At 44.3% G+C, this 144,179-nt stretch overlaps 4 protein-coding genes across 4 annotated transcripts; 3 read left to right on the forward strand and 1 right to left on the reverse strand.

Annotated features, from left to right (window-relative positions):
* Positions 1–344: 344 nt before the first annotated feature.
* Positions 345–26,873, forward strand: LOC310798850 (NXPE family member 3-like; the record flags this gene model as incomplete). The annotated part of the gene is made up of 6 exons (XM_083661410.1): positions 345–350; positions 3,795–4,238; positions 18,422–18,747; positions 23,093–23,163; positions 24,113–24,319; positions 26,317–26,873. The coding sequence occupies 6 exons, from the start codon at positions 345–347 to the stop codon at positions 26,871–26,873; spliced, it is 1,611 nt and encodes a 536-aa protein (XP_083517536.1).
* A 3,911-nt stretch (positions 26,874–30,784) lies between these two features.
* On the forward strand, positions 30,785–60,286 carry LOC310798857 (NXPE family member 3-like; the record flags this gene model as incomplete). The annotated part of the gene is made up of 6 exons (XM_083661422.1): positions 30,785–30,907; positions 33,170–33,613; positions 34,947–35,251; positions 44,055–44,125; positions 45,170–45,376; positions 59,730–60,286. 6 exons carry the CDS (start codon positions 30,785–30,787, stop codon positions 60,284–60,286), a joined length of 1,707 nt encoding a protein of 568 aa, XP_083517548.1.
* A 2,855-nt stretch (positions 60,287–63,141) lies between these two features.
* LOC310798869 (NXPE family member 3-like) lies at positions 63,142–94,510 on the forward strand (the record flags this gene model as incomplete). The annotated part of the gene is made up of 6 exons (XM_083661432.1): positions 63,142–63,264; positions 65,659–66,102; positions 67,434–67,738; positions 84,221–84,291; positions 88,414–88,620; positions 93,954–94,510. 6 exons carry the CDS (start codon positions 63,142–63,144, stop codon positions 94,508–94,510), a joined length of 1,707 nt encoding a protein of 568 aa, XP_083517558.1.
* Positions 94,511–101,985: 7,475 nt separating this feature from the next.
* On the reverse strand, positions 101,986–136,148 carry LOC310798880 (NXPE family member 3-like; the record flags this gene model as incomplete). The annotated part of the gene is made up of 6 exons (XM_083661443.1): positions 101,986–102,530; positions 107,613–107,819; positions 123,349–123,419; positions 123,875–124,170; positions 126,036–126,479; positions 136,059–136,148. 6 exons carry the CDS (start codon positions 136,146–136,148, stop codon positions 101,986–101,988), a joined length of 1,653 nt encoding a protein of 550 aa, XP_083517569.1.
* Positions 136,149–144,179: the final 8,031 nt, after the last annotated feature.

Below are 144,179 nucleotides of genomic sequence, written 5' to 3' on the forward strand. Positions count from 1 at the left end.
CAGAGTCACACAGTATATACGATTTGATGCCATACTTTACCGGCTTCTGTGGGTTATACACCTTGAAAGACAGACGGCCCCTCCACAGCATCATACCCTCATCAATACAAATGTTTTGACCTGGTTGGTACAGCTCCTTGAACTTGTTGACTAAATAGTTCAACACAGGACGGACTTTAGTCATTTTGTCCGTCGCATCCTGTGCTGCACTGTCACTGTAGTGAAGGAAGCGCCAGATCAGTTGGAACCGGTTCCTTGCCATTGTCTTGTTGAAATAGGGAGTTGCATCTATTTCGTCAGTACTCCAATACAATGCAATGCTTGGTTTCTTTATGTAACCAGTGATGAACGTGAGTCCAAAAAATGTTTTCAGTTCTAGGACTGACACTGGTTTCCAAGCATTACCCCTGCTATGTGGCAGACTGTCCGGGTGTGCTTGGAAATACTGAGTGGCAAAATTGTTTGTCTGGTCCACAATGTGCTGGAGCAGCTCATCGGTCAGGAACAGCTCCAGGAAGTCAGCTGGCAGGCCGGAATCCAGCTCCGCAGCAGCATTCTGGGGTCCACGGGTTGCACTGAAGGGGATCGGGTTTGGTTCCCAGTCTGCCTGCTGCCAGCCTGCATCTTCCCCACCTCTGCTCGATGCAACTGTAAATGATTGAAATATATATAATTATCAAATACATTTTTTATTGCTTGGTTATGTGTATATATATATATATATATATATATATATATATATATATATATATATATATATGTATATATTTTTTTACCTTTCTTCCTTCTACTGCATGTGGGAGTGGGTGTTCTCCTCGATGTAGGAGCTGTAAATTATTGAAATATATATATAAATTATCATAAATACATTTCATTATTGCTTGGTTTTATGATGTGTAGGATATATATATATATATATTACCTGTCTTCCTTGCACTGCCCGTGGAAGCCGTGGGAGTGTCTCTGCTCGATCCACAGTCTGTAGAAATATATAGGCTACAATTATCAACCACAATTGACCACAGTTTTATTGCTGTAGTTTTACTGACTATAATGCCTGAACCTGCTCAATCCATGATCTGTGGAAATATATCTACCATAAATATACATTGTGTTATTGCAATGTTATGGCTATTTAGAAAAAAAGTTTTACCTGCTCTGCTGCGTGTGTCAGGCGACGAATCTCTGCTACCTCCGTCAGGCGACGAATCTCTGCTACCTGCAGATCCATAATCAGGCAACCACTCGTCGGATGAATCTGGATCCGGCTCACTGAATTCATCCGAAGTATCTGAAGTTTCAGTTGTTTGCTGAGATGAAAATATGTCCGATTCTTGACCAGTATCGTCTTCTTCATCTCTTTCTTCTGCACGCTGAGAGGAAGCGCGCACTCCACCATGCTTCACTGTGGTGGGTGGAGAGCTAACGCTACGCTGAGAGGAAGAGCACCCCGGTCTAACGGCTCTGGTGTCTACATCGATCACTTGTTCTTCTGCACGCTGAGAGGGATAACGCACCCGCCTACTCCTAGCTCTCCCACGCTCTGTGGTGGTGGTAACAGAGGCCGCCGGTCCCATCTGTGAAGAGCGCCCAGATCTAACGTTAGCTCTGGTGGTGGGTGCCGTGGCAGTAAAAGAGGCCGCCGGTCTAACGTTACCTCTGGTGGTGGGTGCCGTGGTAGCAACAGAGGCAGCCAGTCCCATCTGTGCATCGATCACTCTACGGGGTGCCGTGGTAGCACTAGCAACAGAGGCAGCCAGTCCCATCTGTGCATCGATACGCTGAGAGGAAGAGCGTCCAGGTCTAACGTTACCTCTGGTGGTGGGTGCCGTGATAGCAACAGAGGCAGCCAGTCCCATCTGTGCATCGATCACTCTACGGGGTGCCGTGGTAGCACTAGCAACAGAGGCAGCCAGTCCCATCTGTGCATCGATCACTCTACGGGGTGCCGTGGTAGCACTAGCAACAGAGGCAGCCAGTCCCATCTGTGCATCGATACACTGAGAGGAAGAGCGTCCAGGTCTAACGTTACCTCTGGTGGTGGGTGCCGTGATAGCAACAGAGGCAGCCAGTCCCATCTGTGCATCGATCACTCTACGGGGTGCCGTGGTAGCACTAGCAACAGAGGCAGCCAGTCCCATCTGTGCATCGATCACTATACGGGGTGCCGTGGTAGCACTAGCAACAGAGGCAGCCAGTCCCATCTGTGCATCGATCACTATACGCTGAGAGGAAGAGCGCGCTGGGCTACCGTTAGCTCCACCAAGCTGCACCGTGGTTTCTGCAGTGGGAAAAGTTTTTTCCTGGTCGCCACCAGAAGTGGTGCACCGGTATCACCACTAGTGCCTTCTCCAGCGATCGCCACACGTTTAGGCACAGAATACAAGCTCTCTTGCAGAGTAAGCTGCTTGTACTTCTCGGGTTTCCTCTTACGCTTCGCCATGTCTGCCTCATCAAAGGATCGCCGCTCACTACAAAGGACCACCGCGTTTCCGTTTCCCCAAACGACTTCTTCTGTGTTTCTACTCCACTTTATCTCATCGGGAGAGCACTGTCGCCACCTAATGGGTTTGTAAAATAGGTTATAGACCTCCAATACCTACAATAATTGTACAGGAGATGCAGGAGGCTTTGATCGACGCCCCACCGTCAAAAAACGCATTGGACGTCGAAAGACGTCCATGGCACTCTACGTCACTATTTAATTGGACGTCGAAAGACGTCCATGGCACTCAATGAGTTAAAGGAGAATTTCGTTTTTTTTCAACCTGGACCCTATTTTTCTCACTGTATGTGTCTCATCTCATGTGGACTCATCGTGACATATTTTTTTCAAATTGGTGGAGTACTCACCGAGATAGCCTTGTTTACAGCTCGAGCAATGTGCTCAAACAACTGCAGTGTACTACACAGAGCAATCCCGCACCACATCGTCAATACACGTTCGGGAATAAAACTGCTTGGTTTGCCACTGGGAGACTCAAACTGTCATTATAGTGTCTGGCAACATGGAAACGACTCTATACATGAATTCTCCGGACAGAGAAAATGGGCGTGAACAGGCGAAGAGAGAGAGAGAGAGAAGCCAAGCTTTTCAAGCCTTGCTGCCTGAGGAAGAGCGCAAAGCTTGAAACACGTTGCATTTGAGTAGCTGCTAAACCAAGCCGATATTTGTGTTCATTTATTGCTTTTGAGTGCTTGTATTTCTTAGCACTATTTTAGCAAATAGGCTGCTTGTTTTGTGCAGTTAAAATCATCTTACTGGTTGCCCCTTCATTTTTACCACGTGCGCAGCAAGTGCGTGGTCAAGAGAAGGCATTTTGGGGTGAGTCATTCATTCATTCAGTCAGGAACGGATAATGGATAGCACTGATGATGTCATCAGTGACAGTGATGATGTCATCAGTGAGGATGTCATCAATTGATTGAGGGAAAATTGTATCCTTTCTCAGTTTTGCTCTCAATCGGCCTTTGTTACGCTGTTGCTGAAGCAGGTCCTATGGCATGAGATGCAGGGGTACAGAGCTCCTCCCTATGCAATGTTAGCCTTGAAGGCTGAGATGTCTTGAAACAGTGTAAGATTTGTCTTTGCTTCACTTCTCTTGATTACTGTGACAGTTTGATAATGTGTCTTCTTTTTTGATAATCTGTCAGGTCTATTCTGTATATACGCACGTGGTCCTGGGCCGAATTTGCCCTTGTTTAAGAATCCTTTTACCTTGGCCTCAAACCATCAACTAACAGTCTTTTCATCAACATTTCTCACCCCTCCCTAACTTTCAACCCCCTTCCAGCCTCGGAATATAACCAACGGCACCATCACCAGAATTTACCCCGTCCCGCTCCGCCAGCTCGACTACTGCCGTTACCAGCACCGTACTACGCCTGAGGATGTTCTGGAAGAGCGCCTCCTGCTGGAATCCATCGCTTGGCCTGAAACTCCACTCTTGCCAGCCCATTTTTCCATGAAACGGACCAGCAACCCCGCCCACAGCACCTTCACAGTCCTGCCAGCGAGGGGCGGGGGGCGGCGGCGGCGTGTGGGCGATCACCTGGAGGCTCGGATCCTGATGCGGGACATCCAGGGGCGTCCCAAGAGCTTCGGGGGAGACGTCCTAATCGCCCGTCTGCACGACCGGGCGCTCGGTGCGGGCGTGGCCGGGCGAGTGGAGGACCACCTGAACGGCTCCTACACCGCCGTGTTCCCGTTACTGTGGGAGGGACGAGCACAGGTTGAGGTGACAACAAAGACTCTGTTGTGCTCGTAGGAGCTGGGTTGGTTATGAAATATGATTATTAATAATTAATTATTAATATTCATAAATGTATTAGATTTGACAGAAAATATTGTATTCTCTGTAAGATTCGGGGCACCAGTGTGGATAAGGCCACACACCTGTCTAAAAGTCAAGTTATGACTATTTTAGACACCAAACCAAATTATCATATCAGTCTCATAATGATATAATGTACTTTGTACAGTAAATTGAAGGGTTAAAGTCCGTAAGCTTCTGTCACAGATTTCCACAGGTATAAATACATCATGAATAATCACCAAGATTCATAGAATTATGTAATAAAAATATTTAATTAATCACAATGGCTGAGTTTCCCAACAAAGAAGCTTCTTAAGAGTTAAGAAGCTTCTTAAGGAGTTAAGAAGCTTCTTAAGGAGTTAAGAAGGCTCCAAAGAAGTGTTTCCCAAACGCCTTCTTAACAGTCGAGAGAAAAAAATAAATAGAAGGCTCTTAAGAAGCATCTTAACTGGAGCGGCTCACTTGATGGCACTCTGAGCCCAGCAGTGGGCCACGACTCAGTGGTTGAGAAACACTGTTAACACCTAATCATGGTCATGTTAAACTTTATTAAACATTATTTATTTCAGACATGGACTGCAGTTCAAATTGCTTTATATACACAGCATACAACAAAACAGAGAAACACTACAGAATTTAAGCGACCTTGGGTTCTGTGAAAGGTGCTATATAAATCCACAACATTATAAAAGGAATCCATTCTGATTAGAGGAATATAGCCTACGGTAAAACATTTAAAACACAAGTAACCATACATACAGGGAAGATTTTCAAGTGTTCCCTAATTTTAAACACTAAAGGGTACATGAAAGAAAGGAAAAAGGGAAAAACACAAGAGGAACAGTGGACACAAGTATCTCCTTTTGCCTGACGCGGCTGGATCTGCCAGTGTTTTGTCATTAAGAAGGTGTTAAGAAGGCTCCAGACCCTTCTTACAAAACCTTCTTAACGAAAGATCATCTTAGCGCTAAGAAGCTTTTGGGAAACGCAGCCTTCTTAACAGAGGATAATTGGAAGATAATTTTAGGCTAAGAAGCAATCGGGAAACGCGTTGGCTTCGTTGGCTTCTTACGGGAGCCTTAAGAAGGGTCAAAGAAGCTTCTTAGCGCTAAGAAGCTTTTGGGAAACGCATGCCTTCGTAAAGAAGCAATTGGGAAACGCGTTTGCTTCTTAAGGGGGCCTTAAGAAGGGTTGAATTAGCTTCTTAGCGCAAATAAGCTTTTGGAAAACCCAGCCAATATCAATGGACATTAACATAATGATTCAAATGTCAGTTCATCGCATCTAATTCTACAAATTAATCTATCACATCTATAGCTAATATATGAATAAACATTACATCAATTGTGTGTGTGTGTATGAGTGTGTATGTTAGCATTTGTGTGTGTGTGTGTGTGTGTGTGTGGGGTGTAAGGCAAGGAGGACAGAGAGAGAGAGGGAGAGAGATCTTGTAAAGGGTGTCTCCTATGATGTCATCACAGGATTGGCTGAGGGGCGGTCTGATCGTGTGAAAATTTAAGAAAGAGAGAGGGAGAGAATACACTGATGGCCTCAAGTTCTCATAGATCACTACAGTGTACCAAACATTGTACATCAACATACATGAAACTGTAATCAACCCTAACCCTGCCCAGAAGCATGAACTCTCACGTGGATTCCCCGGTTAAGGGAATCGTTCTGTTTGTTGGGAAGGTTGCTCTGCACGGCGTCTCTGGGGTGCAGTAGAGAGGGTGGCGTTGGTTTGTGGGAGCGATGTTCTCCACGCAGCTCACCTTGGCCTGGGGACGCGTGCAGCGGAAGTCTGATGGGGTTGAGTCGATGTCTGGGGCTGATGTGCGTTCTCTCTGTTGGTTGAGTCAGTGGTCGTGCTGCTGTGGCTGGGTGCCACGGTGGCGTCCTTTCTGCAGCAGTTGGTTGGCTCTGCTGCGGTGTGCTCTCGTTTAGATGTCGGTTGTCAGCTGGGCGTCTGGGCTACGAGTTTGGAAGCACAAGGAGGGCTTTTCCTTGCGACTTATAACAACTAAACAGACTTAAACTAAACTGAGATTAAGTAGAGCTATCTCAGTTACGCATGCTATTTCCTATAGACTCACTGCCTTTTTCACTGTAGTCTACCTCTGCCTCTGATGCTGGCTGTGGGGCTCAGTTCCTCCGGGCCTGGTCAGGCCTGGTTGCTAGCAGAGGGTGCAGAGAGGGGGGGGTGGGACGTGCTGACTTCCTGGCACCTCCAACCCCCTCCAGCAGCTCGGTTTGACTGAATGCTACCGCCTAAACTCTTTGTTTTGCAGTAGTTTTAAAGGCACTATGTGTGATTTTGTTGTCCACTAGATGTCGCAAATTCAAACCAAAACAAAGGGGTGTTACCCAAAGAATCTCGATCCCACCCACCAGCGCGGAGCACTTCCTGTTCCCCCCGCCTCCATGTCATCCCGACGTAAGTACATAAAACAAGCACGAATGCATCTCGGCTATGTCTTTGGCTTGAGTAATGACAAATTTCACATGATAGTCATAAAACTTTAGGTTTAGTCACAATAGTCCACTTGGTAAGACTGTTATTTGTATCATCTGCTAACCGATCAAAATCCATGTAACATAACCTTTTGCATAGCCTGCCCTATTGCTAAGTAAGGTTAGCCAAAACGTTGTCTAAAACTTGTTTGACATAGCTAAATTAGGATGATTTCAATTCAATGTTGGGGACATCGCTAGCTAACCACAGCTGTCTGTCAACAGTGAGTAGCTTGTAGCCTATGTGTTTTTGTTAGTCTGCTAATACCAAGACATGGCCAAAATGTATTCATAGTGCAACGCTAGTATTTTCTCATTGTTACAGTTGTTCAAACTAATTTCAAACGCTTGAATCACTGCTGTTTTTAATAGGCAGGCAAACCTAGACCAAGGTATGCCTGAAGCCCAGGCTAGCACCAGTGGGACACGGAGGAGAGGATCGGCAAGGTCGCAGAGAGGAAGGTCGGCTGCAGGACGATAGCAGATCTTGTCGACATCCTGAAGAACCGCATAGCTGATGGAACTGGTCACGTCATTCTTGTGTAGCCCATATTTTAGTTTTGCAAATAAAGTATTTTTTTCTGATAAACGAAGTTGTGGAATGTACTGTGAAACATCACATACACTGTCTATTATATAAAGTAGGCTATATATTAGGGGTGGGGGAAAAAATCGATTCACCTAAGTATCGCGATTTTTAATGTCACGATTTTTTGGATCGATCTTTTATTCCAGAATCGATAATCGCAAATTAAAAAAAAAAAAAAAAAAAAAAAAAATTTGGGTGCTTGCAGTCAGGCCACTCACTGAACAGCAGGCTAGGCGCCGCCTACTGGTTTACTAGTGGTTTTATTACTTTATTAGTTAGTCTGAAGTAATAATTACACTTCAGGGTTAAAGTGGGTGCATCTCATTGTAAAATTGGACTTCAAACGGCCCAAATCTGGCTTCAAACGGCCCAAATTTCACGCGCGTTGGCCCATATCGGCCTGGCCTGCTTGGTATCTAATGCCCGGCCTGAATTATGATCCCAGTCCGCCCCTGTTTTTAACTATATCGCCCAGCCCTACTCATGATATATAATATATGATAGTTAATGACTGTTAACTTAGGTTCAGGAGCTGGGCCACGCCTCAACCACTTCTCTAACCACGCCTCTAACCACACCTCAATTACCTGGCAGGTTACATATACATGTACCTGGTGAACCTGTCCTGCCCTGTTTGTCTCAGATCATCTCAGTTCTCTCAACAGACAGACCATGCAGCATAGCTCAAACGCTTCTACACATCAGTAAACTTCGACAATCGCTGGAATCTCCATGCAAAAACCAGACAAACTCACCGTGGATGCCGAGCGCAGATCAAACCTCTCCGTCTCCGGTAACTTTATCAGATATGCTAACGTTAGCCGCTAACAGTTAGCATCACAGCCTCCACACCAAAGCCAAGAGTACACACGGCCAGCCCGACGGCATCTTCAGTCAATATTCCCGTGTCAAATCGACTCTACAAACGTGGAAGGCGATCATATTCCAGGGAGGCAGTGTATCAACCTACGTTGCCGGTGTAACGACGCATTCTGCATCCCTTCCGCACGGGCGCTCCAGTTCTTCCTTGGGTGAAGAAATTCCACGTTCACAAACGGGAGCCCAACATCAGACGGTACCGTCGCCAGCATCTATTTCCACAGAGGGAAATGCATTCTCTTTCAACACGGCGACGAAAACTACTCTATTCAACCACACAAATATCAACAACCAAACTTCAGCGCTTCCGGTTCCTGATCGGGTACCGTCGGCAGAGCCAACCACAGTCGGTGTCGTCAGGCGTGACATCAGAGCCTCAGCCACGTCACCCCAGCCGCATCTTCAGCTCCCCCTAGCGAGGGACAGGTCGTATGTCTACTACTCATCCATTTGATACAGCTCACTGCTAAATTCAGCTCTCTTTAATCAGATTCAGATTAATTACTTTAGACCACACGTTGTGGTCTAAAGTACAAACCACGGACAACTAGCCTTCATGGCTAATTCTGGCTTATATATCTATAGGTCCTATATACACACACATATATTTTAACATGTTTGTCAATGTTAAATATACAAATAAATAACACAAATACATCAGTTCAATGGTAAACAACCAGCATTGATCTTCAACAACAACAACAACAATAATTCTGGTTTCTGTCTACATAAGTCAACATAGACAGATAGTCACAAGTACTTAAGCAAGTACTTCTCTCTTTCTCAACAATGATCATGTTTTACTTTCAAACTAAACATGATATTCAGCCTGTCTCTCAGGCTTCACAAACTCCCTGTGCACACGTACAGCCTACCATCCATCATCCTTTTCCTCTACCCTCCCTTCAGCCGCTCACAGCAACATGGCTTCTGTTCCTCCTTTTCTTCCAGGGCCATATGGCAGCAGCCTGGCTATTAACCCAAGGAGTCCGGCCACAGACTAAAATTGGGCCACAGACTATTCAGTCTCAGCCTCTTCCTTCTTTTCAAACTTGTCTATCCTCACACCCATCCCCACCCCCTCCCTAACCCATCCCTTCCCCAACACCCAAACATTGTCGTTGTCTTGTTGTCTTGTGCTAATACTTAACACTCCACAGCAGCGTCACCCACCCAGGGAGCTTCATCATTTCATCCCGCCTGCCGTGGTAAAGAACCACTTGCTGCTGCTCAGAGGCAGCTCAACCAGCCCGTCGCTGCAAAGACGCAGTTCACCCGGCTACCAATGCTCAGAGCGATGCTCGCTCCATCACCTCATCCCTTCATCCCCTCATCCATTCATCCCCTCATCCATTCATCCCCTCATCCCTTCATCCCCTCATCCATTCATCCCCTCCTCCCCTCATTCCTCCATCAGAGTGAGGACAGGGGCAAAAGGAAGCCTAGCTCTGCAACCTGTGTTGAATCTTGACTAACACCACAAGCTCCCTCCATCCCTCCACACTCAGTTTCCTCTATCAGCTGCTGCAGTCGCTTCATCAGCCAATGCACAGACCGCAGTTCACTATTTCAGTTGCTACAGACGCAGTTTGCTTTATCAGTCAGTTTACTCTATCAGCTGCTGCAGATGCAGTTAGCTTCATCAGCCACTGCACAAATGCAGTTCACTCTATCAAACGCTGCGGATGCAGTTCACTTTGTCAGCCAATCTATCAGCTGCTGCAGATGCAGTTAGCTTCATCAGCCACGGCACAAATGCAGTTCACTCTATCAACCGCTGCAGACGCAGTTGTTGCTTCATCAGTCACTGTACAGAATGCAGTTCACTCTATCAACCGCTGCAGACGCAGTTCACTTTGTCAGCCAATCTATCAGCTGCTGCAGACGCAGTCAGCTTCATCAGCCACTGCAAAAAATGCAGTTCACTCTATCAACCGCTGCAGACGCAGTTCACTTTGTCAGCCAATCTATCAGCTGCTGCAGATGCAGTCAGCTTCATCTGCCACTGCACAAAATGCAGTTCACTCTATCAACCGCTGCAGACGCAGTTCACTTTGTCAGCCAATCTATCAGCTTTTGCAGATGCAGTCAGCTTCATCAGCCACTGCACAAAATGCAGTTCATTCTATCAACCGCTGCAGACGCAGTTCACTTTGTCAGCCAATCTATCAGCTGCTGAAGATGCAGTCAGCTTCATCAGTCACTGCACAAAATGTAGTTCACTCTATCAACCGCTGCAGATGCAGTTCACTCTGTCAGCCAATCTATCAGCTGCTGCAGACGCAGTCAGCTTCATCAGCCACTGCACAAAATGCAGTTCACTCTATCAACCGCTGCAGACAGTTTGCTTCATCAGCATGTTCAGTCTATCAGCCGCTGCAGACGCAGTTCGCGTCATCAGCATGTTCACTCTATCAGCTGCTGCAGACGCAGTTTTGCTTCATCAGTCACTGTACAGAATGCAGTTCACTCTATCAAATGCTGCAGACGCAGTTCGCCTCATCAATAAGTTCAATCTTATCAGCCGTTGCATACGCAGTTCACTTTATCAGCCACTTCACAGAATGCAGTTCATTTATCCACGGCTGCAGATGCAGTTAACTTCATCAGCCAGCTCACTCACTCTATCACCTGCTGCACACGCAGTTCGCTTATCAGCCATTGCACAAGTTCAAAACTCTTACAGCCGCCACAGACGTAGTTGGTTCATCCCCCATTGCACAGGGGTTCAGTTACAGCTGCTGCATACGCAGTTCGCTTCAATAGCCTCCTTGTGCAGTTTACTCAGTTATCGCAGACAGTTAGCTTCACCTATTGCACAGAGTACGGTTCACTCCATCAGCTACTGCAGACAGGTATTCCCATAAGCCAATGCATGGAATGCAAATCACTCCATCAGCTGCGGTAGAAGCAGTTGGCGTCATCAGCCAGAGTGTAGTTCACTCCATCAGATGCTGCAGACAGATAGCTTCGTCAACCAATGCATAGAGCATAATTCATTCGCATCAGTTTTAGCACACAGTTAGCTTCTCCAGCCACTGTAAGGTTCACTCCATCAGCTGCAACATACACTGTTAAATCCATCCGTCGCTATACAGAGTCCAGTTTATTTCACCAGCTACTGCAGAGTGCTGATCACTCCATCAGCTGACGTAGACAAAGAAGGCTTCATCAGCCATTGCGGAGTGCAATTCACTTCATCAGCTACTGCAGATGGCAGACGCAGTTAGTCTCATCAGCCACCGCACTAGAGTGCAACTTGGTATATCGGCTGCGGCAGAAGCAGTTAGCTCATCAGTCATGGCTAGAGCTAGGCTACAGTTTAATCCATCGGCTACGGTAGACGCATTTAGCTTCTTCAGTAACTGCACTAGAGTGCAACTCATTTTCTATGCAGCTCGCTAGATCAGCCACAGTGCACTCCCGTCAGCTACTACACAGCATGCAGTTTCTTCTTCAGCTGCCGCAGACAGTTCTATCAGCCACAGACAGACGCAGAGGTCAAATCTTTCGACCCAGTCTCGCTTTCCTTCAGCCGCAATTATCATCGCTTATCTGCCATTCTTTGGGGGCATGTTGGGTCTAGGAAGTCCATACTCATCCACTCTCATAACTCAGCAGTCCTAGAAAACTCAGCAGTCCTAGAAATCCTAAACAACGATCGATCTAGTCTTCCAGCCATCATGCATTTCTTGCACAGAATCGCGTTGATCTCGGCTCAACACTAGTTCAACAGATCAGCATGGGATTTCCTTCCCTCTACTTCTGCTTCTACACCTATCTTAGCAACACAAGGCACTGACTAATTATTTCCGCTTCATGTACGCTGCAAGCATCACCTCAAGACCCACTCTTTACCAAAACAGGAGGAGTGGCCACTCAATTCCGGGTCCAGAAGCTACACCAAGTTCTCTGTATATATTCTGAACAACTTCTATATCTTCCTTTCGAGCAATTCCTTCTACAGTCTCAGACTGAATATCTCAGACCAAACCATTCAGGTTCATGGCCGCTGGTCATCTCAAGCATACCATTCCTATATCGCCACAACGTCAATGATCTTGTCAAGCTCACGCTCAACTCAGCTCTTTCTAAATCCAACTCTTTTGGGGGTCTGAAATCAGCTCGGACGTAAACACGCCTGAGAAGCAATCCGCTCGGGCAGCTCATGCTGAGACGGAACCCCCAACGCTGAGTCTCCTCCTGCCTGTCTCCTCCCAGACAGACATCAACGGATGACACCTTCATGCATTCTCACATGCACCTTCATGCACCCCAACGCTGAGTCTCCTTCTGCCTGTCTCCTCCCAGACAGACATCAACGGATGACACCTTCATGCATTCTCACATGCACCTTCATGCACCCTCACGTGCACCTCATCACATACACATCTCAATCTTCATTAAACTTCTAAACGATATATTGTTGTGGTGTGGTCCTTGCTAGTGAAATGATAGTTAATGACTGTTAACTTAGGTTCAGGAGCTGGGCCACGCCTCAACCACTTCTCTAACCACGCCTCTAACCACACCTCAATTACCTGGCAGGTTACATATACATGTACCTGGTGAACCTGTCCTGCCCTGTTTGTCTCAGATCATCTCAGTTCTCTCAACCCACCCTCCCTTCCCTTCATCCCTACCCGCAACCCTCATCCATCCCTCATTCCTACCCTCAACCCTCATCCCAACCCTCACCTCCTAACATCCTCATTCCTTCCCATCAAATTCGGTGCATGTCTCCGTCATGTCTCATTCCCAGGATCTGTCTGGAGGGGTCTGAAATCAGCTCGGACGTAAACACGCCTGAGAAGCAATCCGCTGGGGCAGCTCATGCTGAGACTGAACCCCCAACGCTGAGTCTCCTCCTGCCTGTCTCCTCCCAGACAGACATCAACGGATGACACCTTCATGCATTCTCACATGCACCTTCATGCACCCCAATGCTGAGTCTCCTTCTGCCTGTCTCCTCCCAGACAGACATCAACGGATGACACCTTCATGCATTCTCACATGCACCTTCATGCACCCTCACGTGCACCTCATCACATACACATCTCAATCTTCATTAAACTTCTAAACGATATATTGTTGTGGTGTGGTCCTTGCTAGTGAAACAGTCTCTAGTGTATGATTCAACTTTTCCCATGTTCTAATCTAGTGTAAAAAAGCAAACAAACTGAAAAAAGAAAAGAAAAAAATAAACAAAAATCGCAATAAATCGTAATATCGAATCGCAATAATCGTAGAATCGCAATACTTAAGAATCGCAATATAAATCGAATCGGCACCCAAGAATCGTGATAGTATCGAATCGGGAGATAAGTGAATCGCCACAGCCCTACTATATATACACAGAAACACAAATACTGGTAGGCTACTGTAGCTAGACACACTCAGCTATAAAGTAGGCAAATCTAATGTTACAATGGACAACAGACAGTCACAATGGAGAATAGTGGCCAAGAGACATGGATGAAGTCATATCAACTTTATTGGTGTACAGAAGATTGCACACAGCAAACATCAAAACATCAAAGATGATGGAACATGTATTATACAGGTTTGCTATAAAAGCACCATTTCTTCATCTCAAATATCATAATCGTGGATCCACTTGTTTTCTATCTTGACTATCGTCAGCTCTTCTGGATGACTGGAAATCAGACAAATGGAAATGTGTTTAGTATTCATTTGAATCATCTATTTTGTAGCTGCTAGATATCAAGGCAGGGTTCCTCCACATTGTCATGAATTAGATCATTTTACTAAACCTTGATTTGTTTGGAAGGTGTTACAGCTATTTTCTAATGTAACGTTGCTTAGTGAGACAGAATAGAAAAACAAACTGCTAACATTAGCGAAGCTAGCTTTTCTCCATGGCCTTTCTAAGTGTTTACATTACTATACCGTTCTGCGTCATAGTGACAGCAACTGGATGTAATTATAACAGAAAATGCATGCGAAATTTGTAATGGGAAGTAACGTTATGTCATGCATGTCAACTTGTCAGCAGAATGTCTGTGTATATATACGAACGACAAGCTAATCAAATCCAGCAACAGGCCACACTAGCAGTGTAAAGTCATTTGAATAGCCGTGAAAAGCAACAGTTAGCCAAGTGATTACAACATTCCCAGAACAAATTCACAATATCGATAACAACTTGTACATTTCGCTATCATGCGTAACGTTACTGGGACATGCAAAAGCTAACGTTACTTACACATGAGGAGAACACGCCAGCTCCGAGTCACTTTGGAGGCCAGATATAGCTGCTCGTAGGGCTCTCCATCTAGTGAAAGCCAGACCGGCAAGGTTGACTCTGGTCTGAGATCTTTCTTTTCGGCGGCGATTTGGATTTGGCTAAAGTATGCTGTTTCTAAGGTGGATGAGAGTCCCTGGAATGCCCGCATCAGGGGTCCGCCATCTTGGTCTACAAAATTCTGTTTTGGGCTGTGGGCTGGGAGGGGCTCACTAGCTCGGCCTCTCCAGGGAGGGATTTCTATGTAAACAGATCACGCCCATTCAGACTCCTGGGAGAAAGGATTGCTGGCTATCACAACACAGGGAGGGGGCGTGGCTTAGTTGTAAACACAGAAATGAATCACTAATTCCTCAACATATACAAGGTAATGGTTTGGTGATATTTAATAGTCCTAGTTGTTTATCTTGTGCTGTAGGGGAACAATGTCTTGATTAGATCAAAGATAAACAAACCCCACTCCCTTTGAAGCTCATCCCCCTGCGGAGTCGGGGAGTGACTTGTCGTTGGGAGACAGTCATAAGATAACAATTTGTCCCCTCTCAGCATGTCACAGTTGCAGGGTGGGAGTAGAGTTTGTTAAGTCATATGAGATGTTACTTTCATATTTTCACACTGTTCATACTTCTGTGCAGTCCAGGTATTGTGTCCATATCACAACAACTCTGACATGTCTGTGTAGATTCCTATGAGGCATGTGGGGTTGTAAGAGGTAAAATGTTTTAAACAAATTCCACTGGACTTAAAGTGAAGAGTTTAAGACATTTGACCATTAATCAGTTCTACTTCATGGTGGGAATTTGCATCACTATGCTCGCAACACAGCTGAGGGGGAGAAGGGGGGTTGTCACGGTTTGGTGATATGACACCGCACCCCGCTTGGAGATGGGTCTGCCGCACTTTGGTCCCACTCTGGAGTAGGTCCATCTCGAGCGTGGCTCGGCACGTAAAAAGATGGAAACCGAAATCATGATGATTCACTTCAGGTGGGAGGAGAGGTGACCAAACCTAGACACCTGAATTTCATTTGGACGTAAAAAAGAAAGAAAGAAGAAGCCTAGTTTATGTAGTGCTCATTTTCTTTCACTTTACAGATCTGACCGAAGCCAACTAATACAATGTTGGGTAACACTTTACAATAATGTACACAAATACTATAGTAGTTACTAGTAAACTAACCATTAACTAATAGCCAGTTAATGAGTAGCTAATGAAAAATTTGGCATTAGTCAATCACTAGTTAATCATAGTTAATGAGTAGGTAGTCATTAGTTAATGATTAGTATCTAATTTCCTGAGTAGAGTACTTAATCATTACCTAATGATTACTAAATGTCAGCTCGTGAATAGAGTAGTTAATCATTACTTAATGATTCCAAAATGTCAGTGCGTGAATGTATTAGTTAATCATTAGTTAAGGTCACATTGTGAGTATAGTAGTTAATCATTAGTTCATGATTAGTTGTTAGTTCCTTAGTAGAGTAATTACTCATTAGTTAATGGTTAGTCAATGGTCAGTTTGGGAGTATATAGTTAATTGCTAGTTATTCATTACTTAATTATTACCTGTCCATTAGTTACTCTTTTTGTGTACCCTATTGTAAAGTGGTGCATCATACTCAGTAGTTTATGAATACTGAATCATTACTTAATTATTATCTGTCTATTAGTTAGTCTTTTTGTGTACCCTATTGTAAAGTGGTGCATCATACTCAGTAGTTTATGAATACTGAATCATTACTTAATTATTACCTGTCCATTAGTTACTCTTTTTGTGTACCCTATTGTAAAGTGGTGCATCATACTCTGTAGTTTATGAGTACTGAATCATTACCTGTCCATTTGTTACTCTTTTTGCACCCTAATATAAAGTGAAAGATATCCTTATCAAATAAACATTCGCTCCAGGTGAGATTCGAACCCTGAACGCCAAGATTGTTAAATTGTAAGCCTGGTTCTCTACCATCTGAGCTAACCAGCCTGTTGCTTATTAGAGCCATACTATCGAATGTAGAGCCGGAGACCAAGTATTATAGTTTAAAGGTATATTCCACCCAAATACTACTTTCTGTCCAAGTACTTAGACATAAGTAGTATTTGGCTGAAACATACGTTTTTTTTTTTTAGTTTTTTTTTAACGATTTTCAGACGGCAGCCCGTCTTTATTGTCACACAACACACTACAACACATGCACGGAGGGCCACAACACACACATGCTGACGGTGGCCGGTGAAATTTGTCCTCTGCATTTAACCCATCCTGGCTTTGTCCTTTCCTCCTGGGGCAGGCCAGGAGCAGTGGTCGCTTTCTCGTACAGCGCCCGGGGACCGACTTCGGATGTTGTCGTCACTGGTCGGATGACGATGACGATCTGATCTTCTGCATGTTTTTAGTGGGGGGGGTTATATACGGAGGAACCCCCCTGGGGGAGCACGGGGAGAACATGCAAACTCCACACAGACAGAAAGGCCCTTACGACGAGATACCCCACCTGGGCAGTAGGCACTGAAGATATGGGGGGGAACACAACCACAGCGCCCACAGTGTCCCAGGCGAGAATCGAACTCAGGACCTTCTGACTGCGAGGCGACAGCTCTACCACTGAGCCACCGTGCCCCATACCTAAGTACTTGGACATGAAGTAGTATTTCGATGGAATATACCTTTAAAACTATAAGTATTTGGAGAGAAGGTAGTATTTGGGTGGAATATATCTTAAAAACTATAAGTACTTGGAACAGAAAGTAGTATGTGGATAGGACATAATACTTAGTCTCTGACTCTACAGACCTATAGTATGGCTCTACCAAATAACAGGCTGGTTAGCTCAGATGGTAGAGAACCAGACTTACAATTTAACAATCTTGGGGTTCAGGGTTCGAATCTCACCTGGAGCGAGTGTTTATTTGATAAGGATATCTTTCACTTTATATTAGGGTGCAAAAAGAGTAACGAATGGTACACGAAAAGAGTAACTAATGGACAGGTAATAATTAAGTAATCATTCAGTATTCATAAACTACTGAGTATGATGCACCACTTTACAATAGGGTACACAAAAAGACTAACTAATAGACAGATAATAATTAAGTAATGATTCAGTATTCATAAACTACTGAGTATGATGCACCACTTTACAATAGGGTACACAAAAAGAGTAACTAATGGACAGGTAATAATTAAGTAATGAATAACTAACAATTAACTATATACTCCCAAACTGACCATTGACTAACCATTAACTAATGAGTAATTACTCTACTAAGGAACTAACAACTAATCATGAACTAATGATTAACTACTATACTCACAATGTGACCTTAACTAATGATTAACTAATACATCCACGCACTGACATTTTGGAATCATTAAGTAATGATTAACTACTCTATTCACGAGCTGACATTTAGTAATCATTAGGTAATGATTAACTACTCTACTGAGGAAATTAGATACTAATCATTAACTAATGACTACCTACTCATTAACTATGATTAACTAGTGATTGACTAATGCCAAATTTTTCATTAGCTACTCATTAACTGGCTATTAGTTAATGGTTAGTTTACTAGTAACTACTATAGTATTTGTGTACGTTATTGTAAAGTGTTACCACAATGTTGATACAAGATAAAAAAAGAGGTAGCTGTCCAGTGTGGTTGCAGGAAGTTCCCCAGGTGTTGAAAGCAGCAAAAGAAGATATCCGAGGCACTCTGAATTATATTAAAAATCCTTTATTCTAGCAGGGATACCAACGCGTTTCGACTCAAAAGAGTCTTCTTGACCCAATGCAGCACTCCCATTTGTATCTTTAATACAATGTTGAACTGAGTGAAAGCTCTGGTTCTCCCTCCTGTCAGGTGACGCTGGTTCACCCCAGTGAGGCCGTCACGGTGCTGCGCAGGATGACCAGGGACTATCCTTACCGGCGGGTTTTCTTCCACAGCGTCTTCCGCTCAGGATCCGTCTCTGAAACCACGGTTTGTAACGTCTGCCTGCCTTCGAACCAGGGGGTGCTGTGCAACTACACCGACCTGCACACCGGGGAGCCATGGTTCTGCTACAAGCCCAAGAAACTGAGCTGCGACAACAGGATCAGCCACTCGTTCGGAGGACTCCTCATCCCCAAAGGAAGCATAGACCAGACTAAACTCTTAATGCCCAACGAGGGGAAACTCTTTCAAAGGTGAGGAGACAGGACAGACATTCTGTGTGTCTCTGCAGGCCGGCCCTGGGCAGAAACCCGTTCTCATTCCCAACTCATCAAGTAGGCCTACTGCTCTTTGGTCAGGACCCCTTGGTGTCACTTCTTAATGCATGATATACCCTCTTTGTGGTTTTGGGGCGTACAGGGGGGACAGTGCATGGTCGTCCAACACATCTGAAATCGACACCACTTGAGTGTGACATTTAAATGAGCTTTAGGGTGTAACCTTACCATAAACAAGTTGTCTAAATCCAACAAAGTTGCTTTAGTTGCCTAACCATAACCAACGTGGTGACATTTTGAAATTATGTTCATACAGGGGGAGTCTCACTGAGAGCAATGCGCAGAGCGCCCTGTTCACATTCACACACACATACATACCTGGAAGCTGACCAGTACAACCACAGTCTGCTGGCCACTGATCAGCTCCACTGGAGCAGGTGGGGTTAAGGGCCTTGCTCAAGGGCACCTCAGTGGTGGTAATGACTCGAGGGAGGGGCAAGCGCTGCTTTTTCACTTTCCCCACCCACAATGAATGGCAGAGGAATGTAACCTGTGGCGTTCAAAATGATGAAAAAGGCAGTAGGCTACCCCAGGCGTTAGTGATGCCAAGAGGTCCTGACCAAATGTCTCTATGAATTCAACAAGTTGGGAGTGAGAATGTGCTGCAACAACACTGCAGTTTTTTTAGTGCTAAAACGGCAATCAGTGTGACTTTCTGTGTTGCCCGCTCCTCACACAACTTTATATATTCAATCTCCTTCACTTTCTTCAAATATTCCCTCATATTAAAGCTGTTGTAGAAGTGTCGTCCACGGACAACTTCTTACTCTGCCATAGAGGTTAGATTCTCTGCCCGAACCTGAGACCGGCCCTTGGGCCGTGCCTGGGTCAGACCGGAAATTCCCCTCCATTCCTCAGGCCCATGCTGGGCTGGGCTCCTGGTCAGATATAATACTTTCTTTTTATACAATTGGGGTAATATTTGGTGTGATGATGATGATAATAATAATAATAATAATGGATTTAATTTATATAGCACACTTTAAAATACAATGAAATCTCAAGGTGCTTCACAGAGAGTAAAACAACCATAAAGATATTCTGATTCTGATCTGGTGGTGCAGTTTTGCTGGACCTTAAAAAAAAGTATTTGACACCGTTAATCACGACATCCTTATTTCTAAACTTTCAAAATATAACTTTTCAGATACAACTTTAAAATGGTTTAAATCCTATCTTAATAATCAGGATCAATGTGTCATTAATAATAAACAATCAACTTTAGGGTGCAAAACGGGAATCCCACAGGGGTCCATTTTCGGACCAATTCTTTTCACTTTATATAAAAATGTACTTCCAGAATCATGCCCAGGAGCAGGTCTCCAGATGTATGCAGATGACACTGTCATATGTGTCTGGCCGGACCACTACCTCAGTTCCTACACAATTGACAGAACATCTAGAATCGGAAACAGAATGGCTCAAAAATTATGGTCTAACATTGAACATTAAGAAAACTGTCAATATGCTTCTCGTCCAGGTGACGGTCCTCACCAGATGAAGTGAATTAATTTGAACCCCAGGAAGAGTAGTCTCACCTTGGTGTTAACTAATGGGGATCCACAATAAACAATTAAGTAAATAAGTTAAATCTAAAAATCAATGGTCAATCTATTGACCAGGTTTCTGAGGTTAAATACCTTGGTTTGATGTTAGACACTCCGCTTAAAATTTGAGAAACATATACAAGTGGGGAGCAGAGTAGCAAATGCATTGTTTAGACTGATTACCATTTATCTGTCTACCATAATGTCTACCATTTTACGCTGCAAATATTTACATGCACTCAATGATTTTCTCATACTTGGGTTATTGTGTAACTGCATGGTCTCAAGCTAGTCCGACTGTAATCAGACGATGATATACAATTGTGCAATAAAGATTCTTGACAGCAAGGAAGCCAATTAGGTTTTACCATTGCCGGGTCATCGAGAAATTAAACATTTTAAGTTTTGATAATTTGATTAAATTCGCTAACATAAAACGTATCCATAAATGTATTCATAATCAGGCTCCTTGCGTAGTAGTAGAAAACTTTAATGTCCTCCAAGGAGGCAATTTGTTGTACAGCACAGAACATGAGGACACAGACACATTAAAATAAAAACATACACAACTCATAAAAATCATAAAATCATCTCTAGTGGTCAAAAATACTACAAAGATACGCAATAATACTGTGTATTAAAGTGCACGTGTTAGCAGCCCTGCATTATTTAAAGTGCACGTGTTAGCAGCCCTGCATATTTAAAGTGCATATGATAACGATAAAACGACAAATAAAAACTTCAGATTCCCTGAATCTCACATCTTATTTAGCTGGATGATTGACATGGGGATAAATGAATGTTTCGCTCTGTTGGTTCTGATCTTGGGGTATGTATACCTCCGACCAGAAGGGAGTAGCTGAAACTCTGCTGACAGTGGATGGGTTTTGTCTGAGCAGACCTTGTCTGCCTTCACGGTCAGCCTAGTCAAGTACAGGTGGTACAGGTCGGCCTGCTGTTGCCCCATGATTTTTCCACAGATCTTAAAGCAGCTACGAGCAACTTTTTCGATTGTTATTAAACAGTATAATTACAATATTGATGCATCACATCTTACCTATAATAGTAGCTGAGACCAAAGCCGTGTGAATCGGAGATTGCTCCCTTAGATGATTATTAAGTCTGTGTCTGTCTAAACTCGCGTCAACAGGGGGCTCTCTCTTTCTCTCTCCTTACCGCCGGACCGGATAAACGCGGAAGTGAAACCCGGAAGTGAAACGCAGCTGCCTGCCTATCCCGTTCGCGCTGCCTAGCAACATAGCATAAACAATGTGAACGCCATGCATACTCTCGCGAACATCTCTCGTTATATTCTAACAGGTTTTTTGGAAGTTATTTTGTGGTTATGGCCGAAGTGGCTGCTGCAAACCGTTTCATTTCACTTCCTGATCTTCCCTGGCCACAGACAGACTAACACTGGCCGATTCACTCGGGGTTCAAGCGAGACTACTCTGCGTTGGTCTCGTCTACTATTAGAGGTAAGATGTGATGCATTGATATTAAATTTATACTGTTTAATAACAATCGAAAAAGTTGCTCGTAGCTGCTTTAACAATCTTTCCCAATTTATTTTTGTGAGTAACTTTGAAATGTCCGTACCAGCATACAATACAATAACAAAGAATACTCTCAATAAAAGACTTATAAAAAAGAGTAAGAATTTTGTTATCAATGTTAAAAAAGCTCAATTTCCTAAGGAAATACAAGTGCTGTTGGCCCTTCTTAAAGATAGCATCCACGCATTGGTCCCAAGATAATTTGTGATAATTTGTGGTATTTATATTCTGTCACCACCTCAATCTCCTCTCCTTTGATCATGGATGGGGTGGATAGTGGAGGGTCTCGTCTAAAGTCAAAATGAACCTCTTTAGTCTTGGCTATGTTCAGAGTCAAATGTGAGGCCTCACACCATTTGATAAAGTCATTTAGAACTGGGCCGTGTTCAACTTCATCGTGTCCCAGTAGGCTGACCACGGCAGTATCATCCGCAAATTTAATTATATACTGTCCAGGGTAACTGCTACGACAACAATCTGTGTATAAAATATATAAAAACGTTGACAGCACGCTGCCCTGTGGTTCACTAACATAAAACGTATCCATAAATGTATTCATAATCAGGCTCCTCGCATTTTCAGTGATATGGCTCAACCACTACTGTTGCAGGGAATTGCACAGTGCCTTATCGCAAAACCTCCCTTGGACAAACCGCTTTCTCTTTCCAGAGGATTAAACTATGGAATTCATTACCCACACATCTTAAATTATTATATTATTAACATAATTGGGAACATTTTAAATCCAAACTAAAACAGTTTCTGAAGAGCAATCTGCCATGTACTCATGAGTGACTTTGTTGTGTGTGTGTGTGTGTGTGTGTGTGTGTGTGTGTGTGTGTGTGTGTGTTTGTGTGTGTGTGAACTCGCTGTTCTATGTTATATCAGTTCTCTATCTCTGTTTATTGTATATATTGTATTTTGCTTTTAATATTTGCTTTTAATAACATCTGGGACAAACATTGCAAATTATCTTTGGCTATAAATATATCAGACAATTTCTTGATTCATGTTCTATGAATATGTATCTGCCCACAAACATGACATAAATAAATAAAATGATGATGATGATAATGATGATTATTATTGCATTTGCACATGCATAGGGCATGTTTGTTTGTAGTTTTCAAAGAGGTTTTGTTGTGTCTCTTTCCTCAGTAAAGTCAACATGAATGTCTTCATTCATGCTTCAGGGTCTGCCAGTGTCAGTGTGTTGCCAAAGGAGGAAGGTAAACACACACACACACTGACACACACACACACACACACACACACACACACACACACACACACACACAGCCGTTGTGTGCCATGTCATTAAGTGACTAATCAAGGCCACAGGCCTCGATACAAATTATTGTATGCAACTGTAGAAAATAGGGTTTAAAGCAGCAGTAAACAATTTAGTAGTTCACAGAAAGCGCCCCTCTGGAGAGAATGTTTCTGACAGAATCCCCGGGTTCATGTGGATCCACCCAACCTGCTGTAAGATAAGATGATCTCTCCCATTTCACTGAAGATAACCTGATGAAGGTCTTTGTACTGAAACCGTGTTATAGTCAAATATATTTGCAACTAGTCTGAGTCACAGGAAGCAGGCTGCAGGTATAAGCTCTGCCATTGGCGCCGACCATTTCAGTTGAGAGAAGGGAAATCCATTTCCACTCCCTACGTGTCTGCTCTAAAATGCCTCCGCTGCTGTGAAACAATGCTAGCTAACAAGCTAGTAACCTACATAATGTGGATTGTACAGGCCTGCTTGGTACGTTCGGTGGATGGTTGTAAAGATAACGGAGCATTTTCATCCGTCTACCCGATGATACCCGTGGCCGGAGGCATTATGTTTTTGTCCATAGATTATGTTTATATCCGTACGTACGTCTGATTCTCAACGCAATATCTCAGGAACACGTTGACAGAATTGCTTCAAATTTGGCTCAAATGGAATTGGAATCAACGATGAACTGATTAGATTGTGACGGTCAAAGGTCACTGTGACCTCACGACCGCCATTTTCATGCTCGTCAACATTTTCATGCTGGCCGCATGTCCGTCTGTTCCATCAAAGAAGTTTATTAACTTTGAGAGGTAGATTGTGCAAAAGGAGAGGCTGAGCCTAATATTTCCTCCATTCAATGTGTATCACAGATGTGTCACAGATGTTTGTTTTCCTCTCAGGCCACCTAGAGATGCACAGCAGCGTTTTGAAACCTGAACCTCCCGGATATTATTACCAGGACTTGTGGCGAGCCCTAGGGGGCCCCACAGTTCGCCAGTTCAACAACCCCACTGTCATCAGCAAGTGTCTGAGAGACAAGATGGTCCACATGTATGGAGACTCCACCGTCAGACAATGGTTTGAACACCTCACCTCTGTGCTGCCAGGTAAAGCTCTTGTAGCAGTTTGGATACTCTTGTGTTGCATGCAGATGTTTGCAATGGAATAACGTTACTATGAATAGCTTAATATTATGGTCTAAAATAGGCTAGCCACTATATGATCTTTTGGAAATCTGACTTTGCAAGACTAAAACAAAAGCCCCGTGATAAAAAATTGACGAGGTTTACCTGCATTACCCCCAAGAAGAGTAGGATATCTGGGAGTTTGCACATCAGATGCCAGTGCAAATGCCCATGTCATTTAATTCCACTCATGTTTAATTATAGGGATGTGGTGGGGATCACTGCACAAGTCCGATCAAGGCGTCAGAGAAACAGTTAATATAATTTAGTTATAACTCACGTTAACATTGTAATATGAACTCACAAAGTTTGTTTACATTATTGAACAAAGGAATGGTGGCTTCAGGTGGGCTACAGCCGAGCGATATTGATGCAATGAAGCCACATAGCGTTTGCATGTTACATCGTACGTCACGTGACAGCAATTTCTTTCAATGTCAGCTATCAAGATTCAGTTGGTCAAAGAGGGGTTGTGAACCATAAGTATTTTATATGGCTATAGTGTGAGGATTTATCCATGCAGTTTTCAAGATGAAAGATCTACCGGTACACCAGAATTTGGTATGGAAAACCAATACTTTCCCGCCCAACTCAACGTTGTCATCAATGTCATGCGACCGTTCTTTTAATACATCCATGCATGCGACCATCAAAGTGTACGTTTTTTAAATCTATTGGCCTACGGCCGCCCTGCCAATATTCTGGCCACTGCTGCCACCGCACTGTTGTGTAGGCCTGTTCATATTTGGGAGAAGAGAACGCCATTAATATCACATGTCGCTTTGGTGTGTGTGTGTGTGAGAGAGAGAGAGAGTCAGTCAGTGTTGGGGGTAACTCATTACAAAAGGAACATTATAATAAATGGCCTGCATAAATGGCCTGCATTTATATAGCGCTTTTATCCAAAGCGCTTTACAGTCAGTAGTTACATTCACCCATTCACACACCGATGGCGGCAGGCTACCACGCAGGGTGCTGGCACACCAACGGGAGCAATTTGGGGTTCAGTATCTTGCCCAAGGACACTTCGACACGCAGACTGGAGGAGCCGGGAATCGAACCACCGACCTCTTTTATCCAAAGCGATTAGTGGACGACCCGCTCTACCTCCTGAGCTACAGCCGCCCCATAATACATGTAATATATTACTTTTAGCAATAACTTATATAATATAACTAATATAACTTATTACCAATATAGGATTTCAGTAATATTATATCAGTCAACACAAGTTACATTTTTTTTTTTTTTTTTTTTTTTTTTAATCAAAGCAAATTTAAAGCCCCATTCAGTAAGTTTTCCACTGCGCCCTCTGCGTGCATTAGTATCGATAACGATATCGCCGTTCAAAGTCAACAACAAAACACCTTTTTTAGCCATATTTAGAGGAATATCTCATTTTAAATCAACATTAGTGTTGGAAGATATTTCCTGCTTCTGCCCCCAGACCGTAGTCGAGAAGCACAGGGGAGGTTTCCTCTCCTCCAGGGCCGAAGTATAGTTTAGCTTCGGGAGCAGTTAGGCTAATGGGGGAGCAGTTGCCATAAGCGTCAAAGAGGACTTCCATGGGTTTGCATTGAGTTTAGTCGGAAAGCCCAAGTCATTTCATGGGTCGCTCAAGGGTACCATGTTAGTAACAAGTGACACACAAGGGACGGGGCAAAGCGTCAATATGCTACGTGCTCAGAGTGAGAACGTGTTGCTTGTACAGATAGCTCGTGTTTCAGTCATTCAGTGTTGTTTTGACAGTAGTGTGAGAGTAGTTGCTAACTATACTAGTTGGTAACTATGAATCAAACCAGTCTGCAGCGCTAACAACGAGCCAACCACATATTCCCCTGCATCCACAGTGCATCCAACTACAGCATGGAAGCCACGCCGTTATTAGACTCTGTCTTGTTTCTTTTTTTCTGTGTTAGACCTGAAGGAGTTTGACCTGCATATCAGCTCGAAGCAGTCCGGACCACTCATGGCCATCGACAACGAGCGCAACATCATGGTGAACTGGCGCTTACACAGCGTTCCGATCCGGTCCAAAAACGTCCCTATCTGCGACTTGCGCTACATCGCCAATGAGCTGGACAACCTGGCTGGAGGCAGCCACACCGTCGTGGTCTTCGGCATCTGGGCCCACTTCAGCTCTTTCCCCATCGAGGTGTACCTCTGGCGGCTGCAGGGCATCCGCAGGGCTGTGCGGCGGCTGCTGGACCGGGCTCCCGGAACGCTGGTGGTCATTCGGACCGGAGGCCTGATCAGCTATCCGGGGGACGGGGCACTGATCACCAGCAATTGGTACCTACTGCAGCACGACAAGGTGCTCCGGGCCATGTTCAAAGGCTTGAATGTCCGCCTGGTGGATGCCTGGGACATGACACTCGCCCACCACCTGCCCCACAACATGCACCCTCCACCCCCCATCATCAAGAACATGATCAACGTTATCTTGTCCTACATTTGTCCACATGCAGTAAAATAGCGTGTGTGTGGCGGAATTAAAAATAAAAATAAAGAAAAAAATGGCACTTGTTCTCTCCTGACTAGATCCTTACTTGTGTTGTATTAAACTCTCATGTCATGTGTACCTCGCTTTGTATATAGGCGTCTGCCAAAGCGGTGACGGGGCTCCAACCGGGTTGCTGTAGTCCCGGGAGCATATATCATTAAGCCGTGCGACACCAAAACACTACGACTATTCGACACAGCACAGAAGCTAATTGAAACCGTTGCTGCTCTGAACATTTAGGCTACAATGCAAGAACGTAGCTTTGATTTCAAAGGTGGAGGGGACACATTTTGTACAGGCCCACATTCTCAGGCCCAAGAAGTGCCTGCCGTTCCGTTTTTTTTTAAACATAGCTTTAGTTTTTGGACTTCAAAAAGTGCAGGGGTCCAATACTGCCAAGTGTGGTGAACCTTTTGTGGACCAACAAAGTGACTGCTGGTCGCAGCTAAAAAAGTATGTGATGAGCAGGGGCGGCTCCAGGATTTCAGTTTTGGGTGGGCTCAACAAATGTAGGCTGGGCCCATCTTGGCGGCACCCGAAGGTCTTTTTTTTTACATTTTTAGCGATATTTAGAGGAATATCTCATTTAAATTAATGATTTGAGGGCTTTTTTTGACCTTTTTTAGCTACACTGTACATTACAACAACAACTGAAGCGCCAAATTTAACTCCCGTCAGTACTTGAAGTCTAATATAACAGTTTTATTTTTCTTTTATTGTTAGAAAGAGTCAGGAAACGTTTTTGTGTGTTTATTTTGTATTCAAATGTTCGTTTTAAAAATTAATTAATTAAAAAAACATATATATATATTAACTCATTGAGTGCCATGGACGTCGAAGGACGTCCAATTAAATAGTGACGTAGAGTGCCATGGACGTCGAAAGACGTCCAATGCGTTTTTTGACGGTGGGGCATCGATCAAAGCCCCCTGCATCTCCTGTCCAATTATTGTAGGTATTGAAGGTGTATAACCTATTTTACGGACTCATTAGGTGGCGACAGTGCTTGCTCGGTGCAGTCCAGATTAGAGACAGGTCCGAGAAACAGCCTAAAAGCCGTGGATCAAAGACAAACCGATGCATGCTCCCAGAGCCATTTGCTCTGTCGCGGGAGCTGACATTGGCTCCGAACAGGAGTCAATCCGCGCTCACAACTGAGCCCCTCTGTCCCTGTCTGTCTGTCTGTCTGTCTGTATAGTTTCTCCACCCGATTAGCAGCCAGGAAAGCAGCCCCTGACGCCAAACCATTCAGCAATCCGGGTTGGCTCTTCCCTGCTGTGGCGCTGAGAGCCGACAGCAGCACACAAACGCAGCACTCCGAAAATATAATGGTTGCGTGAGGCTGTGTGCAGTGTGGGGAGGAGTTTACGGGGGGAGGGGGGGAGGGGGGTGGTGCACGCAGGGCATCACACAACAACTACGTCACTACATCAGAAAATATTATCTTCAGACTCAGTGAATGTGCTTGAAATGCTGCATTTCACAAAAGGCGGATTATCTCAGCTAATAATTTGAAAAGCCTGAAAACGCTGAAAACAACCTATCTTCTCCGGCTCATAACTAAAGAACGGAAAATGGTATCAATAAACTTTTTTTTGCTGATGATACAATAGAGCCAGCTCGTTCTTGTGCGTGTTCGGTGTTTACATAGTAATATCACACAATATTCTGTGGGCCTCGAGAAATCACTGAAAACGCTCTGAAAACTCTGGCACTGGGAGCATCCGTTCTCCAAAAGTGGCTGGCACTCAATGAGTTAAAAAAAAAAAAAAAAAAAAAAAAAAAAATCTGATTGGGCCTGGGGAAAAAGTGGGTGGGCCTAGGCCCGCCAGGCCCAATACTGGAGCCGCGCCTGGTGATGAGTCTAATGAATTCAAGCAGTATCAGTACAAAAATGATCACTTTAAGATGGCTGCCTTTGATATCATTTCTTAATCTATACAGATTCTGTGTGGTGTGTGTTTTGATATAATTGGTAGCATACAGTATGTGTGTAATAGTTTGTCAATATTTGCAATAAAAGATCTGGTACTTGTTTGTCATGAAAGTGCATTAATTAACTGGATGAATTGTGTAGATAGGAAGGTCTGCTTTAGACCCAGTTAGAAGAGATATTGTTTTAGCTCAGTATCGGGGGGTGGGGGGGAGTTTGACTAATCTCTAATAGACACAATGTTTTATTATAGAGCTAATACCCAAAATAGTGTCTCTTGTATTGATAAATGGATACAGCCTTGATGCAGTCAGTACCAATAACAAAATAATATGGGGTTTTATAATGTTGCCAATGCATTGTATTCTTTGAAGTTTTCTTAAAAGTAGATAATAAGCATCCGGGTAGTGTAGAGGTAAAAGCACTCTGCTATCAGACGTGGCCCAATTCCAAGGCAAAAAAAAAGGTAGAAAATATCGCTGGCACCAGCTGGGTCCAGTTGTTAAGAAGTCATCTTATCGGATTGGATCAAACATTCTGAAATCAAGTAACACATTTGATAAAGTAGACATAGAATAATCCCCCAAACAGCTGTGTAGTAATATCCCTATTTTCTGTGAATTATTCACTTCCTGTCCTCACCAACCTCACTTCCTTTCCTCTCCTTCGCTCATCACTAATTGGATCTGGTTTTCACCATTTGTCACCCCTCATTTACCTGATTAAGTTCAGCTGATCACTATTGGAAGACTGCATTCACTCAGTTATGGTAAGAGGAGTTTATTTTACTGTAGTTCTTATTCTACATCCATGTTAGTTTAATTGGGAACTTTATTTTCTTAAGATGTGAGACTAATTTGATGTTTTGTGTTAAGTTTTAAACTTGTATTTGTTTTCTTTCAAACTCAAAGTCGATGTGTGCCCCCACCCCCTTATGTGCATGAATGCCTCTTCTTTAAGAAATTAAACCTTTGTTAATGAAGTTTTCTGGCATTATTCCGACGATGCATCATGCATTCTGAGCCCCTTCATTTACAAGCTGTAATATCCAACAAAAACAATACATGTCATTTTAACTGTCACTTATCACAAACAATGACATCATCAGAGATGAACCAGTCAAAAGTAGTTTCTAACAATTGCGTCCATTATTGGGTCTTAAACATACTGATATAACGTCATCACAGAGAGGGACATTGTGCCTGGTGGTGTGTTTTCTGTCCCTTCAAATAAACACATGAAGTGACGTCATGCTGGCTATTCTACCTGTTGTTCTTTACATAGCTATCTTTATCTTTATTGTTTATTTGAGCAGGGACAGTACACAATAAACATATTGCAGCAGAGATAGCTAAGAGCTAATTTGCATCTGTAGTCCCTGGGCGCACAGAGTCCTGTGCGTACATAATACATACAGAAATAAAAGAAAATCCTAGTGTCTAAACAATCAATATACATGGTACAAAAAATGATAGTACTTACTATTAGTAATATATAACAAAGTAAAATATAACACATAGGTAGATAGCAATCCCCTAAGATCACATGGTAAATGAGGAGATGTAGTAGCCAGTAGCCTACATTGTGATATGTAGCCCCATTTCACTGGTAATCCAGATTTCTTAATCTTCAAAAGTTTGTATCTGGATCAGAATGATCCAAATAAATGTTGCTTTTAAAAACTAGCAGAACAAGTGGGCATAGCCTGATCTTGTGGCTTTAGTTGATGTTTGATTAACCCAAGGAATTGGTCAGACTGTATTTAGTTTAGGTGAAAGACAGGTGATGGACATTTCATACAGTTTTACACAAACAAGACTTCCAAGAGATTTCAAGATTTCAGATATAATTGCATTTCTTGAAATTAAAACACCATATCAAAGTTGAACCTTTTCCCTTAATTTTTTTCACCTATACATCAGAGGGACTGAGTGAAGACCAGTCGGCGATCATGAAGACTGAAGCTTGTAAAAAGAGGGACGTCTGCGTGTGCCGTCCCAACTATGCCGCCATCTTCCTCCTCCTGTCGGTGAACGTCCTCTACTTCCTGCTGCGCCACATCCCCCTGCTGGAGGTGAGAACACAGTTTGAGCTTCTCTTGGTTAGAGGATCACTTCAACTGTTAAGAAGGTTCTGGTCAAGGTGCTAAAAGGGGATGTAGCACAGTGGATAAAGCTGTTGCTATTTACAAACTGTCAAATCACCCCTCGGACGTCGCCGGATCAAATCTGGTCTGGGCAGGTGGCACCTCGGCATCTGAACTGACAGATAAACTTGGGAGGTCACGTGCAAGTGACCTCAATACAAAACTGTGTCGTCAGCATAAAAATGGACATTACAGTGCTCAGAAGGAAAGAAAATAGTATTAATATAAAGAGTGAATAATGTGGGACCATAATAAATTGATCCTTGGGGGACCCCCTTACCAACAGACAAAGACCCAGATCGTGTGTCGTCAACAGTAACTGTTTGTCTCCTCCCGGACAGGTAGCTCGAAAACCACCTGACTGAGAGGTTGTCCAGCCTGATGGAGGACAGTTTCTTCAAAATGTTGTGGTCTACTGTATCAAATGCTTTTGAAAGGTCGACAAAAAGAGCCGCACAGTGCTGACGATCATCAAGGCTTTTCAATATATTGTTTACAACAAGGGATGTGGCGGTAACAGTACTGTGTCTCGGTCTGAACCCCTGATTGATGTGACTGAAGGATATTGTATGTGTCTAAAAATAAACGGAGTTGCTCGTTTGCTAAAACTTCAAGGACTTTGGCCAGGCAGCACAGTTAGATTGGGTGACGCTTTACAATAGAGCCCGCAATTTACAGGTTAAGTAGGCTACAGGGGAACAAAATCTGAGTTTATGGAATAAGGGGGTAATAAAGGGGGACTCATAAAGAACTTATACCATACCTATTTCTGCAACTACTGGGTACCTATTCTGTTATCCATATATATTTTTTCTAACTACTGGGTAGGCCTACCTATTCTATTGTTACAGGGTACGTATGACCTATGAGAAATAATAATTTCAATTTTATTTCAATTTAGGAGAGCTTATACTGTAGTTATTCTGTAACTATTGGGTACCTAGTATACAGGGTAACTACAGGGGCACGGGGCTGTATTCTAAAGCGATGTTAATTCCCTCCCACTTTGTAATTACAGGGTAACTACAGGCGCAAGGGCTGTATTCTAAAGCGACCTACCTATCCCTAGCTACGGCCCCTTTTCCCAATGCCCGCCCCTTAACTAAACATATATGGCTGACTGAGTGAGTGTCCTGACTTTGCCATCTTCTGACCCCCGGCCTGACCTGCTGCCAGCGCTGTCGGAAAAAGTGTCTGATTTAAAATGTTCTCAAGAGTAAAGGTTAAAAAATGTCTGTTTTGACAATCCAGTGTTTTCTATCAACAGTCTGTGTCCTTGACAGTTTCCACAGGCCTTGAAAATCCTTGAAAGTTTGAGAAAAATAACGCCTAGAGGTTTTTGAAATAGCCTTGAAGGTTCTTGATTCTTTTTCAATTGAAACCTAGCGTCCAAATGTATCAATATACCCCCGCTCCCTGCATCCAGGGATCAACACTTCACATCCTGGGGAAGAGATTTGTGTCGATAGCCCAGCCAAGCTTTTCAAGCCTTGCTGCCTGAGGAAGAGCGCAAAGCTTGAAACACGTTGCATTTGAATAGCTGCTAAACCAAGCCGATATTTGTGTTCATTTATTGCTTTTGAGTGCTTGTATCTCTTAACATTATTATAGCAAATAGGCTGCTTGTTTTGTGCAGTTAAAATCTTACTTGTTGCCCCTTCATCTTTACCACGTGCGCAGCAAGCGCGTGGTCAAGAGAAGGCATTTTGGGGTGAGTCATTAATTCAGTCAGGAACGGATAATGGATAGCACTGATGATGTCATCAGTGACAGTGATGATGTCATCAGTGATGCCATCAGTGATGATGTCATCAATTGATTGAGGGAAAAAATTATAGCCTTTCTCAGTTTTGCTCTCAATCGGCCTTTGTTACGTCATTGCTGAAGCAGGTCCTATGGCATGAGATGCAGGGGTACAGAGCTCCCTATGCAATGTTAGCCTTGAAGGCTGAGATGTCTTGAAACAGTGTAAGATTTGTCTTTGCTTCACTTCTCTTGATTACTGTGACAGTTTGATAATGTGTCTTCTTTTTTGCTAATCTGTCATGTGGTGTATTCTGTATATATGCACATGGTCCTGGGCCGAATTTGCCCTTGTTTAAGAATCCTTTTACCTCAGCCTCAAACCATCAACTAACAGTCTTTTCATCAACATTTTTCACCCCTCCCTAACTTTCAACCCCCTTCCAGTCTCGGAATAAAACCAACGGCACCATCACCAGAATTTACCCCGTCCCGCTCCGCCAGCTCAACTACTGCCGTTACCAGCACCGTACGCCTGAGGATGTCCTGGAAGAACGCCTCCTGCTGGAATCCATCGCTTGGCCTGAAACTCCACTCTTGCCAGCACATTTTTCCATGAAACGGACCAGCAACCCCGCCCACAGCACCTTCACAGTCCTGCCAGCAAGGGGCGGGGGGCGGCGGCGGCGGCGTGTGGGCGATCACCTGGAGGCTCGGATCCTGATGCGGGACATCCAGGGGCGTCCCAAGAGCTTCGGGGGAGACGTCCTAGTCGCCCGTCTGCACGACCGGGCGCTCGGCGCCGGCGTGGCCGGGCGAGTGGAGGACCACCTGAACGGCTCCTACACCGCCGTGTTCCCGTTACTGTGGGAGGGACGAGCGCGGGTTGAGGTGACAACAAAGACTCTGACATGTCTGTGTAGATTCATGTGAGGCATGTGGGGTTGTAAGATGTAATTTTTTTTTAAACAAATTACACTGGACTTAAAGTGAAGAGTTCGGGGCACTTTACATGAGGTTGGTTTCCTATGGAAACGGGGAATTATTTTATCGTTAGTGCCTCCCGTTAAGACGGCGACGGCGTTTCTGCGCTTTGGAGACGACACATTTTAGAACCACCTTCCAGAGTGAAATTGTTGGTGACGCTTCCCGCTGAGCGCTCCATGTAATCGGTTAGAAACGATAGTCTTCCCAGAAACTCTGACGTGCCTGCACACGCGACACATGCTTGGCAACATTCAGAATTAAACTACACTGCGGCCGACTTCAGTTACATGTTCATAGCGAGCGTTACTGCTGCTGCGAGGAGCCGATGGCTGTACCTGGTCGGCATTTAACGTTAGGCAAGCACATCGACAGTGTTTTCTCACTGCAGCCTACACAGTAGACAGTGTCAGCACAGCCAGCGCTCCCGATCCTCGCTGCTCGTTAAAGATTTCCAAATAGGCTTATTCTGATAAACTGGTCACATCTATGTAACGTTCTCACCCGAAGAATATTACAACTTTAAAACAGTTTGTTGTTTTTTTAGCTTGAAAACAGCTTTTTGGCAAGTCTAAAAATTACTACAGTAGCCGTAATCTACTTCCGTGTCTAAAACCCAGAAAGACGATTACGAAATGACGTCATGCAGAAGCGTCCGTGGAGCGACGAGCATCGCCCCGTTGACCATCACACTGCCACCTAGCGACCTGGCATGTACATTACGGCGTTTTAAAAATTCAACAGAGCTCATGTAAACGGGGAGAAGGTGTGAAGGAAAAGGTGTGAAGGAAACGCTATTGTGTCGTTTCTTCCAGAGACTGTCCTCGTGTAAAGGGCCCCTAGACATTTGACCATTAATCACTTCTACTTCATGGTGGGGAATTTGCATCACTATGCTCGCAACACAGCTGAGGGGGAGAAGGGGGGTTGTCACAGTTTGGTGATATGACACCGCACCCCGCTTGGAGATGGGTCTGCCGCACTTTGGTCCCACTCTGGAGTAGGTCCATCTCGAGCGTGGCTCGGCACGTAAAAAGATGGAAACCGAAATCATGATGATTCACTTCAGGTGGGAGGAGAGGTGACCAAACCTAGACACCTGAATTTCATTTGGACGTAAACAAGAAAGAAAGAAGCCGCCTAGTTTAGGTAGTGCATTTTCTTTCACCTTACAGATCGGACAGAAGCCAACTAATACAATGTTGGACTGAGTGAAAGTTCTGGTTCTCCCTCCTGTCAGGTGACGCTGGTTCACCCCAGTGAGGCCGTCACGGTGCTGCGCAGGATGACCAGGGACTATCCCTACCGGCGGGTTTTCTTCCACAGCGTCTTCCGCTCAGGATCCGTCTCTGAAACCACGGTTTGTAACGTCTGCCTGCCTTCGAACCAGGGGGTGCTGTGCAACTACACCGACCTGCACACCGGGGAGCCATGGTTCTGCTACAAGCCCAAGAAACTGAGCTGCGACAAAAGGATCAGCCACTACAAAGGAAGGATAGACCAGCCTAAACTCTTCATGGCCAACGAGGGGAAACTCTTTCAAAGGTGAGGAGACAGGACAGACATTCTGTGTGTCTCTGTAGGGCCGGCCCTGGGCAGAAACACGTTCTTATTCCCAACTCATCAAGTAGGCCTACTGCTCTTTGGTCAGGACCCCTTGGTGTCACTTCTTAATGCATGATATACCCTCTTTGTGGTTTTTGGGCGTACAGGGGGGACAGTGCATGGTCGTCCAACACATCTGAAATCGCCACCACTTGAGTGTGACATTTAAATGAGCTTTAGGGTGTAACCTTACCTTAACCAAGTTGTCTAAATCCAACAAAGTTGCTTTAGTTGCCTAACCATAACCAACGTGGTGACATTTTGAAATGATATTCATACAGGGGGAGCAATGCTCTTTTTCAGGAGCGCCCTGTTCACATTCACAGACACATTCATACCTGGAAGCTGACCAGTACAATCACAGTCTGCTGGCCACTGATCAGCTCCACTGGAGCAGGTGGGGTTATGGGCCTTGCTCAAGGGCACCTCAGTGGTGGTAATGACTCGAGGGAGGGGCAAGCGCTGCTTTTTCACTTTCCCCACCCACAATGAATGGCAGAGGAATGTAACCTGTGGCGTTCAAAATGATGAAAAAGACAGTAGGCTACCCCAGGCGTTAGTGATGCCAAGAGGTCCTGACCAAATGTCTCTATAGTGCCTCTTAAACATGAAATCTGGATCATGTCAGGCTAGAGAGAGCAGGATATTTTCAGGTTTTGCCTTTCTAAACATGGATAAACAACTGGATATGAGCCGTTTTTTCTGCCAGTGGGCGGGGGGGGCGGCGCGGTAGCATGTATCGAAAACAAGAAATGTGATAGGAAACAGCTTTAGCGAATTTGTAACCAAACTCCATTCAAAAACATGGCATTTTAACAGAGTCCATTGACAACGAGGGGTGGCATTGTGCCAAAAATGAGGCAGTCAAAATAGTGGTCGCACCGTCGTCAATCACTGTGGGTGATTTATTTTACAAGTGGCATTCAAGTCATATCTGACTAGTTTTAAATGTATTTCTCCGCACAAAAGTTTGATAGCCTATCAGTCGGCCAGTCAGCTCCTATCCACTCCGCAGTGTGGGCGCACAGTAGCGTCAGGGACGATGAAAATTAATTTGGGGACGGAGCCGTACCATAGCCTAAACACGCTCTGCTCGTTATGAACAGCGTTAAAAATGACATGCCACACACACACGCACACTAAACAGACATGCGGGCACTGGCAGAGAGACAAACAGGCAGATAGAGCGGCACGCATTGCGCAAAAAGTGTCAGAATCTCTGCTGCTCTTTGTGATAGTTTGAGTTTCATTTGCTTCAGTCATCCTGCTGCCTCGTATTCTCAGGAGAGCGCGTTTCTGCTCCACTTTCACTTTCCTTCCCCCCTGCCCCTCTCTCACTGCTCAACGCTGTGTGTGTGTGTGTGGACGGATCTGCGGATAATGACCTGCCAGAGTTAAACAACAGCTCCTTTTGCGCTAATCCGGATCTTACTCCGGCGAGCGAGGTAAATAAGATACGGACTCGCGGGAGTGTGCGTAGGCCGGCTAATTGTTGTTTAACATGCAGGCCAACCGGCTAGGAGCAGGTTATAATACGGATTCCACCGCATGTTAAGAAGTGGCTTATGAATTGAACAAGTTGGGAGTGAGAATGTGCTGCAACAACACTGCAGTTTTTTTTGTGCTAAAACGGCAATCAGTGTGACTTTCTGTGTTGCTCGCTCCTCACACAACTTTATATATTCAATCTCCTTCACTTTCTTCAAATATTCCCTCATATTAAAGCTGTTGTAGAAGTGTCGTACACGGACAGCTTCTTCCTTTGATATAGAGGTTAGATTCTCTGCCCGAACCTGAGACCGGCCCTTGGGCCGTGCCTGGGTCAGACCGGAAATTCCCCTCCATTCCTCAGGCCCGTGCTGGGCTGGGCTCCTGGTCAGATATAATACTTTCTTTTTATACAATTGGGGTAATATTTGGTGTGATGATGATAATAATAATAGTAGTAATAATAATAATAATAATGGATTTAATTTATATAGCACACTTTAAAATACAATGAAATCTCAAGGTGCTTCACAGAGAGTAAAACAACCATAACGATATTCTGATTCTGATTCTAATCTGGTGGTGCAGTTTTGCTGGACCTTAAAAAAAATATTTGACTGGTGCAGTGGTAAGCACTATCGCCTCACAGCTCGAAGGTCATGGGTTCGATTCCCACCTGGGGACGAGGTGAACGCTGAAGGAATGCGTGCCCGTCCGCATGTCCTCGAGTGCCCACCGCCCGGGTGGGGTCGGCAAAAGGGCCTTTCTGTGTGGAGTTTGCATGTTCTCCCCCTGCCTACCAGGGGGTTTCCTTCATATAGGAACCCCCTTCACAAAAACATGCAATATCCTGGTTGCTAGTGTGGTTCCTCCTCTGGTCGTTAAGGGCGCCTGTTCAGAGGGAGGGGGACTGGTTGGAATAGCGTGAACCTCCCACGTGCTATGTCCTACCGGTGAAGCTTCCTCTGTCAGGTGAAAAGAAGCGGCTGACTGACTGCCCATGTCCCGGAGGAAGCATGGAGCCAGTCTCGGCTCTCGCCAGATTGGCAGAGGATGGAGTAGCAACCAGGATTGAGAAATCAAATGAGCACTAATGGGGGATAAAATGGGATAAAAAATCGAGAAAAAAAAAAAAAAAGAAAAAAGAAAAAAAAAGTATTTGACACCGTTAATCACGACATCCTTATTTCTAAACTTTCAAAATATAACTTTTCAGATACAACTTTAAAATGGTTTAAATCCTATCTTAATAATCAGGATCAATGTGTCATTAAAGGACGGCTTTACCGTGGGGAATATGAATATATATTAAATCTCACGCCCCTAAGGTTTTAGAATCCGTTGAAATTTTTGAAATTGGAGCCTCACTGCCTGACCTATCAGGCATCTCTCACATATTTTAGGGAAGCCGGATGACGCGTTACGCGTCACCCGGCTTCCCTCCCCGCTTGCGGAACTTGAGCGCCTATGAACTACAAGTATAGACCCCTTATACAGCTTGTCAACATTGAGCTGCGCGCGCAACGTGTAGGCAGAAAGCAGTCAGCTTTGCATAGACAGACAGCAAAAACTCTGTCAAAGCCCCGCTGTCAGGACTGCTCTATGCCCATCTGCAACACACAGTTATATTTTAGTTTTAAAATGCAGTTCTCGGCTTACTACCACAGCTTATCGCCTGGTGATAAGCAATGTTATGCATCGAAATTAACGTTGTTTAATGGGACATGTCTTACAGACCCATACGCACTGGCGCTGTCAATTGGCCAAGCCTAGTGGCCGGCAATACATATCGTGCATTCCTTTATAACTGGGGATAGCGTGACATTATGTAACGTTACTTGGTCGTTAACTAACCGAGCGATGTGGCTGAGCAGCCTACAGCTACAGGCAGCTTACCTGATTATGAAGAGCACTACAAAGTCGGGCATTTTTAATGATGTCCTTGTTCCAATCAGTTCAACTTAATAATGACATTATTTAACGTTACTTGGTCGTTAACTAACCTAGCGATGTGGCTGAGCAGCCTAGTTTCAGTTCAGGCAGCTTACCTGATTATGAAGAGCACTGCAAAGTCGGGCATTTTTAACGATTTCCTCTTTCGGCTTGCAACCAAAGACACCTACGGTTAGCCTCGCACACACGCAATAGAACACAACACAACACAGTCTGTTACACTATCAACAAAGCAAGGAGTAAAGTTTTACCGAATCCCGTCAACTCATACTGCTTTTAATGCTAACCGTAGGTGTCTTTGGTTGCAAGCCGAAAGAGGAAATAGTTAAAAATGCCCGACTTTGCAGTGCTCTTCATAATCAGGTAAGCTGCCTGAACTGAAACTGTAGGCTGCTCAGCCACATCGCTAGGTTAGTTAACGACCAAGTAACGTTAAATAATGTCATTATTAAGTTGAACTGATTGGAACGAGGACATCATTAAAAATGCCCGACTTTGTAGTGCTCTTCATAATCAGGTAAGCTGCCTGTAGCTGTAGGCTGCTCAGCCACATCGCTCGGTTAGTTAACGACCAAGTAACGTTACATAATGTCATTTGAGTTGTGTGCATTATCAACATAACAATATATCTTTGCAAGTTACAGAATAATTATCTACGCTATCCCCAGTTATAAAGGAATGCACGATATGTATTGCCGGCCACTAGGCTTGGCCAATTGACAGCGCCAGTGGTATGGGTCTGTAAGACATGTCCCATTAAACAACGTTAATTTCGATGCATAACATTGCTTATCACCAGGCGATAAGCTGTGGTAGTAAGCCGAGAACTGCATTTTAAAACTAAAATATAACTGTGTGTTGCAGATGGGCATAGAGCAGTCCTGACAGCGGGGCTTTGACAGAGTTTTCGCTGTCTGTCTATGCTGGGCTAACGACTTTCTGCCTACACGTTGCGCGCGCAGCTTGCTTTGTTGTCATTGTGACGTAGGCGTATAATTGGTCTATTGTGAGCCATGGTCCCGCCTCTAGAGGTCCTCCACGCCCCTTCAGAGCTCTCGACGAAAAGCAAAAGGCAGCCATCTTGTTCAACCGCATAGCATACTGTAGCTAGGTTAGCTTTCCATAGCTCCTTGCCAAGAGACCATATCTCTGGAACGGAAGCACCAAAAGACACGGGACTGGCGGCATTGGAAAGCTCGTCAAATTTTACATCTAGTAGTAGGTGAGTTGAAGTAAGGAAATCAACGCTGAGCAATGTACCCATTTTTACCCATTTTTACAGAAAATAGTTACAACATCAGATGCGCGTAACTCCTACGAAAATGCCTTAAAATGCATGAATTTTTTTTTATGAAGACATCTCCCGACATATATACATTTTACAGTTTAAATTTGGTGCAATTTGGTGCAATTTTATTTTCGATTTATTTTCGATTTTTTCTTCTTGTCTTGTTTTATTGTCGAAGCCTTCTTCTTCTTCTTTGAGTTTTATGGCGGTTGGCAAACATATATGTGCATTACCGCCACCTACTGGAGTTTGATATCAGCCAAATGCCTGAGGGGTGGGCATGTAAACGAAGGCCACGCGAGCCCAGTGCATTGTGGGAAATGTAGTATTTTGGGTCCCCGCACCCGCCCCCCCCCTCCCCCCCCCCCAAAATGTACTTCCAGAATCATGCCCAGGAGCAGGTCTCCAGATGTATGCAGATGACACATATGTGTCTGGCCGGACCACTACCTCAGTTTCTACACAATTGACAGAACATCTAGAATCGGAAACAGAATGGCTCAAAAATTATGGTCTAACATTGAACATTAAGAAAACTGTCAATATGTTTCTCGTCCAGGTGACAGTCCTCACCAGATGAAGTGAATGAATTTGGACCCCAGGAAGAGTAGTCTCACCTTGGTGTAGACTAATGGGGATCCACAATAAACAATTAAGTAAATAAGTTAGATCTAAAAATCAATGGTCAATCTATTGACCAGGTTTCTGAGGTTAAATACCTTGGTTTGATGTTAGACACTCCTCTTAAAATTTGAGAAACATATACAAGTGGGGAGCAGAGTAGCAAATGCATACTTATATTTGTTTAGAATGATTACCATTTATCTGTCTACCATAATGTCTACCATTTTACGCTGCAAATATCTACATGCACTCAATGATTTTCTCATACTTGGGTTATTGTGTAACTGCATGGTCTCAAGCTAGTCCGACTGTAATCAGACGATGATATACAATTGTGCAATAAAAATTCTTGACAGCAAGGAAGCCAATTAGGTTTTACCATTGCCGTGTCATCGAGAAATTAAACATTTTAAGTTTTGATAATTTGATTAAATTCGCTAACATAAAACGTATCCATAAATGTATTCATAATCAGGCTCCTTGCGTAGTAGTAGTAGTAGAAAACTTTAATGTCCTCCAAGGAGGCAATTTGTTGTACAGCACAGTACATGAGGACACAGACACATTAAAATACAAACATACACAACTCATAAAAATCATAAAATCATCTGTAGTGGTCAAAAATACTACAAAAATATGCAATAATACTGTGTATTAAAGTGCACGTGTTAGCAGCCCTGCATATTTAAAGTGCACGTGTTAGCAGCCCTGCATATTTAAAGTGCATATCTGATAACAATAAAACAACAAATAAAAACTTCAGATTCGCTGAAGCTCACATCTTATTTAGCTGGATGATTGACATGGGGATAAATGAATGTTTCGCTCTGTTGGTTCTGATCTTGGGGTATGTGTACCTCCGACCAGAAGGGAGTAGCTGAAACTCTGCTGACAGTGGATGGGTTTTGTCTGAGCAGACCTTGTCTGCCTTCACGGTCAGCCTAGTCAAGTACAGGTGGTACAGGTCAGCCTGCTGTTGCCCCATGATTTTTCCACAGATCTTAACAATCTTTGCCAATTTATTTTTGTGAGTAACTTTGGAATGTCCGTACCAGCATACAATACAATAACAAAGAATACTCTCAATAAAAGACTTATAAAAAAGTAAGAATTTTGTTATCAACGTTAAAAAAGCTAAATTTCCTAAGGAAATACAAGCGCTGTTGGCCCTTCTTAAAGATAGCATCCACGCATTGGTCCCAAGATAATTTGTGATCTATAATCAGACCAAGGTATTTATATTCTGTCACCATCTCAATCTCCTCTCCTTTGATCATGGATGGGGTGGATAGTGGAGGGTCTCGTCTAAAGTCAAAATGAACCTCTTTAGTCTTGGCTATGTTCAGAGTCAAATGTGAGGCCTCACACCATTTGACAAAGTAATTTAGAACTGGGCCGTATTCAACTTCATCGTGTCCCAGTAGGCTGACCACGGCGGTATCATCCGCAAATTTAATTATATACTGTCCAGGGTAACTGCTATGACAACAATCTGTGTATAAAATATATAAAAAGGTTGACAGCACGCTGCCCTGTGGTGTGCCAATAGAGGTGTAACGCACCTCTGACCTGGTACTTCCCACTCTTACCCTCTGCGATCTGCCTATAAGAAAACTCAGAATCCATGCAATTAATTTTGCGTCCATGTGGAAACGTTCCTTCAATCTGTCAGCCAGTATCAGTGGGTGTCAGCCATGCAGTATCAGCGTTTTCAGTGATATGGTCAAACCTCTTGGGGATTTTGGCTCAACCACTACTGTTGCAGGGAATTGCACAGTGCCTTATCGCAAAACCCCCCTTGGACAAACCGCTTTCTCTTTCCAGAGGATTAAACTATGGAATTCATTACCCACACATCTTAAATTATTATATTATTAACATAATTGGGATAATTTTAAATCCAAACTAAAGCAGTTTCTGAAGAGCAATCAGCCATGTACTCATGAGTGACTTTGTCACTTTTGTGTGTGTGTGCAGGGGCGGACTGGGAAAATAATTCAGGCCGGGCATTAGATACCAAGCAGGCCAGGCCGATACGGGCCGACGCGCGTGCCGGCGTCCGAAGGGCCAGGGAAAAATTTGGGCCGTTTGAAGCCCAATTTGGGCCGTTTGAAGCCAGATTTGGGCCGTTTGAAGCCCAATTTGGGTCATTTGAAGCCAGATTTGGGCCGTTTGAAGCCCAATTTGGGCCGTTTGAAGCCAGATTTGGGCCGTTTGAAGCCCAATTTGGGCCGAGTCCAATTTTACAATGAGATGCACCCACTTTAACCCTGAATGAAGTAATAAAACCACTAGTAAACCAGTAGGCGGCGCCTGGCCTGCTGTTCAGTGAGTGGCCTGACTGCGGGCACCAAAAAAAAATGTGTGTGTGTGTGTGTGTGTGTGTGTGTGTGTGTGTGTGTGTGTGTGTGTGTGTGTGTGTGTGTGCGTGCGTGTGTGTGCGCGCGCGCGTGCGTGAGTGCACGCGAGAACTCGCTGTTCTATGTTATACCTGTTCTCTATCTCTGTTTATTGTATATATTGTATTTTGCTTTAAATATTTGCTTTTAATAACATCTGGGACAAACATTGCAAATTATCTTTGGCTATAAATATGATATCAGTTTCTTGATTAATGTTCTATGAATATGTATCTGCCCACAAACAAACATGACATAAATAAATAAAATGATGATGATAATGATGATTATTATTGCATTTGCACATGCATAAGGCATGTTTGTTTGTAGTTTTCAAAGAGGTTTTGTTGTGTCTCTTTCCTCAGTAAAGTGAAGCCCAATTTGGGTCATTTAGAGCCCGATTTGGGCCGTTTGAAGCCAGATTTGGGCCGTTTGAAGCCCAATTTGGGCCGAGTCCAATTTTACAATGAGATGCACCCACTTTAACCCTGAATGAAGTAATAAAACCACTAGTAAACCAGTAGGCGGCGCCTGGCCTGCTGTTCAGTGAGTGGCCTGACTGCGGGCACCAAAAAAAGTGTGTGTGTGTGTGTGTGTGTGTGTGTGTGTGTGTGTGTGTGTGTGTGTGTGTGTGTGTGTGTCTGTGTGTGTGTGTGTGTGTGTGTGTGTGTGCGCGCACGCGTGCGTGCGTGCGAGAACTCGCTGTTCTATGTTATACCTGTTCTCTATCTCTGTTTATTGTATATATTGTATTTTGCTTTTAATATTTGCTTTTAATAACATCTGGGACAAACATTGCAAATTATCTTTGGCTATAAATATGATATCAGTTTCTTGATTAATGTTCTATGAATATGTATCTGCCCACAAACAAACATGACATAAATAAATAAAATGATGATGATAATGATGATTATTATTGCATTTGCACATGCATAAGGCATGTTTGTTTGTAGTTTTCAAAGAGGTTTTGTTGTGTCTCTTTCCTCAGTAAAGTCAACATGAATGTCTTCATTCATGCTTCAGGGTCTGCCAGTGTCAGTGTGTTGCCAAAGGAGGAAGGTAAACACACACACACACACACACACACACACACACACCCACACCCACCCACACACACACAGCCGTTGTGTGCCATGTCATTAAGTGACTAATCAAGGCCACAGGCCTCGATACAAATGATTGTATGCAACTGTAGAAAATAGGGTTTAAAGCAGCAGTAAACAATTTAGTAGTTCACAGAAAGCGCCCCTCTGTAGAGAATGTTTCTGACAGAATCCCCGGGTTCATGTGGATCCACCCAACCTGCTGTAAGATAAGATGATCTCTCCCATTTCACTGAAGATAACCTGATGAAGGTCTTTGTGCTGAAACCGTGTTCCTAGTCAAATATATTTGCAACTAGTCTGATTCACAGGAAGCAGGCTGCAGGTATAAGCTCTGCCATTGGCGCCGACCATTTCAGTTGAGAGAAGGGAAATCCCCCTATGTGTCTGCTCTAAAACGCCTCCGCTGCTGTGAAACAATGCTAGCTAACAAGCTAGCAACCTACACAATGTGGATTGTACAGGCCTGCTTGGTACGTTCGGTGGATGGTTGTAAAGATAACGAAGCATTTTCATGCATCTGCCCGATGATAGCCGTGGCCGGAGGCATTATGTTTTTGTCCATAGATTATGTTTATATCCGTACGTATGTCCGATTCTCAACGCAATATCTCAGGAACACGTTGACAGAATTGCTTCAAATTTGGCTCAAATGGAATTGGAATCAACGATGAACTGATTAGATTGTGACGGTCAAAGTTCAAGGTCACTGTGACCTCACGACCGCCATTTTCATGCTCGTCAACACGATATCTCAAGAACGGCTTGAGGGAATCTCTTAAAATTTGGCTCAAATGTCCACATGGACTCGAGGATGAACTGGTTAGATTTTGGTGAACAAAGGTAAGTTCAAGGTCACTGTGGCCGCATGTCCGTCTGTTCCATCAAAGAAGTTTATCAACTTTGAGAGGTAGATTGTGCAAAAGGAGAGGCTGAGCCTAATATTTCCTCCATTCAATGTGTATCACAGATGTGTCACAGATGTTTGTTTTCCTCTCAGGCCACCTAGAGATGCACAGCAGCGTTTTGAAACCTGAACCTCCCGGATATTATTACCGGGGCTTGTGGCGAGCCCTAGGGGGCCCCACAGTTCGCCAGTTCAACAACCCCACTGTCATCAGCAAGTGTCTGAGAGACAAGATGGTCCACATGTATGGAGACTCCACCGTCAGACAATGGTTTGAACACCTCACCTCTGTGCTGCCAGGTAAAGCTCTTGTAGCAGTTTGGATACTCTTAATCTTGTGTGTTGCATGCAGATGTTTGCAATGGAATAACGTTACTATGAATAACCTAATATTATGGTCTAAAATAGGCTAGCCACTATATGATCTTTCGGAAATCTGACTTTGCAAGACTAAAACAAAAGCCCCGTGATAAAAAATTGACGAGGTTTACCTGCATTACCCCCAAGAAGAGTAGGATATCTCGGAGTTTGCACATCAGATGCCAGTGCAAATGCCCATGTCATTTAATTCCACTCATGTTTAATTATAGGGGTGTGGTGGGGATCACTGCACAAGTCCGATCAAGGCGTCAGAGAAACAGTTAATATAATTTAGTTATAACTCACGTTAACATTGTAATATGAACTCACAAAGTTTGTTTACATTATTGAACAAAGGAATGGTGGCTTCAGGTGGGCTACAGCCGAGCGATATTGATGCAATGAAGCCACATAGCGTTTGCATGTTACATCGTACGTGACAGCAATTTCTTTCAATGTCAGCTATCAAGATTCAGTTGGTCAAAGAGGGGTTGTGAACCATAAGTATTTTATATGGCTATAGTGTGAGGATTTATCCATGTAGTTTTCAAGATGAAAGATCTACACCAGAATTTGGTATGGAAAACCAATACTTTCCCGCCCAACTCAACGTTGTCATCAATGTCATGCGACCGTTCTTTTAATACATCCATGCATGCGACCATCAAAGGGTACGTTTTTTTTTACGTTTTTTATCTATTGGCCTACGGCCGCCCTGCCAATATTCTGGCCACTGCTGCCACCGCACTGTTGTGTAGGCCTGTTCATATTTGGGAGAAGAGAACGCCATTAATATCACATGTCGCTTTGGGGTGTGTGTGTGTGTGTGTGTGTGTGTGTGTGAGAGAGAGAGAGAGAGAGAGAGTCAGTCAGTGTTGGGGGTAACGCATTACAAAAGGAACATTATAATATATGTAATATATTACTTTTAGCAATAACTTATATAATATAACTAATATAACTTATTACCAATATAGGATTTCAGTAATATTATATCAGTTAAGTCAACACAAGTTACATTTTTTTTTTTTTTTTTTTTTTAATCAAAGCAAATTTAAATAAAGACACAATAATTTCCTAATCAAATTGTGTTTTTAGACAAATAACCACTAGATGAAAATACAAAGGAAAAGGATAACATTTAGAATTTTGGACGGTTTACACCAAGGGCGTCGTTTTGGTCTCAAAGTTGGTACTGTAGGGTCGAGGACGGCATGAGGGGAGGCGGTGGTTTGAGGTTTTTTTTAACCTTTTTTAGCAATATTTAGAGGAATATCTCATTTTAAATGAAAAAAAATAGTTTTTTTAACCTTTTTTAGCCATATTTAGAGGAATATCTCATTTTAATCAACATTAGGATTATACTGTTGTGATGTCATTATTCAGTATCTTCTCCTTTTCTCAATAACTTTCATGTCACCACCTGCTCAGCTCTCTCACAGCATGATTGAGAGAGATTAAAAGCAGCACAGAGTAGGCTATCAGGGCTGAGAAGTGAAACGGCTTTCAGTAAAAATAAGTTTGGTGATTCATTCATGTGCTGATGTACGGTCGTTTGAGAGTGAAAGCGCACTCAGTACTGCACATAATAGCGTTTCATTGCGACTTTTCACGGGCTGTTCTCACTATATATTACCATTGTACAATAACATGCTGATCACTTCTGAGTATAAAAGCATCTGCCCCAGCGCGAGGTGGAGACTCGCGGAGCTCCACCCCACGGAGCTTGCTCGAGTATAATGAGCCCTTTAGCCGTGTTGTACTTATAAATGGCATCACAGTTCTTGCAATGAACAATGTCGTCTTTTAACTGGAAATGGTCCCACACAAAACTTCGCTTCGCTCTTGTCATTTCCTCGTCTGGGCTGGAGTGCTGAGCTGATCTCACCGCAGCCAGCCCAGTGAGACCACGCCCATAGCCCATTGGACTGGCACATTCAGTGGTGAAAAACAGAGGTAAATGTAACTTTGAACATAATGCAAATTAATTTCACTCGATAATGGTCGGGTCAATTCTATCCTTGCAAAATATGGGAAGACAATCTAAATGACCTATATAACTGCACTCCAAAGATAATGCAAATAAGGTTGCTTAAAAGTTGATAGGGACAATTGGACACCCTGAAATGTTGGTTGTGACATGTCACAACCAACCCTGTGCAAATCGATGCGCTTGGTTTACACTGACTTCAAGACGGTTGAAATTATTTTTCGGCATGGCTCCGGGCGATGTCATTCTGCTGCTGTTATTTTGGTGAAAGTAATGCAAAATTAGTGTAATAAGTAACGAGTTACTCTACACAGACAGTAATACTGTAAAGTAACTTTATTACTTTCAAATGAAAAGTAACTAGTAATAGTGAACGTAACTTGCCCAACGTGTGTGTGCGTGCGTGTGTGACTCCCCGACGAGGGAAGTGGGGAAGGCTATTGGGACGCTATTTAACGTTGGAAAAGATCAGCATTTGCTTTTTATTTTCTCCTACCTACTGTTGGTGTGAATATAATAAAATCTATCTATGGCAGACGGAGGGTCATGCACTTTGCTCCAGTCACTAAGGGAGGGTCAGAGATTTTTTTTGTAGCTCCAGGGAGGGTCAAGGAAAAACAAACAGTCACCCCGGTACCATCCCCCCCCCTGATAAATAACGAACAGTCCCTAAGAGCACCGTTAACTCCCACAGGAGTTACTGTAGCAACGCTCACTGTACGTTCATGTGTTTGCAAAAGGATCCGCTCAGCTCACGCTTTTATGAGCCTGTTCAATGAACGGCGCTCTTTTAGCGCGTTCATGCACAACACTGTGCACGGCCCTGCGTAGCATGGATGCATTAATTTCCATTTAAGGACCATTTAAATTAAATAAATCCATTAAGAATTGAAGATTGCAGAGGAGTTTGAAATGGATGTCTGTTCATATTACACACGGTTTTCGCTACTAATTAAAATGTTATGAGACAGTCAGCAATATGTTTATTTTTTGTTTATTTTCAATTAGTTTGTATTCTATTTTATTTTATCTGATATGTTGGCTTAAAGCTAGCCTAGGTAAACCCAGCCCCCATGTGACCTGCTCTCTCAGTTCCCAGTCACTAGCGTCTAGCGAACGGGCTATTCAAATCGATTTCTGGGGCGATTGAAAGACCCACGCAGACCCGCAGTCAATGAGTGACGGCGTGACTGCCAACATCAGTCCTGCCGTGATCGGCCAATCAGAGAGTGCGTCTTTGTCAATGACGTGTAACAGCTGCTGCGGCTTAAGCACTGGTAGCCATTAGCTTTTCGTCTTTTCAAAGCATAGCTCCCGAGCTAGCTACTTGCTATGGCTATGAACAGCAGCTACGTTGATGAAAATCAAGTGAGAACAGCGATCAGTTCAGTTCTAGCAAAAATAGACTCAGTCACTGCAATTAAACCAGAACAAGAGCGTGCACTAGTGGCGTTTCTCGGGGGGAAAGATGTGTTCGCCGTTCTCCCGACTGGGTTTGGGAAAAGTTTGATCTATCAACTGGCTCCGTTGGTGATGAAGACGATTTTTCCCACGAAGAACCCTATATATGCTGGCATCGGCTACACGAAAATTAACGTTATTAAATGCTGTAACGTTAACGGTAATTCTCATGTGTATGGTTTATTTAGCCTACTCAATCTCTCCTGAGATTATAACGTTAACCTGTTAGGACGCTGTGAGCTTGTGTATATAAGTCCAGAGAACTTGATGAAAACAAAGTGACAAAATATCCTGGCATCGGGTACACGAAAATTAACGTTATTAAATGCTGTAACGTTAACTGTAATTCTCATGTGTATTGTTTATTTAGCCTACTCAATCTCTCAGCCCATTTTGATGCTGAACCAAATGACCAGTCCGGCTGCAATGATTGATTTGTGAGGTTAATGGCAGCCAACAGAACTTCATATTGTAGCTAGAGAGAGTAATTTCAGACCACCAGATATCACCATATTTAATTTCAATAAATATAAAGCATTCATTGATTGAAGCAGAGTGCTGGTCGGTTAAGTTTCTCTGTAGTCATGTCCTCTGTTCGGTTTGTAGTTTCTTCTGTCTCGTCCAGCAGCTGCAGATGTCATCATCATTATCCACGTTATTGATGATTATTTATAAAAAAAATCTCATTGTGTAAATATTTTGTGAACGCACCAATAGTTAGAGAAGGAAACCTCTCTTTGCATTTTATTTTGTTTTTTAATAAAAGTACTTGTGATATCTCACGTGGCTTTGATTTATCATTGCAAATTTAGCCCAATTTGTAGAAAATGCAGATGTGAACAGCTAGGTTTAATGACAAATATGGAATATCACCCAAGGAAATACCACGGTTTAATGCCAACAGATAAACCATACAGATGTGTTGTAATTGTGACACAAATAAGGGAGCAGAGACATGGTTTTCAAGTATAACACAATGTACAACTTTTATTCAAAGACAGGATTGAAAAATATAGGTCACTTGTATTCACTTCAGACAAGACAGGACACTACGATAAAGTCTGAAATTTACCTAGATTTGCTATAAGAATTGACATTTCAGCTTGTCACCTGATGTCATTATTAATGGACAGTAGGCCTACAGTAGTAAAGATTTTGAAAATTTTGATTAATCAATCCAAGTCAGAAACAACATGTGCTGTGAGCCTTTTAGAATTCAAAAACCTTACTTTCAACAATTAACTAGCCTGCACTAACTACTGCACAGTAACGTGTACAAATATTGAACGCAACAGTCTCGTTCTAGCGAACCCCTCAGCTGAATTCACGTTGGAATATGATATCAAGGCTTGATACATTTGATTGTACTCATACAGCAGTGTGGAGCTAACATCTAGCTAGGTTGCATCTGGAATATGATCTGGATTATGTATAATACAGTATAACACTACGCTCACTAGGTCATGACATTCACGTTAACGCTATAGCCTCCAAAAATCTACTGTAGCTAGCTAGCGTTAAATAGGTTTATCTGTAACCACGCTGAAAAGTGAGGGCATTAACGTTAATATTTCTAGCTAGGTCAAACACACCTTAACGTTATGAGTGTGGCCGTTTTTGATTAACATTAAGTCCACGATCAAGTCTAGCATTTCGGTATATTCCTACCTCTTAACATCTAGCTAGCTAGGTTGGATCTGGAATATGATATCAAGGCTTGATACATTTGATTGTAGCTACTCATACAGCAGTGTGGAGCTTATCTAGCTAGGTTGCATCTGGAATATGATATCAAGCCAGTAATGTCAGGTCTCAGTCGCATTCACGCTAACCTCTTAACGTCTAGCTATAGCTAGGTTACATCTGGATTATGTATAATATACAGTATAATACTACGCTCACTAGGTCATGACATTCACATTAACGCCTCCAAAAATCTACTGTAGCTAGCTAGCGTTAAATAGGTTTATCTGTAACCACGCTGAAATGTGAGGTCATTAATGTTAATATTTCAATTAGGTCAAACACACCTTACCGTTATGACTGCGGCCGTTTTTGATTAACATTAGCGTTAAGTCCATGATCAAATCTAGCATTTCGGTATATTCAGTGTGTGTGTGTGTGAAAAGGATGTTAGCATGCTAGCATTATTAGCACAGAATGTATACAGTCCATGGTACAACGTTAGTCCTGAGGCGAACAGCGCCGGAGGATGAAGTCTGCAGACTGGCAAAGGCTCTTGCGTTCAGTGTCTGTGGTTTTATTGGCGTTGCTACCAGCGTTGGTTGTTCTGAGCTTGATTCTTCACTCCGTTTCCATTTCTGGAGAGTATTCAATGTTTCCTCTGCTCTTGAAATGAAATTGGAACACGTTTGGCAAATCCGACATGATTTGCTCTCCTGTTGGTGTAGTTTCACACCAACCCTCTCCAGGCGTAGAAATACCCCCTTCTCGAGTGGTTTGCAGCTGCCCAACTTGCCTTTAGAACGAAGGTTCCTCTTACACAACCTGCAAAAATCGTTCACATTGGTGCTAGCCATCGCGCTGCTGTTGTGGTCGTTAGCTAGCAGTAGCCTAGTGAATGAAATTGTAGGTACTGGCGTGCTAACAACAAAGGTCGCAGAGTGATGACGCCATCTGCTGCACTGCGCATGTGCTCTGTGCACTAAGCTGGTTGGATGACGGTTGCGTAATGGAGTGGTCTATCGGGGGGGGGGGGGGGGGGGGCGCAACAACCGCTAGAAATCGATTACCATAGGTGGGATTCCAGACCCTAGTGACTGAGAGCAGGTCTGAGAGCAGGTCACGTGGGGGATGGGTTTACCCAGGCTAGCTTAAAGCTGTAGGAAATTATTTGTGTTTATACAGACGCTCTATGCACGTGTCTACTGTCTACAATTGAGGGGACTTTTTTGGAATTAATATAATGTATGGTAACACTTTACTTGGATAGTCCGTCTACAGATAGTCTACAGAGTATTAGTAACGTTTCAACAGCTTATTAGTTGACATTCAACAATTGGTCAATTCAACTTCATCTGTAGATGTTTAACAGATGATCTATAGAGTATATATGACAATTCATGAACATAGTCTACAGAGTATTAGTAACATTTCAACAGCGTATTAGTTGACATTCAACAATTCATCAATTCAGCTTCATCTGTAGATGTGTAACAGATGATATATAGAGTATTATGTCACACTTCATAGAGTAGGCTATATGTGACAATTCATGAACATAGTCTACAGAGTAGGCCTATTAGTAACGTTTCAACAGCTTATTAGTTGACAGTCAACAATTCATCAATTCAGCTTCATCTGTAGATGTTTAACAGATGATCTATAGAGTATTTTGTGACAATTCATGAACATAGTCTACAGAGTATTAGTAACGTTTCAACAGCTTATTCGTTGAAATTCATCAATTCAGCTTCGTCTGTAGATGTTTAACAGATGATCTATAGAGTATATGTAACAATCCTGTTTCTTCTGTGTTGTAGATTCTTCTCCTCTGGGCATCGCCACCCCTTCCTCACCTGCCTGGACATCTGTCAGCTGTCTGTCAGCCCGTCTGACTGCTCGGCCTGGATCACAAACACCGCATGGCTTCCAGCTCCCATCCATCTTATCATTTACATCCCCTTGACCACCATCGTTTTGCAAATAAACCTTTTACTCTATATTACTATATTACTCTATAGAGTAATAACAGTCCATGAACATATTCTCAGAATACATTAGTTGAACTTGAATCACTCACTGAACAAACCATGAGTGGAGTACGAGTATTGCCTTGTCCATGTAGTGCATTCATAAACCCGTTGCTCTTACCACAGAATTTCAACTACATCATGTAAACGTTACGTTGACCATCACTTGCATAACCACTAAACATCTGTACATTTTCATTTGGACTATCCAAGTAAAGTGAAAACTAGTTGACAGTCTAGAAATTCACCTACATATATATGGAACTTGATTCTTGCATAACCACTAAACATCTGTACATTTTCATTTGGACTATCCAAGTAAAGTGAAAACTAGTTGACAGTCTACAGGCTATTTATACCCATGCTATTTATGAAAACGTTAACTGTACAGATGACGCAGAGTTACAAAGTTGTACAAAAAGTTTATTTCTCCACACACATACTGTAACTTAAAAAAGATGGACTGATGGATGGATTTAATCAAAACAAAATGGTATGAGGCCAGCAATACATGCCTTAGGCTATTACACTTAATTATAACACTTAAGTCTTAATTTCACACACCTGCTTAAACAGTGAGGGGACACATCCTAATGATTAGCCTAGTCCCAGGTCATCACTATACTTTTTTGCTTTGGACAAACCGGGTCGTCCAGCAGAACTCCCACAATGGCTGAAAGCCGCACCACACCACAGCACAGTGCAACATTCAAGTAAGCCAGCAGCACGGTAGGGGGAAGGGGTGGGATTGGTGGACCTGAAGCATTACTGACTTCCAACTTTGTCTTCGTAGAGAGCTGGTTTGAGCCCAGACGTGTCTAGATTTTAACCCCGTTTTAACAGTGTTTAAGCCAAACAACCTGGCTAAGGTTAGGCAAGTAAAACAACTTGGTTGGGTTTAGGCAACCATAACCCTTTAGTTGCCTAACCTTAACCAAGTTGTTTTGCTTGCCTAAACCCAACCAAGTTGTTTTACTTCCCTAACCTTATCCAGGAAATTTGACAGCCTTTTCAACTAGGAAACGATGTCGACCAGCCTCGCATTACCTTGCAGGCCAGCCAGTGGGCAGGGAGAAGGTGGTTACATGCTGCCACTCCGACGTGCTGCCACTCCGAAATATCGGCACTCAGAAAGGGGGTCTATATTCCCCGTTTTTCACTAACCTCTCCCAGACCCAACGCCAAACCTAACCTCCCCCCATGCCTAAACCTAACCTCCCCCAGACCCTAACCCAAAACCTAACCTCTCCCACCCCCACGCCTAAACCTAAGGTCGGCATTGCGGCTTCTAAGGTGAACGACCGCCAGTCCGAATAATGGAAGTTAACGTTCGGAGTGGCAGGGCGTCGGAAAGGCAGAGGAACCCCGGAGAGGGTAGGATCTGCATAGTCACGCCGAGGGAACTAGACAAATCATCAACATAGGGAATAAGAACACGTTGAAACTTGTCACCCTTAACAAAGCACATGAACAATCCAAATCCACATTGAACGACAATCCAAATAATAGCCAACTTAAATAAATAAATAAATAAAATAAAATAAAATAAAAAGCAGACACAAGATTGTGTGTGAAGTGTCACTCTATCGGGTGTAAAACGGCAGCAATTCTTTCTTCTTCTTCATTGCCATGGGAGTTCTGCTGGACGACCCGGTTCGTCCAAAGCAAAAAAGTATAGTGATGACCTGGGACTAGGCTAATCATTAGGATGTGTCCCCTCACTGTTTAAGCAGGTGTGTGAAATTAAGACTTAAGTGTTATAATTAAGTGTAATAGCCTAAGGCATGTATTGCTGGCCTCATACCATTTTGTTTTGACTAAATCCATCCATCAGTCCATCTTTTTTAAGTTACAGTATGTGTGTGGAGAAATAAACTTTTTGTACAACTTTGTAACTCTGCGTCATCTGTACAGTTAACGTTTTCATAAATAGCATGGGTATAAATAGCCTGTAGACTGTCAACTAGTTTTCACTTTACTTGGATAGTCCAAATGAAAATGTACAGATGTTTAGTGGTTATGCAAGAATCAAGTTCCATATATATGTAGGTGAATTTCTAGACTGTCAACTAGTTTTCACTTTACTTGGATAGTCCAAATGAAAATGTACAGATGTTTAGTGGTTATGCAAGTGATGGTCAACGTAACGTTTACATGATGTAGTTGAAATTCTGTGGTAAGAGCAACGGGTTTATGAATGCACTACATGGACAAGGCAATACTCGTACTCCACTCATGGTTTGTTCAGTGAGTGATTCAAGTTCAACTAATGTATTCTGAGAATATGTTCATGGACTGTTATTACTCTATAGAGTAATATAGTAATATAGAGTAAAAGGTTTATTTGCAAAACGATGGTGGTCAAGGGGATGTAAATGATAAGATGGATGGGAGCTGGAAGCCATGCGGTGTTTGTGATCCAGGCCGAGCAGTCAGACGGGCTGACAGACAGCTGACAGATGTCCAGGCAGGTGAGGAAGGGGTGGCGATGCCCAGAGGAGAAGAATCTACAACACAGAAGAAACAGGATTGTTACATATACTCTATAGATCATCTGTTAAACATCTACAGACGAAGCTGAATTGATGAATTTCAACGAATAAGCTGTTGAAACGTTACTAATACTCTGTAGACTATGTTCATGAAGTGTCACAAAATACTCTATAGATCATCTGTTAAACATCTACAGATGAAGCTGAATTGATGAATTGTTGACTGTCAACTAATAAGCTGTTGAAACGTTACTAATAGGCCTACTCTGTAGACTATGTTCATGAATTGTCACATATAGCCTACTCTATGAAGTGTGACATAATACTCTATAGATCATCTGTTACACATCTACAGATGAAGCTGAATTGATGAATTGTTGAATGTCAACTAATACGCTGTTGAAATGTTACTAATACTCTGTAGACTATGTTCATGAATTGTCATATATACTCTATAGATCATCTGTTAAACATCTACAGATGAAGTTGATTTGATGAATTGTTGAATGTCAACTAATAAGCTGTTGAAACGTTACTAATACTCTGTAGACCAGGGGTGTCAGACTCATATTAGGTAGAGGGCCGGATTTGTTCAACTGAGACCTCATGGGGGCCGGATTTTTTTTTTACTCAAATCAATTCGACTCATTTACCCATTTACTTCACAAAATAAATACTGCTCTTTCCATTTCTCTTGAAACTGCCTGCATTCCGTGTCAACCTTTCTCTTTTTCGACAGCATCTTGTTCAGGGGCGGACTGGGATCATAATTCAAGCCGGGCATTAGATACCAAGCAGGCCAGGCCGATACGGGCCGACGTGCGTGCCGGCGTCCGAAAAATTTGGGCCGTTTAAAGCTCAATTTGGGCCGTTTGAAGCCAGATTTGGGCCGTTTGAAGCCCGATTTGGGCCGTTTGAAGCCCAATTTGGGCCAAGTCCAATTTTACAATGAGATGCACCCACTTTAACCCTGAATAAAGTAATAAAACCACTAGTAAACCAGTAGGCGGCGCCTGGCCTGCTGTTCAGTGCAGGGATAGCGGAACGCATCTGAACTTGGGGGGGCCGGGGGGCGTGTCGGGGGGGCGTGTCCCCCCCCCCTCACACACACACGTCTGTGAACCACCATCATTGATTATTATTATTATCATCATATAAAGATTTTGGTCGTTTGAAGCCAGATTCATATAGGAATATCTCATTTTAAATTAACATTAGGATTAGACGGTTGTGATTTCAGTATTCAGTCTTAACAATCATATATTTGCTCCTTTTCTCACTCCTATGTCACCACCTGCTCTCACTGCAGGGTTTGAGATTCAACTTTTTTTTTATCACCAGCCAATATGGCTGCTAGATTTTAAAGTTACGAGCCAATTAATTTCAACTAGCCAAAATGTTTTTCTTGAAATAAACCAGAATATGAGGGCGACTGGGTTTTACAGCAGGGCTATTCAACTAAATTGTTCAGGGGGCCACATTGTCAGAAACCTAAGGGACCGGGGGCCGGACCGTTCCCCGAGCCAGTACACTTGACACAATGCGCCACCATATTTTTGCAGCCGCGCTGGAACTATTATTAAGTAGGGGGTGCTGTAAGGAATGGAATCTCGGCAGCGCCAAAGAAAATGTTATGTTTTTTGGACTTTTATCCATATTTAGAAGAATATTTAATTTTAAATTAACATTAGGATTATACTGTTGTGATGTCATTATTCAGTATCTTCTCCTTTTCTATTATTAGTATTAGTATTAATATTAAATACTGAGTATCTCATGAAAAACTATTAATATTGCATCTTTTGTGTTTAGCTCCGTCTCACAGCAGGCCCGGCTCCAGAACCAAATTACAGAGGGGGCCTGCCCCTAGCTTGGCGGGGCCAAGGGGGGTCCGGGGGGATTCTCCCCCGGAAGAAGATTTTGTACATTTTAAAGTAAAATTCGTCAAACTGGTGCATTTGAGAGCAAAAGGAAGAGGCTAAATCTATGAGGAACTACACACATCTCTAATGTGTTGTGACTTTACAAATAGGCCTACACAATTAATATTAAATGTATTTACACATTGTGCACAAATTGCATTCATTGTGACAAATTTACAATAGTTAATTAATATCCAGCCAGAATCATTGCAAATGGAGGTTCAAAGTAACAGTTAGCAATAGCATTCAGTTAATCAATGCCTAATGACAGCCAGATTCCGTTTTAAACTTTAAAACTTTAAAACGGAAAAACGTTTTTAGCACACACAAAAAAAAAAAAAAAAATTGAATGGGGGGGCCAGTTTAGGGAATGGGGGGGCCCGGCCCGGTCAGGCCCCCCTCCAATGCCGGGCCTGTCTCACAGCATTGTAACATTGTAGTGCAGCAAGAAAGGAAAACTACTGTAAACATTTGAACCACATTTCTTGTTTAGAACCTATAGCTAGCAACATCGCCATCTCCTGAAAAACATTAATATTGCACCTTTCTTGTGGCTACATCACAGCATCTACTGAAAAACATTTATAGTGGATCTGACTTGTTTAGTTCACTTTAGATTCACATCACATCTGAAAAACAACCAGTCGAGTGTAATAAGTAAATGAGGTTTAATTGTAAAAAAAAAATCTAAAAAAAATAAATAAAAAAAAAATAAAAAAAAATTGGGAACTGAAAAGTACCCGGGCCGCGGCCCGGGTGGCCCGGGCGGTCCGCGATCCCTGGTTCAGTGAGTGGCCTGACTGCGGGCACGATTTTTTTTTTTTTTTTTTTTTTTGCAGGCCAGGCCAGGCCAGGCCAGGCCAGGCCACCGGGCATTTGCCCGACGTGCCGGATTATGCAGTCCGCGCCTGATCTTGTTGATTCTTTTGTTTTTTGGTAGGTAGCTGAATGCGCGATTCAATTCCAGCGTGGCATCATGGCGGCTTTGTTTACACCTGATGACCTACTGACATACTTCCTTGTAGTGCAGGTTAATTAACTTATGAATGAACTCTTAGCTTGCTTATTAGCCACACGACACGTAGTTCATGATAATGGGGTGCGAATTTAATAATAATAATAATAAAAAATAAAAAATAAAAAAAAATATTCCAAAACATCTCGCGGGCCGGATGAAACCTGCCCGCGGGCCGTATCCGGCCCGCGGGCCGTATCTCTGACATCCCTGCTGTAGACTATCTGTAGACGGACTATCCAAGTAAAGTGTTACCATGTAGGCTACATGCCATGATTATGTTCTTTATAGGCTATACCCTGCTATCAATTGTTTTTAAGCTAAAAAAACACAGATATAATATTTGACCAGAATTTCCCATTTGCCCGGCACACTGAAATCTGGCAGGACACAGTGACCGGCACCAGTTCTTTCTATTGCAAGGCAGTCACTGTGCAACGCAGGTTAAGTTAGACACTACCCACTAGCTAGCAACACAGGCTATCTCCTGTTTAACTCACATAGCAAGTTTGCTAGATGTAAAACACAATTTTCTCAACAACCAAGCAACAGATTTGAAAACTCATTTTACCATTGGCATTAGCATGACTTGCAACCCGTTCTCACTCCGAGCGCGTAGCATATTGACGCTTTGTCCCGTCCCTTGTGCGTCGCTTGTTACTAACATGGTACCCTTGAGCGACCCATGAAACGACTTGGGCTTTCCGACTAAACTCAATGTAAACCCATGGAAGTCATCTTTGACGCTTATGGCAACTGCTCCCCCATTAGCCTAACTGCTCCCCCATTAGGGTGGTGCCATGGCACGAGTCCGATACCTCACGAGTCCGACACCTCACGAGTCCGAAAAAAGAGGCTAACTTCCGCCAGACCCTAACCCAAAACCTAACCTCTCCCACCCCCACGCCTAAACCTAACCTCCCCCAGACCCTAACCCAAAACCTAACCTCTCCCACCCCCACGCCTAAACCTAACCTCCCCCAGACCCTAACCCAAAACCATGAGGTGTCGGACTCGTGAGGTATCGGACTCGTGAGGTATCGGACTAGGGGGCAGTCCCCATTAGGGTCTGGAGGAGCTAACCTCTCCCAGACCCTAACCCTAAACCTAACCTCTCCCACCCCCCATGCCTAAACCTAACCTCCCCCAGACCCTAACCCTAACCTCTCCCACCCCCCCATGCCTAAACCTAACCTCCCCAAGACCCTAACCCTAAACCTATAACTCTCCCACCCCCCACGCCTAAACCTAACCTCCCCCCAGACCCTAATGGGGGAGCAGTTGACTAATGGGGGAGCAGTTAGGCTAATGGGGGAGCAGTTGCCATAAGCATCAAAGATGACTTCCATGGGTTTGCATTGAGTTTAGTCGGAAAGCCCAAGTCGTTTCATGGGTCGCTCAAGGGTACCATGTTAGTAACAAGTGACACACAAGGGACGGGACAAAGCGTCAATATGCTATGTACTCAGAGTGAGAACGTGTTGCTTGTACAGATAGCTCGTGTTTCAGTCATTCAGTGTTGTTTTGACAGTAGTGTGAGAGTAGTTGCTAACTATACTAGTTGGTAACTATGAATCAAACCGGTCTGCAGCGCTAACAACGAGCCAACCACATATTTCCCTGCATCCACAGTGCATCCAACTACAGCATGGAAGCCACGCCGTTATTAGACTCTGTCTTGTTTCTTTTTTCTGTGTTAGACCTGAAGGAGTTTGACCTGCATGTCAGCTCGAAGAAGTCCGGACCACTCATGGCCATCGACAACAAGCGCAACATCATGGTGAAGTGGCGCTTACACAGCGTTCCGATCCGGTCCAAAAACGTCCCTATCTGCGACTTGCGCTACATCGCCAATGAGCTGGACAACCTGGCTGGAGGCAGCCACACCGTCGTGGTCTTCGGCATCTGGGCCCACTTCAGCTCTTTCCCCATCGAGGTGTACCTCTGGCGGCTGCAGGGCATCCGCAGGGCTGTGCGGCGGCTGCTGGACCGGGCTCCCGGAACGCTGGTGGTCATTCGGACCGGAGGCCTGATGAGCTATACGGGGAACGGGGCACTGATCACCAGCAATTGGTACCTACTGCAGCACGACAAGGTGCTCCGGGCCATGTTCAAAGGCTTGAATGTCCACCTGGTGGATGCCTGGGACATGACACTCGCCCACCACCTGCCCCACAACATCCACCCTCCACCCCCCATCATCAAGAACATGATCAACGTTATCTTGTCCTACATCTGTCCACATGCAGTAAAATAGCTGTGTGGCGGAATTAAAAATAAAAAATAAAGAAAAAAATGGCACTTGTTCTCTCCTGACTAGATCCTTACTTGTGTTGTATTAAACTCTCATGTCATGTGTACCTCGCTTTGTATATAGGCGTCTGCCAAAGTGGCGACGGGGCTCCAACCGGGTTGCTGTAGTCCCGGGAGCATATATCATTAAGCCGTGCGACACCAAAACACAAAACACTACGGCTATTCGACACAGCACAGAAGCTCATTGAAACCGTTGCTGCTCTGAACATTTAGGCTACAATGCAAGAACATAGCTTTGATTTCAAAGGTGGAGGGGACACATTTTGTACAGGCCCACATTCTCAGGCCCAAGAAGTGCCTGCCGTTCCGTTTTTTTTAAAACATAGCTTTAGTTTTTGGACTTCAAAAAGTGCAGGGGTCCAATACTGCCAAGTGTGGTGAACCTTTTTTGGACAAACAAAGTGACTGCTGGTCGCAGCTAAAAAAGTATGTGATGAGTCTAATGAATTCAAGCAGTATCAGTACAAAAATGATCCCTTTAAGATGGCTGCCTTTGATATCATTTCTTAATCTATACAGAATCTGTGTGGTGTGTGTTTTGATATACCGTAATTGGTAGCATACAGTATGTGTGTAATAGTTTGTCAATATTTGCAATAAAAGATCTGGTACTTGTTTGTCATGAAAGTGCATTAATTAACTGGATGAATTGTGTAGATAGGAAGGTCTGCTTTAGACCCATTTAGAAGAGATATTGTTTTAGCTCAGTATCGGGGGGTGGGGGGGAGTTTGACTAATCTCTAATAGACACAATGTTTTATTATAGAGCTAATACCCAAAATAGTGTCTCTTGTATTGATAAATGGATACAGCCTTGATGCAGTCAGTACCAATAACAAAATAATTAAGAAATTTACCACGAGAGGAAGGGGGTTGTGGCCACATTTACCACTGGTACAGGGTTGTGGCACGAGGCGAATTCTTTTCTACAATAGCTACCACATAATATAAAAAATACACAATTGTAACATTCAATTCATTTATTTACAATCATTACTGGTTTCAGAATACATTTATCCTTCCGCCACAGAATATAGTTCCATTGACAGTCCCAGGTTCACTCCGTGACAACTCAAGCTCAGCCAGTTCTCTCTCCCCAATTTCACCATGTCGTTCTTTGTTCACTTCACCTTCATCTTCATCTAACCACTGCTCAAAACTCAATCCACCCAGTAAATCAAACGTTACTACGAAATCGGACATTTCCTTGTTAGAGATTTGTAGACTGACAGGCTAACAGTGGGAGGAGTCAGCACAGGTGTTCTTCATTCATCAGGGAGCGGAGTGATACTGCGGTTGGAGCCGAACTGTAGATTGTTGGCCTATTTACCACTGTTGCTAGCCAATCAGAATCCAGTATTCACTCATGCTGTTGTAGAATATGGGGTTTTATAATGTTGCCAATGCATTGTATTCTTTGAAGTTTTCTTAAAAGTAGATAATAAGCATCCGGGTAGTGTAGAGGTAAAAGCACTCGCCTATCAGACGTGGCCCAATTCCAAGGCAAAAAAAAAGGTAGAAAATATCGCTGGCACCAGCTGGGTCCAGTTGTTCAGAAGTCATCTTATCGGATTGGATCAAACATTCTGAAATCAAGTAACACATTTGATAAAGTAGACATAGAATAATCCCCCAAACAGCTGTGTAGTAATATCCCTATTTTCTGTGAATTATTCACTTCCTGTCCTCACCAACCTCACTTCCTTTCCCCTCCTTCGCTCATCACTAATTGGATCTGGTTTTCACCATTTGTCACCCCTCATTTACCTGATTAAGTTCAGCTGATCACTATTGGAAGACTGCATTCACTCAGTTATGGTAAGAGGAGTTTATTTTACTGTAGTTCTTATTCTACATCCATGTTAGTTTAATTGAGATGTGAGACTAATTTGATGTTTTTGTGTTTCTTTCTAACTCAAAGTCAAACAATGACATCATCAGAGATGAACCAGTCAAAAGTAGTTTCTAACAATTGCGTCCATTATTGGGTCTTAAACATACTGATATAACGTCATCACAGAGAGGGACATTGTGCTTGGTGGTGTGTTGTTTTCTGTCCCTTCAAATAAAAACACATGAAGTGACGTCATGCTGGCTATTCTACCTGTTGTTCTTTACATAGCTATCTTTATCTTTATTGTTTATTTGAGCAGGGACAGTACACAATAAACATATTGCAGCAGAGATAGCTAAGAGCTAATTTGCATCTGTAGTCCCTGGGCGCACAGAGTCCTGTGCGTACATAATACATATCAAATACAGAAATAAAAGAAAATCCTAGTGTCTAAACAATCAATATACATGGTACAAAAAATGATAGTACTTACTATTAGTAATATATAACAAAGTAAAATATAACACATAGGTAGATAGCAATCCCCTAAGATCACATGGTAAATGAGGAGATGTAGTAGCCAGTAGCCTACATTGTGATATGTAGCCCCATTTCACTGGTAATCCAGATTTCTTAATCTTCAAAAGTTTGTATCTGGATCAGAATGATCCAAATAAATGTTGCTTTTAAAAACTAGCAGAACAAGTGGGCATAGCCTGATCTTGTGACTTTAGTTGATGTTTGATTAACCCAAGGAATTGGTCAGACTGTATTTAGTTTAGGTGAAAGACAGGTGATGGACATTTCATACAGTTTTACACAAACAAGACTTCCAAGAGATTTCAAGATTTCAGATATAATTGCATTTCTTGAAATTAAAACACCATATCAAAGTTGAACCTTTTCCCTTAATTTTTTTCACCTATACATCAGAGGGACTGAGTGAAGACCAGTCGGCGATCATGAAGACTGAAGCTTGTAAAAAGAGGGACGTCTGCGTGTGCCGTCCCAACTATGCCGCCATCTTCCTCCTCCTGTCGGTGAACGTCCTCTACTTCCTGCTGCGCCACATCCCCCTGCTGGAGGTGAGAACACAGTTTGAGCTTCTCTTGGTTAGAGGATCACTTCAACTGTTAAGAAGGTTCTGGTCAAGGTGCTAAAAGGGGATGTAGCACAGTGGATAAAGCTGTTGCTATTTACAAACTGTCAAATCACCCCTCGGACGTCGCCGGATCAAATCTGGCCTGGGCAGGTGGCACCTCGGCATCTGAACTGACAGATAAACTTGGGAGGTCACGTGCAAGTGACCTCAATACAAAACTGTGTCGTCAGCATAAAAATGGACATTACAGTGCTCAGAAGGAAAGAAAATAGTATTAATATAAAGAGTGAATAATGTGGGACCATAATAAATTGATCCTTGGGGGATCCCCTTACCAACAGACAAAGACCCAGATCGTGTGTCGTCAAGAGTAACTGTTTGTCTCCTCCCGGACAGGTAGCTCGAAAACCACCTGACTGAGAGGTTGTCCAGCCTGATGGAGGACAGTTTCTTCAAAATGTTGTGGTCTACTGTATCAAATGCTTTTGAAAGGTCGACAAAAAGAGCCGCACAGTGCTGACGATCATCAAGGCTTTTCAATATATTGTTTACAACAAGGGATGTGCCGGTAACAGTACTGTGTCTCGGTCTGAACCCCTGATTGATGTGACTGAAGGATATTGTATGTGTCTAAAAATAAACGGAGTTGCTCGTTTGCTAAAACTTCAAGGACTTTGGCCAGGCAGCACAGTTAGATTGGGTGACGCTTTACAATAGAGCCCGCAATTTACAGGTTAAGTAGGCTACAGGGGAACAAAATCTGAGTTTATGGAATAAGGGGGTAATAAAGGGGGACTCATAAAGAACTTATACCATACCTATTTCTGCAACTACTGGGTACCTATTCTGTTATATACCGTATATTTTTTTTCCAACTACTGGGTAGGCCTACCTATTCTATTGTTACAGGGTACGTATGACCTATGAGAAATAATCATTTCAATTTTATTTCAATTTAGGAGAACTTATACTGTAGTTATTCTGTAACTATTGGGTACCTAGTATACAGGGTAACTACAGGGGTGCGGGGCTGTATTCTAAAGCGATGTTCATTCGCTCCTAGTTACATGTAATTACAGGGTAACTAGAGGTGCGCGGGCTATATTCTAAAGCAGCGTTAATTCCCTCCCACTTTGTAATTACAGGGTAACTACAGGGGCACGGGCTGTATTCTAAAGCGACCTACCTATCCCTAGCTACGGCCCCTTTTCCCAATGCCCGCCCCTTAACTAAACATATATGGCTGACTGAGTGTCCTGACTTTGCCATCTTCTGACCCCCGGCCTGACCTGCTGCCAGCGCTGTCGGAAAAAGTGTCTGATTTAAAATGTTCTCAAGAGTAAAGGTTAAAAAATGTCTGTTTTGACAATCCAGTGTTTTCTATCAACAGTCTGTGTCCTTGACAGTTTCCACAGGCCTTGAAAATCCTTGAAAATTTGAGAAAATTAATGCCTAGAGGTTTTTGAAATAGCCTTGAAGGTTCTTGATTCTTTTTCAATTGAAACCTAGCGTCCAAATGTATCAATATACCCCCGCTCCCTGCATCCAGGGATCAACACTTCACATCCTGGGGAAGAGATTTGTGTCGATAGCCCAGCCAAGCTTTTATAATTTCACTCCAAAAACGATAATTTTGACCCTCTGGTACGATAATTCAACATTTGCCATCTGGCAACACTGTGCCTGAGGAAGAGCGCAAAGCTTGAAACACGTTGCATTTGAATAGCTGCTAAACCAAGCCGATATTTGTGTTCATTTATTGCTTTTGAGTGCTTGTATTTCTTAACATTATTATAGCAAATAGGCTGCTTGTTTTGTGCAGTTAAAATCTTACTTGTTGCCCCTTCATCTTTACCACGTGCGCAGCAAGCGCGTGGTCAAGAGGGCATTTTGGGGTGAGTCATTCATTCAGTCAGGAACGGATAATGGATAGCACTGATGATGTCCTCAGTGACAGTGATGATGTCATCAGTGATGCCATCAGTGATGATGTCATCAATTGATTGAGGGAAAAAATTGTAGCCTTTCTCAGTTTTGCTCTCAATCGGCCTTTGTTACGTCATTGCTGAAGCAGGTCCTATGGCATGAGATGCAGGGGTACAGAGCTCCTCCCTATGCAATGTTAGCCTTGAAGGCTGAGATGTCTTGAAACAGTGCAAGATTTGTCTTTGCTTCACTTCTCTTGATTACTGTGACAGTTTGATAATGTGTCTTCTTTTTTGATAACCTGTCATGTGGTGTATTCTGTATATACGCATGTGGTCCTGGGCCGAATTTGCCCTTGTTTAAGAATCCTTTTACCTCAGCCTCAAACCATCAACTAACAGTCTTTTCATCAACATTTTTCACCCTTCCCTACCTTTCAACCCCCTTCCAGTCTCGGAATAAAACCAACGGCACCATCATCAGAATTTACCCCGTCCCGCTCCGCCAGCTCAACTACTGCCGTTACCAGCACCGTACGCCTGAGGATGTTCTGGAAGAGCGCCTCCTGCTGGAATCCATCGCTTGGCCTGAAACTCCACTCTTGCCAGCCCATTTTTCCATGAAACGGACCAGCAACCCCGCCCACAGCACCTTCACAGTCCTGCCAGCAAGGGGCGGGGGGCGGCGGCGGCGGCGTGTGGGCGATCACCTGGAGGCTCGGATCCTGATGCGGGACATCCAGGGGCGTCCCAAGAGCTTCGGGGGAGACGTCCTAGTCGCCCGTCTGCACGACCGGGCGCTCGGCGCGGGCGTGGCCGGGCGAGTGGAGGACCACCTGAACGGCTCCTACACCGCCGTGTTCCCGTTACTGTGGGAGGGACGAGCGCGGGTTGAGGTGACAACAAAGACTCTGACATGTCTGTGTAGATTCATGTGAGGCATGTGGGGTTGTAAGATGTAATTTTTTTTTAAACAAATTACACTGGACTTAAAGTGAAGAGTTCGGGGCACTTTACACGAGGACGGTTTCCTATGGAAACGGGGAATTATTTTATCGTTAGTGCCTCCCGTTAAGACGGCGATGGCGTTTCTGCGCTTTGGAGACGACACATTTTAGAACCACCTTCCAGAGTGAAATTGTTGGTGACGCTTCCCGCTGAGCGCTCCATGTAATCGGTTAGAAACGATAGTCTTCCCAGAAACTCTGACGTGCCTGCACACGCGACACACGCTTGGCAACATTCAGAATTAAGCTACACTGCGGCCGACTTCAGTTACATGTTCATAGCGAGCGTTACTGCTGCTGCGAGGAGCCGATGGCTGTACCCGGTCGGCATTTAACATTAGGCAAGCACATCGACAGTGTTTTCTCACTGCAGCCACACAGTAGACAGTGTCAGCACAGCCATCGCTCCCGATCCTCGCTGCTCGTTAAAGATTTCCAAATAGGCTTATTCTGATAAACTGGTCACATCTCTGTAACGTTCTCACCCGAAGAATATTACAACTTTAAAACAGTTTGTTGTTTTTTTTAGCTTGAAAACAGCTTTTTGGCAAGTCTAAAATAATTAATTACTACAGTAGCCGTAATCTACTTCCGTGTCTAAAACCCAGAAAGACGATTACAAAATGACGTCATGCAGAAGCGTCCGTGGAGCAACGAGCAACGCCCCGTTGACCATCACACTGCCACCTAGCGACCTGGCATGTACATTACGGCGTTTTAAAAATTCAACAGAGCTCATGTAAACGGGGAGAAGGTGTGAAGGAAAAGGTGTGAAGGAAACGCTATTGTGTCGTTTCTTCCAGAGACTGTCCTCGTGTAAAGGGCCCCTAGACATTTGACCATTAATCAGTTCTACTTCATGGTGGGGAATTTGCATCACTATGCTCGCAACACAGCTGAGGGGGAGAAGGGGGGTTGTCACAGTTTGGTGATATGACACCGCACCCCGCTTGGAGATGGGTCTGCCGCACTTTGGTCCCACTCTGGAGTAGGTCCATCTCGAGCGTGGCTCGGCACGTAAAAAGATGGAAACCGAAATCATGATGATTCACTTCAGGTGGGAGGAGAGGTGACCAAACCTAGACACCTGAATTTCATTTGGACGTAAACAAGAAAGAAAGAAGTTTAGGTAGTGCATTTTCTTTCACCTTACAGATCGGACAGAAGCCAACTAATACAATGTTGGACTGAGTGAAAGCTCTGGTTCTCCCTCCTGTCAGGTGACGCTGGTTCACCCCAGTGAGGCCGTCACGGTGCTGCGCAGGATGACCAGGGACTATCCCTACCGGCGGGTTTTCTTCCACAGCGTCTTCCGCTCAGGATCCGTCTCTGAAACCACGGTTTGTAACGTCTGCCTGCCTTCGAACCAGGGGGTGCTGTGCAACTACACTGACCTGCACACCGGAGAGCCATGGTTCTGCTACAAGCCCAAGAAACTGAGCTGCGACAAAAGGATCAGCCACTGCAAAGGAAGGATAGACCAGACTAAACTCTTCATGGCCAACGAGGGGAAACTCTTTCAAAGGTGAGGAGACAGGACAGACATTCTGTGTGTCTCTGTAGGGCCGGCCCTGGGCAGAAACACGTTCTCATTCCCAACTCATCAAGTAGGCCTACTGCTCTTTGGTCAGGACCCCTTGGTGTCACTTCTTAATGCATGATATACCCTCTTTGTGGTTTTTGGGCGTACAGGGGGGACAGTGCATGGTCGTCCAACACATCTGAAATCGACACCACTTGAGTGTGACATTTAAATGAGCTTTAGGGTGTAACCTTACCTTAACCAAGTTGTCTAAATCCAACAAAGTTGCTTTAGTTGCCTAACCATAACCAACGTGGTGACATTTTGAAATGATATTCATACAGGGGGAGCAATGCTCTTTTTCAGGAGCGCCCTGTTCACATTCACAGACACATTCATACCTGGAAGCTGACCAGTACAACCACAGTCTGCTGGCCACTGATCAGCTCCACTGGAGCAGGTGGGGTTAAGGGCCTTGCTCAAGGGCACCTCAGTGGTGGTAATGACTCGAGGGAGGGGCAAGCGCTGCATTTTCACTTTCCCCACCCAAAATGAATGGCAGAGGAATGTAACCTGTGGCGTTCAAAATGATGAAAAATGTGGTAGGCTACCCCAGGCGTTAGTGATGCCAAGAGGTCCTGACCAAATGTCTCTATAGTGCCTTTTAAACATGAAATCTGGATCATGTCAGGCTAGGGAGAGCAGGATATTTTCAGGTTTTGCCTTTCTAAACATGAGGGGTCTTTGTTAAGAAACAACTGGGTATGAGCCGTTTTTCCTGCCAGCTGGGGGGGGGGGGTGCGGTAGCATGTATCGAAAACAAGAAATGTGATAGGAAACAGCTTTAGCGAATTTTTAACCAAACTCCATTCAAAAACATGCCGTTTTAACAGAGTCCATTGACAACGAGGGGTGGCAATGTACTTCCAGAATCATGCCCAGGAGCAGGTCTCCAGATGTATGCAGATGACACATATGTGTCTGGCCGGACCACTACCTCAGTTCCTACCAGTGGTGGCTGGTGAGCTTGGAAACAGGGGAGGAAGCTAGAGCGGCGACACGTTTTTTTTTTCTCGTGTGCGCGCCATACCTGTATACAGTGTGGCATAATTGTGCTTTAAGTAAAACAGTTGTCTAATGGTAAAGTAAAGGCGAAATGAATTATGCAAAGGACAAATAATATGAAAACGAATAAGCAAGAATATGAAAATGGATTAAAAAATGCACATTTTAAATTGCATTTTGCAAATCAGCATCAGTCTTTCATTTGTCAAATTAATTAATTTAATTTAAATGGCTCATTTATAAGCATTTTTATTAATAAGGTTTATAAATAGTTTTATCAAACAGCTCATTTAAAAGCATTTTTTTCTTCTAGAAGCCGTCTGGAAGGTGATGTAGCCTACAGTAACCTAAGTAAATTACCGTAAATTCCGGACTATAAGCCGCGGCTTTTTTCCCGTTTTTTGGCCCCTGCGGCTTATATAACGGTGCGTCTTATCTATGGATTTTTTCAGAAAAAAAAAAAAAAAAAAAAAAAAAAAACTCTCTTTTTTAGCACTCTTTCTAACTATAAATCCACTTCTGTTTTAATTTCCTCTCTTGCCCTCTTTTCACCACACCGCGGACACTGTGTGCACTGTAAAAATAAACAACGGTGGTGTTGTGTTATGTTGTTTTGTTGAAATGTTACGGTAATACGGTAAATGGGAGCTTCCTCAAACAGCCATCTCTTTCCCGACAATCCCCTCTGTGCGTGACCACTTACATATGGTAATTACGGTAAGCAAACGGCCACAAGCCCATCAACTCCCTCCCCCGACTACCAGGAGAAAATCACAAACTTCGGCGAATTCACACAAAGGAAGATCAAGGAATATTCCATCGAACCGGAGCAGATCATAAATATGGATGAAGTGCCTTTGACGTTCGACCTGCCACTCACTCGGACTGTTAACAAGAAGCGCCCTGGAGGATTCTTTCACCAAAAAAAAGCTTTGCTCGTTCTCGACAGCATGAGAACGAGCAGTAGATGATCATGAGGTGGTTTTTCAGACGTGTCGATATAGCAGTTTATCGCAAAAGTGTAATGGAAACACATTTTTCGCATTTGCACGTCATGTGACCCATATTATCCCTTGGAAAAGGAGCGGAAAATAAGTTTGGTAAGTAAGGTTCGATAGCCGTGTCAAAACCTCCGCAGCAAGTGGAAAACTTTGAAGCAACGCTACCTAGCAGAAAGACGAGTGTTGTGCAAAAGCGTAGCCGGGCAAATTAGATAATGTTTAATGGCAGAAATCGGTCCATGGTGACAGCAGGCTGCCTGTGTGCGCGCATTTGGCACAGCGGCGAGATGAGAGGATGAAAAGCACACACTGGTGCGGTGGTGCTGTCTGAAGTGAATACAGTGACTGTGAGTAGGCTAATACATTGCACACGTTTCAGGTGCAATTATAGAACCAAATCAGCCTTTTCCCCCCTCCATCTCTAAATCGGACCAGTTGTAGGCTATTAGGCTACCTTTTTTCCTCTGCCTGTCGCGCTGAGTGCATTCACGCAGCCAGCAACATTTTGCGACTCATTTTCTTTTGAATTGATAATCAGGCTCGTTTATATGCATTGTAACTTCATGTTGGGATTTCCATTGACCATTGGTTGGATTTGAGCATGCAGGGGACGGGATATGGGGCAGATCCCCGTGCGTAATCACTGTGGCAGCTGCTGCAACGGGGAATCACTCAAACGCAACTTCAATGGAAACGCCTACAAGTCGCAATTGTACATTGTCGAAGTTGTAGAAATATCGCAATTCTTTTGCGAAAAACTGTAATGGAAACACAGCTATAGATGAAGAGGAGTTCGTTGGTTTTGAGTGACAATGAAGGAGAGAGGAGAGTGGTTGACGAAGCCACCCTGAACCTGTTCGTTTCCGACACTGAAGATGAGGACTTTGGTGGTTTCAGTACGCAGGAAGAAGAGGAAGACGAGCATTAGTGACTTGACTTCTCTGGTTACAGGTTTGCTGCACATATAGCCTATTGTTGTGTGATTTTGTCTGGGGATTAGTGACCTGACTTTTGTTTTGTTTTGTTGAAATGTTAATAAATGGGAGCTTCCCCAAACAGCCATCGCTTTCCCGACATTCCTCTCTGTGCACGAACCCTTTCATATGGTAATTAAACATCAAAACACCCGCGGCTTATAGACCGGTGCGGCTTATAGAAGAAAAAAATAGTCAATTTTGGTCCCGCGGCTTATACACCGGTGCGTCTTATAGTCCGGAATTTACGGTACTGAGAATTAGCCTACTGCTTTTCATAATGCAGGAGACAGAGGGAAAAAAGCACATTAGATTGTGCACAAAAGAAATCCATGCAGTCAGCAGAGAAATCCTTATCCAAAGCAAAAGATTCCCACCAGGAATAAAAGAACAGACACCGAATTGGGCACTGGGTGGGCAGACAAGACAATCAAATGCCATCTTGAAAACATTCCTGAATGAACGATGAACCATGCGTAAAATCTCAATCTCAATCTCAATCTCAATCTAAATCTCTCTCTCTCTCTCTCTCTCTCTCTCTCTCTCTCTCTCTCTCTCTCTCTCTCTCATCTTCCCCCTTACATCTAGCTTGACACAACACAGACCGTCCAATGTACCCGTCTGTAAACGGTGCAGCCGAGCTGATAAATGCCGACTTGTTCAACGAGCAACAGGTTAGCGGATGTGATAGATAACATCATTATCAGTACAGGGGGACACACTCTCGACAGTGCTGCTGCATCAACATGTTAGTTACATTCCAATTATTAGGCTACAGACCGCTTTATAGATCCACACTGTTACAGCAGGCAACATCAAACTTAAGTTAGTCTGTCAGTAAAAGGCTTGATGGATGAACAAATCAATCAAAAACACTTCACTACGTCCAACATAGGCTACAAGATTCGTTTCATAAAATTTGCTATGCAAATTGCTGTTTCGTTCCACGCTGGTTCCGCGCTGCCAAATTCAGTTAAAAAATGTGCGAGTTTAAGATCGCCAAATGGCGGGCTATTCAGCATAAAACAATATAATACGAAAAAGTAGCACTGCTTGGTGGACGCCGAATTTAGTAGAAGACCCGGATAACTCGAACTGAATTGACTTACTTGAATATCCATGCAGTCTGTAGCCGGTGCGAGTGCAGTCGATGAGGTTAAATTATCCCAGTGTTTGCTTCTGAGCCTCTGTGTGAACCACGCTGCCCTCTCTAAACTCCGCGTAATACAATGCAACGACTGTCTGGCTTGTGAGCTAACTTACTGCTTGATAATATAAAACATAGGAAAAGAGAAAGGGGAAAATATAGGTGCTACTGTCTGTAAATCTATCTATTAGCCTGTCAGGTCTTCATTTCCTGTATTTCCAATGGAGCGCTGCGGATTCAACAAGATTTTCAGACGTAGGCTATTCAGCATTGGACAATACAGAATGTCAATCACTGTCAGCCATCTATCCAACCAACAACCAATTAGATTTCACCTGGTTTAACCAGGGTAAGGGCGTGCGAACCTCCAGCTCAATGTGATTGGTGGGAAAACACATCACTCTCACGTGTTTCTGTCGGTTTCTGTGAATTGCAAGTGTTTTTCAACCAATCATATTTTTCATTAGATAAATGACCAAATAAATAAACACCCACAGGGCGAAGTTTTTTTATCTGCCTACTAAAGGCTGGGACCAGGGCCAGAGTGACTCTCTGCATGGAGCTCTCCTTTCCATCAGTTCAGGTCACTGTTGTTTAAGCATTTTAAGCATATAAGAATATAATGAATGAAAAAATGAGCGTCTGCACATAAGAAAACACACATTTGATTGATATTTTATTATAAAAAAAATATTGAAAAATGAAAAAAAAAAATATATATATATATAATATTTTTTTTAATATAAAATCCCCAATCTAATAGAGGAGGACCATCCTCCTATGCCTCACTGGAAAAACCTCCTCTGGTTCCTACACTATTGACAGAACATCTAGAATCGGAAACAGAATGGCTCAAAAATTATGGTCTAACATTGAACATTAAGAAAACTGTCAATATGTTTCTCGTCCAGGTGACAGTCCTCACCAGATGAAGTGAATGAATTTGGACCCCAGGAAGAGTAGTCTCACCTTGGTGTAGACTAATGGGGATCCACAATAAACAATTAAGTAAATAAGTTAGATCTAAAAATCAATGGTCAATCTATTGACCAGGTTTCTGAGGTTAAATACCTTGGTTTGATGTTAGACACTCCTCTTAAAATTTGAGAAACATATACAAGTGGGGAGCAGAGTAGCAAATGCATACTTATATTTGTTTAGAATGATTACCATTTATCTGTCTACCATAATGTCTACCATTTTACGCTGCAAATATCTACATGCACTCAATGATTTTCTCATACTTGGGTTATTGTGTAACTGCATGGTCTCAAGCTAGTCCGACTGTAATCAGACGATGATGTGAGGTCTCCAGACCATAGTTCAAGCAGAAGGCCACTCACGCATAATCCGATCATCCCCTGACGACAGTCAAGTTCTAGCATAACGTGGTCAGTCAAAAGTCCTAGCATGACGTCTGCTATGACGTCAAACATGACGTCAGTTAATCCTCATATATATAGCAAGGGTTCTACGTCACCTCTCTCTCTCTGGCCGATCATAGCAGCAGCAGCTCACGGCAGCCCATCTCCCTTGAAGCCGGCCTCCGAAGCGTTGTTTTGCACCAGATCCGCAGACCGAATCAGCACCCACAAGCCTTCTCTACCCGTGGATATTCCCATTCCTGGCATGTCGAGTTCCGAGCCAGAGCAGCCCATGGACCGTGACGGCAGCTTAGACATCGGTCCCCTGTCCCGGACCGGCCACGGAGCGTACTTGCCTTCCGAGGTGTCTGACGAAGACGTTGGCGAAGCGACCGGACCACAGGCTGCCAGCATAGCCCCGACGAGAAGGCCCAGCGCGCGTTCCCGTGGCACGGGGCGCGCCACTGCGACGGCCCGTGGTAGGGGAGCAGAAGACGAAGCGCCGCGCCGTGGACGCCCAAGAACGCGTGCGAGCGTGCCGGAGGGAGAGGGCCGCTCGGCGCGGACGTGCGAGAGGCTGCGGGCGAAGACCAGTAGAGGCAGCTGCCCCGAGAGCCGGGAGCCGCCGGGGAAATGCAGGCCGCGGGGCCGCCGCGAGACGCGTAACGTTACATGCAGTTAAGCAGAAAGTCGCACTCGGCAGTAAAACCCGCATCCATGTAACGTTAATCCATCGGGTGACCTGTTCTCTCTGTCACAAAGACTATAATCCACCAAATCACATGACGTTTTGTCATCAAGTCTTTAATCCACCGTCACACTTCAGGACATCCTCTTAATCCAAAACAGAGTGTGAAAAGTAGTTGCCTCTCTCCTTTGTTGTTGTGTTCGTGAAACGGAGGTTTACCGTAACCAGAGACCTTTTATTGTAAAGATGCGACAGCACACAGCCAATCCGCCATTTTGGAGACTAAGCTTCTGCCCCAGCAAGGAGCCGTATTTCAGGCCAAAATGGCCGCAGCGCTGTTTTCAAAAAGGCACTATATACTCTTGCCTTCTCATTCTCAATTATCTTTGCTGTTACACGCAGCTGAGTTTGTTTATTTTCTACCTCTGGGTCCCCAGTGACCCCATGTGACTGATGTTGACTGATAAATTAAATTAGGAAGCTTCTGTGACGATGACAATGATAATTTCTTAACTTTAGCCAATCTGAGGGGGTTTTATTTGAACAACAATCTTAAAAAAAACAACAACAAAAAAAAACTCCACTATCACCCCCCATATTAAGGCTGGGACCTGGGCCGGTGTAAACTCTACCACGACGGCAAGAACCACGCGGGCAGAACCTACCCCGCCTTCCTGGAGCCCGACGACACCTTCATAATACCAGACTCGCTGTTAGTCGTCTTGGACATGGACGAGGGGACGTTAGGTTTCATAGTGGACGGACATGACCTAGGGGTGGCGTTCGGAGGACTTAAGGGCAGGAAGGTGTACCCCGCAGTGAGCGCCGTGTGGGGACACTGCGAAATACGAATCCGGTACATAAACGGACTCGATCCGGATCCCCTCCCTCTGATGGACCTGTGCAGGCGCTCCGTGCGGGCGGCTCTAGGAAGGGACCGCCTGAGCGGAATCCACGGACTGCCCCTGCCCGCCTCTCTCAAGAGCTACCTGCTCTACCAAGGACGGGGTTGACGACCACAGCACACCGAGCATACCCCGGAGGACCAGTCACCCGTGGACGCGAAAGGACCCATGAGGAAAGTATCAGTACTTCAGCATTTAAACGGGCAATCTACCAGTCCAGTAAAATCAATTCAATTAAAACTTTATTAGTCCCGCAAAGGGCAATTTAAGGCATGAATACTGCAAACAAGCTGTACTCTGTACACATCCAAAAACAATACAAAAAAAAAAAAAAAAAAAAAAAAAGACAATAAATACAATAAATGTCACTGATAAAGCAAGATCCCTGATTACAGTGTATCCAACACCACAAAGGAATATAGGTGTCAGATCAATACAAATTAATTTCAGTCAATACAATCCAAGTGCATATTAGACTTGTTCAAGGGTTCAAATCAAAAGGTCAAGGTACAGACCTAGTCTAGATAAACTGACCACTTCTCGTACTGTGGCTGTTCACCAGTCGAATGGCCTCTGGAACCAAACCAAACTTCCTTCTGTTTGTTTTGCAGGCAGGCTGTCTAAAGCTCTTTCCTGATGGCATTAAGTCAAAACAGACATGAAGGACACGCGTGGAGTCATTGATTACCTCGTGCGCTTTCTTGAGCACTCGTGCACTACTAAACTGTACTAGGGATCTTTGTGTTTTGCCTATAATGCCTATAATCAGACGTATTCTCATCTCTTTAATACTCCGTCTGCCCGCAACGGCCCGCCCCACCAAACAGAAATACTGTCTTACATTGCTCTGAAAACACCACATGTACCGTAGGTGTCCCTCGTGCTTTGACTAAATAAAGCGAAGCTGACTGACAAGTTATTTGGCCTGTGATCTGACCATTCTACCCAGCGGGCATCTCAGCCTGCCTATTTCCGACGCCTAAGCGGAAATCGCTTCTGGCAAATGGCCAGCGGGAGTCACAATAATAATAATAATAATTATAATAATAATAATTACAACAATAATAATAATAACCACGCAAGGGGCCATTCTAACACCCCTGGCCCACGGAGCTTGTCTGAGCATCAGCTAGAATGAGTGTTACTGCATAACTTCGGACCGAAGCCAGACGGCCCAGGGAATGCTGACGTCTTTCCGTGTTAAGCTACCCGGTCTTAATACACCACTTCCTGTTCTTAACGAATTTCAAAGTAAAATGCCTCTGGCATTTCTTCAGAAGCAGAATCAGAATGACTTAATGATCCCCGAGGGGAAATCGGGACAGGTTACAGTAGCTCGCTCACAGTACACACATAGCTTAAAATAAAATAAACAGTAGTAAATGCAACGCAAATGCAATATTAAGCAATAAGCATAAGAAAAAAAAAAGAAAAAAACAACAACAACATAGCATAGAATAACTAGTAAATGCGCTAGAAGCAAAAATAAGTGGAATGTCTAAGTAGCAAAATACAAAATACGTCAGGTAAGTATACATTCCGTGTCAATTATCATTATTGCACCCTGGACTATATTAAGTCGGCTTGCCCTATACTCCACACGTGGCTCAGCCAGGCACAGTTAACCTATCGGCTGGCTCAGTCTCAGGGAGACTGAGCGTCTCCGAGGTGCTCTTTAAGAGAGGCATTAAATAGACTAATGGCCACAGGCAGGAATGATTTCCTGTGCCTCTCCGTACTGCATCTAGGTGGAATCAGTCTCTCACTGAACGTACTCCTGTGTTCGACTAGCACGCCGTGGAGTGGGTGCGAGTCATTGTTCATGATGGAGCGTAGCCTGGACAACGTTCTCTTCTCTGACACCGCAGTCAGAGAGCCCCGCTGCCCCAGCACACAATAGCATACAGGAAGGCACTAGCCCCCTCCTGCCCTTTCTCGTTCATGGCTCACTACGTCAAGCTCAGGCCTCGGACCGGCCCCTCGGCTCCCCTGCTCCTCATCGCACCCTGTCACCACACGACAAGATCCCGGTTCACCCTGCACCTCAAGCAGACGCTCCAGCAATGCAACCTCCCGACGTAGGACTACTCCAGCCACTCCTTCAGGATCGGAGCGGCCACCTCGGCTGCCGAGCAAGGAGTGCCCTCCGCCTCCCTCCAGCAAATGGGCCGCTGGCCCTCATCGGCATTCTCCAGCTACATCCGCCTGGAGCAGGCGGCCATACTGGCGGCCCAAAGAACCCTCCTCCCTTAATCGGTGAGCATGGCAACAAACAGTGTCCCGGACTTTAAAATGTCTCGTTGGTGGCGGCTCCCCGTAAGCATGGCGCCCAGTAAGGCGCAGTAAATTCCCCGGCTCATTTTTGGGGGGATAGAGTCGGAGAAAGTCAGGGTAGTTGCGCCAAGGCAGCCAAGTAGGCCAAGCCGGGAAGCGCCAAGCTAAACTTTAATGTACCAAGATCGAAGGCCCGACCGAGTTGGGAGCGCCAGCCGCAAATAGCTGTAAGTCGCTAAAAAGGTCGAAGGCCGGAAAAGTACAATCGCGAAGCGCCAAGGCGGCCAGGTAGGCCAAGCTGGGAAGCGCTATCGCGAGGTGCCCGACCGAGTTGGGAGCGCCAGCCGCAAATAGCTGTAAGTCGCTAAAAAGGTAGAAGGCAGGAAAAACACGTACCAAGGCCCGACCGAGTTGGGAGCGCCAGCCGCAAATAGCTGTAAGTCGCTAAAAAGGTCGAAGGCCGGAAAAGTACAATCGCGAAGCGCCAAGGCGGCCAGGTAGGCCAAGCTGGGAAGCGCTATCGCGAGGTGCCCGACCGAGTTGGGAGCGCCAGCCGCAAATAGCTGTAAGTCGCTAAAAAGGTCGAAGGCCGGAAAAGTGCAATCAACTACTGGCGCCTGCAGATCTCAATTAACCTCCGGTAATCAGATCTTCCTTTTGGGCGATCTCCTAGCCTATGCAGGTGCCCTCCTCTGCCTCAAGAGCAGCGCCACTGGCCAATGGAGTCAAGCGCCAAAGCATTTGCCATGCATGCCGATTGCTAAATAAAGTTTGTCTAATCCTACCAACTGGCCTCTCCTGATTGAAGTGAGGTCTCCAGACCATAGTTCAAGCAGAAGGCCACTCACGCATAATCCGATCATCCCCTGACGACAGTCAAGTTCTAGCATAACGTGGTCAGTCAAAAGTCCTAGCATGACGTCTGCTATGACGTCAAACATGACGTCAGTTAATCCTCATATATATAGCAAGGGTTCTACGTCACCTCTCTCTCTGGCCGATCATAGCAGCAGCAGCTCACGGCAGCCCATCTCCCTTGAAGCCGGCCTCCGAAGCGTTGTTTTGCCCCACCCACCTCCCCAGTCCGCCACCAACGAGTCTTGACTCCTGATCCCCCACGGGGGGGGGATCTCCTAGCCTATGCAGGTGCCCTCCTCTGCCTCAAGAGCAGCGCCACTGGCCAATGGAGTCAAGCGCCAAAGCATTTGCCATGCATGCCGATTGCTAAATAAAGTTTGTCTAATCCTACCAACTGGACTCTCCTGATTGAAATACAATTGTGCAATAAAAATTCTTGACAGCAAGGAAGCCAATTAGGTTTTACCATTGCCGTGTCATCGAGAAATTAAACATTTTAAGTTTTGATAATTTGATTAAATTCGCTAACATAAAACGTATCCATAAATGTATTCATAATCAGGCTCCTTGCGTAGTAGTAGTAGTAGAAAACTTTAATGTCCTCCAAGGAGGCAATTTGTTGTACAGCACAGTACATGAGGACACAGACACATTAAAATAAAAACATACACAACTCATAAAAATCATAAAATCATCTGTAGTGGTCAAAAATACTACAAAAATACGCAATAATACTGTGTATTAAAGTGCACGTGTTGGCAGCCCTGCATATTGGCTGCATATCTGATAACGATAAAACAACAAATAAAAACTTCAGATTCCCTGAATCTCACATCTTATTTAGCTGGATGATTGAGATGGGGATAAATGAATGTTTCGCTCTGTTGGTTCTGATCTTGGGGTATGTGTACCTCCGACGAGAAGAGAGTAGCTGAAACTCTGCTGACAGACAGTGGATGGGTTTTGTCTGAGCAGACCTTGTCTGCCTTCACGGTCAACCAAAGTACAGGTGGTACAGGTCAGCCTGCTGTTGCCCCATGATTTTTCCACAGATCTTAACAATCTTTCCCAATTTATTTTTGTGAGTAACTTTGGAATGTCCGTACCAGCATACAATACAATAACAAAGAATACTCTCAATAAAATACTTATAAAAAAGAGTAAGAATTTTGTTATCAATGTTAAAAAAGCTCAATTTCCTAAGGAAATACAAGCACTGTTGGCCCTTCTTAAAGATAGCATCCACGCATTGGTCCCAAGATAATTTGTGATCTATAATCAGACCAAGGTATTTATATTCTGTCACCACCTCAATCTCCTCTCCTTTGATCATGGATGGGGTGGATAGTGGAGGGTCTCGTCTAAAGTCAAAATGAACCTCTTTAGTCTTGGCTATGTTCAGAGTCAAATGTGAGGCCTCACACCATTTGACAAAGTCATTTAGAACTGGGCCGTGTTCAACTTCATCGTGTCCCAGTAGGCTGACCACGTCATCCGCAAATTTAATTATATACTGTCCAGGGTAACGCTACGAAAACAATCTGTGTATAAAATATATAAAAAGGTTGACAGCACGCTGCCCTGTGGTTCGCTAACATAAAACGTATCCATAAATGTATTCATAATCAGGCTCCTCGCGTTTTCAGTGATATGGTGAAACCTCTTGGGTATTTTGGCTCAACCACTACTGTTGCAGGGAATTGCACAGTGCCTTATCGCAAAACCTCCCTTGGACAAACCACTTTCTCTTTCCAGAGGATTAAACTATGGAATTCATTACCCACACATCTTAACACATTGACTGCCAGCCGTTTTTTTCTTGCTGTAGGTAGCTTCTGCCAAGCCGTTTTTTGAGGATTGTGGCTCATTTTACAAGAGCCGAGGATTCTTTTCTGCTTGGAGTTTGTGAACATACAATATCTCAAAAGTACTAATAGAATGTGTACTTTCTCTGTCTAAAAGAGTTAGTTTGTAGAGTTAGTAGTTATGTAGATATTAGCCGTTGAGTACAGCATGGTTTCAGGGTCTGAGGCAGAAAGCTGAGATAATCGCAGTTTTGTGAAATTCAATCAAACAGGCAGAAAAGTCACTTTAACCATTTATTTTTGGCATCAGTGAGACATCAGACATCTGAACAATAGTTGTTTTCAATAATGGAGGAATAATACCATAATAAAATAAATAAATGTCAAAATAAATACAAAACAAGAGCAGACCACAGGTCACTCAGCTTTTTTTTTTTTTTTACATGTTTTTTTTTTTTTATAGGTTTTTTCGGTTCGTGATCAAACCGGTTTCAAGTTCAAGTTCAAGTAGTTTATTAATGTCCCAAAGGGCAAATTGGATTACAGCAAGGCGTAGAGGCTTGAAACATAAAAACATAAAGTGCAAACCATACATACAATGTCATAAATAATCAAAATGTAACAACATTTAGACATACGATGGGCCAATATAAAAGAGCATACGTCTGGTGCGGCTGATAAATAAAATAAGACAACACTAATAACTTAAGAGCGAGATGAGCCAGCGGCTGGTACGGCCGATAAAACAGTATAAAACAAATTAAAAACAAATTAAAAACAAATTAAAACCGTACACCGAATCCAGAACTGTTCCAAAATGTAATGGGTACTTCCTTGGCCCATGTTACACCCATCCACAAAGTTACATGAAAATCGGCAGGTGCTTTTTATGTATTCCTGCTAGCTAGCAAACAATCAAACAAAGAGCATCAAAAACAGGCAGTTTTTTTTTTTTTTTTATGACCCATGCCTACTTGTGCCACCGAGCACGGTTCCTCTCTGAGTGGTACACCTCATAGCAGCCAGCCCTGTGTAATGGGACATTACACATGACACAACATCAAAAACAGGCAGTTTTTTTTTTTTTTTATGACCCATGCCTACTTGTGCCACCGAGCACGGTTCCTCTCTGAGTGGTACACCTCATAGCAGCCAGCCCTGTGTAATGGGACATTACACATGACACAACGGTAGCGTGTCTCGCTTCTAACACCTCTCTCTCTACAAACTCTACACCTCCTCGCTGGGAGCTCTTTTTTGCATGTGGCTGGATACTTGGCCATTACATGGCCCGCTAGATCGACATCCAGCCTGCTTGGAGGGTCCAGGTATGGTGCCCGGCCCGGCCTGGTTGCAGGTTGGTCACTGCCCTCCCCCCCAGCCCCCACCCCGCCACCCCCCACCTCCTCCCCCACCTCCTCCTCCTCCTCCACCCCAGCCCCCACCTCCTCCTCCACCCCAGCCCCCACCTCCTCCTCCACCACAGGTCTGGTCCATGCACCGACAACACTCAGGATGAAATCCAGCAATGTTTTACACTTTCTCTGGCGTTTAGCTGGGTGTTTAGCTTTGTACAAAACAAAGGCGTTATAAAAAGACATCTGAAACAAGTACATGACAAACTTGAATGGCCACCTGGATGTCTTCCTGGCAAAGGGATAGTAGGCAATGTTCTGGTCCAATCTGTCTACCCCATTCATGTACTTGTTGTAGTCCACAACGCACTTGGGTTTTGCGTGTGGGACCCTCTCTCTGCTGCCTTTCTGCCTGACCTGCACCGTCTCCATCGTGTCGTCGTGCATAGTGGAAACCATTTTCACGATTCGCTTGTCGCGCCAGGCCAGAACCATGGTGCCACCATTGTGGCGCATGACCGTTTCCCCCATCTTCACTGTGTGGTTGGTAACCTTCGTAGCAGGTGGCTCGCCCCTGTTCTTCCTCAGAGTGCCACAGACATGTGTCTGACACTCCAGCAGCTGTGCACACATTCCAACAGAGTTGTAGTAGTTGTCCATGTATAAATGGTACCCCTGCCCTGCCAAGTCCCCAAGGAGGAACTCCACCGTCTCGCCTAGGGAGGACCGCTCACCACAGTATGGCTTCATGCTGTAGCAGTAACCTGTCTGGGAGTCACAGAGATGTATGATTTTATCCCATACTTTATGGGTTTCTGTGGGTTGTACACCTTGAAGGCCAACCGCCCACGCCACAGGAGCATCCCCTTATCAATACTGATGTCTTGACCTGGTGTGAACATGGCTCTGAACTTTCCTAACAGGTCATTCAATACTGGCCGGACCTTGTACAACCTGTCTGCACCATCAACATCAAAATTGTTAGAGAAATGGAGGAATCTGGTTAGCAGTTGAAAGCGGTTGCGAGACATGGTTTTGTTGAAGTGGGGGGTAGCATACAGTTCATTTGTGGTCCAGTACATGGACAGTTCAGGCTTCTTCACGATCCCAGTGAGGAAGTATAGTCCCAAGAAGCTCTTGATTTCTGCCACATCAGTGTCCTTCCACCTCCCAAGCCTTGAATAAGGCAGAGCCTCGCTCACCTGACTGATGCACTGATGTGCATACAGATTAGTTTGTGCTACAATGGCCTGGAGCAGCTCATCGTCCAGGAAGAGCTGGAAAAAGTCCACTGGTTGAGCAGGAGCACCACCAGTATGAGGACCCGGTTCTGCTGTGAATGGGATGTGGGTTGGCTCCCAGTCAACATCACTCCACTCAGGAGGACCTGCAGGCTGAGGACGTTTCCCACTTCCAGCTCCATCTGCAAATTATAGAAATACATAATTACCATAAACTAGTGTTTTTTATATGTGTGGTACTGAATTCTGGCTGGAACCTGTGATGTGAAAATAAACCTGATTCTGAACTGTGATCTTACCCATTTTCCTGGCACCAGAGGCTGTAGCACCAGATGCTGTAGGCCTACCGCTACAGCCGGCTACGGGCTCCTCTTCAGAGTCTGAAATTCAGTAAAATGAATTGACTGACTGCTGGCTTTTGTACAGTCATAGTAATTACATTTACACAAGTTACACAAGTCATCTCAAACATCGTCTTACCACTGCTCTGTGGAGCTTCGCTCCTGGATGGCTCCCATTCGTCCTCAGAATCCGCGTCTGGAGAAGACGTGAGCTCACTCGACTCAGACTCAGTCAGTCCAGCAGCAGCAGCCGCTACATGCATGGGCTCACCCCGTTCTTCATCCGAGACCTCGGAATCGGTCTCCGGCACAAGCTCGTTTCGGACGGAAAAGAAATCCAGCAGTGATCTCTGATCCGCCGATCGCTTGCGTGCAGCCGCCGAAGACCGCTTGCGTTTGGCCGGCATGGCACAAACACGCCACCCGCTCCCAACTAAACTGAAAACTGAAAATACTAACTAAACTAAACTGAAATAAAACAACTACTGCTACGACTAGATCAAACTGAACTGAAATAAGGCTAATCTACCGGCTACCAACTCGATCAAACTGAACTAGAATAAACGCTAAATACTAAAATGAACTGACGCTAAGGCTAAGCTAACTACAATGAACTGTAACTACGCGCTAACTATCTATCTAAACAAAGTCTACTATAAAGACTATACTAAACACTACTACTGTACTAACAACTAACAAACTAAATCAACTACGCTAACCAACTCGCTCTAAATCTGACTCTAAATTGCTAAATTGCTGAAATTCTCTATCTATAAATCGCTATGTAATGCTATGTCTCGCTCTGTCTCAAACTTACCTACTACCCACGCTGATCAAAGGAGCCCGCCTTCCTTATATAGAAATCTTTGTTAGAGTACTTCCGGGGCAGCGGGAGAGGTCGGATCCACATTCACCTATTGCCCAAGGGCCTCACCTAGTGGAAACCACTGAAAAAACAGTTTGACGTATTAATACGTCCATGGCAGTGAACCGCTGGATTTTTTTTGACGTATATATACGTCAGTGGCAGTCAACGTGTTAAATTATTATATTATTAACATAATTGGGATCATTTTAAATCCAAACTAAAACAGTTTCTGAAGAGCAATCAGCCATGTACTCATGAGTGACTTTGTCACTTTTGTGTGTGTGTGTGTGTGTGTGTGTGTGTGTGTGTGTGTGAACTCGCTGTTCTATGTTATATCTGTTCTCTCTCTCTGTTTATTGTATATATTGTATTTTGCTTTTAATAACATCTGGGACAAACATTGCAAATTATCTTTGGCTATAAATATGATATCAGTTTCTTGATTAATGTTCTATGAATATGTATCTGCCCACAAACAAACATGACATAAATAAATAAAATAATGATGATGATAATGATGATTATTATTGCATTTGCACATGCATAAGGCATGTTTGTTTGTAGTTTTCAAAGAGGTTTTGTTGTGTCTCTTTCCTCAGTAAAGTCAACATGAATGTCTTCATTCATGCTTCAGGGTCTGCCAGTGTCAGTGTGTTGCCAAAGGAGGAAGGTAAACACACACACACACACACACACACACACACACACACACACACACACAGCCGTTGTGTGCCATGTCATTAAGTGACTAATCAAGGCCAAATGATAGTATGGAACTGTAGAAAATAGGGTTTAAAGCAGCAGTAAACAATTTAGTAGTTAACAGAAAGCGCCCTTTTGTAGAGAATGTTCTGACCGAATCCCCATTTCACTGAAGATAACCTGATGAAGGTCTTTGGGTAACGCTTTAGAATACAGCCCGCAAATAAGCATGTAGTTATAGTATAACAACGGGGTGTAGGGCTGTAGTTATAGTCTAACTACGGGGTTTAAGGAGTGAATTAATACTTTAACTAGAGGGTAACAAGATCTGTACTTATAGTCTAACTATGGGGTTTAAGGAGTGTAGTTATAGTATAACAACGGGGTTTAAGGAGTGTAGTTATGGTATAACAACAGGGTTTAAGGAGTGTAGTTATGGTATAACAACGGGGTTTAAGGAGTGTAGTTATAGTCTAACTATACGGGGTTTAAGGAGTGTAGTTATAGTATAACAACGGGGTTTAAGGAGTGTAGTTAGAGTATAACAACAGGGTTTAAGGAGTGTAGTTAGAGTATAACAACGGGGTTTAAGGAGTGTAGTTAGAGTATAACAACGGGGTTTAAGGAGTGTAGTTAGAGTATAACAACGGGGTTTAAGGAGTGTAGTTAGAGTATAACAACGGGGTTTAAGGAGTGTAGTTATAGTATAACAACGGGGTTTAAGGAGTGTAGTTATAGTATAACAACAGGGTTTAAGGAGTGTAGTAGTTAGAGTATAACAACAGGGTTTAAGGAGTGTAGTTATAGTATAACAACGGGGTTTAAGGAGTGTAGTTAGAGTATAACTACAGGGTTTAAGGAGTGTAGTTAGAGTATAACTACACTCCTTAAACCCCGTAGTTAGACTATAAGTACAGATCTTGTTACCCTCTAGTTAAAGTATTAATTCACTCCTTAAACCCCGTAGTTAGACTATAACTACAGCCCTAAACCCCGTTGTTATACTATAACCACTGGTGAAAGTGGACCGGAACCGTCCGGAACTCAGTTCCGTTAAGAAATTCTGTGCCTGAACGGCATTCCTGGAAGACACGCAGCTGTTGTCAATCAAAATCCGATTGCGCTGCTGCTCGGCTGTCTGTCCATACTGCGTTATTTCGAAACCCACATAGGTTAAGCCAAAACCACGCCCTGTGCCCGCCTACGCAGCAGTCAAGCGCCGGGATTGGCCAGGAGCAAGTCTTTTGTGCTCTTTTGACAGCTCGAATCTCCCACACCACAACCACTGCACAGCACGCAGCCCAGCGATTTCATGAACCAACTGAATTGCTCTTGAGAGCGGACATTGAAATGAATGATGGTCACATACCTTCCTTAGTGTATTAACGCTATTGAAAACGTAATACAAGCTTTTAACACATTTCCCACACCACAAACACTGCGCCCAGCCCAGCGATTTTACTAGGCCTAACCAAATTGCTCTTGCGCGGACATTGAAAATAAATTACTGTAATATATTAACGCTAATGAAAACGTAGCACAAGCTTTTAACACACAAATTATTTTTAAACATATTTATTTCAAAACATCATTGTAAAATTCAGGGCTTTAGCCAAAGCTTCAATAACAGAGCTCAGCTGACAGTTGAACTTGCAAATGAAAAATATAAAAAAATATAAAATTAAAAATACAATAGGCTACAGCACATAGGCCTAGCTTCTTCTTTTTTTGGCACAGCTATTCATTCCCCCCAGTCCAGCAGTTTGTTCCAGGCCAGTGAAGTCCCAACAATCTACAAAAACATGCAATAATATAAAATCATAGATACAAAGTTGAATCATACACAATCAATAAAGCCAAAAGTAAATGGTTAGCCTTCCCAATGGCATCTGTTATTCTGGCCTCATAATAAGCACTGAGGCGGTGGTCAGAAAGTCAAATAACCGCAACAACACCAACAACTACAGCAAGGCTGCAATGAGGATATTATTATTGAAAGACAAAATCCTACATCGCACCAAAGCATACAATGTAGCCTACCGCGGTTATTCATAATAGTTCACACAGGAGAGAAACAATTTAATTGTTCAATGTGTGGTAAATGTTTTGGTCAAAAAGGAGAGTTGAAATCACACATGATAGTCCACATAGGATAGTCTGTTGTTGTAATGTTTAAACAGGCCTAAATAATTCACTATAGCCTACATATTGTCAAGTGTTTCTAATTTCTACACCATAGGCTACAGGCATTCAAAAAATGGATGTGTGTGTTCAGGGATTCATGAAGCTGGGGGCGGGAGGAGGACAATATGAAACGATGAAGGTTGGGGTAGTATAGTTCCTGTAAGAAATTCAAACCACTTTCACCCCTGACTATAACTACATGCTTATTTGCGGGCTGTATTCTAAAGCGTTACCGGTCTTTGTACTGAAACCGTGTTATAGTCAAATATATTTGCAACTAGTCTGATTCACAGGAAGCAGGCTGTATAAGCTCTGCCATTGGCGCCGACCATTTCAGTTGAGAGAAGGGAAATCCATTTCCACTCCCTACATGTCTGCTCTAAAATGCCTCCGCTGCTGTGAAACAATGCTAGCTAACAAGCTAGCAACCTACACAATGTGGATTGTACAGGCCTGCTTGGTACGTTCGGTGGATGGTTGTAAAGATAACGGAGCATTTTCATCCGTCTGCCCCAGGGGCGGTTTTAGCATCAGGGCTTTGGGTGGGCTCAGCCCACCCAAAGGTCATGGACCACTGAACCCCTAGGGGGGTCCGGGGACATGCCCGCCCGTTCGAAAATTTTGTACAGTTTCAAGTAAAAATGGATCAAACTGGCGCACTTTGAGATCAAAATGAAGAGACTAGATCTATGAAGAACTACACACATCAATATCTTCTTTACCGTTCTGTGGTTTTACAGCGATGAAAAAATAATTGTTTCCCTATATATACTATATATATTCTGCATACAGGTTACTATATGGTAGAATTATGCTTGCATAAATAATACCAAAATTACTTCAGGGGAGTTTCAAGTAAAGTAACATTTTGCTTTGTAGGCAAAACAAAAGTAAAATTAAATCAAAAGGGAACTTCCTAACTTATTGGCTGGAATAATATTCCGACAACATAATAATATACTGTAAGCACTAAAGCAGGAGTTTGCAGTCAACTAGTTGAAATTAATATGTGGCAGTATTTGTGGGGGTCAAAATCTATGTAGGGTGTACCACCACAAATAGATCAGTGTATGGGAAACACTGACTATTAAATTGTGTGACTAGAAAGACACCAATAAATCGGAGAAAATGTACTTTAATTTTGAACAACAGCACTACAACGGTGGCATTACAAATGGTATTATGAAATTATTGTGGGAAAAAACAAGAATGCAACTTTTTTTCATGAACTTTAAGCAGAAAATTAAAAAATAGTTTTAAAGCAAAAATAAATAATAAATAAAGATCATTTTAACAGAAACTGCTACTAATGGCCACCATGGATTTGGAGAGGGGAGAAAAAAAAGAAAGAAAAAAAAGGGGTGGGCTGAGACTATTTTTGGGTGGGCTAAAGCCCACCCAAAAAAGGCCTAGAACCGCCCCTGGTCTGCCCGATGATAGCCATGGCCGGAGGCATTATGTTTTTGTCCATAGCTTATGTTTATATCCGTACGTACGTCCGATTCTCAACGCAATATCTCAGGAACACGTTGACAGAATTGCTTCAAATTTGGCTCAAATGGAATTGGAATCAACGATGAACTGATTAGATTGTGACGGTCAAAGTTCAAGGTCACTGTGACCTCACAACCGCCATTTTCATGCTCGTCAACATGATATCTCAAGAACGGCTTGAGGGAATCTCTTAAAATTTGGTTCAAATGTCCACATGGACTCGAGGATGAACTGGTTAGATTTTGGTGAACAAAGGTAAGTTCAAGGTCACTGTGGCCGCATGTCCGTCTGTTCCATCAAAGAAGTTTATCAACTTTGAGAGGTAGATTGTGCAAAAGGAGAGGCTGAGCCTAATATTTCCTCCATTCAATGTGTATCACAGATGTGTCACAGATGTTTGTTTTCCTCTCAGGCCACCTAGAGATGCACAGCAGCGTTTTGAAACCTGAACCTCCTGGATATTATTACCAGGACTTGTGGCGAGCCCTAGGGGGCCCCACAGTTCGCCAGTTCAACAACCCCACTGTCATCAGCAAGTGTCTGAGAGACAAGATGGTCCACATGTATGGAGACTCCACCGTCAGACAATGGTTTGAACACCTCACCTCTGTGCTGCCAGGTAAAGCTCTTGTAGCAGTTTGGATACTCTTGTGTTGCATGCAGATGTTTGCAATGGAATAACGTTACTATGAATAGCCTAATATTATGGTCTAAAATAGGCTAGCCACTATATGATCTTTTGGAAATCTGACTTTGCAAGACTAAAACAAAAGCCCTGTGATAAAAAATTGACGAGGTTTACCTGCATTACCCCCAAGAAGAGTAGGATATCTCGGAGTTTGCACATCAGATGCCAGTGCAAATGCCCATGTCATTTAATTCCACTCATGTTTAATTATAGGGGTGTGGTGGGGATCACTGCACAAGTCCGATCAAGGCGTCAGAGAAACAGTTAATATAATTTAGTTATAACTCACGTTAACATTGTAATATGAACTCACAAAGTTTGTTTACATTATTGAACAAAGGAATGGTGGCTTCAGGTGGGCTACAGCCGAGCGATATTGATGCAATGAAGCCACATAGCGTTTGCATGTTACATCGTACGTGACAGCAATTTCTTTCAATGTCAGCTATCAAGATTCAGTTGGTCAAAGAGGGGTTGTGAACCATAAGTATTTTATATGGCTATAGTGTGAGGATTTATCCATGCAGTTTTCAAGATGAAAGATCTACACCAGAATTTGGTATGGAAAACCAATACTTTCCCGCCCAACTCAACGTTGTCATCAATGTCATGCGACCGTTCTTTTAATACATCCATGCATGCGACCATCAAAGGGTACGTTTTTAAAATCTATTGGCCTACGGCCGCCCTGCCAATATTCTGGCCACTGCTGCCACCGCACTGTTGTGTAGGCCTGTTCATATTTGGGAGAAGAGAACGCCATTAATATCACATGTCACTTTGGTGTGTGTGTGTGTGTGTGTGTGTGTGTGTGTGTGTGTGTGTGTGTGTGTGTGTGTGTGTGTGTGTGTGTGTATGTGTGAGAGAGAGAGAGAGTCAGTCAATGTTGGGGGTAACTCATTACAAAAGGAACATTATAATATATGTAATATATTACTTTTATCAATAACTTATAACTAATATAACTTATTACCAATATAGGATTTCAGTAATATTATATCAGTTAAGTCAACACAAGTTACATTTTTTTTTTTTTTTTTAATCAAAGCAAATTTAAATAAAGACACAATAATTTCCTAATCAAATTGTGTTTTTAGACAAATAACCACTAGATGAAAATACAAAGGAAAAGGATAACATTTAGAATTTTGGACGGTTTACACCAAGGGCGTCGTTTTGGTCTCAAAGTTGGTACTGTAGGGTCGAGGACGGCATGAGGGGAGGCGGTGGTTTGAGGGTTTTTTTAACCTTTTTTAGCAATATAGAGGAATATCTCATTTTAAATGAAAAAAAATAGTTTTTTTAACCTTTTTTAGCCATATTTAGAGGAATATCTCATTTTAATCAACATTAGGATTATACTGTTGTGATGTCATTATTCAGTATCTTCTCCTTTTCTCAATAACTTTCATGTCACCACCTGCTCAGCTCTCTCACAGCATGATTGAGAGAGATTAAAAGCAGCACAGAGTAGGCTATCAGGGCTGAGAGGTGAAACGGGTTTCAGTAAAAACAAGTTTGGTGATTCATTCATGTGCTGATGTACGATCGTTTGAGAGTGAAAGCGCACTCAGTACTGCACATAATAGCGTTTCATTGCGACTTTTCACGGGCTGTTCTCACTATATATTACCATTGTACAATAACATGCTGATCACTTCTGAGTATAAAAGCATCTGCCCCAGCGCGAGGTCCGCGCGGAGACTCGCGGAGCTCCACCCCACGGAGCTTGCTCGAGTATAATGAGCCCTTTAGCCGCAATGAACAATGTCGTCTTTTAACTGGAAATGGTCCCACACAAAACTTTGCTTCGCTCTTGTCATTTCCTCGTCTGGGCTGGGGGCTGGAGTGCTGAGCTGATCTCACCGCAGCCAGCCCAGTGAGACCATGCCCATAGCCCATTGGACTGGCACATTCAGTGGTGAAAAACAGAGGTAAATGTAACTTTGAACATAATGCAAATTAATTTTACTCGATAATGGTCAGGTAAATTCTATCCTTGCAAAATATGGGAAGACAATCTAAATAACCTATATAACTCCACTCCAAAGATAATGCAAATAAGGTTGCTTAAAAGTTGATAGGGACAATTGGACACCCTGAAATGTTGGTTGTGACATGTCACAACCAACCCTATGCAAATCGATGCGCTTGGTTTACACTGACTTCAAGACGGTTGAAATTATTTTTCGGCATGGCTCCGGGCGATGTCATTCTGCTGCTGTTATTTTGGTGAAAGTAATGCAAAATTAGTGTAATAAGTAACGAGTTACTCTACACAGACAGTAATATTGTAAAGTAACTTTATTACTTTCAAATGAAAAGTAACTAGTAATAGTGAAAGTAACTTGCCCAACGTGTGTGTGCGTGCGTGTGTGACTCCCCGACAAAGGAAGTGGGGAAGGCTATTGGGACGCTATTTAACGTTGGAAAAGATCAGCATTTGCTTTTTATTTTCTCCTACCTACTGTTGGTGTGAATATAATAAAATCTATCTATGGCAGACGGAGGGTCATGCACTTTGCTCCAGTCACTAAGGGAGGGTCAGAGATTTTTTTTTGTAGCTCCAGGGAGGCTCAAGGAAAAACAAACAGTCACCCCGGTACCATCCCCCCCCTGATAAATAACGAACAGTCCCTAAGAGCACCGTTAACTCCCACAGGAGTTAGCAACGCTCACTGTACGTTCATGTGTTTGCAAAAGGATCCGCTCAGCTCACGCTTTTATGAGCCTGTTCAATGAACGGCGCTCTTTTAGCGCGTTCATGCACAACACTGTGCACGGCCCTGCGTAGCATGGATGCATTAATTTCCATTTAAGGACCATTTAAATTAAATAAATCCATTAAGAATTGAAGATTGCAGAGGAGTTTGAAATGGATGTCTGTTCATATTACACACGGGTTTCGCTACTAATTAAAATGTTATGAGACAGTCAGCAATAAGTGATGTTTATTTTTTGTTTATTTTCAATTAGTTTGTATTCTATTTTATTTTATCTGATATGTTGGCTTAAAGCTGTAGGAAATTATTTGTGTTTATACAGACGCTCTATGCACGTGTCTACTGTTTACAATTGAGGGGACTTTTTTGGAATTAATATAATGTATAAAGTAGTAGCCTACTTTACCTTTCATTAAAACAATCTCTAAATCGTGCAATCCGATGTTTTCTGGGCATACATAAATTTACACCTGTGTTGGCTTTTCAAGGGGATATGGGTTGGGAGCCTTGTTTGATCAAACAAAAAGGTGAAATGTTGAGATTGTGGAACCGTCTATCTAATATGCCAGAGAGTAGAGTTGCAAAACAAGTGTTTAACTGGGATAAAGCACATAACTATCCATGGTGTAATGATATCAATGATGTGTTCAGGGAAGCTGACCAGCAATTTATTTTCAGAAACAGTTTACGTTGTAGTGTTCGCTATATTAAACATAGGCTATTTCTTGATTATAAAGAAAAATGGGCCAATGACATCTGGCTCAAACCAAAACTTAGAACATATGTTCAAATTAAAAATATGTTCACTCCAGAACCCTATGTTACTTTACCCCTGGATAGATCCAGAAGATCTTTATGTGCCCAGTTGAGAACGGGTACCCTCCCTTTGGCTATTGAGGTTGGCAGGTTCAATTCTATTGCTGAGGAGGAGAGACTTTGTACTGTATGTGAATTAGGTGTTGTGGAAGATGAATTTCATTTTGTGTTTCATTGTACGCTATATGAGGAACCAAGATTGTCTCTATTTCAGTTAATGCAAAATAAGAAACCGGAACTATTTTGGTCAGGAGATGATGCGAAGTTGGAATGGTTGTTCAGAGATGAAGTCTTCAGTTTGGCCAGGTTTATTGGGAGGGCTTGGAAACTCAGAATGGAGAAGCTGTTCATCTGAATATATAATTCTGTCTTGTTTATGTTTGAGCGTTTTGTAGCTTGTTTGTTGATTTGTTTGTATTGTTGAACTTGAATGATTTGTGTCTTGTAAGCCCAGACGGGCTGGGCACCTTGAATATGGTGCATGACACAGAAATAAAAATCTATCTATCTATCTATCTATCTATCTATCTATCTATCTATCTATCTATCTATCTATCTATCTATCTGTAGGCTACATGCCATGATTATGTTCTTTGTAGGCTATACCCTGCTATCAATTGTTTTTAAGCTCAATAAACACAGATCTAATATTTCACCAGAATTTCCCATTTGCCCGGCACACTGAAATCTGGCAGGACACAGTGACCGGCACCAGTTCTTTCTATTGCAAGGCAGTCAACGCAGGTTAAGTTAGACACTACCCACTAGCTAGCAACACAGGCTATCTCCTGTTTAACTCACATAGCAAGTTTGCTAGATGTAAAACACAATTTTCTCAACAACCAAGCAACAGATTTGAAAACTCATTTTACCATTGGCATTAGCATGACTTGCAACCCGTTCTCACTCCGAGCGCGTAGCATATTGACGCTTTGTCCCGTCCCTTGTGCGTCGCTTGTTACTAACATGGTACCCTTGAGCGACCCATGAAATGACTTGGGCTTTCTGACTAAACTCAATGTAAACCCATGGAAGTCATCTTTGACGCTTATGGCAACTGCTCCCCCATTAGCCTAACTGCTCCCCCATTAGGGTCTGGAGGAGCTAACCTCTCCCAGACCCTAACCCTAAACCTAACCTCTCCCACCCCCCATGCCTAAACCTAACCTCCCCCAGACCATAACCCTAACCTCTCCCACCCCCCATGCCTAAACCTAACCTCCCCAAGACCCTAACCCTAAACCTAACCTCTCCCACCCCCCACGCCTAAACCTAACCTCCCCCCAGACCCTAATGGGGGAGCAGTTGACTAATGGGGGAGCGGTTAGGCTAATGGGGGAGCAGTTGCCATAAGCGTCAAAGATGACTTCCATGGGTTTGCATTGAGTTTAGTCGGAAAGCCCAAGTCGTTTCATGGGTCGCTCAAGCGTACCATGTTAGTAACAAGTGACACACAAGGGACGGGACAAAGCGTCAATATGCTACGTGCTCGGAGTGAGAACGTGTTGCTTGTACAGATAGCTCGTGTTTCAGTCATTCAGTGTTGTTTTGACAGTAGTGTGAGAGTAGTTGCTAACTATACTAGTTGGTAACTATGAATCAAACCGGTCTGCAGCGCTAACAACGAGCCAACCACATATTCCCCTGCATCCACAGTGCATCCAACTACAGCATGGAAGCCACGCCGTTATTAGACTCTGTCTTGTTTCTTTTTTTCTGTGTTAGACCTGAAGGAGTTTGACCTGCATGTCAGCTCGAAGATGTCCGGACCACGCATGGCCATCGACAGCGAGCGCAACATCATGGTGAAGTGGCGCATACACAGCGTTCCGATCCGGTCCAAAAACATCCCTATCTGCGACTTGCGCTACATCGCCAATGAGCTGGACAACCTGGCTGGAGGCAGCCACACCGTCGTGGTCTTCGGCATCTGGGCCCACTTCAGCTCTTTCCCCATCGAGGTGTACCTCTGGCGGCTGCAGGGCATCCGCAGGGCTGTGCGGCGGCTGCTGGACCGGGCTCCCGGAACGCTGGTGGTCATTCGGACCGGAGGCCTGATGAGCTATACGGGGAACGGGGCACTGATCACCAGCAATTGGCACCTACTGCAGCACGACAAGGTGCTCCGGGCCATGTTCAAAGGCTTGAATGTCCGCCTGGTGGATGCCTGGGACATGACACTCGCGCACCACCTGCCCCACAACATCCACCCTCCACCTCCCATCATCAAGAACATGATCAACGTTATCTTGTCCTACATCTGTCCACATGCAGTAAAATAGCGGTGTGGCGGAATTAAAAATAAAAATAAAGAAAAAAATGGCACTTGTTCTCTCCTGACTAGATCCTTACTTGTGTTGTATTAAACTCTCATGTCATGTGTACCTCGCTTTGTATATAGGCGTCTGCCAAAGCGGCGACGGGGCTCCAACCGGGTTGCTGTAGTCCCGGGAGCATATATCATTAAGCCGTGCGACACCAAAGCACTACGGCTATTCGACACAGCACAGAAGCTCATTGAAACCGTTGCTGCTCTGAACATTTAGGCTACAATGCAAGAACGTAGCTTTGATTTCAAAGGTGGAGGGGACACATTTTGTACAGGCCCACATTCTCAGGCCCAAGAAGTGCCTGCCGTTCCGTTTTTTTTTAAACATAGCTTTAGTTTTTGGACTTCAAAAAGTGCAGGGGTCCAATACTGCCTTCTTAAAAAGTGTGTGTGTGTGTGTGTGTGGGGGGGGGGGGGCATGACCCCAGTGTCCCCCCCCTTCCTACGTCCCTGCTACAATCTCTCTGAAAGTGGCCCGAGACATTTGGTATATGCTTACAATTTAATATCAGACGGGGAGTTTGTGGTGGTGTTGTTGTGAAAACTTGTAATTTACCTGCTAACAGCTCTGCGTACTGTGTGCATTTTTGGGGTCATATAGGTCAAGTAATGATTTTTAGCCATACAAAATACTTAACTTAAACTTGAAGACATTTTTCTCAGTTTCATTGTTAGCGTAGTTACTGCGGTTAGGATTTGTAGGGCAGTACAGTATAATCTAAAAAAATCTTAATATTTTAATCAATCTCAAACGTGCTGCATTATTATTATATTATTAAATATAACTATACTGTATGTGAAGTTCAGGTCACTTATGTGCTTCAACACATTGTAAACTTCCATGAAGAACATTGAGTCATTAAGTACCAAAGTTGGCATCATGTGAATTTATTTTATCAATCATTCTCAATCAAAACATTCCTATTGTTTCCCATGCTTTCAATTAAGCAGCCAAGAAAAAATAGTGATGTATTATTTTCATGTTGAAATGGAGTTTTCCATGATCCTTGCAGGGGCGCCAAACTCATTTTAGTTCACGGGCCACATCTGCGACCCAATTGATCTCAAGTGGCCCAGACGATGAAAATAATTCCATGAATAATAATTAAAAAAAAATCTTCCCCAAAATCATCACTTCTTTTCATTTAGTGTAAAGAAGTACAGCTACATTTTGAACATTCACAGTGAATCGACCATTTACAAAACAGATGATGAACAGCCTGGGATGATATGAGAAAAAAACAAGTACCATGTCAACAATATGTCTGTTTTTCCACATTCCATAAAACAATTGGTGGACACGTTTAGGCTACTGCTAATTAAAACTGATGGCAACTTGGCAAGGATAATCACAATACTGTGCTCAGTATACAAGATTCAAGATTATTTTTTATTTATCCCAAGGGAAATTTGTCTTGGACATAATGTCTGCCACATACTACATACAGTACAACAGTGTCATAACAAAAGAACAACAACAAAAGACCAAGTAGCGCATCGCACACAGGTGCAGACATGTGCGAACATACAGTGCATACACATTTTTTCCACGGTGCCAGCGTAGTTGCAGCGTGGACTACAAACGGCAATGTCAGGTGAGTCAGTCTGGTGGAACGGAAAGGACACTTACATTGGCCTCTAGACTGAGACTCCGTTTGTGGTTGTACCATGGGTGCAACACGCATCATGGGATTGTACAGGATCTGTGCTTGTTTGATGTGGGGTTGGATGAAGTATGGTACTTGCTGACAGCAGATACCTTTAAATATAGGACACCTCAACTTCCTGTATCTGTGCTACATAGGTTTATCCACTGGCATGCCCACTTAGGAGACTGCAGCAGGCCCTGAGTCTATTGGAGTCAATGGGAGGAGTGAACGTGATCTCAGATTATGACTGATAAGTTTTGCCCCATAATCATCAAAGTAAATATCGGACCCATTTTCCGCAAGTCACATAACTTCTGAACTGAGTTCTGACACTAAAATAGCATTTTCAGACCGACAGATCAGGAGAAAACCCTTTGCTCAAGACCTGTCTCTGTGTTAAGGTGACCAGATTTCTCAAATGAAAATCGGGGACATTTTGTGCTCTGCTAGGGGGGCCCAGGGGAGGCTGTGCCCCCCGGCTTTTAGAAAATTGTGTACATTTTACAGTAAAATGCATAAATCTGGTGCACTTTGAGAGCAAAAGTAAGAGGCTAGATCTATGAAGAACTTTGTGATTTTGAAACAATTGAAAAAGAAGCAGTTTACAATGGTTACTAGTTATCTGGCACATTTTACCACAAATTAGACAGCCTAGGTAATTCATGGGAAATAGGCTACTGGTGTATTGTGTAGAGTGGCAGGAAGAGAGGGACAACTTCTCTCTTTGACCTCACCAACTGGTGGATAATTTATTTCCACAAAACAAAAACATTACAGTAGTGATTTATTACCTCAGTAAACACTTTCCTTGAGTTTAGGGTGTCGCTCACCAGTTTCAAGTAGGTATTCAATGGCCACATGACCATATTAACTGCTAATGTAATATTAAATGCTGACAAAATGACCATATTAACTGCTAATTTAATATTAAATGCTGACAAAATAATTTAAAAAATCATGTTAATACTAAAAGGCAATTTTAATGATTAAAATTGTAATCTAGAGATAAATATGACCTATTGTGTTAATTTAAACCAGGGGTTATCAAAGTTTTGATGGCTGAAGGCCAATTTAGGGAACAGTAGGCTATACAATCTATGCTAATAACTAGATAACAATGATCCATCGCCAATCATGTTAAAAATTGACATTTTTTTCAATGGAGTTTGGTGTACATAAAAACGTTACTGACTTCTCTGCAAAAACGTTTTGAGTTAGTTACTGCACTTACTTACCAGATAGTTTTACTGTACTTTTAACTATTCAAAACAACTGGGATGGATAACCCGCTGAATGGGGTCCGGTAAACAAGGACGGTAAAAGCAGCAAGCAGACGCCGCCTCTCGTTCGCCACCTCTGGGGCTTCGGTTGCGGGCGGCTGGGTCCTGGGAAAACCACGGCACGGGCAGAGGGAGACCATCTACTCTGTGATCTACTCTGTCACACACAGGCAGCACTTTGCACAACGTGCACAACGACAGGCTTTTGTGGTGCCGCAAATGCTCTGTTATCGAGGTTCTTGCCAGTATTATTATTTGACTTTGTGGCCAAAATCGGGGACATTTTCGGGGACAGCTCCAGCCGGGGACAGAGCACCGAAATCGGGGACTGTCCCCGAAAATCGGGGACGTCTGGTCACCCTACTCTGTGTCAGCAACACACTCTTGTGAGATTGGGCAACAGGAGCTCACGTTAGCAGGGAGCTAAAGCTACACGTGAAGTTCATTGATGTAGCTAAATCTGTGGTTGGAAAAACCTTAGATACAACCTTAGATCTTAGATACAACTAGATTGAGCTATTAAGGGGCAGCTTTGTGTTTTATATGTGTGTGGAGTTTGGGAACTCATGATCTCTAGCTCAAGTTAGCTTGCTAGGTTAGCACTAACCTCGCATCACCAGGCTCTCTCTCGCTCACAACACTTCAAGGGGAGAGGTGACCACGCCCATTTTGGAGACTGGCAGAGTACCATTCCTTATTAATGGCAGAGCCTGGAGTTGTGTGTCTCTAAATCAGTGGCTCTCAAACTCCTTGATGTTAAGGACCCCTAAACTGACACAAATTAGACCACGAACCCCCATTTGATGAGATTTTGTCCCAGGGTCCCCCATCTGATAAGATTTTTGCTTTTAGATGTTTTATTACAGAACGTGTATGAAACCCATGACCAAAATAGTCATACATTCTGTCAGTGCTACTTATGGATTAGTCTTGCTTACCAGACTTCCCTCCCTTCCATGAGAGAGTCTGGCAGCGTATATCTCCACACTGGACTTGCAGGGGGGAGGAAATGCTCTGTTTGGTTTAACCTATAGACAAGTTTCCTGGGCACTTCCGGTTTGCTTCCGGACTCGGCCGCGATCGTGTCTGTCGCTTCCGGTGTTTGTGAATACGGAGAAGCGTAACGTACTACCGTAGTAGCCATAGCGACCGCCGAAAAAATGCAAACTTGGGATCATTCTGCGAGTCTCCCTATCTAATGAAAGAGTGTCTATCCCACACCCGTTGACAGTGGACACATGGGAAGATAATATGTGTAAATGGCCGAACGTAACTACAGGCAGGATTATAGCGTATTTTGAGGAATCAATGGCGGTGGACGGCAACGCGATGAACTATCTCAAAAGCTCCGAAGCGTCAGCCAGACTAACGTTAGGTTACAGTCCTCTCCTCTGTCACAGTCAGTCAGACTAATGTTAGGTTACAGTGACAGTACTCTCCTCTCTCACAGTCAGACTAATGTTAGGTTACAGTCCTCTCCTCTCTCACAGTCAGTCAGACTAACGTTATGTTACTGTCCTCTCCTCTGTCACAGTCAGTCAGACTAACGTTAGGTTACAGTGACAGTACTCTCCTCTCTCACAGTCAGACTAACGTTAGGTTACAGTCCTCTCCTCTCTCACAGTCAGTCAGACTAACGTTAGGTTACTGTCCTCTCCTCTGTCACAGTCAGCCAGACTAACGTTAGGTGTCTCTCCATTCAAAAACAACCCAGTTTGCCTTGATCACTGCAAAACATGACATGCCGTGTGTAGCCTCCACACAATAGGGCTACACACGGTAAATCATGGTAAATACGCAGCACAATACCCGCCGTGGTAAACAGAAGAAGACTGGGATATTAACTTTGAGGCGACTCACTTCTAGACTTGAATGAAATTGTATTCACCTACTATCTGCTCCGTGGATTACCATTTTACAATTTCGGAGACGAAATTGTAACATAGCAACGTTGGTCCACAAACGTTGCTATTTAAAAAAAAAATTGGGAGATCGGGTTGGGATTATAACGTTAGTTTGCCGAGTCGCACCTGGTAATCCAGAAATGGCCTTATGGTACCTTTGTCTACTTGTAGATCATCAAGAAACTTTAAATTAATAACGTTAGATGTGTTTAACAGAGCTGTATATCGGGTCTAGCAGCTGATCAGCAGCTCAGACAGCCTCAAACACGAGGTGATTGTCAGCTCTATAATTCGCAAAATAGCAGTGGATGGAAACGCGCACTGTGTTTTGTGACAGCCACGCACTGCACAATGTGTTCCAGAATAACCCATTGTTAATAACGTCTGCTAACGTTAGTGTAGCTGATGTTATCGATCGTTGTAAAAAAGTTTGGATATTTCGGCTGCTGCCTTCTGATGTGCTCGCTGCTGTGGACTTAAACGGAAGCCGGGGACACGAAAGGCTGCTATGGCGCCGCCCTAGGAACGGCCCAGGAAACTTGTCTATAGTCTCGCTTGCCAGACTCTCTCCCTACAACGGGGGATCCAATCATTTTCAGCGTGTAGCAACGAGCTAGCATTGTTGATGTTTCACAGCGGCGCAGGCATTTGAGATCAACAGACTCGACACACACCAGAGACATTTGAGATGGACAGATTCACCACGGAGGGAGCGGAAAGGAAATCCATATATGGTGGCAGCCGGTCAGTCAGAGCGGGTCGGAGCCAATGGCAGAGCTTGCAGCTAGGGAGCGGAAAGGGATTTTCTTCCGCTGCTGTCTGAAATGGACGGCACCAATGGCAGAGCTTATACCAGCAGCCTGTTTCCATGCAGCCAGACTTCTCTCCCGGAAGGGAGGGAATTCTGGCAAGCGAGACTACTTATGGATGGTATTAGTGAATATCAATTATCCCCCCTTTTGCTGGGGACCCCCTGGAACCCCCTCAAGGACCCGTGGGGGTCCGCGGACCCCATTTTGAGAATCACTGCTCAAAATGATCAGTCTCTGCTGACAGTCAGTGTACAGTACTAGGCTACATGCAGTAGCAAAGCCCGGCCAGGTTAAGGCGGCCCTGCATGTGAAACTCACCCCAGGATAAAGCAGTGTGTTCAAGAAAATCGGGTAATGTGAGCTCCAGGCCTGGGGGCTGCATTGGGGCTTGGAAGACGCCTTAGATGCTTACAACTCGGATAGAGGCGAGCTCCAGGCCGGGGACTGCCATGGGGTCCTTGGGAGGCCGATGGTAGATGATAAGGTTAATGTTGTCTTCTCTGGCTGCACATCACAGCCTGTTGAAATGAATTCTCCTTTCATCTCTTCTTGCACTTGCAATCAAAGTTTTGTATGTTTCTTTTTCATTGATAGACTGTATCAACTGATCCTGTCAGCATCATCACTCCCCATGCCTAAATCCAACCAATCATAACATTTGATTGATCTCCATTGTGATTGCCATTATAGGGCCTTGCGGCTCTATGAGCCACATGGCCAAAAGCTACTTTTTATTACTAAAAGGTTAATCTTCTCATTTTAGATAATGCTAGTCGCCTAGCCTACTAGCACATAACATAGTGCATGCTAAAGCGTTAGCACAGAGAACTGGACCGAACGATCTACTGGGAACACATGAATGATTTTTAGGGATGGGTATCATGATTCGTTTTGTATTTTTCAGTTACCGGTGCTAAAACGACACTTGTAAAATGGTCCGGTGCTTAAACGGTGTCTGGACCGTGATGTGTGAAGCTGCGTGTGGCACCGGTTTAAGAGCACCGGAGGGCGGATATTCCACTCAGCAGCTCGGGCATGGCACCTAAATGAGGCGCATAAATCTAAGTACCGGTTGTAAAGGTACTGGTACTGGTAACCGTGTGAAATTCTTAGGCTGAGAGGCTCCGCAGGATATAAATATGAGCAAAATAACACGATATGATACATGGCATAAGATCAAAACCACACGAGAGCAATAATATAATTCGAAGGGGGGAAAAAAGAAAGGTGTGAGATGTCATATTATTATGCATCAGGTATTGATATTATTATGCATCAGGTATTGATATTATTATGCATCAGGTATTATGTTTTCATAATTTAACAGGTACCTTGACCAATGGGCAAATATCCCCAAAAACTCAACGTGTATTCCTTGACGAACCACCTTAAGAAGAACTGCTCGAGTAGAGCTGCTCAGCTTCCAGGTTTGAGAATCTGTGCGGAGTCAATTTGATCTGGTTAAAAAAAGAAAGATTTAAACCCCCACCTCCCAAAAGACAGTACATCATGTTGATTTAAGAACCTCTCACTGCAGTCCATCCAAACAGGCGCACTGAGATGAGAAATATATAAACATACTTATTTGCCTTGGCAGTCCATATGAATGCTTACTTGGCCACTTCGGCCTGTTAAAACAGGCAAAGCACAGTAATGTGAGGAAATAAACAGTAGTGTAACAGTTCCTATTCATTCATTCATTCATTCAAGCATTCTCTTTACCCGTTAATTTGTGGGACTGGAACCTATCCCAGCAACCTGGACAGGTCGCCACCCAGCCATTTCACTGTGGACAGATGTAGGACAAGAGAACATCGATCATGTTCTTGATGATGGGGGGCTGGGGGTGGAGCCTGTGGGGCAGGTGGTGTGCGAGCGTCATGTCCAATGCGTCCACCAAGCGGACGTTCAGGCCTTTGAACACGGCCCGGAGCACCTTGTCACGCTGCAGCGAGTACCAGTCACTGTTGGTCAGTGTCTCGTAAAGCGTCAACTCCTTGAGGTTCGCGGTCCGAATGACCACCAGCGTGCCGGGAGCTCGGTCCAGTAGCCGCCGCACTGCCCTGCGGATGCCCTGCAGCCGCCGGAGGTACACCTCGATGGGGAAAGAGCTGAAGTGGGACCAGATGCCGAAGACCACGACGGTGCGGCTGCCTCCGACCAGCCTGTCCAGCTCGTTGGCAATGTAGTGTAGCTCACTGGTATGGACGGTGCCAAATCGGATCGGAGGGCCGTGGCAGCGGTACTTGACCAGGATGTTGTGCGCGTTGTCGATGGCCATGAACGGTCCGACCTGCTTCAAGCTGTGCAGGTCAAACTCCTTCAGGCCTAACAGAGAGAGAGAGGGGGAGAGAGCGATAAGTGTTTCTGAGGGAGAGTGCAAAATCAGTCTCAGTTTTACCTCATAAATCATGGAAATATAATAACAGGTGGGGTTTTTACACAATTTTTCACAATTTAATTGCTTGAGACTTGATACACGAAGAGAATAGTTGACACTTGACCTGGTGACTTGAACTTTACTTTCATGACTTGGCAAGGCTTCTAAAGTCTTGACAAAAGATAATGGGCTCTATCTTCCGACAGGCGCTATGCCCTAATAGCGCTTGCGCACCTGTTTGCGCGTGCCTTAAAGGAGAGCCCGGGGGAGAATAGCAGTCTGGTTCTTTAGGGATCAGATTATGACGATATGGGTCGAAAACGGGAATAAAACTGTCTATTTACATGGATGAAAAGCACGCTGCCACGTGGCCCCCACGGAGCTCCATTCTAGGAGTGGCTTGGACACTATTGATCTCAAAACAACGCCTAAGGGACTGTTCGTTATTTATGAGAGGGGGGGTATGGTGCAGAAAGGGGGAGGGGTATCAAATATTTTTTTGAGTACTGGGGAGGGACTTGTGTTTTTTATTTTGGCTTTAGGAAGGGTTATACAACTTACATTTTTTGTATTTTGTATATATTTTTAAATGCGTTTTTTCGTTCCAAAATTCGTGTTTACTCCCCTATTTATATCTATGGTTTACCTGTATGGTGACTGGACTCCGCTCCAGACCGCTCGCTGCTCGATACAGATTTCACCCGCTTGCACTCACTGCTCCGCTCAAAAGAATAAAAGAGATAAAAAGGCCAGGGTGTTTTAATTTGCTTTTAAACGCCTGGGCAATGGGCATTGCTCACTACAAATAACATGAGCTCAGCAGAGTCGGCTGCATGCTCGTTTCTCTTCCTTCTCGTCTCGCAGCAGCTGGCAAGAAAATAGTGGGCGTGCACATGAAGTAGGCCAAGTCTTATTGGAGACTGGAGCGGACATCACAGTGCATCAGTGTCACTCATCCAAATAACGTTAAATCTGCAAGGGATATATATAGCACCTGGATTACATACATGTTTCACATAGGGTTGTGTTTTGATTTTTATTGTTTTATTTTGTCCAATACTGAAATGTTCTACAATTGCATGTTGTGATAACATAAACATTATTTATATCTACCACTTAGCCTATTTAGGCTGATTTGGTTGCTATTTCTTGTCAATGTATTACCCTCAATGCATGCTGGGAGATCACTCACTGATGCATTCTGTTTCGAACATGTTGTGATTGAAACTGGAGCGGGACTGAGCGGTACTGAGCAGGTGATCGGCTTTATAACTAGGAGATGAGGCCGTTTATGGGCTGGGTAGGCTACTAAACGTTATATGCCCCCCGCCCCCTCTCTCCCCCGATGTCATAGGGCGCTATCAAACATAGCCAAATCATCGGAAAAGGTCATATTTTCTTCAGTATACCTTTGGTGTGAATATGATAAAGTGTGGTTATTTATGGTGGAGGGAGGGTCATGCATTTATCTCCAGTCACTCAGGGAGGGACATGGACAAATATTTATAGATCTGGGGAGGGTGAAGGAAAAAAACGAAAACAAAGTCGCCTCTGCACCATACCCCCCCCTATCATAAATAACGAACAGTCCCTAAGGGCCTGTGTCCACCTAGCGTCTTTTTCCGACGTTAAACGCTGGGAGTGCCCTGGGGAACGCTGATCTCGGCGCACAATATAACACGGAAGCAGTCTGAAACTAACAAGCTACTAACAAGCTACTACCGCACGCTCAGTGCAGTAGTAGCTTGATAGCTGACAGCTAACATTAGCAAACAACACACATACAGTGATTTAGCTCAACACTCACCAGAAATATTAATTGTCTAGCCAATCTGCTCCCACAATTGAGCCTTTCTGTCTCTGTTGCTATAGTTTTTTCATATGATTAGTTGCCAGAAAAGCAGCACCCGACACCAGCGTCTTTCTGAAAAGTTAAAATATTTTCAGCTGGGAGCGCTGGGAGTCGGGTGCACAAAAACACCAGAGCGCTCTGAAAATATACGCTGGGCGCTGCGCACTTTCTCTACACGTCCGTGTGCGCTCGCATACGCTCTCCCCCCATTGGAAACAATTGAAAATAGATGCCGTAGCTGATGAAAAGACGCTAGGTGGACACAGGCCCTAAGACGGACAAAAACGCTGCGGAGAACACTGGGTGAGTCGTCAGATAATAATTAATGTGAGGAGAGGGCCCCAGGTTAAAAAAAAAACAAAATTCTCCTTTAAGGCAGGGAAGATAGCATTCCGCCATTCCGCTGTTCTGCCGAGTTTCGCTCCTCCGCCAATCAGCAAAAAAAAGCATCCCCACCTCACGGGAGCATACTTGTAATGATTTATACAGAAATTTAAAGTCCCTGGAAACCAGAAATATTTTTTATTTATTTAGCATTTTGTGTTCATCACATCACAGGAACCTATATGTTAATAAGCCACCAGCCAAATTTGAACGATGATGAACGTCGCAAAGTATATAAATTTAGGTTTGACAGTCATGGCAAAAGTCATGAGAATCAATTAGATTTTAGAGTGTATTTTCTCCCGCGGACTGTGTGGGCGTGTCCCGTCTGCAGCAGGTCTCCGAGAGAGAGAGAGAGAGAGAGAGAGAGAGGGAAACGTTTCCCTCTCCGTCGGAGAGAGAGAAGCAAAGAGAGATGGAGTGTGTGTGTGTGTTTGCGCGTTGCTCGGCGAGAGGAAGACATCTCTGCCGCTGCGAGTGCACAGCGCTACTGTGTGTGTGTGTGTGTCAGTGTGTGTGTGCGCGCGTGCGTGCATGCGTGTGTGTGATTCGATTAAATCTTATGACGTGATAAGATCATGCATTTTAGCACCGCGCGCACCACTCTCTTCAATGAGGAAATGGAAATCCAGACCTTGTAGAAAAGTGTAGATTTTTGGGGTTAGGGTTGAAAGTAATGTAAACCACTTTCTGAGGCACACAATTACTCACATAAGACCCTAAATTTAATAGTTAGAAGGTTTTTGAGGATTTTGGTTTCCAGGGACTTTAACTGTTTAAAAGTGATATAATTGTCTGGTAGACGTGACGTCCCTGATTTCTAAGTTAAAACAGCCCAGAAATATCTTGGGGATGCAATTCTCAGCCGGGATGCGGAAAGGTTCACGGCACGTGTCGCAAGCGCAAATTAGAGCCGGGCCAAAATCATCTGCGCCCCAAAATGCCTGCGCAAACGGGATTTGGGCGGTCTTAACTACCAGAATTATTCACAGGCGTGGCCAGGCAAGGCTGGGCATTACGTCAATCAAAACCAATCAGATTCCTGTCTTGCAATGGCTGTTTGCGCGAGGCATGCAATATGCTGTAATTCTCTCCATGCGTAATAAGAGTGTACTCACTCGTGCGAGGACAGAGAGAGCTTATTGACAGATCGTCTGTGGTCCTAACGGTAACTGTCTGCCTTTCCAAAACCCTGCCACTCCGAACGTTAACTTCCATTATTCAGACTGGCGGTCCTTCACCTTTTTTTCATAGGTCCCAGCATTACGAAGATTCCTGCCTTCATTATTCGAAATGTCGGCCCTTCCTCTTTTTTCTAAAGGATCCGCCATTCCGAAGTTTGGATATTGTGGAATATGGCACAAAAGTGCAGACATTTCAGTCGCACACTGTGCGTCTCAGCAGCGCAGCAGTAGCCTATTAGAACTGGGCTTTTACTGATGCTTTCTGAAGGCTATTTACTTGATTAGACTTCTATTTTCGTTAGGATATTATTATTTTTGTTTAATTGTTTTCAATTAATCAGGCAAGCTTATGCTATTGGAATTTATAATGATTTCGTATGACATTTTACACAGCTGCAGGGCGCATGGAGGGACAACAGAATTAGGCTATGTTCCCGCACGCGTGTCAGCATGTGTGTGCGCTGCTCTCTAAGCAGGGTGTGTGCGTTGTGCACCCGCCTATAGAGACACATAGCCTATTACTATCTTGCACATTGTGGAGTTAGAGGGAGCACCAACAACATCTTTGAACAACACGTCTTTATTTTAATTGTGTTGGGCTCCACAATCATTTCGAGGATTCGAGGCAACCCATTTAGCAGCATCTGAGAGCGGTGCCTGTCTGAACGAGGTTCAGCTGCCTGAACGTGAACTGGAAGTCAAATCAAGTTCGGAGTGGCGGACCTTATGAAAATCGGAGTGGCGGGATTTCTGAGTGGCAATATTTCTGAGTGTCGATATTTCTGAGTGGCGGAACGTCGGAGTGGCAGCACGTCGGAATGGCAGCATGTAACCGGTGCCAACAACCCTCTGGGTGGTTATGAAGGTAAATAGCCTATGTCCATTGTCCAACAAGTTTTCTCAATTAATTTCCCTCTTTGCGATGTGATAAAAGTTTCTCAGTGAGTTATAGTTGATTGCCTCACTGAATTATCTGCTAATACCCAATTTTAGCAGCATAATTTGATGTCCTGGCATGGCAAGGCTGTGCGTAATGACATATCCAAAATGGATTTTACTTGCACTGCGCTGCGCTGCACGGAGATTATGGTGCGCAACCCAGCGCAGAGAGGTATTTGCGACTTAGCACAAAGTAATTGCACGCTGCTGACGATAGCATAATGCCATCTATCACCACATTTTAGCACTGAAAAGCCTGCTTTGGCTTGTGGCAGCCAATGCCCAGTACAAGGCATGCGCTTGTGTCCGCCCCCAATTTGCATTGCGCACGGCGTTAAACGAGTGCAAACGCTAAATTAGCGCTTTTGGGACGATAGAGGCCATTGTGTTTGTGTAAATGATGGTCCTGCAGCCCTGCTCCATTAAAGCCATCAGCTGTCAGTCATCAAAGGAATTCTCGTTGGCTGACGCACGCATTCTCCCTGCTTCCCCTGCTTTGTGGAGCGGGGGGAACGTCGCATTGGCCGACGCGATGTGAACTCTTGCTAGATGATAGAAGGGATCAGAATTGGGGGAGCGACTCCATGGAGCTCTTTGCTGTTCACACCGATCCGAATTTAGACCCTTTCAGCTACAGTGTGAATGGAGCCAAACTGTAAGAGATCAGTTACCTGGCAGCACAGAGTTGAGGTGTTCAAACCACTGTCTAATGGTGGAGTCTCCATACAGGTGGACCACCTTGTCTCTCAGACACTGGCTGATGACAGCAGAGTTGTTGAACTGGCGAACTGTGGCGCCACCTAAAGATCGCCACACATCCTGGTAGTAATATCCAGAAGGTTCAGGCTTCAAAACACCGCTGTGCATCTTTGGTTGACCTGACAGGAAGTTAAAAACAAACATCTCATACAGTAGATATAGAATGTTCCCCTCTCTCAATAGATGGACAGAGATTCACAGTTATATTTCTCACATGTAAGGGGTATCGCGCACTGAATTTGCATGCACATCAGCCAATTAGGGTAAGCCGTTTGACAGCAGAGTGCATAAAAGCAACAGCTCTGCTGCACAACTCCACTTTTCTCACATCAGCACAGTAGATGACAACACAGCCTAGAATAGCTTCATTTGCAATTGGCAAGACATGTTGTGCATGGCCGGGTCTTCTGACCTCAATGGACCTCATACCCTGTGTTTCCAGTGTCTCTGCTATGTCCGTGCCACTGGAGTCATCAATGAGCCTGCCTGCAGAAGCTACACCGTGCTTCCTGTTCCCAGTGGTCAAGAGTGCTGGGCCCATTTCCAGTGTGAGTATTGAAGTAATGATGGCTTGGTGCTACGCCTCGATGCTAGAGACGACGATGAAGCTCACGTCTGTCTGTACAGCCACCAGTGTTGGGCAAGTTACTCAGGAAGTGTAATTAGTTACTTATTACTGATTACTCCTTTACAAAGTAATACACTTATTACTTGGTTTCAAAAGTAATTCGTTACATTACTCGTTACTATTACTTTTGCTACGCCAGTTCCTAAAAAGTGACATACAACCTGTTTAACCAGCTCCTTTTACAACTGAATCCACGTTATTGGAACAATAATCAACCTGACAGCAGGAGTCAACATTCTGCCAAACGGCATACTTTTTATTTATTTGCCTATTCACCTCATGTTCAGACGCGGGGGTGGGCCAAATTCTTCCGGGTCGTGTTAACACTTCCGGCGGTCATGGCAGAAGAAGAGAGTTGTTTTTGTAGCGGACAGCGCAGGGGGTAAAACAAAGAACGTAGCCTACTTGAGCTCGGTACACAGCAAGCAAGCGGAGTATCCACTGTTAGCCAGGTCAGATAATGTTATCGTCTACAATGACGAGCACTTTCTTGTAAAACATACCTCCAACAAAGAAAGCTTCAGATGGTGTTCTCTCCTCCGAGCGCAGCTCGAGCCACTTACGTCTATCCACCTTATTTCTAGCTGCCATGATGCCTGATGGGTGCTTCTTCCGCTTCTGGTGTAATAGACTGTTTTACAGTCTATGGTTTTAACTTGACAAAAAAACTAAACGTCTATGAGGATTTTACAGCAGAGCCATTCTGCTCTACAGCCGTGTCGTTCGGGTGCTGGGATAACGTAATGCATTGTGGGTAGTCGGCTACTGTGGCTAATGCTAGCGGCTAGCATGATAGTTACTTTACATGGCAGTAAAACGCCACTGAATGACCAAATTGATTTAACTTTTAACCATTTCGAGTAACACGTTTCCATACGGACCCCCAGCATTGGTTAGTTGTTTATAACGTGACTATATTTATAACTTTTATAACGTCCTCCAGTTTCCGGTTTATAATTCGGGTCTGCAGCCGAGTATAACAAAGGAAATGGCAAGCTGCAACAATAAGTCACGTTAAACCGGACCTTGTACCCACAATTATTTTTTACAGTGGGGCATTCAAAAATAAGGTGGATAAGACCCGCAGACATTAACGTAATTCCCTGGAATGCGAGAATTAACGAGCCAGTTACATAGCATTGCATTCTTAGACATTGCCGTTTGCTTTTATTTGGTATGTTACATACAATTGGCTAAATTATTAGTTAATTCAGAGTTAGATGATATTGGAGCAGCCGGCATTTTTCTTTTTCTTTTTTTCAGCCGGAAGTCGTCATACGACCACACAACCGGGTCAAATGGGCGTGGCTACATAAGGTGAATAGGACAAAAAAACAAATTGTCTTCTGGCAACGCAGAAGTCTCACATAGCCACACCTAGTGTCCTCTAGAGAGAGAGTGGCATCAGCGGAGGACCAAAATGCAAGACTCATTAGCCAATGAACAGCCAGGAATGGGTCTTTTGCATGCTAAAATAAAGCTGATAATGTACAATTTGATTCAAGGGATGAAAAACCCTTTCAAAGTACAACACAAACTGTCTATTTTGCTGCAACTCGACAGTGCTGCTGGAGAGAGTTCCAGGGCCTCACTTCCTGGAAAAAAAACTGGTCCATTGGAGTGAATTCAAGATTCAAGAGATTCAAGAGAGATTCAAGATTTTTATTGTCACTCGGTGGTACAAGTATCACACGTGAAATTCTTGTGCTGTGGACTCCGTTTACAACATAGTACAAATATAACAGGGCATATGAGTGCAAAAACAACAAGAGACACAACAAGCAATAAGGCAGAGACAGTGGCATATTCACTGCACATAGGTGCACATGTCATGTGCATACTTTAGACGTGCTTAAACATTTTAAATTCGACGTATTTGACATACAGGTGCAAATAGCATATACCTTATTAAACATACAATTAAACATTAGACATACATAATGGTAGCAGCTACAGTACGGTACAGTACGGCTACTACACTATTTGTGTATGTTAAGGAGTCTTGTGGCCTGCGGGAAGAAACTGTCCCTCAAGCGATTTGTGCGTGCTTTTGGAACCCTGTATCTCCTCCCTGAGGGTAACAGGGAGAACAGGCTGTTGTGGGGATGGTTTGTGTCTTTGATGATCTTCAGGGACCTCCTGAGGCACCGCTGGTTATACAGTTCATGCAGTTCTGGCAACTCACATCCTGTTACGTGCTGGGCCGCGCGTCTCACTCTCCGTAGCGCCCTGCGGTCCATGGTGGTACAGTTCCCGTACCAGGTGGTGAAGCAGCCAGTCAGCAGGCTTTCAATGGTGCCTCTGTAGAAGTCCCTAAGGATTTCTGGCCTTAGCCCAAATTTCTTCAGGCACCTGAGCCCGTGTAGTCGCTGTTGGGCCTTTTTGACAACAGTGGCGGTGTGACCGGCCCAAGTCAGGTCCTGGTGGATGTTGAGTTGACTCCCAGGTACTTGAAGCTGTCCACCCTTTCCACCACTGTGCCGTTGATGGTGATTGGGGGGGGTGCGCCCCCCCCCCCCCCTCCTGTAGTCTACAATGATCTCCTTGGTCTTGGAGACGTTCAGAGAGAGGTGGTTGTCCTGGCACCATTGTTCCAGGGCCCCCACCTCCTCTCTGTAGGCCGTCTCGTCGCCCCCCGAGATCAGCCCCACGACTGCTGTGTCGTCTGCAAACTTCACGATGATGTTCGAAGTTTGAGTCGCCACGCAGTCGTGGGTGTAGAGGTCGTACCAGAAGGGAGATGTCGGGACTCTTCTATCTACACGGCTCTGGCCACACCTATATATCTCCACACTTCCTTTTAGCGCTGTGCCAGTGCTGGAGAATGTAATACAGTAACTTGAAGTTACTTGCATTAGTAACAGTAATATAATTACTTAATTTTTGAAAATTGTAATCCCTTACATTACTAGTCACTGGTAAAAGTAATACAATTACAGTTACTGCCCAACACTGACAGACACCAGCGGAGATGGTGGAATACTTTAGACAAATTATTCAGCCGCCTCAGCCCTGACTAACAACTTTGTGCTCCTTGGAGTGTCTGTCTAACATCACGATGGGGAAAACCTCCCTATCTGCTGCTGAATTGGATCACATCTCCCGCATCGCTGGGCAGATGAACAACCTGACCGGGGGAGTTGCTGCTGCTGCTGCCGGACATGAGGTCAGGCCTACGTTGTCTGTTGAAGCAGGATTCAGGTGGTGAATCCTGGTCAGGTTTGGGACCCCTGGGGGTCCGCGGACCCCCATTTGAGAACCACTGCGAAACTGTATTTGCTCTCTTTAAACCGCTGTTTGGATTGGGAGCGTACCTATGTTCCCCGGGTCCTATATTCCCCGGAACCCTTTCTATGAAAAAGGGCCCTATGTTCCCCGCTTTTCCCAAATAGGGTCCTATGTTCCCCGCTATGTTCCCTGGTCCGATGTTTCTCCCAAAATGCCCAAAACAGCCTACCTCATATGATTGCGTGATTCAATCAATGCATATGGGCGCAGGCTGCTCGCTCATCCATTCGACCACTGCTTCAGCCTGATGCGCTGAAAATAAGTCTGAAGTTTATTGCACAGGCCATGAGAACTGATTTGAAAAATACTCTTTCCATAAGGACACTGTGAAACGCGCCTTGCCGACAGCGGGAGCAGACTCGTTCCCTTATTTAGGCTACTAGGACTAGTTGAGTGAATAAAGTGGATTCGCTCAGTAGCAGCATCTCACCTACTCCTCATCTATTACGTGCCAGCGCCCAGCATACGTGTTTATTCTACCAGACAAACAATGGCTGCAAATGGCTGTATTATTTGAGCCACCTGTAGCCTAGTAGGCTATTGCACTGGCTGCCTGTGTGCTCCCGCATTGATTTTAAATTAGCCCTCACTGTTTTTAAAGCACTTAACGGCACGGCCCCATACCTCTCCGTCTCCGAGCTTCTGCACCGCCACACCCCCTCCAGATCCCTTAGATCAGCAGATCAGCTACTGCTGGTGGTCGTAATAGGGATGAAGGCGCAGACAACACTCACATAATATTTAAAAAAGGCCTGGTAATCCCCGAGACAGAACTCAGAAATGATGGTGGGAAAAAAAATGACCTAGTCGGCAGGCCCTTTCCAAATGTTACGGAGAGTGTTGTCTTTTGATTGAATCACGCGATAGGCTGTTTTGGGCATTTCGGGAGACACATCGGACCAGGGAACACAGCGGGGAACATAGGACCCTATTTGGGAAAAACGGGCAACATAGGACCCGGGGAACATAGGGATGACCCCTTTGGATTCACTTCTGAACGCCTCCTCTTTCTCCAGTCTGAGCTTCTTGAGTTCAGCAGTGAACCAGCTCTTCTTGTTGTATTTCACTGTCGAGCGTGTTGGAATGCAGGTATCCTCACAGAAACTGATGTAGGATGTGACTGCATTCGGTATAGTCTTCCAGACTGGTGGTGGCAGGCTGGCAGCCCTGAATACACATCCCCGGAGGTCCTCCACATGCTTCATTGTTCCACTTTTTTTGACATCTTCACAACAGGTTTAGCACTTCTTAATGTTATTGCTGTCAGTAAAAAAAGGTTAAATAAATAAATAAAATACCGTAAATTCCGGACTATAAGCCGCGGCTTTTTTCCCGTTTTTTGGCCCCTGCGGCTTATATAACGGTGCGGCTTATCTATGGATTTTTTCCAAAAAAAAAAAAAAAATCTCTCTTTTTTAGCACTCTTTCTAACTATAAATCCACTTCTGTTTTAATTTCCTCTCTTGCCCTCTTTTAACAACATAACATAACATAACATAACACAACACAGGTAAGCAGAAAGAAAAAGACGAAGCAATCACGCCATGAATGAGGAAATGACTCACCTGCTGGAGGCTGGAGATACACGGCTTGGGCTAAACTTTTACTCCGTGAAACACTATCGATTAAGTCCGACATCGCTCAGAGGTTTTGAGCAGCTTGAAAACAAGTTTGAAAACGTGCAGAAGTCCATCCACTCACTCACTAAAGAAACTAAGGCAACCGTGAACAGAGTTTATAATGCGGAAAAGCGCATCCGCGCACTGGAGGACAAAAACAACACAGTGAGTCCGAAAATGGATAAAATGCAAAATCGAAACCCTGCACACGCAGGTTGATGACTTAATCAGCAGGAGTAAAAGAAATAACATTCGCCTGATCAATGTAAAAGAGGGAGCTGAGATGGGTGACATGGACGCTTTCGTGGCAAAATCCTGTGTTACATCCTGGACCTGAAGGAAGGCGAGAAACCACCAGAGGTGGACAGGGCACACCGGGCACCTCGGCCACGTCCAGACCCCGGCCTGCCACCGAGGGCCATCTTCATCTGCCTACTCCGCTGGCCCGACCGTCAACTCATCCTCCAGGCTGCGGGGAAGAAGCCCCTCACCTGGGAGGGTACGCGCTTTTTCGTCCGGCAGGACCTCTCCGCGTTGGTGCAACAGAAACGCGCAACATACAACAGCATCATCGAGTCAATGGATATTGCTTTGGCGTACTGTAACCAGCGAGACTCGTCATAACCATTGATGGACAGCGGCGGAACAAGAGCTCAAAGTGAAACTGCCGAATATCTTTTGAGTTGGACTGGTCAATAGTACTGTGAGTAACTAAAATAAAAAAATAAAAAACGGAATTCTCTCTTCTTTAGCACTCTTTCTAACTATAAATCCACTTCTGTTTTAATTTCCTCTCTTGCCCTCTTTTCACCACACCGCGGACACTGTGTGCACTGTAAAAATAAACAACGGTGGTGTTGTGTTATGTTGTTTTGTTGAAATGTTACGGTAATACGGTAAATGGGAGCTTCCTCAAACAGCCATCTCTTTCCCGACAATCCCCTCTGTGCGTGACCACTTACATATGGTAATTACGGTAAGCAAACGGCCACTCGGCCAACTCCCTCCCCCGACTACCAGGAGAAAATCACAAACTTCGGCGAATTCACACAAAGTTAGATCAAGGAATATTCACAACAAGACGAGCAGTAGAAGCGGAATATTATAGGAGTGTGAAAACATCCACAATCACCAACGGGTTCCAAAACGCTGGACTGCTGCGGGATGAAGAGGATGACGCCGCCACAGCTGGCGCTGAGGGCCGTCAGAGGCTTCAGAGGCTGTTCGATGCCGACAGTGACGAAGAGGAGTTCGTTGGTTTTGAGTGACAATGAAGGAGAGAGGAGAGTGGTTGACGAAGCCACCCTGAACCTGTTCGTTTCCGACACTGAAGATGAGGACTTTGGTGGTTTCAGTACGCAGGAAGAAGAGGAAGACGAGGGTTAGTGACTTGACTTCTCTGGTTACAGCCGTTTGCTGCACATATAGCCTAATTGTTGTGTGATTTTGTCTGGGGATTAGTGACCTGACTTTTGTTTTGTTTTGTTGAAATGTTAATAAATGGGAGCTTCCCCAAACAGCCATCTGTTTCCCGACATTCCTCTCTGTGCACGAACCCTTTCATATGGTAATTAAACATCAAAACACCCGCGGCTTATAGACCGGTGCGGCTTATAGAAGAAAAAAATAGTCAATTTTGGTCCCGCGGCTTATAGACCGGTGCGTCTTATAGTCCGGAATTTACGGTAAATAAATAAAAAAGTATGTGGGAATCAAATGTATGATGGCATGGTCTGGTCTGAGTGATTTGGTTTGGTTTATTTGGCATTCAAAGCAATTACAGATACACATATACATCAAACATTAAAATACGTAATAAAAAAATAGAGATGAATGCCTGGATAGTCCATTAAGCTGGGAAAGGCCTGCTTATTTCCAATGGGGTCAAGTGAGGAACAGAGACTAGACAGGAAAAGACATTTGACAGATAAAACACTAAAGCAAAAAAACAAAAAACAAACACAAGATCGGTTTTAAAATGACTTAGGTCTCTTTGACTTTTGAGATTCTCTGGGAGAGCTTTCCATTTTTGATGGAATGGCACTGAAGTGGAAGGTCGAGGCTCCAACCTCCTTCACATAGTTAGAGGAGCTGCCTCTGGTGTTGTACTGATGAGCACTGAGACATGAGGGAAGTTCATTGAGAGCTAGGGGGCGTGTCTGTTGAAGATTTTCTGAACATGATTTCAGGAATTTAACTCCACTTTCCACTTTCAGTAGACCCAGGCTGGAGAGTTCCCCCTGACCAATGTAAGATCTAGGTCCCATTTCTTTAATAAATCTGACTGTTTTGTTTTGCAAAAGGCTTTTGCAAAGCCCAATGTACCAGACAGGAGAGGCATAGTCAAATAGACATTGGATCAAATACTTAACACTGTGTTTACACTCAATTGTGTGTCCATTGGAAATTATCTTAATAGACATTGGATTAAATACTTAACACTGTGTTTATGTAAGGGTGTTGTGTTGGTGGTACTTGCAGCAACCCATTATTAAGGGCTTACCCAGGGGATTTGAACTGCCGACCTTCGGCTTACAAGGCGGACACGTTAACCACCACTGCACCAAGAGAGCTAGCTCCCTTGGCAGAGCTGATTAATGTGCCTTTATACTGGGGAGGGGGTGATTTTAACCAACCTACTCGCTACCACTCGGGACTCACGAGGAATCGGCGCTGATTCACTTCGGTTACATTTACACTCAATTGTGTTTCCATTGGAAATTATCTTAAAGTCATCAACCTTCTTCAGTTTATGTTGAGAGCCAAACAGGATGCAGTGTGTGTGTGTGCTGGATGTGTCCTCTGTTATTCCCATAACAAATGTAAAAAAAAACATGACACTGGGCGGTGCTCTCGCATGTATCTTTTGCTTGCCAAGCATTTGTCATCTCTTGTCATTGAGTTAGTCTTGTTGCTTTGGTCTATGTGTACCCTGCGCTATCCGAGTCTGCCTGTGTTGTATCGTTTGCCTGCTGTTCATGCCTTTGTTCATTCAGAAATGGGAGAGATCATCTGATATAGGCTACAGCAGAATGGGTGCATCCATCTCTTTCAGAAACATTCTGAGCAGAGGGGCGTTTTCTGTGAACTACTAAATAGCTTACTGCTGCTTTTAACCCCTTCTATCCACCAAATATGTAGCTGACTGTGCTCTCCAGTAAGACCCCCTGACTTGTAGAGAAATGTACGCTTGTCTGTCTAAAATAATAAACAATAGGCCTAGAAATCATCACTCTAAAAGAACGTGTAGTAATAGAAGCAATCTGGCAAAAACCTCAGTCCTCCCTCCCTCTGTGCAACGTGACACTGTAATATGGCAAGATCGCTCTCTGATAAGACTTTTGCTTAGATTTTTTCCCCCCGTATCCCAGAGTCTAGACTTCTTGTTCATAACAGAGACCTGGCTGAACCCCAACTTAGCCTGCTCTCTGAACCGTGCCTTTTTCTTTTTTACTACCCCCAGAACATCTGGCCGAGGTGGGGGTCTAGCTGTTATGTTGTCTTTGGTCCTGATAGAGACCTAGTATTATCATCTGGTTTTCCTGTTGTTTTCCTGTCATTTTGAAACTATGTTGTTGGGTGTGTGTACAGACCACATAGCTGTTTCATTTGCTGCCACTCATCCTTATTCATCTCTAAAGCCCTGCACCCCTGCCCGCTACTCTCGCCCATATTAACTCTTCCACTGCCAGTCACTTTTCAAATGCCTTTAGTGCTGCCTGTTTGTCTGAGACCCCTCACCTGACTTAGGAATAGATGAGCTCACTGCTTTATTTAATGTTTAACGTGGATAAATATTCTTCCCATTGAAACGAGTAGGTTTTTTTTGCCCTCTTTTCTGTGGCGCGGCCATGGCTGCTGCCGTGCTGTACAGCGAGGTCACGTCAGCTGTCAGTTTACAATGTGTCACAGACACAGATATGTCTAATTAATAGATCCATGGTGTCACCAAACTAGCTTGCCCATATTGAAAATGAAAGGGGTGTATTATTGCACTATTCTCTGCGATATTATGAGAATTTAAATTAATTGATCAATAGTGAAGGAAAACCATGTTAGACCTAATGCACATCTAGTGTTGAAGATCTACATGAAATGTCTCAAAGATCGACCAGTCGCTCGCGATCGACAGGTTGGTGACCTAAGACATGGACATGGCATCTTTGCACTGCAGAGCACTTTGGTAAACTACAGAGCCGAGTGCACCAGCTGGGCATAAAAAAGTAGGTCTTAACTTACGCTGGTCTTAGCTACGCCCGACGTTGTGATTTGAATTTACACCGAGTGCACCAAGCCTGACTTAACATGGTCGTAGCTGCGCCCGGTCTTTAGGCTGCGGACGTGCGCGTTCACGTGAATACGTGCTTGTTGCCAAGCAACACACTTCTCTCAGACGAGCTCGAGACAGCTGACAGACAGCTCCAACTCAGCTCCAACTTATAGAGTTGTATTCAAAGCATAGAAACGTTCTCACAGCTAAATTTAACAGCGCCAACACAAACAAACAGAAACAATATGCATGGAATTTGATCACAAGTGCAATCAGTACTGAATGCGATGGCAGACTGCGCACTGCGGGCAGTTGACGAAGTCAGGAAGAAATGGAAAGATCTTCCGACGCATCAGCTTTTAAAAAGCCGCCGACGAGTGGAGGCAGGGCCGATTTTACCAACGGGCTCACCCGGGCTGAAGCCCGGGCCCCGGGACATCAAGGGGCCCCAAAAAAAAAAAAAAAAAAAAAATTTTTTTTTTTTTTTTTTTTTTTTTTTGGGGACCCTTGATGTTTTTTTTTTGGGCCCCCTGTCCAGGGTCTTCGCAAAAAATGTTTTTTTTACTGACGGCATTCAAATTTTTTTGCAGAGTAATAACATCCACTGTGAGAGGGTGTCCACCCGCTATGCCGACCACTCGCAATGCCGACCTTAGGTTTAGGCGTGGGGGAGAGGTTAGGTTTTGGGTTAGGGTCTGGGGGAGGTTAGGTTTAGGCATGGGGCTGGGAGAGGGGAGGTCGGAACAGCGAGAGGTCGGAAACAACGACATGGAACCCTGTGAGAGGGCTCCCGAATTTGTAGATGAAATATAGTGCAATTCAAAGAATTCATCAAAAACAAAGACAATGAAAGTGTGCGGCACTTGCTTCAAATAATAAGGAAGAGGAACCTGTCATCAGTTTTTCCAAATGTGGATATTGCCTTCAGGATTTACTTAACTCTCCCTGTAACAAATGCCTCTGGAGAGCGCTCCTTTTCAAAACTTGGGCTTGTCAAGAACAGGATACGGTCTACAATGGGACAAGAAAGGCTCACCCACTTGACATTGATGTCATTGGAAAGTGACATTGTTAGAACATTGGACTTCACCACTCTAGTCAAACGCTTTGCCACGGCAAAAGTCAGGAAGAAGACATTTCAGGTACGAACAGACTTGAATACTGCTTGATTGATTTGTGCAATAATTGTGAGAATGTGTGTGTGCACTGTAATAATAACAGCAATAATAAATACTAAATAATAATAATAAAAGTGCTTGTTGTGACATCTCAGTGGCAATGTTTTCTTTCCAATCAGGCTGTTTATGAAAGAACATGATGGCTAAACCTACAGTTTGTGTTTGTAAGTTAGAATGCTGACAGGAGAGCAGGTGGTGACATGAAAGTTAGTGAGAAAAGGAGAAGATACTGAATAATGACATCACAACAGTATAATCCTAATGTTGATTTAAAATGAGATATTCCTTTAAATACGGCTAAAAAAGGTTAAAAAAAAACACTCAAATTTTTTTTCGGCGGCGCCCGTTGGGCGCCACCGAAGCCCCCCCTTCCGCTTGAGGGGGGGCCCTGCAGAGATGAATAGCCCAGGGGCCCATGAAGTGTAAAATCGGCCCTGAGTGGAGGTCCTGCGCCAAAACGTCCATTTACAGCACATATCGATCGATGTTTTTGGAGAAGATTCCCCCGCATCACAGGACTGAACGGCACTGACGGCACAGAGCTGTCAGTCCCGACATCGCAGATCAAGATGAGACAGCTGTCAGTGAATACGCCTTGGGTGTAACTTTTACGCCTGCTCCATACCAGACGTAAAAGTTACACCCAGGCGCAGCGCATACAGGGCTTAAGACTACATGGTGCACTTGTCATAAAATTAAGTTAGTCGTAACTTTGAGTTCTACGTCGGACGTGGCGTTACACCTAGGCGTACGCCCAGTACGCCTAGGTGTACAGTGGCATGCAATTTTTTTTATTTTACTGTACATGGCTTGATTAGTCATTTGATGACATTTCAGCAGGTGTGTGTGTGTGTGTGTGTGTGTGTGTGTGTGTGTGTGTGTGTGTGTGTGTGTGTGTGTGTGTGTGTGTGTGTGTGTGTGTGTGTGTGTGTGTGTGTGAGTCGGTCGCAAATTCCAGCATGCTGGACTGAACACAAATTATTAAATCTCACCCGTTGTAGCTGCCATCGTAAACGCAGAAGGAGTCAATAATGACAGTACTAAGATTACTGATCACAATGTGCCTGATCATCTCGCTAAAGTCTGCCCTTAAAGCGGCTTTACAGACCGGCAAGATCTACACACGAACATGGAGAATCCATGATCCAACAATCCACCTGGAGCCAGGTAACCCGAGGCCGGCACCCGGCACGGTGGACGACTTTGCAAAGTATGTCCGCCCTCTTTCTGATCAAGATTGGACTCATTTCCAGCGGGATGAAAGAGAGTTTAGAAAGATCATGGACACCAAGCTGCTTGATGACCAACAAAGCATCGCGTTTACCGGAAGAAACTCCAAATGTTGGAATAAACTGTTTTCAATTGCTATCGGATTATACTGCAAACATGGAACATTTTCCGCTTTCTACCGCGACGGCAGACCTTTCGGGACACCTCTACTGAAGTACACGACCCAGATTCTTAAGAAAGTCCCTGTGCGCACTGCCCTCTCCGAGGACGCAACACCTGCTGAGCTGACAACAAAGCAGTGGGAACAACGCAGTGGGAACAACGCACCAACAGCCGAAGAAAGTGAGTAGAGACCAACTAGCCCATCTCTGGACTCGGAACAAGAGTAAAGCCATAAGCATCATACTTAATGATAGTATGTTTCCAAAGCCAACACCTAGTGTCAGTAATGTGGCCCAAGTTCATGAGTATTACACAGCGAAATGCCAGATTAGCCCACCTGAACACCTAAGCGAGCCCCCTTGGCATGGACTATTAGATCTTAACCTCCCGGGTCCGGCTCATGATCCCGAAACATCCCTTTTTACAACTGAGGAGGTTTTAACTGTGATAAATAGCCTCCCGAACAACAAGGCAAGTGGCTCAGATGGCGTTGTTTATGAAACATTTAAAGCCGCTAAACAGTGGACCTGTCCGGTATTGACCAACATCTTTAATGTCTGCCTGACCAATGGAAAAGTTCCTCAATCTTGGAAAGGAGCATTGATCCATAGAATCCCTAAAAAGGATAACATCCCAGACGACCCGAGTACGTGGAGAGACATTTCCCTTCTGCCAACTATCTACAAACTTTTTATGAAGTGTATACTGAACCGCATCCTTCCGTGGCTGGTGGAGGCGGGTAGGCCTATACTTTCTTTCTAAAAAGCAGAAAGCATATAAACCGCCAAGGTATGAGCGAACATGTGTTCAGCCTTAAAACTGGCATTGATGATTTTAAACACGAGTCAACCAAGTTCTATACCGTGTTTTTGGATTTTGGTGATGCCTTTGGCACACACACACACACACACACACACACACACACACACACACACACACACACACACACACACACACACACACACACACACACACACACACACACACACACACACACACACACACTACCTCATAGTGTCATGATTAATTCCCTGGTTGAAATCAATCTGCCAAAAGCGTATATAGACATAGTCAGTGATATATATGCGGGCTCATTCATACAGGTGATATGTGGGGATCAGCTCACTGAACCAATCCAACTCGGAATTGGCATCAAAACCGGGTGCCCTTGGAGTGCTGTAAACTTCATTATCGCCATCAACAGCTGGCTGAAATGGCTCGAACAGTGCGCCCCGCCGGACACGAAATCTCCGAACCCAGTCCAAGGCTACGCTGATGACGTCCTGGTAGCCTCCAGGGAGGAGCGCGTAATCTCCAACATGCTTTTACGCACGGACGCATTTTTGCAGTGGTCTGGACTTGAGGCGAAAAACACCAAATGCACAGTATTTTAAGAAACGGCGCAGCGGGGGCAACAGTGGTACAGGGCCAGACATGACAAACCACCCTCTTTCACCATCATGGGTAAAGAAATGGAGGTTTACGCACGACATGAGGCATATTGCTATCTTGGACATAAATTCAATGTTGCAGGAGAATGGGAGGAGCAGCTGAGTGATATTGTCGCTCAATACTCTACCAGACTGGACATGATCGATACATCCCCTCTACCCATAACCATGAAACTATCAGCAGTGCGCGAGATTGCGCTCTCCAAGGTGCAGCATCTCTTCGCAAACATACACATTCCTAAATGCACTCTGACAGAAATGAACAATAAAACTGTTAATTTGGTACGGAAATGGACGGGCCTCAATACGCACTCAACCAGAGATTTTATTTTTCACAAAAGAAGCGAGGGGGGGTTAGGCGTCCCCAATGTCGAATGGATTTATACAGCTACGAGAATAAACCATCTCCTCCGTATGCTAAACAACGATGATCCCGCCGTCAGAGAACAGGCACGAGCTTCACTTCTCCTGGACTTAACAAAGCGCAAAGTCCCACACTCAACAACAGAGGCCAATTTCCTGGGATTCAGGAAAAAGCCCAGTGGGAAACTGGACACGCGCGCCCCGGGGTTTGGAGTGCGCTCTGACTGGCCCGACCTTAACGACATCTGTAACAGCGCTCAAATACACCTGAGCTGGAGCGACGCGGATGCACTAAACCGTGTGGTGGAGGTTGGTGATGCTGTAGTCACTGACACGGGCATTTCTGTGCAGGCGGTGTTGAGCACTGACGAGGACACCACGAAGGTCCTGAATCCCCAGAACTGCAGACGGGACATTATTGAACACCATCAAACCCGCCAGCGGCAACGCTGGACTGGTCTGCGGCTACAAGGAATGCTGGCCTGCCTGCCGTGCGCTGACCATACTGTGTCCCATTCCATCCTACACAACTCAATAATAGACAAATCCATTCTTAAATTCACAATAAAAGCCCGGTTACAAGTTCTGCCCACCAAATACAACCTTGCCCTCTGGTACCCATCACAACACGATTCACACTGTCTACTGCACAATAATCAACAACCGGAATCAGTTGCGCACATTATGAATAGCTGCCCCGCTTTCAAGGGACTGTATACGGCACGCCACGACCGTATCGTGGATTTGACTGCTAAAGAACTGCGTCGTGCCACTGGACAACACACACAATTCCACATCAATAAAACTGTTCAAATTAACTGGTTTGCCTTATCCCAATCTAACAATACATTTAACAATACTGTTGAAAGCTGTCCAAATACTCCGGATATTGTCATGATCAATGAATCCACCAAGTCTGTTTTAATTTTAGAAATTGGATGTTCCTTTGATTTGTACATGGATACATGCTTCAGTTACAAATGGCTAAAATATCAAACACTTGCAAATGCCATCTCTGCATGTGGGTATAATTGTAAAATTATAGTCTTGATATTTGGTAGCCTGGGGCATGTTCATAAAATGTGTATGCGAGGACTCCAACTTGCTGGACTGGCAAAAAAAAGCTGCAAAACAGTTGGCCAAGTACTGCTCTGTGTCTGCCATCATTGGCAGTCATTTCATTTGGAAAAGACGCTGTCACTTATACCCATAGCCTAAAGTTTATTTTTTGATCTGCCTATGTCTATAGCCTATAGATAACATTGTGAGCATGATCTTGTATTGTATTGCATTGACTCTACTATTGGGTTTTGATACGATTAATGTCTCTAATCGAAAATCCAATAAATAAATTAATATGTGTGTGTGTGTGTGTGTGCGTGTGTGTGTGTGTGTGTGTGTGTGTGTGTGTGTGTGTGTGTGTGTGTGTGTGTGTGTGTGTGTGTGTGTGTTTCTTTACCTTCCACCTTTGGCAATACCGTGACACTGTCAGGCCCTGAAGCATGAATGAAGACTTTCATGTTGACTTTACTGAGGAAAAAACACACAACAAAACCTCTGAAAACTACAAAAGAAAATATGCCATAATATGCATCCTGTTTATTCTTCCATAGAAAACCCGACAGGTCTGGTTGGGGATCATTCATTTCAGTATAATTTATTTATTTTCTCCATCACTGAGAGCGAGGGTGAGTGAGTGACATAGCGTAGAGGGGGGGTTTGGAGAGAGAGGGAGATGAGAGCAAGAGCTGAAAAGATGAATGTAGGCTACTAAAAGGGGGGAAATAATTGTAGACTAATATTATAGTAGGCTATTAATTATAGCATTGGTGATTCATTAATCTGGGTGATGCAGTATGTATAGTGTGTGTGTGTGTGTGTGTGTGTGTGTGTGTGTGTGTGTGTGTGTGTGTGTGTGCGCGCACGTGTGCGTGAGGTTTTGGGTTTTAGTTCCCAGTGCAACTGGAACACGACATATCCCTCACCTTTGGAAGAGTTTATCCTCATTGGCCATGAGGTTTTGGTTGAATCCTCCGAACGAGTGGCTGATCCTGTTGTCGCAGCTCAGTTTCTTGGGCTTGTAGCAGAACCATGGCTCCCCGGTGTGCAGGTCGGTGTAGTTGCACAGTGGCTTCTGGTTCAAAGGCAGGCGGACGTTACAGACCGTGGTTTCAGAGACGGATCCTGAGCGGAAGACACTGCGAAAGAAAATCCGGTCGGGGTGGTCCCTGTTCAGCCTGCGCAGCACCGTGACGGCCTCACTGGGGTGAACCAGCGTCACCTGACAGGAGGGAGAACCAGAGCTTTCACTCAGTTCAAAATTGTATTGCTTGAGCTCACCTGTTTTTTTCAGTGCAGCCCAGAGTAAACCAGAGAAGACGACTATCCTCAAGCTGCAATACTAGCTAATGTTAGCTTAGAAATGGAGGCTGCTAACATCAACAAATGACCCAACACAACACAGAGTCCAACAAAAAAGTCCACCTATCACAAAAAGAAAAAGCTATAGTAGTTTAGTTGGCTAATGTTAGATAACTAGCTTGCTTAATTAGCTTGCTTACTAATGCGGATGATATCTACTGTAGCTAGCATAGCTAACCGATTCTAGCGCGATCAACCCCAGGGAAAGTGACTGAACTTGGGGTGGGGGGAAGATGAGTGGTATTGAGGGATGTTGGTTAGCTTTGTACCATGAAACATCTGGAGAAAATCTACTAGAAGAGGAGACTAGAACTCTAGCGACCTAGTATAGAACTCTCACGTAAGCGAATCACCCCAAAGGTTAAATGCCAGGGAATTCACCACAAAGTAGAACTGATTAAAATACATTTAGCCACAAATTCATTCCACTTTTTACATTTTACCACCTAGATCAGGGGTTTTCAAAGTCTGAGACTGTGGGCCTCCCCCAGGCAAAGCTTGGAAAAAGGCGCCCCCCTTGCTCAATTCCTGGATGCCTATGGGATCATGATTATGTTATTTGATTCTACATAGACTCACTAGTTCTATATACACTCAACAGTTGAGCCAATATAGTCTTGATATTGATAACTTCAGAGTTCAGACTACACCAAATGCCTAAAAATGTCTGTCTGAAGGCATATACTAGTTTCTGACTTAAAGTGGAAAAACAGTAATATGCCACAAAACAACTGTATCTCTGAACTATCTCTTTAACTAAACCACACATTTATGCTTAGTTCACACAGAGAACCTACGCCTTGCCTTGCCTCAACCCACGCCTACGCCTGCAGACCTTGAGCTGGGCGTGAACCTATTACACGCTTTTGCGATCACACCGCACGCCTTTGCACGCTGAACCTGGAGCCGAGTCACAAGCGCCTCTCCTCTCTCCCGACTGTATTTTTTCACGTGTGGTCCCGAATTATCATAGGTAAAATAAATCAGATATATTTAATGTTCTATTGATGCTGGATATGTATAACCAGGTCTGACTATAGTCAGACATTTTAGAGAGGTAATCTTGCAAGAATATGTGCTGGCACAACAACATTGTCCATCTTGCTTCTTCGGTCGCTATTCTCTCTCATGAAGATTTGTTTGCAGACAGGGAGAAAGCCCCATGTGATAGCCACCCGTCAATCTCTCTCTCTCTCTCTCTCTCTCTCTCTCTCTCTCTCTGCTCAACACTGTTGTAGTAACTCCATTTTATTTTGAAATTCAGTTGACTTTGCCATTTTCCACCGATATTGTCGTGTTTTTCTTTCATGGCTTGACAGAAGAAGCCTGCCTGCACGCGCCTAGTCGGCTTGAAAATAGAACTCACGCCTAAACGATAAAATCGGCAAGGCACAGGCAAGGCGTGGGTACACGCAGGGTTCACGCTCAGGCGCACGGTGTACACAGCCTCGTTGACTAAAACGGACGCCTATTTAAAAGTGTGGGTAAAGGCAAGGCATAGGCAAGGCTTGGGTCCCCGGTGTGAACCCAGCCTTAGGCTATTCTAGGTGGTCTCCTTTTGATAACTAATGTAACGACTAATGTAATATTTTTCACTTCCATTCACTGAGCCTCCATTGAAACTGCTTGGAGCCCCCCTGGGGAGGCCTGCCTTCCACTTTGAAAACCCCTGACCTAGATGACTGACATGAATCTACACAGACATGTCAGAGTCTTTGTTGTCACCTCGACCTGCGCTCGTCCCTCCCACAGTAACGGGAACACGGCGGTGTAGGAGCCGTTCAGGTGGTCCTCCACTCGCCCGGCCACGCCCGCGCCGAGTGCCCGGTCGTGCAGACGGCCGACTAGGACGTCTCCCCCGAAGCTCTTGGGGCGCCCCTGAACATCCCGCATCAGGATCTGAGCCTCCAGGTGATCGCCCACATGCCACTGCCCCCCGCCCCCCCCTGGCAGAACGGTGAAGGTGCTGTGGGCGGGGTCGCTGGTCCGGTTCAGGGAAACAGGCACAGGCAAGAGTGGAGTTTCAGGCCAAGCGATGGAGTCCAGCAGGAGGCGCTCCTCCAGAACATCCTCAGGCATACGGGGCTGGTAGCTGCAGTAGTCGAGCTGGTGGGGCGGAACGGCGGAAACTCTGGGGATGGTGAAGGTGGTGTTGGTTTTATTCTGAACCTGGAAGGGGGTTGAAAGGGAGGGAGGGGTGACAAAGATTTAGTAAACAAATGTTTGTTAATGGTTTGAGGCTGATGTAAACAGATTATTAAGATGTGAAGTGTCACTTACAGATGCAGCAATCTTTAATGTGCATTGGCAATCTTCCATTCGAATGCCGGCCAGCTTCCAGCCGAAATCCTTGGCAGATTAAACAAGATAAAACAGAAACTGAATATACTTAATATACTTAATATACTTCAACTTAACTAAAGGTTATGAATGTAACCTGGGTTTTATTTATTTTTTAAGTGAGGAGAACCTCACTATGGGGGAGTCTTGCTTCTGCAAGAAGACTATTATCTCTACACCATTGATGAAACAATTGGGTGGGGAAAAAGGGACATGCCCCTCCACCTGGCATGGGGTGGTGCCCCATATATGCCAACAGTGGCATGCCTCTTCAGATTTGACAAGATCTCTCCAAGCCGCCCTGGTCAAGAAGCGTAGTGTGGTGAGGTTCTCCTCATCTTTTTTATTAAACCCAGGTTATATTGATAACCTTTAGTTTGATCCAAAAAGGCTTCAGAGAACCTCACTATGGGGTTATGCATCTCTCCTGTAGTGTCCAGACTCTCTCATCAAACCCACCCCGTGAGGAGGTGACAGGCTCCTTACTGGGGTCCCAAGACCGCCTGTGCCACACACAGGGCTGAGACGTCCAGTCTGTAGAACCAAACAAATGAGAGGGGCGAGGTCCAACTCGCTGCTCTGCAAATGTCCTAGGGAGACACTCCTCTTCTGAAGAGGGCCCAGGATGAAGACATCCGACGAGTAGAGTGCGCATGGAGACCCATGAGGGTTGCACGCCCCTGGCTCATGTAACCCAAGCTGATAGCCTCCGCAATCCAATGTGAGAGGCGTCACTTTGGGATGGCCTTGCCCAGACTAGGATTAACCCGGGAAATGAACAGCTGATCACTTTTCCTGGCCGAGTTAAGGATCATAGTCACCCTTCCACCCCTAGGGGCAAACTGAGTGCCTGAGGGGTGGATAGAGAGCGTGTGAAGATCACCGACTCTCTTGGCCGAGGCCAAAGCCAGCAGCAGCGCTGTCTTAAAGGCTAGGTGTTTCAGGCTCACCTCTTCTAATGGTTCAAAGGGTGGGCCCTTCAGCCCCCACAGAACCATAGCCAAATACAAAGAAGGCACCAGGGTCCTGGGAACAGGGACAACCCTGCGGGCCCCTTTCGAAAAGGCGCAGACCCACTTATTCTGGCCCACAGCCTCACCTCCGAAATGGCCAGCTGACAGTGCTGCCAGGTAGACCTTTAAGTGGAAAAGGCTCTACCTTCGTCAATCAGTTCCTGGCGAAAAGTCACAATGACTTTCCTGGAACAAGATAAGGGACGTGGCCCTGCTCGTGACACCAGTTTTGGAACAACTTCCACCTCTGGCCATATAAGGACCTAGTGGAGGGAGCCATATCACACAATAGCCTCTACGAAGAATTCCAATCTGGTTTCCGCCCCCACCATAGCACAGAAACGGCCCTCCTAAAAATCACTAACGACCTCCTCATTGCAGCTGATTCTGGTTTACTCTCCATCCTCATCCTCCTTGACCTGAGTGCGGCCTTTGACACAATTTCCCACACCATCCTCCTCAATAGATTATCCTCCATCGGCATCACTGGCACTCCCCTTGACTGGTTTCACTCCTATCTCTCAGGCCGCACTCAGTTCATCCAACTCAAATCATTCAGATCCCAACCCTCCCCCGTCTCCTCTGGTGTGCCCCAGGGCTCTGTCCTGGGGCCCTTTCTCTTCATCACCTACCTCCTCCCCCTTGGCTTTATCTTCCGTAAATTCAACATCCTTTTCCACTGCTTCGCGGATGACACCCAGCTCTACCTTTCCACTAAACCAAATTCCACCCTCCCTCCCTCCTCCCTCACCAATTGCCTCTCTGAAATAAAATCCTGGTTCACCTCAAACTTCCTCAAATTAAACAGTGATAAAACTGAAATCCTTTTAATCGGTACCAAATCCACACTTTCCAAAGTTGACAGTTTTTCCCTCTCAATTGACAGCTCCTTAGTTTCCCCCTCCCCTCAGGTCAAGAGTCTGGGTGTCATCCTCGACAGCTCACTTTCCTTCAAATCTCACATCAATAATATCACCCGGTCTGCTTATTTCCACCTACGCAATATCAATCGTCTCCACCCTTCCCTCACCCCCCACACCACCGCTATTCTTGTGCACAGCCTTGCACTTCCCGCATCGATTACTGTAACTCCCTCCTCTTTGGTCTCCCTCAGAAATCCCTCCATAAGCTCCAACTGGTCCAGAACTCAGCCGCCGCATCATCTCCAAAACCCCCTCCTTCCATCACATTACCCCTGTCCTACAGCAACTCCATTGGCTCCCGGTTAAATTCCGCATAGACTTCAAAATCCTCCTGCACACATTCAAAGCCATCCACAACTTCGCCCCTCCTTATCTGTCTGACCTCCTTCACACTGCCACCTCTACCCGCTCCCTCAGATCCTCCTCCTCCATCCACCTCACTGTCCCTTCTGCCCGGCTCACCACCATGGGGAGCAGAGCTTTCAGCCGCTCTGCTCCCAAACTCTGGAACTCACTCCCACCTGACATCCGCAATATTTACACCCTCCCTCTGTTCAAATCCAGCCTCAAAACCCACCTTTTCAAGTTAGCATACTCCCTGTAATTTCCATGGTGTTTTCTTTGTTTACTGTTTAGTTTCTTTGTTTTTGTTATCTTATTTCCCTTGCACTTTCTTATATTGTATACTGTTTGCTTGTATCTGTTGTTTTGCATCTGATTTTAACTCTGTAAAGTGTCCTTGAGTGACCTGAAAGGCACTTTTAAATAAAATGCATTATTATTATTATTATTATTATATGGTTCTGAACAGTGGTGAGCACCCTGGGAGGGAGATCTATCAACTAACCACTCAAATCTTTCTGCTTCAAAAAAGTCCTGCACATTGCCAGATGTGTGTACACTGCGCAGGTCTGTGGAGGGCCTTATCAGTGGAAGTGTGGCACCCTCTAGCAGGAGGCGGACTGACCTGCCACTGCGTGTGCAGGTTAACACACATCCAAAACATCTACTAGCTATCTAATAGCTACTTTATCTTTATGCTACACTATGCCCTCCACTTCGCCAATATACCCCATGTAACGAGTTTCTGTACAACATTCTCTATTGGCCTACAATTAACAAAATAAATCAGATATTATACACTATACAGCCTTTTCACACACTCCCTTCAACAAGACACACTCTGTTGTGGCTCCCCGGGGCCTGCAACACCTGAACAGTCCCAGTGTCCCCAGTGAGCAGCGACTCCTCGTTCAGCGACTCTCCACCTACGTCCTCGTTGCCCCACGAGGGAAAAGCATGAAGACGTGATCGGATGCTCCCACTCCAAGACCAGGGATCTGCAGTAGTTTCTCAGCTCTCCAGTCAGGAATCCACACAAAGTCTCTTCAACCACCTCACAGTGAATGTAACCCATGTTGTTTTTCCCCTGCGTTGTGTTCTGGTTATAGACGTGTGTGGCGACATTCACGAGTCAGGAGGCAATACTGGGTCTCAAGCTCTTTTACCGTGTTACAAAATAAATAATAAAAGGCCTCCATAAAATAAACAATAAGCTATAAATAATAAGCGTTCTCAGGTGGAGATATCTCCGACGCAGCCATCTCGTTCCATCTTCCCTTCCGACTGTATCTGTATCTGGAGCTGCGCGCATGTGCACAAAGTGACGTCACCACGGAGGTGCGTTCACACACACGCAACAACAACAAAACACTCAAGTAAAAGATTCACACAAAACTAAGAAATGGTGGTGTTTTGGTTAAATTCGTAAGAGCACAGGATTAACCTGTTACACAAGCAATCCGATTCCGGTTGTAGGCGATCATGTTAGTGTTTGCATTAAGCCATGTTCATTAAGCCCCTGACCAGCGAGCTATTTTCACTGCTAAAATCATGCAACGTCAACACATCAGGACAGCATTTAGGTTAACGTGGCTGCGAGCTGCAGCCCAAGGAGGCTAGGTGGGTCATGGCTAAAGCTTAAAGTCCCTGGAAACCAGATTTTTTTTTTTTATTATTTAGCATTTTGAGTTCATCACATCACAGGAACCTATATGTTAATAAGCCACCAGCCAAATTTGAACGATGATGAATGTCGCAAAGTATATAAATTTAGGTTTGACAGTCATGGCAAAAGTCATGAGAATCAATTAGATTTTAGAGTGTATTTTCTCCCGCGGACTGTGTGGGCGTGTCCCGTCTGCAGCAGGTCTCCTCTCTCTCTCTCTCTCTCTCTCTCTCGGAGGAGACCTGCTCGGAGGAGACCTCTCTCTCCGTTAACGGAGAGAGAGAGAGAGAGAGAGAGAGAAGGAGAGGGAGAGAGAAGGAAAGAGAGATGGAGTGTGTGTGTGTGTGTGTGTGTGTGTGTTCGCGCGTTCACCCTCTATGGCCAACTACAATCCGGCCAGAGGTCTGCTGGCGGTCAGAAAAGGCGCTACAAGGACCACATGAAGGAACTCCTGAAGAGATGCAACATAACACCTTCAAACCTGGAAAGGGCCGCAGCAGACCGAAACACCTGGCGCTCCTCCTGCCTTTCAGGCACCTCTCACCTTGAGGAGAATATATCACTGAGACGTGCAGAGAAATGATCACAACGACATGCATGCACAACAAGTACAGCCCAGCAGCCAGATACCACACTTACCTGCCCCACTTGTGGAAAAGTGTGTGGATCGCAAATAGGTCTTCACAGCCACATGAGGTGGCATGAGCGCACCAAGCGCTGAATACCTCTATACCCCTGGGAGATATGAAGTCATCATCGACATCGATGGACTGCCATAAGCAAGTTCGCACGTTGCTCGGCGCATAGCACAGACAGAGAGGGTTTACAGAGAGGAAGAGATCTCTGCCGCTGCGCTACTGTGTGCGCGCATGCGTGCATGCGTGTGATTCGATTAAATCTTATGACGTGATAAGTTCATGCATTTTAGCACCGCACGCACCACTCTCTTCAATGAGGAAATGGAAATCCAGACCTTGTAGAAAAGTGTCGATTTTTGGGGTTAGGGTTGAAAGTAATGTCAATTAATTTCTGAGGCACACAATTACTCACATAAGACCCCACATTTAATAGTTAGAAGGTTTTTGTGGATTTTGGTTTCCAGGGACTTTAACCCGGACTGGTGAGATCAGGTCACGCTAAATTATTCTACCAGCCAGTAGCTGGCCCTGCTTACCACGCAACATTAACGGTGGGTAAGAAAGCGTCCGCCCTGTTAAAGATTTCCAGCCTTGGGGCTGGAAGGCATGGGTCCATCCGGTGAATGAGAGTTTTCAAGCCCGGCTGCGTTCGTCTGGCTAGCTCCCGTTAGCCGTGGCTATGGGGCGAGGCCAGGCTCAACAATACCCTCGCTGTCTCTGTGGGGATCCCTAGTCCCATAGGACCAGCCATGTGTCGGTACAGTGACAATGTTGGAAATAAGTGTTCACATGTTTACATGTCATCCCTTGGTTCTTGAGGGATTCTTGAGAGCATCCCGGGGTGCTTGGCTTGACGTGAAACCATCCCAAACACCGAAGGCAGGCTCTCTGTTTTTCCATGTTGGATATTATCCAATGTCATGTGTGTCATGTGTGTCGTGTGTCATTTCAACCACACGAGAAATACTCCAGGCCAAGTAAAGTAGGCTAAAGTTGTTAGCCTACTTTATCCGGGAAATAAGCACCAATCCTCGGAAAGGTTTCACAAAGGTTTCATGTTATCACTCCAGCTCCACATTGTTCCCTGTCTTTGGAAGGATAAAGTCTCAGGACCCTAACCCAAGACTTCAGGCCTGTGGCGCTGACTTCTCTTGTTATGAAGTCATTTGAGAAGATTGTGAAGGATGAGCTTCTGGTGAAAAAATAATGGTCCGCACACCAAAAGGAGCTCCCGTTAGGTTTCTTTATTTATAAATATGCACACAGCGTGACGTTTCGGGCCACATGGCCACTGAAGGATGAGCTTCTGGACAATGTCCAGGAAAACTTGGACCCGCTCCAATTTGCCTACAGGCCAAGCAGGGGTGTCGATGATGCAATAAGCCTTCTTTTAAACCTGATCCACACCCACCTAGAGGTGCAAAGAGGTCTGTGCGTCTGCTTTTTAGTGATTTCTCTGCCCCTTTTAATTGCATCCAGTCTCATATTTTAGCAAGTATTTTAAAGACTACTTACAACATTGATCCTGGCATGGGCTGATTATTATGTTGGCTGATAAACTTTTTAACTGACAGGTCACAACGCGTGAGAGTAAACAGCACTTTGTCAGATGTGCTCTTTTCCTCCACAGGATCGCCCCAGGGCTGTGTCCTCTCTGCATTTTTATTCATTTGATACACAATCCTGTGCCAAAGTCACTTTATGAAGCGTCACATTATTCAATTTGCTGATGACTCCACAGTCTTCTTCGGCTGTGTAATTTTGGGTTCAACTGCTCCACAGCGCCAGATGTATCGGTTCGGTGCTCAGTGGTGCGAGGGTTTACTGCAGTTTAAATTTCCTTGAATATCGTGGATATAACACTCGATCCAGTTGCTGTAGCCCCTTTTCTTTAATCCTGTACACATTCATCTGCCCATTTATCGATGTGATCAAACGAAATTGATGTGACAGAACTCAAACTTTTGGTCTGCTCCCATGTTCAGACAGGGGTTTGGATGAGAGTCTCGTTGCGTTCCCAACCAGCGGCAGCGGGTGACGTTATCCCAAGATGGCCGCGCTGTGAATACGGTCCATTGGCTTCTTAAATAGCCCATATGATTTCCACTGTAACTGCTGTAATTTGTTGAGCTGAAATCTGTTTGTTGTTTGTTTGATGATTTGTTGTTTTTTATACTTCTACTGGCTGCTTCACAAATTGCCCCTTGGGGATAATAAAGACTACCGTGAACCTTGAATTTATTAATCCGGGCTGGAGGTCCGCCATTTCGTGAGTAATGATCTTCCAAACACGATAAAATATTATGGGCCGGTGGGCTAGAGTTGCTATAACTTTGTCCAGCAATACACCGTATGTGATGTTGCTTCAGACACACGGCACATCAGTTATCCGACCGCCATTTCGTGAATGATTTTGTGAATGATGACATAATTATTCTGGGCCGGTGGGCTGAAGTTGTTTGAACTTTGTTGAATACGTCGCATTGTGTCGTGAATGATAGATGAAACGTCATTCATCAAAAAGTAAACCGCCCTTTAACAGGCTTACTTTTTCATCTTAGAGGCGATGATTTGTAGGGTATGGTTCCCTTTACAAACTATCACCCCGAGTTTCTCTGCCAAGGACAGCGGTTCAACCTGACAGCCATCTGGAAGATACAGCGGTGAAAGAAAGAACCTTTCCATGAGAATGGAGGTGTAGAAAAGCTGCAAATACTCACCATAGCGTCTGGTGAAAGCAATGAAGCTCGCTATAGACAGCTTAGCTACAGTGCAGTAAGCGGGAGCAGCGATCAACCAGTCATCTCAGCTCGAGAAGAGAGACACGCCCACTGCTCTCTTGGCATAGGGGCACCGCCCCATTCCAGGAGGAGGGGCATATGCCCCTTTTTGCCCACCCCATTGTTTCATCAATAGAGAGCCCCAGGGATGACGTATTTTTGTAGTTCTTCACTGTTTCTGGGATTTTTGAATGGGTTTTTGGCGCGATGCTTCAAATAAGGTGTGTGGGCAACGCAAGCTTAATCAAACGCGAACCAGTGTTCAGCGAGATAATCTTCACACATGAGGACCACTTTCATGAGTTTTGAAGCGTAAATGCGAGCCCTAGAAGTAAAAAGCTCGTGCTAAGCTAATCCAGAACTACACACAGTGTCGCATAGGCTTCCCCATCACGTCACCACTCAACCTGGAGTGTTGTTGATGTCTGCGCTGCTGTGCACTGATTACCCCTGGCCGAACCAGGTGAGAGAAAGATAATTTCCGTGTTCGTCCTTTGAAGTGATGACGTTATTGACGTATAATATACCCCCGTCGACTCAACAGTGTAGTCTTATTTAGCCGTTTGCTAGCTAGCCGCCCTTTTAACGGCACATAAAAGCTTAACAACTCATAAAAATGGTCCTCATGTGTGAGGATTATCCTGCTGAACACTAATTCGCATTTGATTAAGCTTGCGTTGCCCAGAGACCATAACTGAAGCCAAAAACCCATTCAAAAATCCCATAGGCGAAAACAGTGAAGAACCCGGAAGTGTTAGCATCGATGTTTTCCGGACTCATTCCTGGGGCTCTCTATGGTGTAGAGATAATTAGTCTTCTAGGTCATCTTGCAGAAGCAAGACTCCCCCATAGTGAGGTTCTCCGAAGCCTTTTTGGATCAAACGTAACTTAACATACATACATACAACTACATACAGTAACTACATACAGTAACATAACCTGAACCAATTCAACCTAGAAATCAACACTATCATTTCTGTAAACAGTGGCTCTCAAACTTGTTTGGCTTCAGTACCCCCTTTCCCTGATTTCTGAATCGCGACTACAACATTTTGCTGAGAAAACTGAAGAGAAAACTATAGCATATGATGCAATGAATGAATGATAACCCACCTTTTGAAGAATATAACATTACAAAAATAAGAAATAGTGAAAGAGTTGCAATTAGTAACTCCCGAGCAGATTTTTATTTTTTCATTTCCCCCTTTCTCTGCTCCCTGTAGTACCGTACCTCCACGTACCCGTTTGGGAACCACTGCGTGTAAAGCAATTTGCCCATTTGCAAGGGGCACTGGCAAGCGGCTGCCAGCTGAAAGGCCTTCAGCTGGGAGGAGCAACTGAATGAAAGCCCCAGCGTTGCCAGACGTACGATAATTATCGTATTTGTACGATAATTTCAACCTCTGTACGATGTACGATCAATAATCCCCCAAATGTACGATAATTTCATCATTTTGTGACACTTAGACGAATCCTACGTCTATCACTCTATCTGTTTATACAATCATCTCTTCAAACAACATATTTGCAGCCAATACGTGCAGGGTGTTTTGTTGTTGTTGCAACGCAGGCTGAGATCACAGTGTTGAAAAATCATGCCAAGTCCAAAAAGTAGCCTGTGATCAGCCGCAGCCCCCCCGACATAGGTGCGCCAAAGGCGCGCCGCTCTGGGGAGGGGGCGTACGATAATTTCACTCCAAAAATGATAATTTTGACCCTCTGGTACGATAATTCAACATTTGCCATCTGGCAACACTGGAAAGCCCCCTTACAACTCATTTATGCTCCATTTTCATCCGGGAATAAATGTGTCCGTTCCAAACGATATCGTGACCGTCACTGCACACATACTTCCATGCGTCTTTCACGTTGGTATCATGTTAAGCAATACATCCACTAGCGCGCAGTAGAGAGCCAAATGTTTGAGTGTGTGGTAATGGTCCGTTTCATCCGTATCTGTAAGCTTTCAGGAAACATGCAGAATTACGCACGAAATGTCTGTTTGCGTATTCGAATTTAAAGCATACTTGGGCCTTTAGTTCTCACCTCCAGCTGGTTGATGTGGCGCAGCAGGAGCAAGAGTACAGACAGCGCCAGGAGGAGGAAGATGGGGACATACTTTGGACAGGTCTTCATCTCACATGTCGCTCCACATCTGTCAGATGATATGAGGGAGGTTCCACTATGTAGCATTCCGCTAGTGGAACCCAATGGAGCCACAATTAGCATGATGTAGGAAGACAACAGACAACAATCATTTTTCAGTGAAAAGTGAAAGCATAGCCGGCACTCCGTATGAAAAGACAAATGCCAATAGTGCACACGCATTATTTAATTTATTAATGAATAATAATAAATAAATAGATGTGTTAATCAGAAGAGGGAAAAGTTAGGGGGGAATCCAATACACTTAACTCCTATTACTACTCTTTATTGCTTCATGTTGGGAAAGGATTTCCCTCAAAAGGATTTCCTTCCACTGGAGGTTTTTCCTCAGGCCTCGAGCAGTTTAGAACTGGCGCTGAATGAAAGCTATTGTGTGCTTTTGAATGCGGACGGTGAGAAAAACAGGGAGAACAAGTACCTTGACCGCTTTTAGGAGTTCCTCACATGCTTCCTTCATACAGTGAAGTGAATAGAAGCTTGCAGACTGAAATTTGATTCTTAATTCAAAATGTCTCTATAGTTGTCTTAAAGCCCCTGGGGCCGGGGGGCCGGGTATTGTAGCGGTAGATTCCCTGCCTATACCAACACGAAGGTCGCAGGTTCGTGCCCCTGTGTTACCTCTGGCTTGGCTGGGCGTCCATACAGGCACGATTGGCTCAGAGGCGTAGCTATGGGTGGGCCTCCTGCCTATAGGCCCATCCAATCCCATCCCATCCAAAGACTTTAAAAGTTCCTAAATGGCTGACATTAATGTCTTTCAGAGGCTTTTGAGGCTCCTGCTATTGGTGCCAACCCTGGACTAAATAATGCCCCCTTCAAATAATGCTCTAAATTTAGACTAGATTTTGGTCAGGGAAAAAGTGGCATGGCCATTTTCAAAAGGATCCCTTGACCTCTCACCTCAAGATATCTGAATGAGAATGGGTTGTAGCGGTACCCATGAGTATCCCCTTTACATACATTTTCTGCTAATCCCATGCAGTTTTGCAAAAACCATGCAATTCTTTTTGCATGCAGTATAATTATTTTCCCACCTATTCTATTTGAATATTTTTTTGCATACAGGGGTCCCTAAACCGTTTTGGAATTGCATAAATTGGGTATAAAGCTGAGACTCTTGTTATTAGAATATAGGATAGTAGAAAGAAGCTCTTCCTTGTGCGTAATAATCCATTTTATGGTTTATGTTTTAAGTGGAGTTTATGTTTTAAGTTTTTTTTTGTGCCCCCAAATGAATGGGAGATTTGGTACATCGTGACGTCACCGTGGGGTTAGCGCGTGCCCCACTGATGTGACAATCCCCCCCCCCGCCCCCCCATGTGGTAAATGGTAAATGGTCTGCATTTATATAGCGCTTTTATCCAAAGCGCTTTACAATCAGTAGGTAGTCTACATTCACCCATTCATACACCGATGGCGGCAGGCTACCACGCAGGGTGCCTACACACCATCGGGAGCAAGGAGGGTTAAGTGTCTTGCCCAAGGACACAACGACAGCAGCTGGGAGGGAGCCGGGATCGAACCGCCAACCCTTGCGTCATTGGCCGACCCGCTCTACCTCCTGAGCTAAAGCCGCCCCACGTGATTACTGTAGTTCACGTGGCGCGAGCCCTTTAAGAGCAATGCATCCATGGGTAATGCCTACTGTGGCTAATATTAGCCGCTAGTTAGTTATGTTAGATGGCAGTAAAACGCCACTGAATGACCAAATTGATAGAACTTTTAACCATTTCGAGTAACACTGTTTCCATACAGATCACCAGCGTTAGTTTGTTGTTTATAACGTGGCATAACGTTTTCTATGATATCTATCTCGGATACACTGAGATTACTGGGAGGCGGATCATAGCGTCTCTGTCGATGATTTGATTTGACAGTTCTGGGCACTGGCGTTGGCCAATCCTGGCGTGTTCCTGGGAAGTTGTTAGAGAAGAGGAGACCTGGGAAGTTGTTAGAGAAGAGGGAGACCTGGGAAGTTGTTAGAGAAGAGGGAGACCTGGGAAGTTGTTAGAGAAGAGGGAGACCTGGGAAGTTGTTAGAGAAGGGGAGACCTGCAAGTTGTTAGAGAAGAGGGAGACCTGGGAAGTTGTTAGAGAAGAGGGAGACCTGGGAAGTTGTTAGAGAAGAGGAGACCTGCAAGTTGTTAGAGAAGAGGGAGACCTGGGAAGTTGTTAGAGAAGAGGGAGACCTGGGAAGTTGTTAGAGAAGGGGAGACCTGCAAGTTGTTAGAGAAGAGGGAGACCTGGGAAGTTGTTAGAGAAGAGGAGACCTGGGAAGTTGTTAGAGAAGGGGAGACCTGGGAAGTTGTTAGAGAAGGCGAGATCTGGGAAGTTGTTAGAGAAGAGGGAGAAGTGGGCAGAAGTTGTTCGAGAAGGGGAGACCTGGGAAGTTGTTAGAGAAGAGGAGACCTGGGAAGTTGTTAGAGAAGAGGAGACCTGGGAAGTTGTTAGAGAAGAGGGAGACCTGGGAAGTTGTTAGAGAAGAGGGAGACCTGGGAAGTTGTTAGAGAAGAGGGAGACCTGGGAAGTTGTTAGAGAAGAGGGAGACCTGGGAAGTTGTTAGAGAAGAGGGAGACCTGGGAAGTTGTTAGAGAAGGAGAGACCTGGGAAGTTGTTAGAGAAGAGGAGACCTGGGAAGTTGTTAGAGAAGAGGAGACCTGGGAAGTTGTTAGAGAAGGCGAGACCTGGGAAGTTGTTAGAGAAGGCGAGACCTGGGAAGTTGTTAGAGAAGAGGGAGAAGTGGGCAGAAGTTGTTCGAGAAGGGGAGACCTGGGAAGTTGTTAGAGAAGAGGGAGACCTGGGAAGTTGTTAGAGAAGAGGGAGAAGTGGGCAGAAGTTGTTAGAGAAGAGGGAGACCTGGGAAGTTGTTAGAGAAGAGGGAGAAGTGGGTAGAAGTCAGCCAAGGCAAACATCTCCTTTCTTGAGAAACAGTATCTGCTGGTGTGTTCTGTTAGTTCCTCTCCTAAAAAGAGCCACTGTCTGTGTGACTCAAAGGAGTATTGATGGACTAATGGACTATGGACTCAACCCACTGGCTCAGTGGAGTTCCTTCTTTTATACCACTCATCATTGCACCATTTAAATGCATGGGGAACACAGACGAGCAATTCCAAATGCAGAAAGAAAGATGCAATGAGAAGAATTCTGAAAGTAAGTAAATAATACTTAAAAAAATAAGAATCTTGTCTACTTTAAACTGTCAACATAGAGGATAAAAGAAAAAACAATCAGGCAAATGTTGGCATGCTGCTGTTTGGTCTATTCCTGCAAACAAATACAGTAGCTGCTGTTTGGTCTATTCCTGCAAACAAATACAGTAGCTGCTGTTTGGTCTATTCCTGCAAACAAATACAGTAGCTGCTGTTTGGTCTATTCCTGCAAACAAATACAGTAGCTGGTCTATTCCTGCAAACAAATACAGTAGCTGGCTGCCGGCCAAATGTAGACAACAAAATCAAATGACAAAGCTTCATCGCAAAATAACTGCTGGGATGCACTGAACATCACAAAATTCTAATTTTGCAGTTTAACAGAATCCAAGGGTGGACTTTGCTTGAGGGCGGCCAAAGCCAACACACTAAAGATAAGACAGTAGAAACCATACCAACACAATGACAACTTTCCCCCATCTCCTGCTGGTTCTGTCCCAGTGTAACACCCCCACATATCAGAATATATCCTGCTGGTTCTGTCCCAGTATAACAGCCTACATATCAGAACATCTCCTGCTGGTTCTGTCCAGTGTAACAGCCCAGATATCTGAACATCTCCTGCTGGTTCTGTCCCAGTATAACAGCCCACATATCAGAACATCTCCTGCTGGTTCTGTCCCAGTATAACAGCCTACATATCAGAACATCTCCTGCTGGTTCTGTCCAGTGTAACACCCCCACATATCAGAACATCTCCTGCTGGTTCTGTCCCAGTATAACAGCCTACATATCAGAACATCTCCTGCTGGTTCTGTCCCAGTATAACAGCCTACATATCAGAACATCTCCTGCTGGTTCTGTCCCAGTATAACAGCCCACATATCAGAACATCTCCTGCTGGTTCTGTCCAGTGTAACACCCCCACATATCAGAACATCTCCTGCTGGTTCTGTCCCAGTATAACAGCCCACATATCAGAACATCTCCTGCTGGTTCTGTCCCAGTATAACAGCCCCACATATCAGAACATCTCCTGCTGGTTCTGTCCCAGTATAACAGCCCACATATCAGAACATCTCCTGCTGGTTCTGTCCCAGTATAACAGCCCACATATCTGAACATCTCCTGCTGGTTCTGTCCCAGTATAACAGCCCACATATCAGAACATCTCCTGCTGGTTCTGTCCCAGTATAACAGCCCCACATATCAGAACATCTCCTGCTGGTTCTGTCCCAGTATAACAGCCTACATATCAGAACATCTCCTGCTGGTTCTGTCCCAGTATAACAGCCCACATATCAGAACATCTCCTGCTGGTTCTGTCCCAGTATAACAGCCTACATATCAGAACATCTCCTGCTGGTTCTGTCCCAGTATAACAGCCCAGATATCAGAACAGTAGCTGGCTGGGTGGTCGGTTTACAGATCATAAGAACGGGCTGTTGTCGGTCCAGACTACACCTACTGCCAAGAGGCTTTATTTGCACACACATCAGCGGAACAGCTGGCAGCATTTTGAGCTGAGCTAAGTGCTGTTTGAATCCGCTACCCAAAAGGCTTGGTCAGTGTCAAAAGTGGGGTTTTGCTATGTGTCAAACGAGCGCAAATGCATTTACACCCTTTTGACAGCAAAACAAACTTTGAATAACTTTGCAGTACACAATGACTTCCCTGACCCTTTGAACAAATCAATGGCCTGCCATGTTACCTGAACTGCAGCTGGAGCATGTGTCCCAGGACACATGACTTATTGATGTTTTCCTGGCTGGGACACATTCAAAGAACTGTACCACTGTAAAACTCTTACTATCAGAGCTCATTTTGACCAGTCCACACTCTATTAACACATTTATATTCATCTAATATTGACCTAAAATATGAATTAAATTATATGATAGTAGAAATTATGTTATCATGCTGCAATGCTAGCATTACTTATGTCAGCATGCATTTTGAGCTGAGCTAAGTGCTGTTAGGATCCTCCACTCCACAAGGCTTGGTCAGTGTCAAAAGTGGGGTTTTGCTAGGTATCAAAATGGCATACATGCAGTTACACCCTTTAGACAGCAAACAAAGCCTACTTTTGCTGTCTTTCAGTGAGCTATACAATGATTTGTACATATACAATTATTTATTTATCTTACTCCTGCTTATAGCGGAAATTCTACATAACACTTATTGTATATAATGTAAATAGCAGTTAACTTGCTTTATATACCTTTGAATCCTTGTTTGTTCATTTTAGCTTGTATGCATACCATTTCTTTCCCTTTCAAAGTACATTAAGAGCAACATATACCGGAGTCACATTCCCTGTATGTCTATTGTCTACATACTTGGCCAATAAAGCTGATTCTGATTCTGATGTCAATTACGTCAATTGTGTGGCCCATCCACTTTGATTCAGGCCCACCTGTCATTTCATTTCTGGCTACGCCCCTGGATTGACTGTGTCTGGCGGTGAGAAGCCGGATTGATGGTATGTGTCCTGGTCGCTGCACTAGTGCCTCCTCTGGTCGGTTGGGGCGCCTGGCCAGGGCGGAAGGGAACTGGTGGGAAGAATGTGATCCTCCTATGTGTTACGTCCTGCCGGTGACGCTCCTCGCTGTCAGGTGAACAGATGCAGCTGGCAACTGCGTATGTGTCGGAGGAAGCATGGTGCTAGTTTATGGCTCTGCCTGGATCGGCAGAGGGTGGAGCAGCGAAAATTGGCCAAAGTACAATTGGGGAGAAAATGGAGGGGGAATGAGGGAAAAACAAATTGGGCCAAATGTATAAAACTGTGTATATTTAGATGTAGAAATCTGTGTAGCTCTAAATAAAATGTCACCCAAATTCACACTTATATTATCCTTTTTGCCACATCACACTAGTCGGACTCAGAAGACTAGGTATAGTATGCATGGTGTGAGAGAGACTACTTTCTGATTCTCTGACACACACTTCAGATTTGACTTTGACAAAGCTATAGTGCTATCTGGAGAACTGGGGGAGCGCACCTATATGAGGAATAACTCCAACCACTATTTTACTATTGTAAAAACAAACCCTTGGAGAAAAAGTGTGAGAGCTCTATATGGATGTTTGTTCATGTTATTCGGGTCTTTATCAACATTATATTCATAAGTTATCTGATCATCTTTCCATCCAGTTACTTAATATCTCAATAAAAACCGCATTGATGAAATGCATGCACTTCATAGACTTTCAATGTTAACATGTCTCTATTACAACATATACTTTTAAAGGTTTATTCTGCTAAAATACTGCTGGCAGTGCTGCTGCTGCTGCTGCTCCTCCTATAGCTGCTCTGTAAACATTCAGGCACTTTTCACTTGGCATGTATGCCAATATGTCATATATATATATATATATATTTATATATATATTCAAGATTCAAGATTTTTTATTGTCACTCCGTAGTACAAGTATCACGTGTGAAATTCTTGTGCTGTGGACTCCGTTTACAACATAGTACAAATATAACAGGGCATATGAGTGCAAAAACAACAAGAGACACAACAAGCAATAAGGCAGTAGAGTGATAAGACAAGTCAGAGACAGTGGCATATTCACTGCACATAGGTGCACATGTCATGTGCATACTTTAGACGTGCTTAAACATTTTAAATTCGACGTATTTGACGTACAGGTGCAAATAGCATATACCTAATTAAACATACAATTAAACATATATATATATATATATATATATATATATATATACTGTATATATATATAAAATCTAGAACTGGTAAAAAAGTAGCAGCCACATGTTTCTTTTTAGCATGAAGAGAAACATCATTTGTTTCTGAAGTAGAAACCTCACTTTTAGTTTCCTAGTCAGATTATCTTACAACACCACAATGAGAAATATATTCTCCATGGTGAATATATACAGTATCTTTGAACTGAACTCTTCAGATATATTGAAGCATTCGATCAGTCTTACCTCAGCAGAAATCCATCTCCCAGGCACCTCATCTGTCACAGACTCACACTACACAGACTCACTTGTTTGAATGGTTTGCATGGAAGCTGGTTAGACCTCCAGGCAATGAACTGGCCCCTCCCACAGCACAGGCAAAGGGGGTAGGTGCTACAGTACCGGTAACCCTTTATTTTACAGGTACCCTAGTTACATATGAACTATTTGTAATTACACATGAACACCAAATGTAATTACACAGTAATTACCAATAGTTATAAATTACGTTCATATGTAGTTACATTGTAACAGACCTGTAAAATGGAGTGAGTCTGTTCAACTGTAGTTCATATGTAGTTACATTGTAACAGGCCTGTAAAATGAAGTGAGTCTGTTCAACTGTAGTTCATATGTAGTTACATTGTAACAGACCTGTAAAATGAAGTGAGTCTGTTCAACTGTAGTTCATATGTAGTTACATTGTAACAGACCTGTAAAGTGGAGTGAGACCGTTCAACTGTAGTTCATATGTAGTTACATGGTACCGGACCTGTAAAGTGGAGTGAGACTGTTCAACTGTAGTTCATATGTAGTTACATGGTACCGGACCTGTAAAGTGGAGTGAGTCTTTTCAACTGTGGGTCATATGTAGTTACATGGTACCGGACCTGTAAAGAAGCTCCGGGCTGGGACAGAGATTGCTAAAACCCAGTGGTGGCTTCGAACCACTGAACTTCTGATTGCAAAGCAAGCGGCTTTAACCACTCAGCCACGAGGGCTTTCCAAATTTCATGGTGGAGTTTAAGAGGATAACTGTATGTCAGTCAGATGTAGTTGCTGTCACTTAGCTTTGTTATTATACACAGAGACTTGGGGGAAAATATTGATACTTTATTTAGTTGATTTTGTCCAGAATTCCAAT

This window comes from Poromitra crassiceps (assembly GCF_964638095.1).
Source record: "Poromitra crassiceps genome assembly, chromosome: 2".
Taxonomy (NCBI): domain Eukaryota; kingdom Metazoa; phylum Chordata; class Actinopteri; order Beryciformes; family Melamphaidae; genus Poromitra; species Poromitra crassiceps.